General features: G+C 40.9%; 2 protein-coding genes across 10 annotated transcripts; both read right to left on the bottom strand.

Annotated features, from left to right (window-relative positions):
• Positions 1-57,429: 57,429 nt before the first annotated feature.
• On the bottom strand, positions 57,430-59,471 carry BBS10 (Bardet-Biedl syndrome 10). The gene is made up of 2 exons (XM_005519538.3): positions 59,287-59,471; positions 57,430-59,218 (listed from the first exon to the last, which is right to left on the bottom strand). The coding sequence occupies exons 1-2, from the start codon at positions 59,469-59,471 to the stop codon at positions 57,460-57,462; spliced, it is 1,944 nt and encodes a 647-aa protein (XP_005519595.3). The 3' UTR covers positions 57,430-57,459.
• A 134-nt stretch (positions 59,472-59,605) lies between these two features.
• OSBPL8 (oxysterol binding protein like 8) lies at positions 59,606-143,095 on the bottom strand. Of its 9 annotated transcripts, none has more exons than XM_005519377.3 (24): positions 142,957-143,095; positions 113,785-113,886; positions 108,482-108,518; positions 104,623-104,751; positions 88,091-88,161; positions 84,737-84,817; positions 83,826-83,927; positions 82,949-83,152; positions 79,141-79,225; positions 77,837-78,008; positions 74,494-74,728; positions 72,938-73,122; positions 72,169-72,250; positions 71,377-71,475; positions 70,834-70,930; positions 70,359-70,457; positions 69,496-69,593; positions 68,751-68,840; positions 68,051-68,187; positions 67,500-67,685; positions 65,116-65,203; positions 64,612-64,714; positions 63,941-64,046; positions 59,606-63,715 (listed from the first exon to the last, which is right to left on the bottom strand). In XM_005519377.3, the coding sequence occupies exons 2-24, from the start codon at positions 113,824-113,826 to the stop codon at positions 63,580-63,582; spliced, it is 2,664 nt and encodes an 887-aa protein (XP_005519434.2). In that variant the 5' UTR covers positions 113,827-113,886; positions 142,957-143,095; the 3' UTR covers positions 59,606-63,579. The 9 variants fall into 9 exon arrangements, with proteins under 9 accessions (XP_005519434.2, XP_087911164.1, XP_014104447.2 ...); XM_088055038.1 differs by having other exon boundaries at positions 104,623-104,748; XM_014248972.2 differs by lacking the exon at positions 142,957-143,095 and adding an exon at positions 138,910-138,962.
• Positions 143,096-144,179: the final 1,084 nt, after the last annotated feature.

Raw genomic sequence — 144,179 nt, 5'->3', positions numbered from 1 at the left:
AGGGCTGAGAGAAGTCAAAAGGAAAGGTAAGGATATTCCACCCAAGATCTTTGGGTCAATGGCTGCAGTATCTGACATACAGATTCTCAGGACAGTCTGTCGGGGGTTGACAGCAGTTCTGTCCCAGAGGGTGTCTGGAAGGGTTTGTACCAATTGGGTTCTCAGATGCTTAAATCCTCATTACTGCAATAGCCAAAGCACACTTTTGATTGGAAAATAGTGCTGGATATTGATATTGCTCAAGGCCCCCATTTAACCACCTGAACTGGTTTGTAGGGAGGTTTGCTGCCGGCTAGGGGCTTAATCTGGGATGGTGTACAGACACTAATGTGCCTTCCCTTGCCCTCAGAATGTTGACCCCAGCTGCACTTCCAGGTGGACACCAAAGCTGCTACCAGGGAAGACATGAAGTGTATGGAGTGTGTCTGCATGACTATGGGTGAGAGCAGAGGCCAAATGGGTTTGTTCTTGATCCTGCTGGTGAGGGGGAAAGGCTTGACATGGAGTGAATGAATCCTTTGGATCAACAAGTGGTTGTGCAGCTCGTGTCAATGACAGGGATTTTTTTTTTAATGAGTCTGGGTCCTCTGTGAGGATCATCATTGGGGAGAGATGGGATCCCCCCATAGTAGCCAGACCAAAACGATTTTTCCAACAGGCTGGCCAACATGGTAAAAACATTTTAAAAATAGGAAAGATGGGAGAGGGAAAGGACAACCATAATCAAGTGAGGAAGGGAGGGGCTTGGCTGGCAAGTAAAAGATGTAGGGTGAACGAGAGAGACCTTGAAACCAGCAGTGCAGGACCGAAGAGGACCTCGAGCATATACACCCAAATAAGAAAGTGCTAAGATAACAACATTATGAGGGAAGCTCTCACACCTTGTGTGGCAAAAGGCCTGCTCAGTGACCTACTTAGATGAATCCCATAGGACATAGGTCTGCAGAGAAGAGATTTCCAGGTGAGGTTACTAATTTTTCAATGACTCCCTTCTCAAAGCTTAAGAGCAGTCCACCCTGACTTGCAGAAAGACAAACAAAGGTGGCAGGAGATTTTTATGGACAATGAGCTCCTGAAAAAAACACTGTCATATAAAGGAAGCATCACATGAGGTGGGAGCAGGGATAGATTACCTGTGAGGAATATAGAGATGCTGTCTGAACATGCAAGACTAGCATTAGAAAAGCCTACCAGGACTTGAATCAATTAAGGGACATGAAAGGCCACCAGAAGGGCTTCTACAAGTGCCTCAGCAGGAAGGACCCTGCATTGAACAGGACAAACAAATGTCACAAAAATGGCCAAGATGCAAATGCCACCTTTGCCTCAATTTGCACAGATAAGATTTGCCTTCAGATCTTCCAGGTCCCTGAAGACAGGGTGAGAGTTTGGACCCAACATCCTCCTGGGTTTCATCAGGTCTAGAAGGGTGTTCCTTCCCCTCTGGCCTGCCCTGGTGAGATGTATCTGTAGTGCTGAGTCCCGCCCTGGGCTCTTCAGTAAGACATGCATCTACATACCAGCTCTGGAAAAGAGCTGTCCTGATTAGGAGACTGGGCCAGCTCTCCTCTGAGAAAAGGCTGAGAGATCTGAGACAGTTTAGTCTTGAGAAGGGAAGGCTAAGGGCAATTTTATCAATATTTATGAATAGTTGCCTGGGGGTAATAAAGAAGACAGAGCCAGATTCTTCTCAGCGGTGTGCAGTGAAAAGACAATGGGCAACAGACACAAATTGAAATATGGTAAATTTCATTTAAACATATGAGAAAATGTATTTACTCTGTACAGGACACCAGTTTGAATTCTTGGAGATACTCAAACCCCAGCTGAGTACAGCCCTCAGAAACCTGCTCTAGCTGTTCCTGCTTTGAGCAGCAGTTTAGACTAGATGACTATTCTGTGATTCTATGATATTTACATAAAAACCTTGTTGACATTTGACACGATGTTCAAGGATGTGAGATGGAAAAGCTGCAAAAATCCTCTCAGCTAGTTTTCATTATGAAAAATGCAATGTAATACCGTTAGTTTAAAACCACCAGAACAGTATCACAGCATGCCTAACATACACAGTGCTCACATGTCATCTGATTAATTCCAAAATGTCCATGAAGAAGGCAAATCAAAATTGTTCACTATGGCTTGCAGGACAGATTTGCATGGGGAAAGAGAGCATTTCATACTTGGGGAAGTGGAAGTTGGCTATATTGTCTGTTATTTATTGGGTTTCTTTCTAGAAAGCCACACTGAGTCCCAGTTATAAATAGCATTTTAGTGTTCTGCAGGAGAGCAGACTGCTTCTGCATCATTTGGCCTTATAATCTCTATGCATTTCCAAGCATAGCCTAATTTAGGCTGTTTTCTTATAAAATATATCAGTATTTAAAAGCTGATGGTACTTCTAAAACTGCTTTGACTTTTTTGCTTGTCATTCTGTTTGGTTGCTTTATTTTGATGCTTTTGCTTTTCATCTTTCTCTGTCTTCCACTGCAATAAGCAGACTTTGGGATCTTAAGAACTCTGTGGTACTGCTACATCAGCTGAAAAAGGATGCAGGGCAGAAACTAGGCAGAAAAATAAAGGGTAGTTGCAAAGTATGAGAGAAGAGCAAAGGAGGGGAAGTTTGGTGAGTGAAGTAACCGAAGGCTTTAAAAATAAGGTGGAATTAATTCCACCTGACTTCAGGTGTTCTCAGCTTCAATATCCCCACTTTCCTGTGTTACATTAATAATGGAGAAAGATAAGCTTTCATACAGTATAATTCCCCTGGGCTGCTTTAATTGTTGAAAGGTGGGAGGATTTATGCTTTAGAAATGCCTCTTTCTATCTGTTGACAAAACAGGGTCTAGAGGATGATCTCAAATATAAGTGTGTGCATTTAATGGATACACATAAATTCTCTAGCATTATTTTCAACACCTAAAGTGAGGAACAGAAAGCTGAACATTAGAAGTAGTCTGGGAAGCTTGTACTGCCAAAGCAGTACATATTCTAGTACTAGAATGTAGCAGTACATATACATAGTACTAGAATGCCTGGAGCACAAATTGCCCAGGATATTTATTTTACAAGATAAGTATTGTTTTTCCTTTCTGTTTTCCACAGTGGTGTCTGGGTCTGAAATGCAGAGAGCATACATACAGTCAGTAGGTTGTTTGGCTTGTGTTTGCATCTGTAAGCACAACATCTCTGCCCCGTTTCACCTGGCTCCCCGAGTCCCTTTTTCTCAGGTGCTCCAGAATTAGTCTACTTTATGAGGGTTGCAAAATTCCGGGTGTGGCCAGATGTGCAAACATTATTTGATGTGTTTCTCCTTTGCATTAGCACGGCTTTGTTGTTTTGTGGCAGATGTGGTGTTTGTCCTCAAGATACCTTTTCTAATTAATTTGCTGCTCCAGGAAGCAACATATCTTAGTATTATTGCTGATGCCAGAAGGACAAGAAAGATGGTCAAGATTCCTGAAAGGTCTAGATGATAGCCTAGAACTGCTATGTGTATGTGTCCCTTGGGTGAACAAATCTGCATTGAACTAGAAATACCTGGTTATGAAGCAGCATTTAAGCCTAGGGAATTCATCCAAACAAGATACCATACAGGTAAAGAGGCAATCTGATGTAACAGTGAAGCTACTCAGAGAGAAGAGACAGAAAGCAGACTTGTTAATCCAAAAGTGCATCTGTTACATAAACAACTTCTTTAAAAAACGTCACTGTGGAATAGTTGTTGGGTTTTTTTTCAGCTCAAAAGGAATAATAAATAGTAGATAAAATAACAAGGAACTCAAAAACGTGGTGAAAAGAGTCTTTCTGCAAAATCCTTTAAGGCATTCTGAAAAAAATGTTTCCCCACATGTCAAAGGCCAGATACAGTCATTAATTCACTGCTAATGCACAATGAAAAATAATATGATTCCAACCTAAATAATTTATAAGCATTAGCCATCACTGGATATAGACATAGTTAAAAAATATTCCCACTTTTTATTTAGAATGGAAAAGCATAATGACATTTGTTCTGTAAAAATCTGGCATCCTTTGTAAATTCAACAGTATACAATTAAATTTTATGACAAGTCTTCAGTAAATTCCAGAATTCAGAAATTTGTAAGGAAGATCTGTCTGTTCACAAAGTAAATTGTACCTTGGAGCACTTGTGATTTCTCTACCAAACCAGTTTTACATTTTGGGTAATATATTGGATTTAAATTATCCATAGCTACCCAAGTAGTGGCATTTCACATATCAATATATTATGTACCATAAAATACTAATATAAACATTTAGTACTATAAACTGCTACATTTTATTATGCTGTCTATCAGTAAAGCATTTTTTAAAAATATTGTTTCCTATTTGATATTCAGACATTAATATATTCATTAGAATGTCATGGTACTTAAAATACCTCACACGTTACATAGCATTTTATAACATTAAAGTGGAATTACTTGTATTAGAAGAATAGAAGTAGAATAATTAAATAATATGTAAATAGGATATAAATTCATAGGCAAGCAGTGCTCAAAATATTTATGAATGTCTAGCATGCTCAAAGCTCTAGGTTTTTTTAATGGTAAAATATGAGTTGATGAAACACTGCTCTGCAAATATATGCTCTTGACAGTCAATGAACTGGAGGAATCCTGCTTCATTAAATTGATTGCTTACTCCAAAAATATCTCCATCTACAGCTATTCCTCCCAAATCCCATGAGGCAGACGGCAGCAGCCAGCCACCTGAATGCTTTTCAGTCTCACAGGCTCTCGTTAGATGCTGAGTATTCCAGCCGTGCCTCTGTTCCTGCTGCCCTCCTTCCTGCAGCTAAACAATCAGTCTAATCACAGTCCTACTGGCTTCTTGTCCTGTGCCAAAATGGGCAGTATTGGGGTGCTGCCCTCTGAACTCAGCCTCTTAGTATTATTCCTCATTCTGGTGTGTGTGGCCTGCAGGAGGAACCACCTCCTGTGTGGTTCCCCTTGGGGCTGGACTGCAGCTCAGTGGAGTCTCCACTCCTGGCTCCAGTTTTAGCCTTTGGTTCCTGTAATCAATTACTGTGACTGATAATTGTTGACTAAGGTCTCACTAGCATTCCACCTACTTGCTTCTATACTCCTACCAAGAATTGAAAACATCTCCTAGGCAGTGGCTGGGAAAGCAGGTACAGCAAAGTGCAGCTGAATGGACCTGGGGGTTCTGCAAGGAAAGATGTACAAGTTTTTCAAACCATGAAAACCATAACTATCTTCTGTTTGAATTTTGGCACCTTAATAAAAGACACTTTCAACATAGCAAAAATGAAAGAACAGCTTCAAAGGAAATAAGAATGTGTGGCCTCCTGAATTTTAATTCATTTGCTTCAGCTAATTAACTACTTGCACTGACTATGTATATAAATATGCTCTCTACTCTCACTAGTTTACTTACCACTGTGAGTTTTGGGGTTTTTGTTTGTTGTTTTTGTTCTGGTTTTTATTGGGTTTTTTTGCTGTCAGAGTGTTGAATTGAAGCAGTAGCAGTGATAGGTGATTGCAGGCCTATCATGCATTACTCAGCAACAAAAATAATCAAGTTGATTTACAGTCTGTAAAATACTCACTTGTTGCTTTGGACTTGATGGATATTGTCAAGACTGGTTGAAGTGTTTGGATAAGATTCTGTACACTGTGAAATCTGTGGAAAAAAGCAGGAATTGAAAGTGGAGAAAAGCAGGTATTGAAAGTCCTGCACAGCCATTGGAAAAGGATTAAAAATCCCCCAGGATTAAGCAGCAGGCAGGGCATGCATCAGCAGGGGAGAGAGCTCCACATCTTTGCACTGGTCCTTGGAAGCACTCCTACATCGATCCCAACCTGAACAGCCCAGCATCTCTCATACATACATGCTCTCTCTAGCATTGCTCCTTGCTTTGAACTTTCATCCTGTTGGTGTGCAGCTTTTGTTTAATGGGATTATTGCACTGGAACAATATAATTGAAGTTCTTTTCTTCCTTAGTATGAGCATGTGTATTTCATCTGCCTCATCTGCATTTAGTCATGTTTGCTGGGAATACGCAGCCGTTAAGTGGATTGTTTGGAGCTGGATGGCATGGACCACACATGGACCTCCCCAGTTCCCTCCCACATGCTGCTTTGATGCATTTGCCCTCATGGGTAGGACAGAGCACTTTCCACTCTGTTCCAGTGTTCCTGAGAACAGAGAGACATTATCCCATACTACTTTTTTATCTTGACACATGAGTTTCTTCCTCCTGGAAACAGAAATTTCTGCTTGCAGCCCTGCAAACTTGATGCTCCTTCTCTTTCTGTTCCCTCCTCCTTTCCATAGGAGCCCAGTGCACTTCAGAAGTTCCTCCAGTAGGTAGGTGGCTACCAGTGGCCACTGTATAATTCTAGGGGAAAATCTCAGATTTTCAGGCTGTGTATCCCTTTCTTAGCTTCATGGTTGTGGTATACATTTAGAACACTTTTCAGGCCTCTAGACGTTCCATTTTATCTGCATTCAGAATAAGCCCTGTGAAGCCCAGGTGGCATTCTGCAGGTGCCATAAATGAAATGTAGAGTTGTGAAAAACAAAAAGAACCAACGCAAATTCTACTTTAAAGTATCTCTGATAAAGCCCCAAAGACATTTTATGTAGGAAGAATGTGATTTTGAAATTATTTTGCAAAGGGAAGAGATGAGGCAGCTGGGAAAATGAGGCTACTTACTTGTTCTTGCTTCTCCTTTGGCCTGTCATTCCTTATCCTGCACTTAACCAACAAGAGGTGACTCTGAGGGCAGGTTTTTCTGTTCCCTGCAGTCAATATGAGAGGCAGGAGCCCCCCTGTGCAGCACAGTCATTTCATTAAGACACCATCCAGCCCAGAGCCTTCAGCAGGGCAAAACCATTAAGAGCATCAGCCTGAGCATCTAGCAAGGATTTCCTGGATTACATCTCAAGCTGATTTTACATCAAAGATGGCAGATGAACACAGAGATTAAGATTTTCCTCTGTTTCTGGTGGAGCTTGAGATCAAGATCACAGTCAAGAGACCATGCAAGCACTGTAAAGGGTAGGATTGCTCATCCTGAAGGGGGAAGACAGAGATGTACAGGGAATGTGTAGTCATCCACCCCGCTTTGATGGGCTGCATATTTGACAGATAAAGTAATATATAGAGCAAAGATAATCTCAGGTCCCTAAATCAATGGACTACATGGAACTTCAAAGGAGAAGCACAGATTGCAGAAAAATGGGGAAATTCAGGCAGGATTTTAATCTACTTGCAGTCATAGTATCATCAAAGAGAATCCCATTTATAAAGGATGGTCAGGCCGTACAAATAGACAAACTCCATTTTCTGCTCAGCACATGGTGTAAAAGGATCAAAAAGAGGCAAAAATACTATGAGTCAGAAATGAGTAAGAAATTTCTGACTCTGCTGACTTCATCAATGCGCTCATTAGCGCCTTTTCCATTATTAATTGCTCTGGCTGCTGCTGTTATTACTGATCCATATTAATCCTCCAAGGAAGACAAGATGACAACACCGAGTCATGATGACCTTGTCTTTCCATATGCTACTGCTGGTCAGGAATTTTCCAGTGAAACAGCTGTACACTAGAAAGTATGAATTTCCAAAAAATATTTGTTTTCATTGGAAATGAACACATTTCATTGATTGGGAAAGTGGTTTTTGATCTGACATGGCCTTTCTACAGCTGAGATTTATGGAGAGGGTTTTTCCTGAGGACACGAGATGAATAGGCTCTCTTTCTTCCTGGCAATTCATAAAAAGCGAATGAGAGGAGACAGAGGAGCACCTAACACTGCATTCTAGGCAGACCCACCTCCATGACCAATTTTGCCTACACAGGCCTCACACAATGTAGCAAATAAAAAAAAATAATCCCAAACCTTAACAAAACAGTAGGGAAGTGACATCAACCTTTGTTATTTTTCTCATGAGTGTTTCAAACATTTTGTAAGAGTCACAGCTATATGAGAAAGGAACATCAGAGATTAACCTTCAGACACCATCAGTTCAAACAAATATTTAATTAAATCTATTGTATTCTGAAAGAAACAGATTCTTCTTTTTAATATACTGTAAAATTATTTAAATTATTTTTTAATATCTTTCAAAATATAGCTGTGTCATTTGGTTCAATATCTTCTTCCTGAAGTCCAACCAAGTTCCAGTAAACCTAGGAACAATACATAGTTCTGTGTCAATCGAAATGATTTATAGTATTTTAGTATAATTATAGGATTTTTGCCTTTCATTTTCTTTTTCCATACTCCTACATGGTTCAGTGCTCTTCCTGCATATTCATCTGGGTAGTGGTTCTGAGCAACAAAGAATTATAAGTATGTGATTAATGGTTATATTGAAATGAACACATTTAGCCATTTGGGAAAGCCTGCTGGAAGCCAACAGATCCAAGAAGATATTAACTCAGGCTTTGTTATCCTCAAAGTTTTCATTCATCTTTGCATGTGACATGAGCAGTGGTCTTTGGAAGGTTCTAGAGGAACCGAAGAGCTGCTTTTTTAGTGTGAGAAACAAAGATTAGGAGCAGCAAGCAAATGGTCAGTGTGCAAGTTACAAGGCCAGAGTAGAATGAGGCAAAACATTGCTAGAAAAGAGAATGAATGGAATTGTAGATTCATGAAAAAGGAGAAAAATAGAAGGAAAACCAGAATAGAAAATGAGTTAAGATAAAAAGAGAAGGCTGAAATCTTGTTTTATAGGCTGAAAGATGTAAGACATCCTGATTTTTATTAATGATTGTTACTTTTATTATTATTTCAATTACTATGATTGTTATTGTTTCCTTTTCTTTAGCAATAATAGTACTAACAGAAATGAGAGGAGTTGGGACAAAAATCCCATAAAAATTGCAAAAGACTCTTAAAGAGGGACAGAAGTCTGCATGTTAATCGGTTTGATTGTTGGGCAAAATTTCTCCCACTTTCTATTCAAAAACCAGTGGAAGGTCAATATTTGTGCAACACCTGAGGCAGGTGCTGTCTTGAATGAAATAGAACTAGGGTTGATCAAATGAATGTGAGAATTCTTCAAACAAGAGTTACCTGCTCAGAGAGGAAAGACAATCAAGGTGTTAATTTTTATGGATGCTGGAAATGTTTCATTTCCATTCCCAAATGAGTAGCAGACATGCTCAGGAGAGGATGCTCACATGCCAAAACTCTCTCTTTGCTCTCTAGAGTAGCATGGTTCTTAGGGAAAAGGTGTTCGTGGCCTGAAAAATCTCCCAACCAAAGCCACAGAGATGTTTGAAGGTTGGTCTGGAGTGGATTGCCTCCCAGGCACATCAAGAGACACTGAAAGGACTGAGCTCAAGGCAAAAACTTGCATTTTGTATTTTTTGATGGAAGAGGAGTTGCCCTCATTTTGAATTTAGACTATTTTTAGAATGCCATTTTAATTTAATTTTATTTAAGCAGCTCCTAAATCCCTTAAATAAATCAAATTTGAATTAAATAGACAAAATAGACAATGACAGGAGCAAGGGTGGTGGGAAGGAAACATGTTACCTACTTCTTTTCTGAGGAGCATCCTTTTTCATGGGAAGGAAAAAAGAGTCAGAATTCCTCTAAGAATACTATTGAGCTCATAGCAGCTTAGGATATATATATATATATATATGTGTGTGTGTGTATATATAATATGTATATATATGTATATATATGTGTATATATATGTATCTATGTATGTGTGTATATATATATTTGCAGTAGAAATGTATAAGAAAAAATATAGAGCAGCTGAAATGAAATGGGTCCTTAATCCTTAAAATCAGAATATCATCAGACTGAGCACGTCCTTCCTTTCAGCTCTCACAGGACACGGTTTTTGCTATGCACTCATATTTTTTAAATTCTCTTTTATTCCAAATCAATGCAATTTCTCAATCAATGCAATTTCCCAATCAATGCAATTGAATAAAGCTGCATTGCCTGATAGGCCACAACTATGTTTTCTGAACATTAAGTACAAGGAAATTCCCTGGGCTTCCAGGTTTTGTTTACATTCCTTTTTCTTCAACTTTTTATCCACATGGGTAAGTACTTCTAGTGCTGGAATTCACATTGCAAGTGGCCAGTACAAATGATCCTTCCTTATAAGAGAAAACTTAGCAAAGTGAGTCCATTCAGTAATATTTCTCTGGAGAAGCACCAAATAACCCTAAGCAATAAAGAATTTTGCCTTTAGCTCTTTTCACCCTCATGGTTTCTAATGGGAAGAAGGATGGAAGGAAGGTAGAGTGTGGTTTTCCCTTATTCATGTGAGTTTCAGTTCATGATAAATGGGCAGAGATGGTGTGCAGGTAGAGTGGATTTTTAGCAGTCAAGCAATTTGTCTGGGTAAGGTTTTTCCTCCTTAGTGCCATTTAGCAGCATTATTTTTGGATGAGACATGTTAAAGAGAGAAGAAAGGGGCTGTGCAAAAATATGCAATGCCATGCCTAGATGCAATTTCCATGTGAATTATTCACTTCCAAAATGTCAAACATTAGGGAATAAATGCAGACAATCTTAGTTTTTTCTCTGAAGGAGATTGCAAGTATGAGATCACGCTTTTTGGAAGGTCAGATAATGCATTAAAATCCCATAATTCCAACTTTGAGTAGGCAGTCCTTGCAGTAGCTCTAGAGATCATTCTGTGCTTATTCCCTTTTAGATTGTTGTTTCTATATCCACTCTTGGAAAGGAAAAAGATGTCTGCAATACCTTGATCTGTTTATTTATAAATTGCCAGAACTTTGGCTGGAAACATCCCAGCACAAGAAAAAAACAAAAAACACAACAAACTTAATATGGAATGCTATAGTTTAATTAAATGAGTTTATGTTATCCTAGAATTTTTTTGCTAGTTTATTTTCTTTTCTGATTAAAAAAAATATTCCACTAGTAGCAATGTACTTGTCTCTCATAGTTGAAATTAATCTTCAAAAGAATGGAAGTTCTTACTAAATATGATTTAATTTTATAATTTTGATAAAAAAACAACATCAGTTTTGCATTTATCTCTCATCCTCACTTGTCTCCATTTACATTTTCAGGAGAATCTGGAGCTCAGAAAAGGTGCCAGACTGATGGAGCTGGAAGCCAAGGCCTTTGCTGCTTTTCATGCTGCCACACTGGGGAGGGAACTGGGGGTGCCTGGGAGGTTGGGAGGAGACACAGCCAGGACAGGAGACCCCAACTGACCAAAGGGATGTTCCAGACCATCTGACATCACACTCGTTGTATAAAGTGGGGGGAAGAAGGAGGAAGGGGGTGATGTTTGGAGTGATGGTGTTTGTTATCCCAAGTCACTGTTATATATACCTGGTGGGGCTCTCCTGGAGATGGCTGAACACCTGCCTGCTTGTGGGAAGTGAGGAGTTCATTCCTTGTTGTGCTTTGCTTCTGTGTGTGGTTTTTGCTTTCTCTATTAAACTTTCTTCATCTCAACCCACCAGTTTTTACCCTTCTGATTCTCTCCCTAGTCCCATGGGAGTGAATGAGTGGCTGTGTGGGGCTTGGCTGCTGGCTGGGCTAAAACCACAACAGCTGACAACAACAGCAAGTTACTGGGCTTGAAACTATTCCTGCAGGTGCTGAGGAAGAGGATTATCTTCCATTGGGGAGTTGCTGTGTAATCTGACATTTCTGTAGTGCATTTCAAATTAAAAGTCCTCTTGCAAAATCTCTGCCTAGCAGCCCCAAAGGGGCATACTGGGGAGGAGGGAAAGAAACAAATAATCCATCCTGAAACTCCACCCTGAGACTGAATGAGGCTACCTGAGGTGTGACAAGGGGCTTCCAAAGTGAGGAGGCCATTTTTTCAGAAGCATTCATTTTTGCCATGTGTTGGCATTATGTCTAGAGGATGCTTCTCAGCAGGGCAAACGAACCTGTGCCGAGTTCCCTGTAGCAGTGGCAAAATTGCATCCTGTGCCCTTGGTCAGCAGGAGCTCACTGCATCCCTCTGCTCTTCCCTGGGGGCCTGCAGGACGGACACCTGATTAGCAGCTATGAAAATGGTGGAATTTTGATTTCTTCCCAGTGATTTAGTTTTCAGAAGGACAAAATTGTCAAAACCAATGGTGTTCTTATTCTGCATGTGTACAAAAATTGAGCCTGGGGCATTGGTGGGTGAGAATGAAAAAAATTAAATGCTCAATCTGCAGTTTGAGGAGAGGAACACGCGGAGGGGAACAGGGACATCAGCATGCGCATATCTCACTGGATTATTTGATTTCACTGTTTGTATTGGTTTCACATGGCAAGGTCTTGGTGTGAACTGACCAAAACCCCCATTCCCCATCTCCCTGCGCTGTTGGAGGGGAGAAGGAATCAGGAGCAAAGTTAAGCCTGGGAAGAAGTGGGAAAGGTGATTTATGATTTGGTTTTATTTCTCATTATCCTATTCTGATCTGATTGGCAATAAATTCAATCAATTTCCCCAAGTCAAGTCTGTTTTGCCTGTGACAGTAGTAGGTGAGTGGTCTTACCCTGTCCTTTCCTCCAGCCAGAAGTCTTTGATTGTATTCTGTCCAGCCGGGGAGAGGAGGGGTAGAGCAGCCTTGGAGGGCACATGGCATCTAGCCAAGGTCAATCTACCACACTGTTACAACATTTCTACAAAGAAAAAGGCACTTCATTTGTTAGAAATAGTCCACTTTTTATAGTTTCTTTTTAGGTAGCATACTATATATGAAATGAAAACTCTGTTTTCATTTGCTGTAATCCTTGCTGCATTAAAAGTTGTGTCTTGCTCAGTTGCACATGTGCAGTTTATGATGTGAAACACAATGACCCAGCTGACAGGATGTCACCAGTGTAACCTGCATAATCTGTCTCAGACACTTGTTCCAATGTCAAATTTCTGATATAAATCTATGGCAGTGAGTGCAAACCAATTCAAGACAGATGAGATGGCAAACACTGTGGTTCAGCAGCCCATCAAATTATTTTCAGGTATTCCATGAAGGCTTTTTTAGTGAAATTTTGTCCAATCTTCAAACCATTTCACAGAATAATTAGATTGCAGGGCTTGGGCAGGGTGTGTCTTTTTTTGTGGGATAGTTTTGCAGATGGCTAAAATGAGGTGACACAAATTACCTTCTTGCTTTTCTTACCTAGGTGTTTAATCCAACTTTTAAAAGCTGGGAACTCACAAGCTATCTGGTCAGGACACCAGAACATAAATTGTTTGGGGCAACCCTTCAGAAGATGATCTAAAAGATCACTACTGATGAGTTTCCATGAAAATGAAATGTAAACTGCATTTAAGTAATGGTCACAATACTGTCTTTAACTATGACTATCTCCTTTTAGTATCTTGGGGCTGTGCCCCAATGGATGCTACATACAAAAATACAATATAGAAAATGAAAATAAAAATAGGAATAGAAGATTTGGTGTTCCCTTTAGCTGAGTATTTAAATGTATGGTTTTCAGAAATTATTTCTATCTCATTGGAGAAAAAATGCACCTTGAAATTTCAGGAACAGGTGAGAATATTGCCATTTTGGGCAGCAGCATAGTGGGCCCAGAAAGCCTTAGAGGCAAGATCTTTTTAACAACTAACATAACCTGGCAAGCAAACAAATACAAAAGGCAAAGTATGATGCTATGGGCTAGTCAGAAATGAGTACAACTTGGGATCTAAAAGCCTTTTTATGTAATATATGGAACTAAAAACTGTGGAACTAGTTACCCATAGACCTGAATTCTGAAAATCTCCTTATCCCTGCTATTATCACTTTCTGGCAGGTGAGCTCTTACCTTTCTCACACTGCTGACTGTTCTCTTCATTACCACAGCCCTCAGCTTACACAGGGGAAGTTACTGAGCCCATGCACACCAGTGAATCTGCAGATAACTCCAGTGTTGCCAACAGAATTACCTTGTATTTCCCCCAGGGGAAAAAGAAAGAATAAGAAGATAATTTGTCCTGAATAAATAGGTGTTTTGTCTTTGACTCAGCCAGGTGTCACAGCACTCTCTCAGGTCCCGTGTCTTTTTTTTTTTTCCAAGAGCTGGACTTCACCTGCAAAACTGAGGCCTGAATCCATATGTCCTCACTTGTTTGTTACCCTCCAGACCACCAGCATCATGCAGCACTGTCTAGACCCCCGTTTTTCTGGGCTATTTTGAAGTACCCTGTTCTAATGCAGTGTCATCCTACAAGGCACCTGAAGTTTATTATTTAATTCTTTGTATCAAGATATTGTTAAGGTACAGACCTTCAATAGTAGCAAACAAAGTTTTTTTGTCCTTTCTTCACAGAATTTTCTTCCCTCTCTATTTCTGTATCTGGCAGAGTACAAAAAGATGAGACACACATTTGCCTGAATACATCTCAGAGGGCATTGCAGCAGCTCGGGTGGTAAACACAGCCTCTGTCTTCATATTGACAAAACAAAATAGGCCAACACTCTCTCAGAAGCCGCATAATCTGCAAAAGCTGCTGACTGTGGGTAGCAGATGCTTGTGATTATCCTGGATACAAAGGGAATAGGACCAAGGAGGTCAAGCCAGAAGTAAATAGGGGCCATAGGATCTAGGTATGCAAATGTAACATTAAAGATGAAAAAACTGTGCTAATGCAGATGCATGACTGACCAGTGGAAGGACCTGGTGAGGAAATTTGTAACACCAGCTTCAATTTTACCAACAGGAAAAAAATCTCAGAAAGCTACAGTAACAAGCACAGAGTGACCCAGTAAGGTATTGTATAGCACAGGAGAAAGCACTTGGTCTCTGTACTCCTTTCTTTTGCTCTCTCTCTTTTGTAGCACTCTATGGGTCAGAGCCACAGTGTCCTAGCAGGACAGGCTTCAGGACAAGGAGCTGTGCTTTTTCCAGGGTCCGTGAGCTCTGCTGAGAACAGGGCGAGAGATTCTCCTGCCTGTATATTATGCCTTGTTTTCACAAATGCATCCTGAAGAAAAAAGTGAGTGCTTTGACTGCTAAAGTGCTTTTCCTTTGAACCTGACCCAGATCTTTCTAAACCGTTTCAGCTACAGAGCTAAGTGGAATGTGGCAAAATCCCACTGCTTGCCCTGGCACACGGCGCACCTCCCGCTGCACGACCGACCGGAGTGAGAGCTGCGAGGAGCGGAGGTGGGCTCTGTGCTGCACACGGTCTGCACAAGCATTGGCAGCCAGGGTGGGCATCTGTCGTGTCCCACTGCTGGCAGTGTGCTCCTGTGTTTCAACAGTGGCAGACATCTTCAAAGAAATGCTGCATTCTTTAATATTTAAACTTGCATTACTCTGCGGTGGGATTGCACTGTGTGTGGTGTCCTCATGAAAATCCAGTCATGCACTTTGGCTCAAGGTTTCACTGCAGTCTGCTGGTTGAAAACCAAAGGTTATCTTTGTACTCCAGTGCATTGTCAGTGCAGGATTTCAGAAACACAAGAAACAATAAAATACGTGGGTTGGAAGCTGCCAGTGACCTTTTCCAAGGACTGACCTCCCCGGAAGTGTGTGGCAAGGATCCAGTACTGAAAGATGTTTTTCAAACAGACAGCCAGCTGAAATCCTAGCCAGGTATAAGTACATGGGAGTTCTGATCAGCAGATTTCCACCTGGTTTGTGTAATAGGAAGGCTGAGGTGGAGCTAACATTTCAGTTTCAAACATTGGGTTTCAAACATGGTAGCCAAACAGAGAGCAAAGTCTAATAATAAAAGCAGGACCTTGAGGATAGAAGAGTCAAGGTCTGTGTCTACTCTTACTCCAGGCTGGTCGGACAACCTTGGCAAAAACTTGGCATCAAGACATTCCAAGGCTGCACCAGAGAAAAGTAAATGGAAAGATGGAGTTTGCAGGAGACAGCTGCTCAAGGACAGAGACAGGGCCATGGCATTAGTGTGAGACCAGGCAACGGGTTGGGGAGAGAGGGCTTTTGGGGAAAGAGAATCAGGCACACTACTGTTCCAGGAGCTTAGCTAGAAAATCACAGGCACTGACAAGTGGGAGGAGGGGAGGCATATTTTTCTCCCCCAATATAGCAAAATCAGTGCTCATTAATGGCTGCAAAACACTGCTGAATATGCAGAGCCCCACCCAGGCTGCTAACAAAAATGTGAGAATATGGACAGGATTATCCTATTATTATTTTGCAACATTCCCAGGAGTAAGTTCAAATGAAGGATCCCTGCCCCACTATAGATAAAAGGTCATTTTACCTCTTAAATAAGGGCTTTTTTTTTTTTTTAAAGAATGGTTCAGTAGAAATAATTCTCATGTAAGTGACTAGAGGCTGGAAGTCCACAAGTGAAATCCTAAATTTTCAGAAAACCACAGCAAAATCATATTCTTCATCTGGTCACAAGAGGGTGAAATGAAAGGAATAGCACAGGTCTGTCCAGAGAATCAGGAGATGCTTGTTGAAAGAGCTTTTCCTAGTGGTTATTATGCTCTCAGAATGGGGCAGGGGGTGGAATGCCAAAGAAAAAATATTAAAAGAGGCTGAATAAAAATGTAGCTATTTCCATTTCCCTAACTGTTATGAATTTTGAAAAGATGTTTCATCTTTTGAGTGAGATTAAATTACAGACAGGATGACAGATGGGGTTTGGGCTGAGTACAAGGCTCTGCTGACATCAGACTGCAGAAATGCTACCAGTTTAGGGACTTAGAAACACAACCATTCAAAGACCATTTATTGATTAGTTTGCATAAAATCAGAGGTTGATAAGATGTTCTTTTCCCCTATACATGAACTATGTGTGATTTCTTGATCAATGCTGAGAAGTGTTCAGGCAAGTGAAATGAACCAAACCTTGCTACAGCGATGCAGCTGCTCTGCATCTCTTTCTGTGGCCACCCCAGAGGTGCTCACTGCCTAGCCCAATCTCCTGGCTCCCTGCAGTGCCAGTGTCTTTTCCACCAGGAAGATGTCACTGTGCTGGGCCATGCAGTGAGCACGTGGGCTTGTCTTCACACATCAGGCATAATGTGTAGCAGGTTGAGTTTGTGAGAGGCCACGGCACAGGGAAGAATCCCCGTTGCTGAGTGGCATTGAGGAGCCATCTGCAGCTGATCTCAGATCGCATGGGCTGGCAGATTGCACATGAGGCTGTGGGCTGGGAGGTGAAACTCAAGGACAGCACATATTTCTGCTTGCAAGGGACTGTGAGTCAACAAACAACCGTGGGTGACCAAGATTGGTGGGTCTTCCCCCTAATCCTGTTTTTGGAAAGGTGCGGTGCTAACAAGGTCATGGTGTCATGCTGTCCTATTGCTCCCAGCAGCAGCAGCAGCATGTTCCTGCCCCTTTTCCTGACAGCTTTTTCTTTCTCATAACAAGGCCTGGAAATTACCTTGTCTTGTGATTCATTCTAATGCTCCCACTGCTGTAATACCTGGTTTTCACAAAGACCTGTCAGGGTATTATTCCTGGGAGGTCACAAGCATCACATCACCAGTGGAGCAAGGCAGGAGAAGAGGCACGTCTGCCACATGGATCACAGTGTGGCCCAGCAAGTGCTGAGCTCCCATGGACCCTGTTCCAGAACTGGGACCTTCTCAGCTGTGCCTGGCACAGTGCTGAGCGGGCTGCAGGCAGCTGGCTGGCACAGCCACCTCCCTGGGAACATCCCAGGCACGAGACTGCATGTGGTGACAAGGTGCCACATCTGCGCCTTGCTCCACCGCTTGGACGGGCCCAGGAATGTCCCAAAGTACTATTTTTAGGATATCAATTCAGCACCATTTTCAGGCATAGATATTCCAAATGGAAAAGACCTGTTAGCTCTTTTGACCATCCTTCTTGCCTAGGAAGGATTATGAGAGCCACTGATACCTGAATTTGCATCAGCCTTTCCAAGTGTTCTCTTTGCAAGTATAAACCCATTGGCTGCAGATTGTTCCTAACTTGCAGCTTCTGAATCAGACACACCACTGCTAGTGCTTAAGGGAAAGCAGGGAGCATCTGGTGCAGCTTGCCAAAGGACAGGGCAAATCTGTGGGCAATAGTATTCATTATTCCTAGTCTGCCTCCTAATAGTCACAGAAGAGGATAAGAGAAAAGAATGGCCTAATGTGTAACAGCATCATGCTTCTTCTGCATGCACTCACCCCTCCTGGTGCCTGCAGGACAAGTCAGATTTCCCAGTGTTGGGACAGGATATGTTAGACTTAATTCCTGATTTTGTCAGTCAAGGCAAATATCTGGAAATATTAATTCCATCTCTGGAATGTGACGAGGAAGCAACTATCTTGCCTTTACATGCTTAAATATCATTGCCTCCTGGGGATTGGCAGAGCCTGTTTGATGATTCTTAAATTGGGTTCTTAATTGCTTTTAGGAAGTACACAGGTACTGCTCACATTGCCGAACCAAGCACTTGCTTTATTGTGCAAACACTCAGATCAGAGGAGAGAGAAACAAGAACTTACTTGCGAGCTCCTTTATACCCCTTTGCATCAGGAGTATCTCATGTGAGCCTGCAAGGGTTAACCTGGCACAGAGGAGCTGGAAGGAGAAGAGAAACAGGGCCCAGTAGCATACCACTTAGCTAGAAGCTAATTTCTCTTTTGCATTCTTCTGTTTCCCTAGTGCGGGAAGTTCCCTGCTCCTGACAGAAGTCGCAGGGAAACTCACTGAAAGTACAGCCTCCTGCCACCTCCACAAAGGAGCCAAAACTCACATAGTGCTGGTGGGCTGGGGAGGTTTATAAAACATCTTAATGTGATGCTGCTGTTTGTTAAACACTGAGGGCAGAATACAGAAACAAGGAAGCAGCGAGCCTGGCGCTCCTTGCTGGACCTAAAGGATGACGGATGGGTGTTTGTTCCCAGTGCACTCAGCAGTGCCCAGCTCCCCTGCTCATTCAGCATTTCTGCGGGGCTGCCTTGGCTGCTGGGAGCAGCTGCTGGTGAGCCCTGGCAGTGCCTGGCTCTGCGGGGTACGTGTGCCATTGCAGGGGACACCCCGGACAGAAACCTGGCACTACCACACCCATCCTGACAATTCATGTGCTCGGACAAAGCAGCAAAACCAGAGAAACTGACGCTGTTATCCTGCCCAGCAGCAGCTCTAAATGGACTAGGAAAGCACCAGAAACTGAACAAAACCTTGAATTTTTTTCAAAGAATAAAATCCGTTTTCTTTAATGCAATGTTCCTTTAAATTGGTTTTTGTTTTTTTCAGACAACTGAACAAACACAATAGCAGATGGAGTCCCTGTTTCTTTTCCTGGCATGTTCGCAGCTGGAGTGTGCAAAGCCTTAATCTCCATTGATAAGAATATTAGGAAATATATTTACATTCAGTGTTGCTATGGAGGCTGAACGGTAAATAATTATGATCTCAATATACTGAGATGGTTGGCAAGATATTAGCAATCGGTGCCGCAATACTTTTGTGTCATACTGCAACACCAAAAGATTTCTATAGGAAAATACCTATTTCAATGCATTAATACATACAACAAATACAGAATTTTACTGTTATTATCCTATGTAATACTGAGGTCATTTATATGGAATTTGTTTTTAAAAAGAACAATATACAAAATTATTCTTTGAGTATGACAAGGCATAATTTGCAGGGACTGTCTAAGGACTAGATTACTTTTAAGCTACAGTTTGGGAAAAAGAATCCAGCAGCTTCTTTAAAATGTGTTCTGGGGTCAGCCCTTCAGTTATCATCTCAGTATGTGAGGGTGCCAATTAAATTTGGTGTTGACAAAAACTTATGAGGTTTTGTTGGTCCAGGGGCAGATGGTGGGGTGGTAATCAGATATCCAGAGGGCTGAAGTGTCAGGAATCAAATTGTACCTAGCAAAGCAAGGTGGAGGAACAGGCACCAGGGGATTAATAAGATGGTAAACTCAGAGCGCATCGGCTGGAAACTGCCGGGGAGGAGAAACACTTGGGTACAGCAGCCAAACTCAGAGAGACTATGTGCTGGCAGTGTGATGCCTCAAATGGTCCTTGGGGACGTATTTCCAGAGGCAGGGAAATATGAGACAGTGGCTAACTTAAGGCATTATAACAGTTTGATACTATGAATTATTGATATCATAAAAGTTAAAGATTATCAATACATCGAGACCAAACATAAAACAGAGAAGCACAGCAAACCCTCCCCTGCTTTGGTGTGGAGTTTGTCCTGTTTCTGGTACAGCCACACGCCACTGCAGTGGATTGGATATGAAGAGCCACCTTGTTCCTGGCTGGAATCTGCTCCACCTGCCTTTTAGGACTACCCCTACATCATCCAGACTCCTTCTTCAGAGCCTGCCACCCAGGCTTGCGCCAAAGTTGAAAAGGAGCAGGTATTTTGGGAGCTGCAGTGTGTCTGATCTATTTTAGACAGCTACTCTGGGGTAAGGCATACCATGTCCTGGAAGTGCCTGTTTCACTCCATCGCTAGACATCTACATCTGCTCCCACCCTGCCTGCCATCAGCAGGCTCAGCCGAGTCCTAGCAGCCCAGCTGACTGTGGGAAAGTTTTTCTAAACAGACAGATTCCTCTCCGAATATTGCTGGTTTATTTACTTTTCGGGAGGGTGTTATTTACTTAGTTTTATTTTTGTTCAGAATCTCTAAATAGTTCGAGGGGTGAACTCTGTGTTTGAATTTTGAACTGCAAGTATCAATTTAAATACTTATTCTTGTTTAAGAATAAGTATTTTTGCTGGAAGCTTCTTTCAGAGAGTTTCTTGAAAAAAAAATAACAAGGATTTTAATTATTGTGGAGTTTGTGCACTTGCTTTTAGAAAACTGCTTTTCTTTTTCCAGAAAATATATGACAATTAGAGATTTCTAACCCTGATCTAATTTGAGTAAGCTGGCTCTGAGTGCTTGTGAGAATCCCAGCTGCAGATTTTAGACTTCATTTTGACTGACACATTCTTAATTTCCGTATGGCAACAACTGAGAAAAAGCAAGATTTTAACACCCGCTGTCGTGGTTTTACACCAGCAGTCGGAAATCCAGTTGCTGTTTCAGTCATGTCCCATAAGTGGTTGAAGGCCTGTTTTGCAAAGCAGGACGATGCCTGTGTACATTCCCAGGCTGATGCTACTTGTTTGTGCACAGAATCATAGAATCCTGGAATCATCAGGTGGTTTGGGTTGGAAAGAACATTAAAAACCATCTGGGCAGGGATAACTTTTACTAGACCAGGTTACTCAAAGCCCCATCCAACCTGACCTTGAACACTTTCAGAGATGGGAAATTCACTGTCCCACATTTCCCTGAACAAGTACATTTGGGAACATGGAGCTTGTATATTGAGGACCAGGGCCTGAAGATGTACCAGTGCTTCCAAGGCAAAGCCATAGGTGGTTTTTCTTGGAAAAGAGAAGAATGTATATTACAGGTTTCATATTTCTGACTGTGATTGTGCCCCTTCCTTCAACGTCTCTGAAGCACCAGCTCTGTCCCCTAGCAGACAGCCATTACTCATTACACCCAAGCCTTGCCATTATTTTGAGGTTTCAACATTAATTTTGTTGGATTCTGTTACATTGTTTGAGGTGTTTCGAGGTGGTTCAGGCATCCACAGTGATCTCCAGGCAGTGCAGACCTGTCCTGTATTCACGCAGGTGATTCCCACTCACTGAAGAAATCCTGCTCAAGCAAACGTCAGCAACAGCACAAGTACAGAACTGTATAACCAGACTGAACACCCTGGAAAATTTTGCCATCAAAAGAAAGACAGCTCTCTGGAGCTCTCCTTTTCATATTCATGAAAGATGGCAGAACTGCAGAGGAGTGAAAGTAAACACCATGCATAATTTAACAAGTATTGGCTGCGAAAATATTTTTAAGATTACCTGCAGAAGACCCAGAAAAATGTGACTAATTCATGTTGTGTGGTGAGGAAAACAAGAGAGCCCTCATGCAGTTTGCCATGCTGCCTGCCTGCTGGTACTGCTGAGTGATGGTACAGCTCATGGTACTGCTGTGGTGCAGCTGTCCCTGTCTCTGGTAGATATTCCCACAGAGTGGTGGTGTTGCTCTCAGCGCCATGCTCAGGCTCATGAGCACACCTGCAGCCCCATTTCCACTGACAGGCAATACATCTGCTTCCTGCCTGTCCTGAGAGCCCAGCCATGTGGTTAGGAGAGATGGATTTTGGCTGGGTTTCCCTGGCATCTGCCTCAGTGTTATTTCCATCTAGCTGTTCCTTGCCATGGCAGAGTAAATGTTGCTAAAGGCAACTTTTTGACAGTTTGGGATTTGGGCTGGAAAATGGATGGAAAAGAGTGGAAGTCCTGCTGGCATGCCATGTCTACCTACATACACCTGCTTTGAAATAAAAAGGAAATATACAGAAGACAGAGTAAAAATCACCAGTTTTTAGCAAGAAGCAGAAGAGTGGCAATACTGAGCTGGCACTCCCTCTATATCCTCCCTCTGTATCCTCTCTCTAAAAGCAGCCTAGAACAGCTGCCTCCAAGAAACCTGGACACTACTATTACTGGGTAATTTCCCCTGGGTAAAAAGTCTTTTGCACCTGTATTAAATGAAGGGGGTGTTATGGTCTGAGAAATGAGTATTTACATTTATGTCAAAAGTCAAGTCTTTTTATCCCTAGCAAATAATCATTTCCAACACCATGAGTAGAAATAGGAAGCCTTTCTTAAACAGAGGGAAGGATTCCTGCATTCTGGTCTGGGCATACGGTTTGATTTTCTTCCAGTTTCAAGTCAGTGAAAATAAAGACTCACAGTGAAATCAAGGCCAGAAAGAGCAAAGAAAACTAGGCCAAAACAAAGCCAAAAGTCTGTAGGAATTTAATTTCAGAAAGCAAAGACGGAGTGCAGGAGAGAGGGCATTGTCATTCCAAGCTGGGTTAATGCAAAGCCTCAGAGCCTGAGAAGCTGGTTTGTTTTCTTCCTTCTTTCTCTGCCACATAGATATGGCCTTTGGGTAACCTGGGCATACAGCAGAAGAAATGTCAAGAAATCAAACCGAGTTTATTTTTTGGGGAATACCCATCAAGCTGCAAGAAAGAAAAGGTCACTATCTATTTGACAGGGTTTAAAAACATTCCCTAGATTCTATGGCTGGTACAAAAGCCAAGATTGTGCAATTCTGGGGAAGCATCAGTGGTCCTAGTGGTGTTTCTTTCCCTCTTCTCTGGAGAGAGAAACCAATTAGAAAAATGAGCAATGCTTAAAATTCTTCTAACTGCATAAAGTGTAGGCTTTTCCATTTACTTTATTCTGTTGCAGGCACTTCAGTTGTTGGATGAATGATAATCACTGTGGGATTTGTGGAAAATTAACCTCACAAGACACCTCTTTCAGGACTGGTTGCAGGTAAGTTCTCCAGAGCATCATTTAATCAAATGGTTGTAGCCATAAATTATTTTTCACTAGAAACCAGATAAATTTAGAAGAGTGAGATGCTGAATCTTGAACACTTCAAAAACAGTGAACAAAACTCCCTAGCTTCTTGAAAATTGCCTTGAGTTACTCAGATGTAATTAAACTTTCATTTTAATTTAAAAAAAAAAAAAAGAGAAAGGAAATTGTTACACTTTTACAAAAAGCTATTTTTAAAATTTGAACAGCCTGTTTCTCCTTAGTGTTTTTATCTGTGTTGAATGAAGTGTTAGGGATCCAAGTCCAGCATCACCCCCCTCCCTGTTTCAGGGCTATGTGGGCACTGGGTGCAGAACATGATTCTGCATGGTCCTCCAGACAGGCACTTGGGAGCCCTTTGCAAATACCACTCAATATCTGGAGGTGAGATCATTAGGTATTAATGGTCATGTTGGTTTGTAGATGGCACAGAGAGCCTGAGGGATTAAAGATTTCATCTCATGCCTCCTCCTTGTGCACTGGAGGGATGCAGCACCCAAGAGATGCATCTCCATGAGTTTGCACAGCCATTAACTGCATCTGTTGTCCCCAGTTTCTCCTCCAGCCTGGGCCACGCTCTCTCCAAAGGGATGGTGGGCAGAGGCAAATGTCCGAGCAGTGGGAGCTGAGAATAGCTCCATGGGTGGGTGTGGGTGTGTGGGTGTGGGTGGGTGTGCATGGGGGAAGGTGGAGGCACTCCCAGCACCTTACTGGGATGAGTAAAGGCAGGGGCCAAAGCTGGCATGGGAGGAATTGTCCAACAGCTGAGTCCAAGCCCAGATGCAAAGAGACACTGCAGCTGTGTGATTCACACAGCTTTTGACCCTGTAAGAAACACAGCTGATCCAAAAAATATTCCACCCACATTTTAAAAAGGGTAAAAAGGCCTGTTTTTCATAACGTGTTTGGTTTCTGCAGGTTTTGTCAATAAGCCCAGCACAGATTCGTGCTTTAGGCTCCCAGACACCCACAGGTTTCCTCTGTGCCCTTGAGAGGGAGTCAGGGCCCTCCCTCCTGCTGCTCCCTCTCCATGCAATGAACATCACCAATTTCCTTATGTCACAGGTGTGTGGTCAGGCTAAGGGCACAGAAAGCCAGTTTGGAAATAAAAATGCAGGCAAGTATCCACTCTCAAATCCAAAGGGCAAAGATGAACTCTTTCTCCAGAAATCCTTTGGCTGCAAAGAAAACAGTCCTGCTGCAAGGCCCTGCATGGGAGGTGCAAGTGAGTTTCTGCATGCAAAGAGCAGAGTTCCCCCGGGAAAAGACTTTTACTGTAATTCCCACCTCATCCATGTTTTTCTTTCAGCCTCTGTTCACCATTAATTATTTTTTCAGACTCTACCAATTTATCCTGTCTTTTTCCCCCAGGCAATTGCTTCAAGGTACTTCAGCGTTAATGGACCATGTGTTTATTTTTAGCTCTGCATCTCTTTAGTGTAGGGGAACCTGGTGGATGGCAAAATAAGTACTTCTAGCCATCATGAACAAATTCTGCCTCCAGTGCCCTTCCAGATACTATTTTGTCATTTTTTCAATGAAGTGACAAAATGGTGACCTGCTGCACAAGATGCAACATGTGCATCTCTGCGAGAGGCACCTGCAGGCAGACAGCCTGGAAGGGCTGAAATGCTTCCAGCAAAACGTGGGACACCAGCTTCACCTCTCTGCAAGTGCACAGAAACAGCAGAGAATGGAAGAATACTCCAAAAGTACACCATTCCTCAGTACAAATTGCAGATCACCCCTTCCACCCCAGCTGGAAGGACTTCACAAAAGGTATGTCAGTGCTGAAGCACCCCAGAAAACATGAAACTGTACTGAAGGTCTAACTGGTGGTGAGGAGGGTTGGGACAAAATGCTCGCAGAGGCACAGGGACAGCCCAGAACAAGCCCTTGGGCTTCTGAGTAGTATTTGCCAAACAAGTTCCTGGCTCAGGCTTGTTTTGTCTGAGACAACTGAGTGCCAGCACTGCAGGTGGTGCAGAGCCCTCAGCACTATGGTGAGACCTAGAAACAGAGCTCAAACATGACAGCCCTAAATGATATGCACACACACTCTCCAAGCCATGAGAATTCCCAAAACAGGAAGGAACCAACCCAGAATCAAAAGGTATCTTCAATACAGAAAAATGAAGGACCTGTATGGCTTAATTAACTGGAACAGGGCTTATTCCTGCAGTGTTTTGGTTGATCTGTTCAATGTTGGGCATGACTTTTCACCAGTGGGACACTCTTCTTGGACTGGCATTTATTTTACATTGTGCATTATTTGTGTGGTGCTTTTAAAGCTCAAGGCTTTTCCTAACCATTTCCTAGACTAGTTTTTCATATTGACACCCGAAGTCTGCAAAGCAGAAGTGACACCACCACAGTGTTCCCTAAAGGACTTCCAAAACATTTCACTCAGCACATGTGGATGTGGATCTTACCCAGCAGTTGGGAGCATCACTGTGGCTTTGCTGGGCTGCAGTATAGCAGCCCAATGACATGAAATTCACAGCTCCCATGACTGACTTCCCAGCCGTGGCACCTTGCTGATTGCACAAATAAAACCTGTAGATGAAGGCTGTATGTCTCATGACCTCTTTGCACGATGCTGACACAGCAGTGTCCTGTGCAAGCAGCAGGAAAAGCAGGAGCCGGGACAGGTCACCCCAGGACTGGGCCATGTTTGCAAGGAGAAATGCCTCCTGACAAGCTCCTCTTTCCAGCAGGCAGGTCCAACATGCTTATCTCTGGGGCTGAAGGCTTTCTTCAAAGCAGGCATCAGGGAAAAACACCACCTGTACTTTGAATGCTCCTGGCCTCCTTCTGACCTTTCCTCAGCCCCCCTCTGGGAGTGAAATCTGGATGAAGGCGAGGATTACCTCTCTCCTTTCATATCAGTAATTAAGTGCAAAAGGATAAGGAGAAAAACTCTGGGATTTCATCCAAGAGAGGCCAGGACAGGGGGCTGGGAACTTTGTGTGGGTAAAAGTGTGGAGGTCAGGAGGTCACCCATCCTGGCATAGTGCTGGACAAGGATGGGTGAGCAAGCCCCATTCATCTTTGTTCCTCCAGTTGCAGGATTTTAATAATGCATGATGCAGGAAAGTGCTGCATAGAGCAGCTACTCAAAAAGTCCATCCAATTAATGTGTGAAAGAATTCCAAAATATTAAGTTTTCCCTTAGCCCTTAATAAAGAACAGGTTGAGCCCCATTTGGATCATTGATTTTAAGTGGGGGTTCAATATCAAAATGCTTTTGATGTATTTGCCACCTCTGTAGATTGTAGGAGTTATTTGCTGTTGCTGCATTTTTGATTTGTCCCGTGACTCTGGGAGCAGAGTTGGCAAGGGTGATCTCAGAGAGGGAGGCCCCTCTGGCTAGCTGATGGCTGGTGGCCATCCTCCAGGATGACAAGGTAATGAGATTTGCTTGCAGAAGGTGTCAGGAGCCCCTGTGCCACAACCAACCTCTCTGGGGAAAGCACAGGGACTGGGCAGGAGAGGGACACAGGGATTCATCCACTCCTGTCAGCTCCAGCCCATTTCACATTTCAGAGGTCAGCACACGTGCTAGGAGGACGTGTATGCAAGTTCATGAGCTTTTTTCAGTCCAGGGGGAAAATATCTCACTGAATTGGATGGCTTTTGACCCCATTTTGGGTCCATACCTTGCCAATAGTTTGTGGAACCTTATTAAGATGGAAGCTCTTCTCTGAGGGAAAGTAGTAAATTCTGTGAAAACTGTTTTGCAAAATTTTATAGTGCATTTTATGTCTTTTTTAATTTTTTAACAGGAGAGCTCCACACTGGATGTTCTTTCATCTTCTTGCTTTCCTTCCCTGTGGTTGACAGTGATTCAGATCCACTGAGGGCAGAAAAGTCACATGAATACTTAGAAGGTGAAACATAAAGCTTAATACTTAAATAAAAACTTGCACAAAGATTAGCAATTTCTTGTAATTAATACCAATCTATCAGTTTTATTGATGAACATTTCAGCCAATAAATACATTTTATAAGTCTATAAAGTATTATATAGAGTTATTTTCCCAAATTCCTTCATAGTCTTATAATTATCAAAGCTTGATGTGTTTTAATCTCCATAAAATAATTGACAGCTGGGATCAGGAAGAAATGTATCCGTATGTCATACAGATATGTTCTGCTTTCCCCAGTGCATTCCAGTGTGGATTTGTTTTCTTGGAGGAGGTTTTTTGCGTCTTCTGTAGCTTCATAAATAGGTCGCTGCTGGAGAAACAAGAAACGAGACCATTGGCAAATCCTGGTGTCACAGTTTATGCACTCCTGTGCAATATGGGGATGTGGGGGAATTCTCATTGCAGAGGGTTAAACTAGGCTTCCTTTAGAGGTCCCTTCCAACCCAAACTCTTCTATGATTCTGTCCAGGCCTTTGGGTCAGTGACATCTTGGTCTTTATTCCCAAATCTGGTCTGTTTTGCTGAGGATTAGGATAACATTAGGATTAGGAAGTTTTTGCAGGATGTATATGTGTGCCATGAAGTTGCTTCTTGGAGTCAAAAAGAGAGCCCGTGCTGGTGCAGAATATGATGGAGGATGCAGCAGAGGCTCTGCCAGTCACGTTGGATGTCCTTTGCATAGGGTCACCGTCCCAGGGCACAGGCATGGAGCTGCAAATCCAGGTGTTGAATGCTGGAGCAAAGCCTGGTTGCACCAGCTGATATGTAGTCCTGGCCATGTGGGCAGCAGGCTGTTCTGCAGGCACGTGGTACAGGCAGGGGTCAGTGGGGGATGCACTTCTGGGACATAGGTGAAATGATGCTCTGAGGAATACTTGCAGGGAAACATAAGGGCAAAGCATGAACAAGAGTCTTTCCTTGCCTAAGTGGGCACATGGTGTGCAGTGTTGCGCCCACCTAAAATTCTTTGTTGCCCTTCAGATGGAAATGAGCATTACTGAAATGCTTTGAAGATGCTGCATAAGAATTGCCCCAACCCAAAAAGACAGATGCTAAAGAGCACTTTATGATGAATAAATGATGTGACAAAAAGGAACAAGGATGAGTATGCAAGTGCTTCCCCCCCTCACATGCATGGTCTCAACTCTTCCCTGCTGCTTCCTCACAACCTCTTTACCCTTTCTATTTTGTACTTACAGTAATATGCATCCTGTACTCTAACATACCCTATAGCCTTGCTTTATAATCCTCTGTTATCATTTCATCTTTCAGCACTTGACCACAGCCTGACTGCACAGCCTGACCCACCTTTGAAATAACTTACTTGAGCTCTCTCTTTGAGGGTCTGGCTCGCAGCAGCCCACGGCTGCTCCGTGCACTGCAATGAAAGCAGGGCATGGCACACAGTGGGCTCCCTCCCACGGGTGGGCTCCTTTCCACAGCCCCCCAAATTCATGACTACTTCTTCTGCTTCTGTGTAAATGAAAACTGCAGGATCAGAGCCCTTAAGGGCTAGAAAATATTGTAGTGTTAACATTTAATCAGTCTCCTTGGGCAGCTCAGCTGGCAGGTCGTTAAGTAACAGCTGAGAAGGAGGCAGCAGGCAGCAGTGCTTGAGAAGAGAGAGTGAGAGGGAAGGAGGGGATGGATGGAGCTCACAGCAGGAGCTCCTAACTCTAAACCCTGAGCAGCTCAAGCAATATGTGCTGTATGTCAGAGGCAAGTAACAGGCAAGGAGACAGTAGTGGTGTTCATTTAATAGGGAAACATAATTTCTGTGAAATGCTGCCTGCAATATTTTACCTTTCGGCAGCACAAGTGGTATTTGTGGGAGAGATCAAGTGTTTGCAAGCCATTGAGCAGGAATAAAACATCTCTCACGTTTCTCCAAGGGCCTGACTGCCTGGGGGGCAGTCACTGGACTCATTAAGCTAAAACCAATGGGAATTTGACAGTGTGGATCTGCTTCCCCAGGGATACCAGCACCCATTCTTCAGGCAGTGCGCTCCATTCCTAGCAGCTGGGCATGAGGTGCACGGCACCCAGAGCAGTGTGGTGGCACAGGGCAGTGCCAGGACACACAGCTTGTTAGCCTTCACCCACAGCCAGGTTCCAGGGGCTCTGCTCACCCTGCCAACATCAGAGACAGGGCAAAGGCAGAGCAGGTAAAAGGAGATTTGGACATCTCCCAACTCCCCATCTGATTTTCCCACTTGGATTGCAAACTCTTTGGGTAGGCGTCATCACTAGAACACAACCCAGAAATGTTTGGGATTGGAGATAATCCAGTAATAACAGGAGGTACTAGTTCTTCAGAAGGTTTGTTGCTGGATGCTCATCTCCTTGGATGATTCATTATTGATGGTCTCCACATGACTTTTTTCAGCAGTCCCTTTTAAGTTCAGTTATATGCTTCATTTGGAGAGAAAGAGGAACTGAATGAACATGTCACCAGCTTGTCACTTTTTCATTCCTCTTTCTGCCATGGCCCTTCCTTTAATAGTCTGTACCAATTTTAGAAAAGTCTCTGATGTCATTGGTGATCCATGGCCTCTGAGAACTGGAGAGCCAGCTACCAGTCAACGTGGGCTTGCTGCCACTTCCGAGGAAAGAACAGTATTAACACAGACAGTGCTGGTGCAAAGCTGATGATGTGCTGTGCGATCTCCTGCAGCTGCTTCAAAAATTCCATTTTTAGTCCTTCTATTGATTAAGCTGACAGATCCTACCCCTGCTCAAGAGACATTTTAGGTTGAATGCAGCTATCAGATATAGAGGTACTAAATGTGCTACAAGAGAAAAACAATAAATCTTTAAAGCCCTGGTGCCCCGCAAAGACAACATGTGATCTACCTCAGTGCCCTTAACTCTTGCAGTCCAGGGCTGTGCTCAGCCCAAGCCCTCAGCCCAGGCCTTGGTGTACCTGATCCTCATTGCTAGGAGGAATAACTGAGGGCTGGACTCCCCCATAGCTGAGCAATATGTTCTTATTCTGGCTAAACATGTCATTGCATGAATAATGAGGCAAATCTAGTTCAGCTGTCTCAACCTCACTGTGGCATCAGTGCCATGAGCCCTGCAGACGGAGCCCGGGAGAGGCAGCTCCTGGCTGGGCAGCAGGAGCTCCAGATGGCAGCTCAGCTCTGTGCCTATTTTGACACAGTTGGAGCCAGAAGCAATGAAGAAAAGATTTTCTGATTTTCCATGAAGTCAATCCTAGACTTCCCTGGTTGGACAAGAGCGGTAGGAGTGGGGAAGAACAAAAAAACAAAAACCAAAAAAAAAAAACTTTCTCTCCTCTATCAGTGAGAGGGAGGAAAAAATATGAGGGTGGAATCACATGGGTGAAATTAGCACTCTGCCAAAAGCCAGTCAGGAGTCCGCCATGGATTTCAGAATATGACAAAAAGAGGAAAACCCAACGCATTAAATCTAGCCAAGCTTGAAAACTATAGCACAAAATCATTCCTACTCAGATGCCAAACCTAAACTGTGGTGAGAGAGAGACTTTGCTTGGCTGGAGGTTGGGCTAGCAACACACTTGGTACCAGCTGCTGTGCTGTGTTAATGACTTCTGTTCAAGACACATATTGAAAGATGTTGCTCAAGCCATATAACTGTAAATTCTTATTAATTCTGGCATAAAAATCACCTGACGAAGGTGTTCCAATAATAATGCTTATTGTATCAGTTAGGAATAGCCTGAAGTAAAATCCCATTTTACTACAAAGAGCCTGTTCACAGCCTGGCATGCAGGAAAGGCCATTGGAGAGGTTGTAGCTCACACACCCAGTGAACTCACCTGGTGGCTGCACATGTCCCTGGGAGAGCCTTCATCCTGCAGGATCCACAGAGGCCTGGTGTAAATGGCTCTGCACTGCCAACCCTGGAAGTGCTGGATGAGAAATAACAACAAAACTTTGACATATGGAGGCTCTGGGCCTCTGGGCCTTCTGCACGTAGGAGCAAGACAGGTAAAGCCATGCTGGCCACTCTCACTGGCTGTGGCTGATACAGCAGCTGAGTGTCTCAACACCACAGGGATGGCTCAGAGCAAATATCCCTGTCAGGCTGGTGCTTCAATGGCTGAGCAGCTCAGAGACATGAGGTCCTCAAACCCCTAATCTGAATGTTCTTGGATGATGGGGTAATTCAGCACACACACTGGCACCTTGTCAAAGCCAGGCCTTTGCAGGCTGTCCTGTGCCTGCAGTGAAGAGGATCCTTCATAGCAGAGGCAAATTTGACAAGGCAGTGGTTTATGTCACCAGGATCACTGACCAGGTAGATGTCGCACCATGCCTGGTGAGCAACAGGGGCCTAATCACACACTAGGCAAATTCTCCAGTAAGAGAGTCCTGTGGTTATGTTCTGTGGTTATGCTAAATGAAATCTTCCCACATCTAGCTGGGGCTTTTTGTTTAAAGTATCCGTATGCTTTGATTTGCAGGCAGCAGAAAGCTCTGCTTGAGACACATCCGTCATAAATTAGAGCTCTTTATTTTATGCTCGACTCTTCTGATTTTATGAGCAGGAATGGTAACTTGTGTCTGAAGAGATTTATTGCTTTGCTGTCATTCTCCTGTCACCGTGCTGCCCAGCACCCAGTGCTGGCACCCAGAGGTGTGCAACAGCACTGGGCAAAAACAGGCTGGGCTGGTTTTATTTCTGTACTCATTATCATTTCAGATTTATGGTGGCCTTTGTGTGCTGAAGTCAGAGCAGGGTTCAAGCAACATAAACTCAAATCCAATGCATGCCTAATGCTTCCCGTGTTCTCTGCAGAAAGTTACATAGACTCCCAAGCTGCAGAATGGAGACAAACCCTCCTAAAACTTTGCTGCCCCTAATGCATTGTCTGGACAATCTGCTTAGACTAGTTCCTTTGGACTCTTAGTTGCTTCTGCAGAGGCGTTTGTACATCTGGCCCTGAATGTGGCTGAAAACTTGCTCTCCGCATGTGACAAATCAATGAATTGCATTTACTCCTTCTGGCCTTCAGTAAGTGAGAGGCTCCAGAAAAAGCCTCTGCAGGGCTCAGGATGCAACAGCCCCTCTGCCCAACAGGACACAGCAGCCAGACACCAACTCAGTACAACAGACAAGCCAATGAGGGCTTTACCAATAAAACTATGCTTCGGTGTAGCTGGAGAGAAAATGGATTGATGCCGGGCCTAGACAGCTATGAGGTGACAAGAAGATCCTGTTGGGAATTTGCCATTCCTTAGATCCATGTTTCTGCTCTCATACATCCACAGTGCTGTTCAAAAACATTTCTGGGGGGGATCTGCAGCTTGTGTCCATCAACTGTCAGCAAATCATCAGCAGTGCCTGATGATGAGGAGATCAGGGTAGCTTGTGCCAGATAAAACTTTGTCCTCCTGGCAAAAGCCATGTCAGGCAGCCAGGACATCCTACCCCAAGAACAGAGGAAGTGGCAAGGCTGTGCTCTCATAACAGAGAGCAGATGACAGCTCAGGGATATTTTATTTGTTTTAATTTGTGGTATGCAAATTCAGATGCTGCAGCAGATGTTCTGTAGTCTTTAGTCAGAATATGTTCTCTGAATGTCACTTTACTGATCTTTCCTGCTTTTTTGTCAGGTTGGTGATCCTCTGCATTACATTTCCTTTTAGTGCTTCTTTGTTATTTAGTGGCAAAACACCCTGCAAAACAAGCATTTTTTCTTCTGGAGGTTAGTGTGATCTGAATATCATCTGGCCTATTTTATATATTTTGTGAAAATATCCACAACCTTCTGCAAAGCTGATGTGGAGAGAATTCTGACAGTCATCAAGCTACACAAAAAAAATCTTAAATTATTCCATTTGGGGAATTTCTACCGGAAAGATGACACAGAGTGATGCACTTCACTCAAGTGTCCTTGAAAATACTTTTTATCACATCGCTTTCATGTCAAGAAAGTGCTGAAAGCACTGATGGAAAAAAATTCAGTATTCAATGTGCTTTCTGAGAGCTTTCTAGCAAACATACAGGAGTGCAGCAAAAGCCTCCATTTTTATTTTAATATTTTCATATAACTCCTCATCAGAAAGCCAGGCATGCTGGAGCTAGCAAGCTCCAGAAGGGCTGTGGCCAGCTAGCAAAAGGGAAAACATTCCCCAGTGCAAAAAAAAAAAAAATTAATACAGTTTACAATCTTGCAAAAAACACAGTAGCCCCTTTGGCTGGGCAAAAAACTGGGAAAAGGGCTGGATGCTTTTCCCAGTCTTTCTCCTGGGAAATCCATGAATGAAGGGCTGGGGCATCATGCAACATCTCCATGAGCTGTAGTTTTGCAGTCATGTGGGGAAAATTTCCATCCAAAGATGAGTGGGATCTTCTTCTGTAGCTCTGTGGGGATGCTGCAAAGCTCCTGTGTGAATGCCAGTTTGAAGGTTTTGTTGCTTCAGCCTCTGCTCATCATCACCTCTCTCAGTGCTGCTTCCCCCAATGGGCTATTTTCCCTCCTTCTGTGCTTCAGGTTTCACTTCATGTCATTTCTGAGCCTCACCTGAGAAAGAAAAATGTAATAATCTTCTTTGTCTAGAAAATTATTTTAATTAGCAGTAATTTACTAAAGAGTTCTCATGTGAACAATGAGAAAGGTTAACATTACACATTGAAAATACATTCAAGTGACAGATGTGTTTCTTTTACAAGACAACATTTGACTCACTTAAATTTCAGTGGGTACTGGGAGATTAGTCTCTAGTAAATATGATCCAAAGCTATCTTGCTGAAGGGGGCAGATGTCTATTCATCCAAGTGAAATATCGATTCCTCTGACAAGTGCTAAGCTAACTCGAAATCTTAATCATCTGAACTGATTTCTACAGCAAAGTTAGGGTGACAAAGGTATTATGTATTCAGACCAAGGGTCTTTCCATACTAGATGTCTCTGAAGCCAAGCCACCACACACTGGCTCTGCATAAACTAGAATGTGGCCATTTTCATCCTATTTTCTGTGACAGTGATCAGGAAAACTTGGAGAAACTTCTGAGAATACTGCTTATAGTAGGGGAGCACAAGGTCAAAAACAGAGGTTGATGATTTTGACCAGCTATTTGCATGGGTTTTGTTTGCTGTAGATCAAAGCTGGTACTCATGTGGTGTGTACAACAATAGGGTTGGGCTTCAGGAGGGGCTGTTGGCAGCAGACAGCAGAGCAAACAGCAGTGTGTACATGATACAAAATGTATCACTGGGAGGAGCTGCTGACTCCCTGGAAGGCAGGAGGGCCCTGCACAGAGACCTTGGCATACCAGAGGGCTGGGCAATCACCAAACACGTGAAGTCCAGCACTGAAAAATGCTGGATTCTGCTCCTGGGACAGGACAGCCCTGGATGGACAGACAGACTGGGGAATGAGAGGCCAGAGAGCAGTGCCAGCGAAAAGGACCTGGGGGTCCTGGAACCTGAAAGTTGAGCCTGAGCCAGCAGTGCCCTGGCAGCCAGGAGGGCCAACCCTGTCCTGGGGGCATCAGGCACAGCATGACCAGCCAGGCAAGGGAGGGGATTGTCCTGCTCTGCTCTGAGCTGGGGCAGCCTCTCCTTGAATATTGTGTGAAGTTTTGGTCACCACAGTTCAAGGAAGATGTTAAATTTTTGAAGAGCGCCCAAAGGAGGACAACAAGGATGGTGAAGGGCTTTGAGGGGAAGCCCTGTGAGGAGCAGCTGAGGTCATCTGGGCTGTTCAGCCTGGAGGAGACTGAGGTGAGACCTCATGGCAGCTACAACATCTTCATGAGGGGAAGACGAGGAGCAGGCACTGATCTCCTCTCTGCAGTGCCCAGTGACAGGATCCAAGGGAATGGCCTGAAGTTGTTTCAGGGGAGTTTTAGGTTAGGAATTAGGAAAAGGTTCTTCACCCAGAATGTGGCTGGGCACTGGAACAGGCCCCCCAGCACAAGCACCAAGCCTGTCTGAGTTGAAGCAGTGTTTGGACAATGCTCTTGGGCCCATGGGGTGACTCTTAATGATAGTCCTGTCCAGGGCCAGGAATTGGACCCAGTGATCATTGTGGGACCCTTCCAATTCAGCTTGTTCTGTGATTCTGTGAATATCTGCCTGTCACTGATAGAAGTCAAGGAGAACAAAATGCCACAATCCTGAGTGAGGACATCCCAGTTGTTCAGGCTTAACACTGCTTAGTTCAGGGCAGGACAGGAATCATCATTATGGACAAAAATAAACCCCAGTTGTTGGAAGCTTTCAGAACAAAAGCAGGCTCGGAGCACAGCCAGTACCCTTCTTCTTGGCTGTTTCTCCCCCAAGAAACAGTTGGAAAGGCACAAAAAAGTGGGATTTTATTTTTTTCATTAGTCACAATGGTGTTTCCTTTCCATCTCACTTGTCCTCTCTGGACCACTTGTTGGTGCCCACAACTTTTTGTTCACTACTATATTTCTGTGAAGGACACAATGCCAAGAAGGCTGTTGCCACAGCAGTGGTCTAAGGTCAGAGGAGAAGCAAGATTTGCAAGGAGGAGTCTTTTACACCAAACAATACACTCAGAAAAAAATGGAGACACCCAAATGCCCCAAAACCTGCCTGCTCTTTTCTCCTGCCTGTGTCTGATGGTCTAGTAGAAGCTGTGGGCTCTCCTGACAGAGCCTGTCTCCTGATGCCAAGGGATGTTCTCTTTGCTCTAACACTTCTGGTGAGCACAGAGACTGCCAGGTGCTTTGTCCCTGCATTCAGGAGCATTCTCACAGTCCCGTGAGAACCTTCACACATCCTTTGGTGGGGGTAGACCAGGAGCTCCCAAGCAGGAGAGATTTCTCTGTTGTACAAAGCAGTCCTTTGCATAGTCAGACACACTGAGGGCACTGAGCCACCTGCTCAGCTAATCATCTCCAAACGCTTTCCAGCATGTATAGACAAACTCCAGAGCAAGGAAGCACTGTATGTGTTCAGTCATGTGCTGTGAGAAACACACAACCAGCCTGCAGCCTTTGTCCTCACCAGCCAGCCATGACAGCTAATATCTCTAAGCTGAGCCTGTTTCGCCCTTGATGGTATTTGATGAATGATCTCTCTCCTTGTCCTTATCTCAACTCATGAACCCTTCATTAAACTTTCTCTCCTCTGTCCAGCTGCAGAGGAGAGCACAACAGTCAAGTTCCAGGCATGAGAATTGTCCTGTTGGGCTGGAAGAGCCCTCAGTACACACAGGCTGGTTTAAGTGCAGAGGACAAGGTCTGCAGGGAGCCATGGTTTTTTCCATCCCAGGGCTATCTTGCTTTGGGCTCTTCAGGTCAAACTGGACCCTGGTGAGCACAGGCTGGGGTTTCCCTGGTCAGGTGCTCCTCACCCTGAGGCCCCTGGGAAGCAGATTGCTGCTTGCTGCCTTGGGGAGAGGGGCTGCCAGCAGGAGCAGCTGGATGCAGGGGACATGAGGGATGGGACAGTATCCTGCTTTGCACTTATGGGGTCCCTGGGAGCCTGGGTCCTGCAGCTGGGTTCTGAATACTGAGGAAAGAGTTATTTCTCCTCCTGCCCTAAAGAGAGGGCAGAATGGTTTCAGGTCCCTGCTGGCACTGCTGACACACCTTGGAGCAGCCACAGCTGAAAATGCTTGCTTCCTTGAGCAAGGATTAAATAGCTCACCAGAATAAGCTTGCTGTGGTCTCTGACTTCAGTTTTGCAAAAATATCAGAAGAGGGTAAAGCCAGGAAAAGAGTTCACTTGCTCTTATATTCGGATTGCTCTTTGGAGACAGTGGTTGCAATGACCACTCATCCCTGAGCTCCCTTCCCTCTCTCCGTGTCCTGGCTGAATGGGGGCAGCAAGGCAGCTCCTTCTGTGTGCTCAATTTTCACAGCCACACATAAGCAGTTTCCTTTCACCTGTGGCTACATGTAGCATCATTCAGTCTTAGGACTGAGTATTTTATCAAAATTTTGCAAATGGATGCCCCTCCTCCCCCAAGTAGTCTGAACTCTGGAAACTCATTTGATTACTTTTAATGCATGATGTCTGCTTCAGTTCTGAATCCAAATAAAGATAAGGAAACTGCAGAGGTCTGCTAGGCAGAAAGAGTTGAATTTATCTTTTTTCCAACCTGAAAGGGAAAGGCCAGTATAAGCAATCCTCGAGGAGATATGCTCCAAGGACAAGGACAAGAGCTGGCAGGGACAGTGGGTGGCTTGGCAAACCACCCTTCAGTGAAACCCAAATGGAACCGCAAGCTCTGCTTTCACCTCAAGACTGCTCACCCTTCAAGCTTGCCTAAAGGGGGAGCCCAGAAACACCCCACATGCCCCCACACTCCCCTCCTCATGGTTTGTGTTTTTTATTTCCATGTGCTAAAGCGAAACAGGCAGCCAGCAACTCCTGGGGCCTTTCCTCTAACAGCCAGGGGATATTTTTGGACGTGGATTAGGGGACTTGTTTGGTTGACTTTTGCTTGTCTCTCACTGGATCAGATACCAGCGGCTCATTTTCCCAGGACCAGAAGGTCTGGCAGGGAGTGTGCTGGTAGGCATGGCTTAGCCGGCTTTCCTGCCTTGGGCAAATTGCCTCTCTGCATAATGAAGGCCATATCCTCGGAGCTGGCATTTGCCAGGTAATCCATACTGCAGGATGACTCTGCTCCAGAGGTCCTGAGAGCAGCACTAAAACCATCAGCACTTGGGCAGTCAGTCAGGAGATGCGGCAGCCTCAGTAACCTCCAATCCCAGCCAGGAGATGTCCTGAAGGAGCCTGACCTCCAGATACCTTTAATTTTAGTCTGTACTGAGCTTCAGAAGGGTAAAATGAGAATCGGTGTGGGTGAGTCACCTCTCCAAAAGCGTGACAGACAGCACCTGTAGCACTGCCCTTTGCTGTGGATGGTGCTACAGGTGGACCTGCAGCCCCCTGGCCCTGGGCAAGCAGCTGTGAGCCACACCAGCCTCAACACCACGAGCCCCTGGAGGCGCCACTCCGGGTCAAGGGGCTGCATGCTGCAGGAGGTGATTGCTGTCCCTGATGGTGAGGACTCAGAGCAGCCAAGGGCACACAGACTGGGAGCAGCAGCAGAGCTGAGATTGGGGCAGACACCCCTGTAGGGTCTGATACTGCATCAACACCACCAGAGCGCATCACAGGCTGTGATGCCAAAGAATAAGCCAGCTGAAGAGGAAGATTCATATTCCTCCTGAAAGCCCAAAAGGCATAACAAGACCTGTGTGACATCACTGTTTTCAAGCTCTGGAGGACACACACATCCTGATAGTGGAGGCCTCATGTCACACAAGCAGCCTGGGCAGCTGCTTTTGGCTGACATGGTTGGGGCTGAAGGCAAACTGATGTCCTGCAGGCTCTTCTTTCCAGCAAGTAAGGAGGGTGTTCAAGATGATTTTAAGCATTTGGGCAACAGCAACAGCACAAGAGTAATTCTTTAGAGATAAGGGAGAGAAAAAAAGAAAGTAAAATTGGCAATGGCCAACACCGTTGGGAGGGCATCTTGTCAAAACAAAGCAAGAGTCAGCTGGGGCTCAGGACAGATGGGCTGCTTTTGCTCAGCTGTGATTTTGTTGTTTCTGCAGCCTCTGAAGCCAGCCTAGGTCACTGATCTCAGCTGTCAAGGACCACGCGCCCTTGCTCAGAGGAGTTCAGAGGAGACTGCTCTCAGGGCAGCATAGACACACTTCCACAACACAAGGCAGGCAGAGATTTAGTGTTAGGTGTTATTTTTTCTGGACCAGCCTCCCAAGCAAGGAATGAGCTAACAAGTACCCCCATTTAGACATTCCATCTGTATCCCTCAGGCAGTTTCTCAGGGACCAGGTTGATAGCTCTCTCAGTTAGAGTCAAAGCTGCTGTGGAATTCCCACTTACCGAGCTGGAGTCAGCAATGCTGAGGCTTTGCTGGAGCTTCACAACAGCCATGGTGCAGTGATATCACTTACTAACTTGATATCACTTACCAACTGGATATCACTTACTAACTAAACAGAAAATGAATTAAGGAGTCTGTGAGCCAAACCTCCTTTGGTCACCTCTATTTCCTCACCTACAGAAGATGCAAGTTGAAAACTTCCCACACAGCAGACCTGACCTCCTCCTCACTTTCCCACTGCCAGTTTCCAGTCTCCAACTGACCAGCAATGGGAAATGAGAGATTAACAGTATTCAAATGGCTGTGTAGCACTCCCCACAACACCATGGCACTCCTGCTGTTTGTTACAGCCCAGAACTAATCACTAGCCTAGCACAGGTCTCCAGACGCCTGCATGGCCCTTGGTGAACACTTTCCTGTGCTGTCCATCTTTGCATCCCTACCTCTGCCCACCAGGTACCAGTCTTCTCCCCAAACCTGACTCTGGGCACAGGGGAGCTGTTCATTGAGACTGAGGACATTGCCCTGCACAGCCAGTTTAGCTGCTGTTACACACAAGCTATGTACCTATACATACCAGTATCTGATCACGGGTACACGTACGTACGTGCAGGTGCACACACCTGTGAGCAGAGAACACCGGAGTGAGCAGAGAACCTTGTGCCCAGAGGCAGGAGGCTTTGTGCACACACGCTGCTTGCACGGGACCTGTCAGACCCTGATGGGTGCCGAGGCTTTCCTGTGCAGACGTGGTGCTCCAGAGGTGCAGAAACAGGGAGAGCTGCACCCCACAATGTGCCTCTCCATTGCCTTGGGTGAACACGTCTGAGTCTGGGTGCAGCAGCCCTGGGGATAGCAGGTGACGTGACTTTTGTGCCCCACGGCCAAAGCATACGAGTTCTCTGGCTAATTTAGCAGCTCCCACTCAAATCACGACTGCTCAGCCCCACGTGGGCTGCTGAGGTGTCCCAGGATGACCGTGCTGCCCATGAGTAAGCCCGAGCTGGCAGGGGCAGCGCTGGCTGCCTGCCGGAGCACAGCATGTCCTGCCCCTCTGCCAGGCCGCAGCTCCCTCTGGCAGCCAATTCTTCAGCAAAGCTGAGGTGACACAGCAGAAAAAGCAGTGTTCACTGGCAGAATCATAGCATGGTTCGAGCTGGAAGGGACCTTAAAGTCGTCTAACGCAATGCTGCTGCCATGAGCAGGAACACCTTCCACTAGAACAGGCTGCTCAAAAACCCCATCCTGCCTGGCCTTGAGCGCTTTCAGCTGCATCTCCTTCCCCTCTTCCCCTTCTGCAAAGCAGAAGGAAGGACGAAGCTGGATGTTCAGCTGTGTGACCAGACACCCCAGAGCCATGCATGGGCACCATGCACGCAGGACTGGCAGGCAGAGGTCTCCTAGAGCCTGCCTGAAACACTCCAGCCATCAGGTCAGTTCTAGGGGAGGTGACCCAACCAGGAGCTCATTGGGATCAGGCACACATGAGCTGTGCAGCAATTTCTGCCTGAGCATTAATGCTTGTGCCACCACTGTGGCCTGAATTAGCAGGGGAAAGGAACTCTGAATAGTACATTGAAGCAGCCCCACAAATTCACATTTCAGTGAATTCACATGTGTTCTTCAGAAACTGTCTCAGGGAACATATGCTTTTATAACGTGCAGATGGGTACAGGTGTTAAAACTGGCACAAGTACAAGGTAGGACAGGTCTATACCCATGCACAAAGAACAGGAAATTTTGCTGCAAAAGACTGCTGTGGGAGACTTCCCTTCCAGCTGTCCTTCCCAGGTGTGACAAGATTTCAAACCCAGCTGAAGTAGCCTTCCTGTGGAGACCTGGTGCAAGAGGTGGTCTCCCTCAACCCACCTGCACCTGCATCCCTCCCTTGAGACCAAAGCTGTTGCTTTGGGCTACGCAAAGTGTGGAAACACCTCAGGAGGAGACACCAGTGATCAGGCAGACTGCTCCAAGCACTGGGCAGCTGGCCCTGACCAGCCTGTGGTACTCTGGGCACAGCAGCCTTTTATAAATGTGGAGGCAAGCACTGTCTGGGTAATGTACAGTTGCCCTGGGTTTATTACAGCCAAAATGTGCCAGCAGGCAAGCTGTCACTGAAGGATTTACCCCATCTGAGGTAAAGGACTTACTCTCTCCTGAGACCACCATGTGCAAAGTCCATGCACTCCTCAGGGGTCAGTTCCCCAAAGCTTTATTCCAGATTCAGTTTCAGGTGAGGAAGAAATTGTTGCAACAGATGAGCTGTGCATAATATCTGCTTGTCATCTAAGGGATAGGTGAGGGAAGGAGAGAGGAAGTGTTGTAGGTGGACAAGGCAGAATAAAGGGAAGGAGAAAAAAAAACCAAGATGAAGCCAAGATGAAAACACAAAAAAAGCCAAAAATAGCCAACCAACACCCCCCAGAATTAAGCCAGTCAATCTGCCTCTCTTTCAAGCCAGTCAATTCCTCTCTTTCACAGCTGATTTCTCACTTGCTTGATGCCAATTGCTCAGGCAGGAATTACCTAATTATAGGTTGAGTTTTCCTGGAGTTTGCCTTACTACTCAACTGTGGATGATTCCCTGGCAGCATCTGTGCCAGCAGCTACTGTCCACAGTCTTTGTATCTGGTGAGTGTGCTGCCTCCCCACAGGAGAGGCATGAGAAGGTTGCTCCCACTTTTCAGGGAGATTTTTTTTGTTGCAGGCCACACATGGCTGATAGCTCATGATCCCTACCCTTGTCTTACAGTCACACACAAAGGGATAGTGAGACTGACTTCTTTCACTTTGTTTTCTTAATTATTTTCTTTTTCTTTAACATGGGCAACACTGTTCATCCTATAATATTTATTAAAGGCAAGGGAGAAAAAGCATGACAATGATTCATTCATGCAGAGCAAATTTTATGGGAAGGTTTTGTTTATTTGTTGAGAAAAGGATTAAATTAAAACCAGAAAGAAAAAAAAAAACAAAATTAAGAAAATACAGGGTTGGGCAGGGGTAGTCAGAAGACAGAGAACTGGGTGGGAAGGTGAGGCACAGCAAGACATCTGTTGTCAGCCACCAAAAATAAGTTGGAATCCACTTTCCATTGACTTCATCATTCACACATACCTGAGGAGGCTCCTGCTGTTTAATCCATTGCTTTACTAGAGGAAAGGTTGGAGATTTCAGCAGCAACCCTATCCTTGCAATTTTCTAATGCCAAGGGTTGCTGTGGCACAGCAACAAGCCAAACACCCTTCACACCAGCTGCTTCCTCACCAGCCCAGAGGGTGAATGAAGCACTGGGAAAAGCAGGGTCAGCGTTTAGCAGGAGCCAGCAGGGGCTCTAACTCCTCCTTCAGGTCCAGCTCCTGATGGCAGCTGAGCCCAGGTGAGGTTTTCATCCTGCACCACTTCACTCAGTGGATTTACAGACACAAGATTATTTTCAGGTTAGTGCTTTACAAGTATTGTAAAGATTTTTTTCTAACAAGTTAAAAAAAGAAATGTGAAAACATGGCTTTAGCTTTCCAAAGTTAAAGCTGCTGTCCTGGGTATACCTGGGTCAAAACCACACGTGGGAAAAGGTGCCCTTCTCATTCTTGTTAGCATCACAGGAGCTGGCAGATTGAAAAAATACAATAAACAAGCAAATATATTTTCATAGTTTTGTGGTTTGAATCTCTAACAGACATCATGAAAGTACCTGCTTTTGAAGTGGAGAAAAGGACAGAGAGAGAAATATTTACAGCAATAACTGGCTTTATATGCTTGGACTGGGTAAAGAAAGGCCTGGTTTGTACCCTGCTGTTCAGTAACAGCTCATTTCTAGGTCTCTGACTCACTTGGAGCACAGCAGCCATGTACATTGTTTACTGAACTGCAGCAAAACTGTGCACAGTGCTTACAGATAATGCCTGATGCTTTGTGGTGTAGCAGGCAGCAAATGCCTGCTGTGGGTGATTTGAATCTGAAGCAAAGCAGAGGTACACAATGAAACCCAAAGATGCAAGGACTTGGTCTACTTCTGTAAGTGGAGAGAAGGCAGCAAACATGCAAACTCCTCCTATCCACAGCCACTGGAGGTACAGCTGGACCAACTTCTTTTCCAGAAGCATGACTGGGCAGGCATAAATAGCAGGTTGTGCTCAAAGAAGTCAGCTGGAGAGAACAAACCAAAGTGGTATCAGGGAAAGGGCCAGTTGTATGCAATACAAAGGGCCAGTATATGCAATACTTTAAGATGGTGAGTAGGAGCACTTTGGTCGGGTAATTCACATTACCTCCATTGAGAAGGACAGCAATTCCTGCTCAAGCTACCACGTTGCTTTGTGACAATGCAGCAAAAACATGCCTGCAATATGAGTCTCAAAAACTGGAGATATGCCAATCATTTAAAGGTTATTTGACCCCACACCTTACCCAATAATTTCTGGACATTTGAAGCTTGCCTCTGCTGGCACTGCAGGGGGTGTACAGACAGCAAGATGTGAAGGCAGTTGCAGCACTTGAGTGCCACATACCACGGTGGCATTTGCCTGGTGTCCCTTCAGAGGGGTTTGGTGTGTGCTCTGCCATCCTTGCTCAGAGGCACTGCCACCACTCACCTCAGTGGCCTGGAGCCCCTGCAGCCCCTGGAGGACACAGCCAGCCTGCTGGGGAGCACTGCCCTGCTCTGCTGTCTGTGCCTGCCAGGGCGTCAAGCCTAAAGTGCTCCCTTTCCAAATGAGTGCTGAGGAACTGGGGTCCCTGCAGCCCAGTCCTGAGATCTGTCTTAAAAGGAAACCATGCAAAAATAATCAGCTGCAAAGAAACAACATAGTCTCGATGGGCTGCTCATAGGCACACCTCTCGGAATGGGCTGGCAGGGATTTAAAACACTGACAATTAAATGCAATCCATGGGTTTTGGTGGGACTTTTGAAAAGTATTTTTTGAGCAAAGCCTTGTGACAGAACACAGCTTCATTTTCAACAACTTTTAAGACTTTTTGGATTTAATTATAAATAAAAATTTTTAAGCCTTTTACAATTCAGGTTTCAGCTTATTTTTTAGCTATTATTCGATGTTTTCATAACTGCTAACTAAATCCAGGGAGCTTTTGTAGTTTTAGCCTGAATTAAGCCTTTATTCCTCATTTGTTTTAAATGCATGGAAGTCAACTGAGTTGTTTTGTTTGATATTCTCCATGCCACGGTGAATTCTGTGCTGGTAGGCCAGTAAATGGGCCATGTTGTTCATTAATTACTAATCCCTGTCACTCACATTTTCTGGGGAACACATGCTATATTTAGTCTTTATATTTGGAAAAATAAAGCTGGAGAACTCTCAGGCTTTTTTTCCTCATTAGGAGTCTTCAGAATATTCCCTAAAATTATAATTCAAGTTAGATAATTCAGTCACCAAGTATAAGTGTTCTCCATTAACCATGGTGGAAATTAGACCCTTGAATTGAGAGGCTAATTAAGATAATTACATCTAAAGCCTGAAAGGAAACTATACAGACATTTCTTAAAATCTCATTTGTCCTTATGTAAATCTGGACCAACTCCACTGTCATTTTCTGGATTTACACCCAAGTAATTGAAAGCACTATTGAGCTCTTCTAAGCCCTCAATATCAGCAAAAGGCATTGAAGTAAAACAATTAACAGTCAGGCTGTGTTTTTCTCTGTAACTTCTAGATGAACTTAATATCACAATGCTCTTCTTTCCAAAGGTATTTTGCCATTCTGATGGATTACTTATTTAAGAAAAAAACAAACCAAAACCCATGATGTATTTAGAGGGCTGTCACCAATGCTGCCAACTTTTACAACATTAGCAAATGAAGAGAGTTGAAAAGTTCCAGTGTCAACTACTGCCTCCTCCAGGGCTGATGTTATTTTTAATCTGTGTCTTTCCTGTGGAAGGAACTTTCTCCTCTGCTGTTTCTTGTGACTGCCAACTGCACTGAGACCACCATTTAGGAAAAAACACTGAGTTAATTCTGTACATGAACCAAGTTGAAAAGTGGATAAAGTGAGTAAAGAACACCATTAAATCATACACAGTTATGAGTTTTAGCAGTGTGCATTCCTGTGCAGTCACCTGCCATGCAGCTGTCAGGAAGGCGAGCCCCTCTTGGCTTATACTCACTAGGAGGGTTGGGCAGATTTCTGACCACATGATGAGTTCTTCTGCCCCCCAGCCCATCCCACCAGTGATATCAGCTGTAGACAGAGCTGTGCCAGTCTGTCTTACACAGAGCAAATGTGAACTGAAAGGCAGCCTGCCTAGACAGCTATGAAACACCAAGCCCTGCTGTCTGCTTATCTCTTATATCCAAAACCTGTCATGAGAAATGGGGAGAGCTCACAGCTCTCCCTGGCCCAGATCACCTAAGACAATTCCAGGAGGCACATACCCTCACATCAAAACTCTGAAGACAGGCAGGCAGGCATTAAAAAAGCTGAAGACCCAAACCCTGTCCATCACCAAAAATATCATGTTATTCCATATTTTGGAGCTGGTTTTCCTCTCAGCCTCAAAGAACTGAAGGAACTAAGAGAAAGAACCAGCCTGGAGGAGACCAGATGCTTCAGCTGCATACAGTTTACAAAAATACATTAACAGGAAAGAAAGAAGGGGATGGAAAGAAGGGCACTGTAAGATAACAGCAGGACCAACAGCTCAGCCCAAGGAGCTTTCCAGTCTCCTTCTGTTGGCTGATACCTACCAAGCAAATTCTTGCAAAGCTTCTTGGGGTTCCTGGTTCTTCCATGATCCTTTGGTGAGATTTCAAGACCAAAAACTGAGGGAGATTCAGAACCTTTACCTGTTTTCACAGGCAGTGTCTGTGACAGGAGGAAGGCCTCCAGGGAAAGAGAAAAGAGGCTTCCTTTCATCTGGGTCAAAAAAGAGATAGAGGGGAGACAGGTTCATTTAGTATAAAAATACTTAAATTGCTCCTACATATGCCTCTGAAGAGTATCCAGGATACCTGAAGCAGATGTGGCATCTGAGGCCAACATCTGTTCTCATTACTGATACAACGTGTTGTTTCTTTTTAAAAAGTTCTCTTCTTTGGAAGGTTTTTAGTGGCACTCACAGCAGTCAGAGAGAGACTGCCAGCCTCGGCATGGGAGGCTGCTGCATCACAGGGAATGTTAGCTCGCATCTGGAAGACAGCCAGTTCTGTCTCCTGCAGTTCTGGCATCTCAGCAGGAACTGAGAGTCATTGCCTTGCAGACAGCAGATATCCTCGGCTCAATAAACATGCAGGATGGTCTCAATGAAACCGGAGACAAATGCAAATGGACTCCCTCTGTCCAATCCCTGACTCCCATTCCCATTTCACAGCACTTGCAGTCTGAATTCAAATTTAAGGAGTCCATGCAAGCATTCCATCAGCTCTCTGGAGTTCAGCATCAGCCCTTCCCAAATGTCCCTTGCCTTATAAACCTAAAACCTTCAAGTTGCCATCATGTGAGAACCCAGGTTCTGTAGAGTATCTTGAATTTAGGAAACAAAAGAGGTCTCCATTTCACCAAATGCAAAGGGGACTTCAAGCTCCAAGACTGTACACTCTGTTTTTTTTCCCATTTGTACTCAGGAATTTGATGTTTATATATTAGGGCAAATCACTGCAAGTGACTTCTTTCAGCAGCAGTAAGGCAAGGCAGCTTCCCAGGCAGCTTTCCATGGCCCAGGACATTAAACCAGTCTGCCCCTCTGTAGCACAGCAAAGCCAAAAAAACCTTCCCCCCCTTTCCCAGTTCTATCAGTACTCTGACATTTAATGTCACCCATGCACTGGTGGGATTTGGCTTCTCCAGTCAATCTCCTTTGCAGCAGCAGTCAGATTCTAATCAAAATCTGTTGCTTGTTTTATGAGCAACAATAGGCATCAACCTTCTTTGTTTTTAACATAAAATTGGGGTTTCAGTTGCTAATGGCAAATTATTCAGTTCTCTCTGACTTTCCCATATAACACTGAGGATAATTAATCAGCTTTTTAACACATTCATGCCTCTCTGTCCTTGTCTTTGTTGCTAGGATGTTCTGTCAAGGTACCTGTGGAAGTTCAAGTTCAGGGCATCTGGCTACAGCTAACGTATGTAATTCTATGAATAAATATCTAATACTCCGCACATGTAAAGAATTGCTATAGAAATGGCATTCTGTGAATTAAGTATTATACAACAGACTCCCAAGCAAAGCAAATCAACTCTCACAACACCCAAAAAATGTTGCTTTTTTGTCCACTGGAACAAATCTGAGCAAAATTACTTCTTTCTCTTTTATAGACTAGGGCTGAAGGATTGAAATGTGGATTAAAATCCCAGGTAAGAACCTGATTTGTGCTGGAGCTGTTTTTCATGTAAAATTATAAATTATACCTTTCTATTTTTATTTTTTAAAATGTGATCTCTAGTATCTATGGAGAAAAAAGCAAAATTCCATAGGTAAATGATAAATATGTAGGCATTGGACTCACTGTTTTAATGGCAGTAGTAAGTCTTCCAAAAGTTTAGTAGTCAAAAGAAAATGGCAAGACATTTTTATTGTGCTGGTGATTAACAGAAGCAAATATTGGAATTATGTGAGGAGTATAACCCACTGAACAGTCTCCATCTCCACATGTTCCATCCTAATGCAATCACCCATCCCCAGTGTTACACAGCTAGTCTGCTGCACACTTAACCCAGGCTCCTAGCAAACCAAGTGATACACTCCACAACAAATGTGTTGTTCCTTAAAAAGTTACAGCTGGACTTGGATTAAGGAACAAATAAATGAAAGATTGGGCTGCAAGGGGAGAAGAGAGAGTTTCCCAGGCAGTGATTTTCCATACAGCTTTCCTCCACTGCTTTTAGGAGACAGAGCTGGTGCCAGGCAGTGTGGCAATACTCCTGGCTGGCTGACTATGGAGAAGGTCATATCATTGACCTGGGCATCATTATACCACACACAGGCCATGCCAGCTCCAGAAGGGAGGCAGCTTGCCCTTGAAGGCTGGTTCAGCCAGGGATACCAGGGCTTCCTCTGCACCTTTTGGAAGTCACTGCTACCGGTCCTGGCTGGGCTACACAGCACATATCCTGATTTTCACAGAATCACGTTTTCACTTGTTCCAAGCTGCTTGGAGTTCAAATCACAAGCAGCGGCTCAGAGAAATAAAAAAACCCAAAACAACAACAACAACAACAACAACAATAACACCACCACCACCACCACCAATAATAATAATAATAATAAAATTTATAAAGAAAGTGGAGAACTGGAAAGGGGGTTCATTAAAATCATTGCATTTTAAACATTTCTCTCTACTGCATGCAAAAATCCTTAGCATGTAAGGGAGCTGCATTTTTATTCGAAGGGAAAAGAATGTAGGAAATGGTGCCTGCTTCCTCATTAGCAACTCAGTTTTCCTACAGCAGCCATGGCTAAAGGAATACAATGTGTAATATCCCCAATCCTGGTAGAAGCAGTTTTTCTCACTCTATAAAAACATAATTGAGAGACTGAGAGGATATCAAATACATTACTTTTTTTGCTTTCTTTTTTTTTTCAAACAGACAATGATTGCACTTGCATCTATCCTTGGATTTCCAATGATTTTAAGCATGGTCTGAAACCTTTATGAATATGAAGCCCACTAATATCTCATGATGAAAAATTAATCACATGGGCATTAACTGACTTACTCCAGGCTATGCAGTAAAGCAGTGTCAGCAATGATAAAACCCTGGGGTCTTAAACTCTGCCTCCTCCTCTAGCTGATTACTGTCACTCCATGATATTTAATAGCTATTCCTGCAGAAGACCAACTGTTGGTTAGTTATTTTTACAATAAATGCCTGTTATTGTGAAAAGTTCGAAAAGTCCTCAACATTTGCTTTCTTTAAATTGAATATTCATATCTGCTGTTTGCTATTGAATCATTCAATGACTCTTAAACTTCATTTTTGAACAGGGTGATTAAAAAAATGTGAACAGAAAAATAGTAAGTCAAGAGAAATTCCAGCATCTCAGATTTTTAACAAAACATGACAACTCTCAGCCTTGAGGAAAGAATATAGATAAGGAATGGCCAGTGTCACATGGCACATCAAAACAGTGCCAGGGAGGAAAATTACGGAGGGAAAACACATGTCATATTATGGAAACTAAAGAAAGGTACATGTACACATTTCTTCCTACAGACGTGGGTGTTTTTATGAGTGGAGCAAATTTATTCCAAGTTCAAAACTGGAGCATTTGGAAAGCTCATGATGACAAGTGCAACACCATTAGGAGCTGTAGAGGCAGCATTTCAAGGCACTAGCATTTATTCTACCTTCTGACGTGAACACCCACTCATTCTGACAACAGGAATTCAGAGGGAATAATGATGAGAAATTTATTTCTCTGCATTTCAATGTAAATTCAGAGTTCATTATAAACCTGAGCAATGTTAAAATGTAAAGATACAATTGTTAAAAATCTGCAGTTTATGAGATCCTAAATGCTGTTTGCAGATGCTGCTGGTTCAGGATCCAATCCTAACCTCAGGCACAAATTGTTATAAAACTCCAGAAGAAAAAATCCACTAGTTTCCCTCAATGGTTAATGGAGTCAGATTTCCAAGATATTCAGAGATGTTTCCTACGTTTTTATTATAATCTGGTCTTTGCAGTTAAAATGCTACAGCCAAAGTCAGTCAGTTACTGAATCAATAAAAGGCTTTTGAAATCATATATTAATCATATTTACAAAGCCCTAGAGACACCACAGAATAAATGGTTAAAACTCAAATATTTTAAATACAATAGCAAGCAAATGATTGATGATCTTGTTCATGCATTTTAATTCAACCATGTATTTTTTTTTTCAGCAGGAAAAGCAGTGTGAACTATTATTTTAAAAAATCTGGTATCAATCATCTTCTGCTCTAAAGTTCTAGGCAATTAATTTTACTGCTCTGGTACTCTGTCAATTCAATATCTTCTGTTTATAATCACTTGAATACATTTGAATTAGAGGTTTGGGGTCTGAATATGCAGAGACTGAAACCTGCTGTTTTCAGTAAGGACTGACATTTTTAATAGGTGCTAGCTATTAAATAAACAAGATGCTACCAATACTGTATTGGTATTGGAAATGCTGGAAATCTATGATTTTTACAAGAGTTGTTTCTCTTAAAATGGCTCAGTCTTCTGAGAAATCAGAACTACACAAGAATTTTTGTTTTCCCTACAGTTCAATAAGGAGGGTAAAAGCACTGAACTCCTGCTATATTTCACTATGAAAAATAAGCTTGGAAGTCCTAGACTGGCTTTCTATGCTCTAACACAAGTAAATTTAGCTTCATTATCTAAGGCCTAGCAGATGGCAAATTTATCCGCTGATGATTTATGACTTAAGTAAGAGCTCATACAATTATTTTCAAAGCAGTAAACCCAGCAGCTTCCCACTACAGCCCTGTGTTATTCAGTGGGTGCCCTGAAACGTGAATCTGAGTTCCCCAGGCTCGAGCCCGAGCCCTGAGCCCCTGATCACTGAGGCTGGGGAGCCAAACCCTGTGTTGCTGATAATAGCCTGTACCTGCAAAAGACCAAAGGATCAAAGCACATTCCGGAGGTTCAGGACAATGAGGACAAGATGTGCTATCTAAATAAATGTAATCCACACCCAGTAATTTCTTACCCACTCCTAGACACTGAGCTTCAGGAACAGAAATGTGAATCTTTATCTCAGGCTGCTGCAAGTTTACAGCCCAGGACACCTTGAGATACGTAGACAGACTGTCTCCACAGCTCCTAAAGCTTTCCAAGATAGCTACTCCCCTACATCAGGACAGGAGAAAATCAGTTTTATGGATTTTATCTTTTACCATTTGGCAACTACAATCTACCAGTCTTCCAAGAGTAGAGGAGAACTTAATGTCTTTCCTTTGCTACTGCTTCTCCACAGAGAGAGGTGTGAAAGCTGGGGCTGCTTCTCCCCATTCATGTATCTGAGACTCTATATTCTTCCTTCTACACAACAGTCCTTTCCTATGTTCTATTCATGAATCAACCTTCATCTTTCCTCCCTCTTCCTTTTGAACTGGGTCCTCTTATCTCCTGTATTCTCTTATCTTGTCCCTCCTTCTCTCCACCCACACACCCATAAAGTTATTACCATATTTCACTGCCTCATGAGCTCTACAGTCAAGCAAAAAGAAAAAGCAGTGACACAGGAGGGGGAAAATTCCTGCTTTCTGCGTGATTACACATTGGCTCCTCCTGTAACTTCTGCAGCACTCAGGATTATAGCCCAGGTGGCAAACTTTTTAACAGAGGGGAGTCCTAGAACAAAATGATCCCGATACTACTTGCTAATTACTGCCAAGGCTTAAAATGTGTCTCACTAAAAAATTCTGCAAGGTGACAAAAATGTCTCAGATTACAGGGAATGTAATTTCTGATACTTGCTGCATTATAAGCACTGGTTGTTTGGAAATGCCAAAAAACCCCCTCCGCTTACCTATACCACAGCTTGCAAGGTCTACTGAGGTGCTGAAATTCAATCCTAAACACTCTGGTAAGGTGAACTGTACGCCATCTAATCTTGGCACCAGAGGACCCATCTTTGTGTGACTGCTGGAGTGCAAGGGCAGGGCCCAGTACCAACAGGAATGGCAGCAGCAGCCCTGCTGTGGGGCACTGCTACTCAGGAATATACTCCTAGCACAAGGACAGTAAAAAACACTCATGCTAACAGCATCTCCAGTACAGTCAACACTGATAACAGATTTAAATTGTTTCAGCACATTGTGAGTATTTTGTACTGTTTCAGGACTGTGTCAGTAATTAAAAGTCTCAGAGTATTTCTGATTTTAGGAAAAAGCTCCCAAGCAGTTTATTTGCTCTATGAATATAATCCAGTAGTTTCTACAATCATTTTCAATGCTCCAAAAGCAGCGGCATATAAATATAATCCTTATGCATGATACCAGACATGCATCAAATCTAAAGTTAATATCTCAGTGGATGTTACTCTAATCTGGAGCTCTGTTCCCCACGTACACAGAGAAAGCCCTGCTATGTATTTCCTCTCTGCATTCCCATTTTAAGGTAAAATTTAATCACATGCTTAGCCTGCAAAATGAAGACACCCACTGAAAGTAGGTCATGATTCTTATCAAAAGCAAGATCACCATGCTGGATTGTTTTACCAGAAATCTCAAAATAAGAACAGATTAGAAAATCTGTGCAGTAAAACAATACCTTTTTAAAAATACCTTTAATGGAAATTTTATCTTTTATAGTGATTTCTGCTGTTTGTGGCTTAGGACACAGCCATGCACGACAGAGCATTACTGATGTGCCCTTAATCCCACACTGGACCAAAGCCTCAGTGTAACAGTTCTTTTATCTGCTGGTGACTTTGTGAGAAGCAAGCTGTTTGCTGAACCAGCACAAATGGCGTCCCTATGGAAAACTGTTTTGTATTCTTTTTGCCAGGACTGTTTTTAAAAAGGGTACACTGCTTGATCTATTACAGGAATAAGCATTGCTTACAAAGTCTGGTCCTTTATTGAATCATATCATAAAGAAGGAACTACTATGTATTGCATATATTACATTTTTGTTATTGTTTTTAGTTTTGGAATGCAAAAAATAAAATTCTTTCTTTCTGGAAATAATTATTAGCTTAATATTCTATTAAGGGAGAAGTAATTTGCATAATCCTAGATCTAAACATCTATTTTTAGTCTCATTAACAGAATACAAATGACACCTTACACAAAATGATACTGCAAAACTATAATTGTGTTAATTACAGCCAGTGTGTTTCAGCCAATAATAATAAATAATAAATAATAAATAATAAATAATAAATAATAAATAATAAATAATTAATAATTAATAAATAACAAAAAAGAAAAAATAATAATTACAGCCAATGCAAAGTGACTAGTGATAAATTCAGACATTTACTCTCTTGTTTTGTTTAGTTTTAATAGCAATAATGGCATAAATACTATAGTAAATAGAGCAACTATTTAATATCTGGGTTTACTAGTGACAAAACCATAGTAGTTTCTTAGATTTCAAGATCAAAATTAAACTAAACAGAATTTTACAACTGAGCATTGAAAGCTTCTCTCTCTTAACATGAGATTTAAAAGAACCTGACTAAAAACAATATGCAAGAGGATAGATTAACCTAAACAAGCATAGAAATAAATTAGCAATGAAAACAGAAGTTTCTACCACTAAGAGCAGATCTGTCATGTAACAGAAAGGAAATTCAGAACAGATGAATGCAATTCTAGTGAAGTCCAGGAGATACATGCAAGTGAAGAATTTAATCTTCCTTAATCTTCTCACATGGTGTGATTAATCCCCTACCTTTGGGCTCTAGACGATGCCTTCTAGAGATAGCACCAGAAACAACGTAATTTTTCTGCATATAAAATATACAGAAAAATATAAAATATGCCATTATACAGTTATGTTCCTGAATAAAATGTTCTCCTATCCCTTCTTAAAAATGTGATTCAGCAGCGTGAGATTTGTGGCACAACAGAACAATACTCTTTGTTGTGCCTGGTTCCTATTTAATGATGCTCTCTGTATAGCTGCCAAAAACACTGAAGGTCAGCTAAGCATGGATGAAAATGTAAGGCCATGCTCAGGTTGCATAACTTCCACTAAAGAAGTTAAGCAATACCAAGTTGGTAACCAGGGATCTGGTGTCATGGAGAGCAGCGAGCAGGGCCAGGGAAGGTGCTGAGCAGCGAGGAGCTGGCAGGGTCAGCAATGGTGACAGTGGCTCCAGGAGAGCTGGGGAGCGGAGCCTGCCTCAGTGTGGTCCCAGCACCTGCAAAACTCTGCTCAGACTTGACCCCCACACAAATCAACAAAAAACACTGTGTTCCTGACATGTAAATAGATTATTCCCATTCTCAAGAACTGCATGCAGGAGGCAGTTTCAACCTAGTCTCACTGCACGTTACTAGGCACATGTACTAAAACTGGGGTTTTTAAAATGTAAGAAAAAAGAGAAACTACCTGCCTGTATATGTGAATCTGCTACCTGAGAAAAAGGATTACCTTGCTTAAAATATACCTACAAGTCCTTGTGGATGGGGTGAATGCCTTCAAAATATTCTGATGAATTTCATGTGGGGCAGAATCTAAGTTTGCTAAGGGCTGCAGAAAAGAGAATTAAATGTCAAGATTTTTTTAAAGCCATTTAATCTTAGGCTATTAGCATTAGCATCCCTGAACTTTACATTGTATTTCAAGACTGGATCTGAGCTGAAACACATCCATGTGTACCTGACTTCCACTTTGCATGGAGGCTTACCCATATTTAGGGTTAAAAGTAATAGAATAATGGTGCAAAATAGAAATAATCTCTGTGAAACAGTGCATGAAGAAAAAGCCATAGTGAATGTCTCAAACCACTGGTCCCTGTGGTTTTGAGTGAGTAAACATTCTGTCCCAAGCTGTCCCAGGTAACTTTGGTCCCTGTCACTGCGTCTAGAGACCACTTGTCCCCCTGTCAAAGGGCAAGCTACAGCTAGAGACAGCTTTAAAAATCGGGATAGCTGTGAGATGTCACGAACAATGGCATACCCGAGGCTTAGGTAACAAGGAACAGTAACAGCCCAAGCAGCCTCTGCAATGTGGGGCCGTTGCTGTAGCAGGTCAGAAACACCAGCAGAGCAGAAATGGCAGTGGCAGCACCTGTGCCTGAGCCCAGAAGACAGACTGAGCTGCTTCTTAGGGCTACAAGAAGACTTTCTCTTAGAGAGTAGATGGGATAGCAGTGAACCCAAAATATTTTCTAAGATAGATCATGTTTACACATCCTGGGTAATTACTGGAGAAGACTCCTAAGGATAAGAAGGACCTGAATCCAGCAGTAAATCTGTTCTTCTCACCAAAGACTAAGTTAATGCCTTTTTTTTTTTTTCTCTTGAGCTGGTGCACATCTTGTAATGAGCTTAGACTCCAGGACTGGGACCAAACAGCCAAATCCTGAACAAGAAGCATCCACTTCTGCAGACCAGGACAAAGAAAGAAGGGACATTCCTCTCCAAGGGAAAAAAACTTCCACTTTCCCAGTTCTGCAGACAGAACAGGGAAACTGTAGTTCAGAATGGAAAACTGTTCATAAAATATAAAAGGACAGAGAAGTCAAAGAAATATAGTTACTGCTTCAATGAATCTTCAGACTCGAGAGGTTTCACCAAAAACAGGTCAGAAAAAAGTTTTATATAACTGTCATTTTTAAATTCTCCTTTGTATCTCTGGCATGCAAAAGTAAGAGTTCTATATATGATAAAATTTCTGGACTTTCTTCTTCTTCTCAGTAAGAATGACACCATTTAAATCAAACGACCAGAAGGCTCTTCATGTAACAAAATATTTTTAATCTTTCAAAGAAACTGCAGCAAATCTGAAAGTAACCAGATGTGCAAATGGTATAAAGTAATGTGAAATGACACAGTACTCTCTTTATTTAGACAGCACCTTGATTCGGAATACAAAAGCTGCTTCTGCAGAGAACCCCTGCTGCCACCAGGCTTCACATGTTCTATGCTACAGTTGTTAGACTACCACAGAGTCTAACTGTGGTAAATCACTCATCCTTGGCCAGCAAGTCGGTCGTGGTTTGAAGAGAGCATTGCAGAAACTTATGCAAGAGCAAAACTGTCTCATCAGCTCATTACAACAGTAAAATGCAGACCCAAGTGCCTGTTGAAGTGCCAAGGCTGGTGGGAGCTCCGTCCAGGCAGAACAGGGCACACAGCTCCAAAACCTTCCACAATGGAGATTTCTCTTGGCTCCTACTGGACCCGTCGCACTAGGCAGCTTCCAAGAGCACATGGCAGCAACAAGAATGGGATTCTCCTGCCTCCTTGTTTCATTCTCTCCCATCCCTACACCTGCCAAAAGATTCTAACAAAAAGAATTACTGTCCTTAGTCCTTTATTAAATCACTCTAGTGAGCCCTGAGTTTCATTATTATTCATCTGCAGATGTCTGTAAGGGTGTATTAGTCAGGAAAAAAAAATATTACCGTGTTTTATATTACCAGGAGTCTATGTAAAATGTCAATAGAAAGCTGTAGTCAAACGAAGAATTGCTGACAAAACATCTGAAAGAAATTTGGCAGTTTGAATCTTCTGAAGAAACTGAAAAAGGAAATGCATAAATTAACAGAGGGGAAAAAAATCTCTTTTCTAGTTGTAATCATCTCAGGTATAGCAGGTAAATATGATTTATGCTTATGGTTTTAAAACAGCTCCACTAAATTTTATTTGATGGTAGATTAAAAAAAAAAAAAAACCAAAAAAAAACAACCAAAAAAAAAAGAAAAAAAAAGCCATTACTGGCAGTACTATGCAACACTGGGAAACACACAGAGAACCAATTTGATACCACTATCAGCTGGTCAAGTTACTCAAAAACCTCCTCCATCAAACCTGTAGTTTTTAGGACCCAGCAGAAAGCGTGCAGGTGCTACTGGGCTTAAAGCAAATATTCTTACAGTGAAAAATCTAGGGAAAAAAGAAAACCAGAACCAACCAAAAATCAAACCCAGAATAAAACCCCAAATGATCAAAGACTGAACTGTCCCAGCTTTTTCACACAGAACTGCATTACTGCCTGGGTAAATTTTTCCCATAAGTACATAGCCTTTCATACCAGAACCACAACTCAACCCATGGTAGTTAAAATTAATAGTTGTATTAAGCAATGTCATATAAACTAATTTTCCAGAGAAACTGCCATAAAGTCATGGTATGAAATTATTTTTAACTCTTCTAGTTCAACTGAAATGAATTCAATCTCCTATCAGAAAATTCTTCACTGGGATACACCACAGTGGTTTACTGCTGCCTGCCCCAGTGCTGAACAGGCTAACAACATTTATTTTTTTCACTTTATAGTCAAAGTCATGACATATATAAAATAATTTTATTAAAAAAACCCATTTAATCTGGCTGATTATGAAGGCTACAAAATCCACCCACCAGTGGATTAACTTGAAAGTTCAGTGGCTCATGTCACACTGGCAACTTTTAACAGGCCAAGAAAACAAGTCACATCTAGCTGTGAAAACACTCAATCCACTAAAAGAAGCAAAATTGACCCTTGGCTTGAATGTACCCACGATCCTCAGCATGTGGATGGACACTGCACTGCACATCTTCTGCAGTGGAAATCAGCTACACTCCTTCACACTCAAAATGTCAAACCCAGTTTTCCACAGTCTCAGCTGATCAGCCTTTTTCTTCTATGAGAAGAAGCATCTTTTAGTCTCTAGCACCAACTTTTGAGGGTGTCCATTTGACAAGAAGACACAAGGAAACAACAGATCATCTGTTAATAATTCTTTATTAACGATTTCAGGAGTCATCTTCTGAGTCACGATCCTCAATTTTTTGGAGTGGCCGCCTAATACCAATTACTAAGTCTATGGAGAGAAGCTCTGTAACACAATGAAGAACTGAAATGACTAACTGGTATTTGCAATACACTGACTCTAAGCCTTCATCGTTTACAGGCAGTGGCTGATTTTTTCGGAGTAAATTAACGGTTTCAAGATAGAATTTGGTAAAGCCATCTCGTTGTGCAGTCTGGTACAAGGCCTTGGGAATACTTAGCAAAGCATCAGCAACCGTGTTAGAGACAATGATTACCTCTGACTGCTGACACTGTTTTGCATAGTCCTGAATATAATAATGTAACAAGATTTCAAAGTAACCTCCTACTGGCAAAACTGATCCTGCTTTTATGAGGCAATTGGAGCAATCCTGTGCAATACCTGCACAACTCTCCTCCTGTTTAAATGGAACTACACGGCAACACGCCTTTTCTAGACCTTTGCCAACATCCAGGCCCTCACACGCAGTGACTGTATCAGTGTTATGTGCCACTGAAACAAGAGCACTGTGGTTCTTTCGATTGTGGACCAGCAGATCACTTCCTAAGATTTTTCTCTCTGTTTCACCACTAAGTGCTTTTAGCTGACATTCAGAAACCTGGTTACTATTACAAGTATTTTCTATCACCACTTGTTTCTGAGTAGCCGAAGAATGCCAAGTGCAAATATCCGAGGTTTCGCTCTGGCTTTCACCTTCTGCTTTCCATCCCTCCTCCCTCTGATCAACTGTTTTAAACAGCTGCTGCAGCATGGTGAACGCCTCCTGCAAAGCAGCAGCATGTTGTTCATTAACGCCATCGACCGGCCCACAGAGGATCAGGCAATGGGGCTGGAAGGCACACACACTCGTGAAGCCAATGTGCACGCATCTCTTGGAGGCGAGCAGCAAGGGCTGGCAAAACGTCACTACGGCAGTTTCGGTTATTTCTCTGTCCATGTTATCACTAAAAGGTGCAGAAGGGGACACACCGGTGATTTCACTGATAAGGGCCATTTCTTCCGACGACAAGCACTCTACCACAGACACACCATATAATTTGGCAGAGTAGATAACTACTTCTTCTTGCTTCACGCTCGACAATAACAGCTTAACGTTGTTACTCTGTAGGCGTTTCATTAAGGCTTCTGTCCTCTTAGCGATCCAGCGCAGGGAAGCCTGATACTGACCTTCGGAGTCTACAACAAACTCGACACCGGGGGCCGTCAGGGCGGGCCGCAGGGGCTCGGTGACGAGCAGGGCCCGCAGCTCCCCGTCCGTCGGGCAGTAGGCAGCGAAGTCCCTGCGGAGGACGACGCCGGGCAGGACCCTGGAGCTGGCCAGGGGCAGGCCGGGCACGGCGGCGTGCAGCTCCGCGAAGCGCCGGCCGAGAAGCCGCAGCACCTGCGGGCGGGCGGCGGCGGCCGGGCCGCAGCGGCGGCACATCTCGGCGCAGAGCCGGGCCAGGCGCCGCCGCTCGCCGGGGCCCAGCCGGCCTGCCAGGTACGGCTCCAGCAGCGGCTCCAGCAAGCCGGACGGCGCCGGCCGCAGGTGCCGCCGCAGCCCCCGCGCCGCCGCCCGCCCCCGCACGTGCCCCTCGAAGTCCCGCAGCGCCCGCCGCAGCCCGGGCCCGCCGCCCGCCGCCCGCAGCCCACCCAGCACGGCCGCCAGCAGCACCACGAAGCTCTTGGCGCCGTCCCCCGTCGCGGCGCGGTGGCTGCAGGCGCGGGCCGCCATCACCCTGCGGGGACACGGGCAGCGTTAGGGAGCCCCCCCCCCCCGCCCCCCCCGGCCCCCCCGCCGCGGTCCCTGGCCGCGGGCGGCTCCACGCTCAGCGCCTCCAGCAGCCGCCGCCCGTCCCGCGTGGGCATCGCCTCGCCCGTGGGCCGCAGCAGCAGCGCCCGCCCGCCCTGCGGCCCCAGCGCGCCGCGCACCGCGCCCGCCAGCGCCGCCGCCTCCTGCCACAAGCGCGGCCGCTCCGGGCCGGCCGCCGCCATTGCCGAGCCGCCCCTTCCGGGCGCCGCGCGTCACGGCCGCGCCCCGGCAGCGGCTGAGGGGCGGGACAGGGGCCCCGCGCTGAGGGGACCGAGGGGCGGGACAGGGAGCGGCGCACAGAGCCCAGAGACGCGGAGGTGCGACACATCTTTATTGGAGGCGGCCCGTAACAGTTCAGAGCCCTCAGACAAAGCGGGGATCCCGGGTGCCGGGAAGGGGGGGGGACACGCGGGACGGGGAAGCGGGTGCTGTGTCCTGAGGGCTGATTTTCCCGCTTGGCAGAGCCAAAGGTCAGGGCAGGACAGAAAGGAGAAAAAGCCTAAATAATCTCGCCTTGAAGTTACAGCGTTCGAACTCTTTCTGTCTTACCACAAAGTAGTGCAGCTTCACTATACCCATCCCAGATCCTCCATTCTACCCTTACCAGCCAGAAAGAAGGAATAGTGTAATGTTTCAAGAGCTGATTTTTTCCCCGCCCCCGGAGTCTGACTAAGCAGGAACATCAGTTCTCAAACACAACAGCCCTCACAAAAGGTCTGATATTATATATGGCACAAATCTGGCAAATCTTTACATGTCTCCAAACGGCATAGAAACCCATCAAGAAGGCACTGTTTACAATACTTGAATATCTGCTAAATTTTCTGTGATTTGCGGGTACTCTTGAAATAAAAATAATTAAAACTTAGAGATGTACAGAATTTTTGTTACACATTATTTACACAAAAATAGTAATAGCTAAAAATAACAACCTTCAAGAAACACTGATTACAATCTGTTTCATAAACACGAGTCTAGGAAGAAAGAAAATTGCCAAAGGCACAGAAGGGCGGCAAACAACAAACAAAAAAAAAAGTAACTGTAACCCTTACATTTTACAGGAAAACCTTGCCAATAAATTTGTGAGATTTCACAAGTGGGAGGAAGGACACGAAAACTGGGCTATACACCCTCATCAATTAATACCATCTATTTAAAAGGAATCAACACATGAAATTCAAGAAACATCATCTACTGAGAATGATACTTGTTGCATTTCACATGGCATATTTACTTGTTCTTAGCTTAGGTTATCTGTACCCAATTAGGCAACCGGTACCTAAATGGCAAATTAAAGGCATAGAGTGCATTTGAAAACAAACAAACCAACCCAACAAAACCATATGGCAGTAAATTCTGCAGATATTTCCTGTACAAGGAAAGAAACCCAAACAAAACAGGATTTGGAAATCAAATGTGAAGACAAGTGCTGTTATAAACTTTGAAAACTAGAAGGCCACAGCCCTCAAACATCTGCAAACTGTACAATCAATTTTTATACATGTGCAGAGCTCAGTCTTAAACAGGTAGTAGTCAAGGTCTGCTGTACATCATGGCTAAAGAGGACAATGGTGACACACTAAAGAAAAGGATCCATACCTGTCTGTGACCAACTGTACAGTAAAGATTAGGGAAGAAGTTTCTTTGTTCTATTCAAATGAGAGAACATACAAAACCCAGCAAAATAAGAATCACCAGGTATTCACTGTACTTTTCAGAATTAATCCAAAAATAAAGTCTCGCAGAAGTCTGCAATTTTACTTTTCAAGAAGTTTCATCACATATCCTTTACCTTTCCAGATCATCATTAAAACTACTTTTTCAACAGAATTCAACTCTAAAAAATAAGTTGAAAAGGAAAATAAGCATAAGGATTTTGTTTTGCTCTGTTCTGTTGAGTTGAGCATGAACTTCAGCTATGGAGTATCTTTTTAGTCTGTCATTGTCCAACACCAAACTGCCAGCCAGCCAGCTGGCTGGGTCAAATCCTCTCACTACCATGTGGTCCATGTAAAAATGCATGCAGACTGTGTTATTCACTGCTCTTGAATAGAAGTGATTGAAAAAATCAGCATGAAAAGGCAGAAGGATACTATTTACAAGGGAGATAAAAGCTTGTAACTATCAGTCAAGAGTTTCAGCACCACAAATTTAGCAGAGTACTATTTTAGGGGATTGAAGTTATTGCCCAAATCTCACTCATTGGATTATTCTCACATTCAGAGTATGTTTAAAGGCTTGCAATGGATCTCAAGACAGGTGAAGCTTTGAACTCTGAGTGCAATAATGAACAGCCAAATTCCAGGCTAAGAATGTTCAAGTGAATGCTGTAATACTCTGCTTTCCTAATTCCATTTCATACATGGGTAACAACTTCAGCTTCCATTTAGAGACTGAAGCATTCGTAATTACTTTGTTTGTTTATGAAGGGACTTACTGTGTTCACAAATTTTGCCCCATCAGCTGTAGATTTATTAGAAGTCCAACCAGGTTTGGTCTTGCCCATGGCTACAAGATCTGGTTAACGTAACACGTTCCAGAGAAATTATTCAAGACCAAACCATGCTGATGTGAGGCTGTACGAAATATGCTGAAGTTCACTGCTTACACAATAAACTTTTACACAGCTGAGGCCCAAGGAAGAGGAAAGGTAAAAGAGAAGGGGAGGTGTGTGAAAGTGTCAGCCACAGAAATATATAAGCTGGACAGATAAACGAGTAAACAGTATTTTCACTAAATACTAGTGAGGCTGATGCAGAACAGAAAGGCAGATCACCTGGAGAGTCAGGTAGGCTGCCCAAGGCAGAGGCATAACCTGACCATGGCAAAAAGCCAAACATGACTTTCAAACTGTTCCACTGCCCAGGATGGATTTGATTTCTGAGAGAATCCTCTGAAATCCAACTTGGCTGTCCATTGTGCCACTCATCCTCCTGTTGTCTCACCTGGGGTAGTGAAAATACCTTTTCATTTCTACAGCCCCTTTTTGCCTTGGTATGCTTGACTGGCACAGGGAACTCGCCAGATAAACACCAGCACTACATTTTTTGCTGGAATTTTACAAATTCTATACATGCATGTATTTCTTCAAATAAAAAATGTTAGAAACCCTGCTTTTGATTTTAAGCTTTGCATGAATTTGTATGGCTACAGCATACTAAGAAGGTGCATCCATGTATTCTGGTAGGTAGTAAATACTTGCAGTAAAGAGGGATTTCACAAACACTTGGATTTTCTTATTTGTTTTGAGATATGTGGTGTTAGCCATCACACAATTTCTGACCTTTCCCTGTGTAAACACACACATTTTCATTTGCAAGTCTACTCATGACAGTAGCTGAGTCCTATTCTACATTGCCTTTTGGAGATTGAGCTCAAGCTACAAACTAAGCACACCTCTCCACATTTTGTTTCAAAAATAACCATGAGTTGTGGCATCAGCAGTCTGTCTGCTTACCGTGACATGGCCATACACAAATGTAAATCCAAAGCTGTAGATTTTTCAAGACTTACAAACATACCAGAAATCCTTGACATTTGCAACTCATGAGAGAGTAGACCAGAACAGTACCTCCCTGGCTGTTTTACTGTTAAAAATGTGCTCTGTACAGTAGATGTGGGAATGTTTTTATGATAAATCTGAAGTTTTAAAACTATAAAACAGCTGGCTTACAAGCTTATAGTAACTCAGGATAAAAACCTTATACTTCCAAAACCAATCAAGGACATTATGTTGCAGATTTCCCAAAGACTTTAGCTTTTTACTTGCCATTTCCTAACACTCATAATTTTTCATATAATAATGTATTTGTTTGACCTTAAACAAAAGTTTACTTCCAAACACCCAAAGCCATATACAAAACCTGTTGGCTACTCCAAAAGTTTCTTTGTTACAAAAATGGTAAGTTTATATGTAATGAAGAATGCCTGTCTATCATTCTACCATAATAGGAATCACATCCTACCTATGGGGTCTGACCTCAGTGTTTAACTTGATCTATTCTGTGGTGCAGATTCATCGGTATGACGCAATATAAACACAAGGCTGATGTCGTATGACTGCGAGACAGAGGCACACACCAGGAGCAAGAGTGTACTGGCACTTACACAATTCTTACTGCAACTGGGTAGACACAAGTATGATTCTGAACCATGAACGCTGAGGCAAAGTTCTGTAAGTTGTTGCTACACGGTTCTTTTACATAATATTGCATCATTTAAAGTCCAGCTTAAAATGTGGTCCCCAGTAACAGTTTGATCATTCCAGTTCAAGAAGGCCCTTGTTCACACTTATTTGAACAAGAAATTAATGATAAGCTGCAGCAGAACCATGAGTACAATGAAGACATAGTGCTTAAACTGCAAGGAATGGTAGTCCCAGGGTGATGAATAAGAAGCGACTCTATTTCGTAGTGCCATGATCTCCCTGTAAGACAGAACACAATACCCTGTAAATTACCGACTAGACAATTTGACATTTTTTGCTATGTTAGGGCCCCCTACAGAAGGCAGCTTTAGGGGAAAACTAAGAAACATCAATGAGCAATGAATATTTGAGAAGAGTAAAGATACCTACCAGCCTCTACGGCAAAAAAAATCATATGAGATTACTATTCTGTAAACCATTTTAAAGCATTTTAATTAGTACTACCTCTTAATGTCTTCCTGTGTGTCCTTTATAGACTCAATGGCACCCTGCAGTTCACCAAGATCTGTCCCTTTTTTCCTTATTCTTGTATTATGCTTCAAAAGTTGTGCTAGAAGGATACAAAAGCCAGATGTAATTGACAAAAGTAACTGCTGCCATAAAAGGAACAAAGTACGAATGACAAACTAAAGCTGAAGTAAAAATGACGAGAAAATTTTCTAACTACCTTCTATTGAAAACTTTATTTCAGAGTCACCTACACCATGGGACAGCAATTTAAATGCTTGAAATATCTTTTGAACACTCATCATATTGTTTAGCTTCTGCAAACATTATCAACAACAAAAATCTACCCTCTAGCCACACAGTAATCGACAAATTAAATCAATTAACCATTTAAGAAAGAAAACAGTTTATAAACACCATTCTTTTTCCCTAGATATCAAGTATGTGCAGCACTTAAGTCTATCTACACTGCATTTAAAAAGACAAGAAAATCTGCAATTAAAAACATGAGCCATTCTGCTTCCTTTTGTTTTCCAGAATGTGCTTCACACATTGGATAGAACTAAAGCATAATAAAAGCATTGATATAAGAGGAGTATGTGTGACACTGAACTCTTCAGTTGTCAAATAAATTTATTATTTCTATATGTAAATGTATCTTTTCGTACCTTCACTCCCAGAGGAATCCTGGTTATCAGGCTCTGGGGATGAGAAACCACACTCTCCTTTCTTCTGACTGGCTGGCTTTCGTTTGATTTTTGGAACAGTAACCTAAAATTGATGAATTTATGGGTTATTTTCAGAGAACCAGACCTGTAGCAAAGCAGCACATTCCAACAATGACAGTTAATGACAATATCTAATAGGAGTACAAGTTAAAATTTTTGATGTATTAGCAGTTGAATTTTGTGCACCTTCCCATCTAAGGGAAAGTACACATTAAACTGCTGAGCTCAAGTTTGCGTATTTCATATTCCTATCCAACCAAGTAAATTTCTACTGCTTAGGATGCAACACAGAAGTGAAAGATGTTGTATGGAGTGTGTGAACAACATTTTTGAAGGATACTAGCATTTCCCATCAACCTCATTGCTCTGATGATCTATATACACATAATGAATAACATATACAAGCTCCTGGATTTTGCATGTGCTGTCAGAACTGGAACATACCATTGGTGTCCGATGTCGAACTTTTGTCTGGATTGTGCCATCTTTTTCAAACTGGATCATATCATTCAAAGGGTCCCATGGTCTGGTACTAGACAAAGTAAATAATATTAACATTACAACAATTTAAATAAGAAATATTTCCTTGCTCAGAAACTACTCCATATGAAGAGGCTAAAACTCACCCTGTATAGAAATCAGATATGGCATCATGATCTTATCTTCTACCTATGGTCCAGTCTTAACCTGAAGGGCCAATAGAGCTAAAAAATGAGCTTCATGTCCAGATGAAACCCCCAGCCAGCTGATAGGGGTACAAACTATTAGATTAACCAACAATATTATGAATTCTTTTTGCCAATCATATGTATTTGCAAACATGGAAAGATTTCCTGCTTCAGATACAGTTATTATTTTACAACCAGAGTGAAATTAGGGGAATTCAAAAATCTTTAGACAGCTTTTTGTTTTCTTTTTGTCCTTTTAAAAGATGCGTATGAAGCAGAGTTTAAGAATCAATTACCTGAAACCTGCTTTCACCCCCAAGTGGCTTATGGTAATCAAGACTGGTTTCATGAGACACTATGCAGTTTTCTTGTACTGATTTTTTAAGAGTGCTTTACCAATTACAGTCTGCTAGAGAATTTTAAAAATAACACAACAGCATAGCTCACTGGAGAACAACAAGCAGCCAAGGGAAAATACCAACGTCACCATTGATGACAGACTTTTCAGGACAGAAACTGCAAGTGAGCTGCAGGAAGGATGTTCTGATGCACAGCTTTAGTGAGAGTAGATTCAACACGGATTTTCTTTCGTGTCCTCCTGTATGCCTTTTAAAGAGCTGTAGCTGTTTCAGATGTTGTGAACACAGACCTGCACTTACATCTTAGCTTAACCTGACTTGAATTAAATGTCATCTGAGGTAACTGGGTTAAGAACTAGGCATTGCTCTCTTCTCTACTTGTAATCCAGATGCTAAATCCATAATCCAGATACCTTAACAAATGCTCCAGCTCACTGAACGTCTTTCACAGTAAGTGTAGAAGACTGCTCTCTACATGGACCAGGTGGTGAGCCAGCATTATAAGCTTGAAAGGAGAGAGAGGCTTCTTCCAGGGAATGCTGTCAGTGCAGACTGCTTTCTGGCACACAGCAAAATTTCTGTGGCACATCCTTGAACCACAAGGCCTCAAGGACATCAGAAATAATGCATATTAACAAGATAGATCTTAAAGCTGCAGGGTTGAGTCTAAGAGATTTCAGGTATGGTTCTCTTCCTAATGGTTTTGGAAAGGGTTAAAGAGTACGGGCTGTCAATTCAGATAGACTGTTCACAACTCTGCCAACAGGAAGAGCCATCAACAGCACTAGAGGATTCAAACCAAGAGAGAGTGCTTCACTGAGCATTTAGTCTAGTTGGGGAATTTAACTGCTACATGATGTTTTCAGTGATGAAAGTCTGCACAAATTTAATAAGAAACCAATGAAATTCATGGAAAATAAATATATTGAGAGTTGTTGAGCACACAGATTCCTTGTTTGGTTCCAGAAAACCTCCAAGTTGCAAATTTGCTGGAGACATGTAGAATGCTCAGGATTTTGGTACTCTTTCCTGTACGTACACTTAGGCCATTACCTCAGTATCTCCATTCTTGAACAGAAAGGTAAAGGCCTCCCAGGTTTAGCCATGGAAACATGCTTCCAGCATCCATGGGTTCAAAGTTACTTAACTTTGTGTGTATCATCTTTGGCTATTTTACTTTTGCAAACCCTACAATACAGAAGCAAGCTGCGTACTGAAAAAAAACCTTAGCAGAACATGGGTGCTCTGTGAAAATCATTACTAGTGAAGGGCTCAGCTTCAAGTTGACTTTTGAAACATTGGTGAGGACACAGAATGCATCCTTCCAGGAGTCAGGGACACAGCTACATCTTCAGCTTCTGACTCACAGCATTACACAAAGAGATTCACAGACACTCTTGTCCAGGACATATTTGACAGTCAGGCAGAGCTACCTGATCCCAGCATTAATTATTGCTGTCAACCTGCTATTCTCAGAATTATTCTAATATATAGCAAGTTAAATGGCTCAATCCAGCTAAGCACAGGCATCTCTGATTTTCAGACACTAGATTTTCTGCTTTCCAGCTGGTATGCCCATATGTATCATATTTTCCAGTTTGGGAAAATCTATGTAGATGTTGTGGTCAGTCTAGTGGGAAAAAAGGGAGGACAAGGCACCCGAAATTCCCATGCCCCCAAAAAAATCTGTAACACAGCAAGGCTATATCGCTATATGTAAATAAGCTATATGTATTAGTTCTTTTGTTGCTGAAACCACAGGAAGAGGCTCAGCAACATTACCAAGCACTCCAGGACTCACTCAGCATATTTGTAGTGCCATTCTCCTGTGACTGAATCCTGATCAAACAGCTTGCATGTCCACTCTTCACCCTTAAGTTTCCTCTCTTTGGCACTCTTTCTCTGAGCTTCTTCCAGAATATACTTCTCCTGAGTAGCTTCTGTTTGGTCTTTATTATTTATTGCTTTTGTCACTTGTTGCCAAAGCCTGACAAATGAAAAAAACACAGAGTCACCAGAGTCACAATTTGGCTCACGGAAAGAATTGCAAACAATTTCCTCAATTATAGGCTAAGTAAATGGACCACCCTCCAAATTACCCATATTACCATTTTAATAGATATTTTATATACATTTATATCAAGATTTCCTGATTATAAGGTATAATAATAAATATATATAACTATATAAATAATAATAATAAATAATGATCTCATATTTAACAATGTTACTTTTATCATCAAAAGCTGGTATCTTCAAACATGGGAAAGTAATGATAATTTGCTTCTAATTTGGAGAAGATTATGAGTTTTATTTTGGTAAAATAAATACATGGTTCTAAAGTGAACTTACTTCTCTGACTCAAAGTCATCTTGCTCTTCAAACTTCACAGTGTATCTATGTAATCTACGCTGTTTCATATCAGATGTTGGGTTCCAGAATGTCTCTGAAACACCTGTCTTCTTGTCACTAATAATAACTTCACTGTCCTGTAACAGATATGATTGGTATCTTCATTGTAATTATCTCAGAGTGCCAAAATAACAAAAAAGCAAGGAATAAGCCTTTTTTTTGGTAATAAGAACTTATTTTCTTTAGACTGCATGCAGTTGAGAATAATTAGATACGCTAACTTTAAAATTCAATTTCCGCCCTCTTTGCTAGGTTCTAGCTTGGAACAAAGGTGCAATGGAATCATTACCACATCCAAAAACGAGTGATGCCATGTCACCTCACCAGAACTGAAATAACCTTAAATATTTCATGCTGGTGCCATAAAAATTCTTAATAGTCCTCATGCATATACCAAAATATTTCACAAGCTTCATTTTGAAGCAACATTTCATTTTCTTCATAAACTACTTAAATGTGCACTTTTCCACCTTTTAAGAGCTGTAAATAGAACAATGTTGATTCTATACTTGCTTGAATACTTTCTGCAAAAGCAGAACTTAACTTTTTTTAAATGTGAGTCTTTTTTGTATTTAAGAGCTAGTTTCACCTGTCTCAACCATCAGCCAGAATTTATAAAAAAGCATCACTCACTACTTACCCAGTGACCCTCTAAAAAAGCCAGAACTTCTTTACCAAGTTTAATTCTCCCTGATATTTGGTTAACACTGTCATTGTTACCCAAAAAAGGCTGCAAAACAAAAGGAAATGGTTTCATGTTTATCTTAATAACATTTTATTTTTGCTTATATTTTGCTTAAGGAAAAATGTGAATTTATGAAATGTACTGTAAACAGCCCTGATATCTTTCATATTTTATCTTCTACCTATTAAAGGAGTGTAAAACCAGAGTAAGTAGTTTCTTATTTCCTCCTTCTGAAAAGATTTTCTGAGTAAAAGTATTGTGTAACATATGTGGAAAGAAAACAGAAAATCATGCAGAAAACAGTGACAACATCCTGACGGACACAGTCATTTGCTACACTAATTTCACAGCTTTGCCAAGGACCATTTGTTACTAGAGATTTTATTTTGTAGAAACAACAACAATTGCCAGGGATTTTCTTTGGCCTTTTGACAGGCTGCCCATGTATCCTGTGGACTGACAAGGCAAACACAGCCTCCCAACTTTAATGTTTGCCCTATAATTTCAATTGAATACAGTTTCCTTCTCCATGTGCGGACTTCTTGAAAACTGTTTTTTCAGCTTTAAATCAGTTTCCACCTCAAGGATGGCAAATGCATTTTTCAGAAGCCATCTAGAAGTAGTTGACAAACCTCTGTTTAGCTCATGTGAGTGGACATTATGTTCATTCTCTGTGTGCCCACTCACAGCATTGACTAACCTTGAGTTTGAATTCAATTGTTGCACTGTAGCCAGTTTTCTCACAGGTGATGTTGACTATTCCTCCAAGCTCTAAGGTCATTGTTCCATAAAGAATTCCTGCAAGAGAAAAAAAACAACCAAAAAAAAAAAAAAAAAAAACCTCCAGCTAAAACAAATGTTTTTAACTGAACAAAACAAAACCCCTAAGTTACTTGGGTACAACTGCTAGAGTAAACATGCTTCTGCCAGAAGAAAAACTATATTTTCAGATGACCTTTCCTGTGTGATTCTGTGTATTCTAAAAGGGAATTCTGGAGTATATGGGTAGAAAATACTAAGTTACAGCTTAAAAACGAGCAATTCTGCAACCTATTTTGTGCTATTACCTTCCAGAAACTTTCAAAGCACAGACTTGTTTCCCATAGTGAAACTAAGGGCAAATGTTCATGATTTATAATCATGTGATTTCTAATCAAATCACACTGTGGTGTAGATACTACGTTGCCTTTCATGTTTACTAGAGGAAAATAGTGGAAAAGCTCAAAGCTGCTCTAAAAAAAGGCAACTCAAACAGTAAATTAATGTCACGTAGTGACAGATAATTATATATGTATATATGCTTTTACTATTTCTTACCAGTTAGGAAAAAAAAATCTTTTCCTGTGTCAAAAATTAAATCATGGCTTAAACAACAGGTGTATTTTTCTCCTGAAAAAATATGTGGAAGCCTAGAGCCACCAATGTAGCCAATGTTCAGAACACTCTCCTCCAGAGGACAGGCTTGAATCCAACACAACATATTATTTAGAAAAATGAACTATTCAGAATAACAAACTTCTTTTCTCATAACTTTGCCATCTAGAGAATGAAAAAAACCACTACCTTTACAATGAGCATATGGCATTGTCATTACATAATCTTCTCCCCTGTTTAGAAACGTTAGCCGTCCTTCTCCATCTAGTATGGCAGATAATGAATTCCCTGAAATTCAAAGACAGACTGTCATATTTCTCACCCTGCAAGACATCAGTAATCATTCCCTAATAATAACTAAGCAATAAAATTAAGAACATCAGTGTATTTAACACTGCAACCTACCCTGTCTAGTGAAGCCACTTTAATACATAGTGTTCTCCAATTAAAAACTAAAACATAAAAATAATATTCAAACACAGAAAACATTCAAAAATAGAAATTAAAATTCTGAAGACCAGTTGCAAAAACTTTGTAAGGAAAGGACAATACAACAACCAAAACACTGACCCTTCTAAATGCCTTTCATCCACAAAACATAGCTCACGTGCACCAATTTTGCATGCCTCAATACACATACAAGCAAAAAAACCCCATTATTTACCATAGAATTTTGATTTGGCCAGAATGCTACCGCTAAGGCAAAAACCATCTTTACGGTTGCTAACATAGAAGGCAGATACTGGAGGATGATGTGACACCTGTTGGAAAAACAACCCACATATTTGAGAAAAACAAAAACAAGCAATATAGTAAATATAGTATAAATGTTGAGCTAATAATGACAATGCAAAATTCAGGCTGCACATATTAGAATGCAGTTATTACATGAAAAGTTTGACTAAAATCTTTAGAGATAAAGATCAAGCAATCACCTACTGAATTCCAAGAATTAAGAAAATCAGCACATGACTTGTTCCAGGGCAAGAGGAACAGAAGTATTGGAAACACTTTCTTCCCTCCCTCTCTTTAGGAAGACACACTTAAAAGAGACATCTGTAAGAAAACTATGCTCACCAGGAGAGGTTTTAGGATGCTATTTGAACACTTCAATATGTTTTCTGAAACTACCATAGCATTTAACTAGCACAAATATACAATCCATTTATTTTTCTTTAAAATATTTTTTTCCAGTTATTGCATCTACCTGTTCTGCAATATAAAAAGTCTTGCTGTTTGTCCTTGGATGAATCCACATGCAGCGGAAAAACTCTCCAAGTATCGGATTGTACGGCTTTTTTAGTCCCTAAACAGAAATTGAATAGAGAGTAACCATACTGTGCACTTACACAAGTCACAAAATACTTTATCAGTCTATCACTGAAGATAAGACACACAGGAAAAAAAATTATTATCATATATATGCTAAAGTACACGGTACTTGATTTCATCATTTGAATATTATGCTCAATTAGTCTGCTCTTCATTCTAAGGAAATCATACATTCAGTATATCCACTAAACTATTCTACATGTAAGGACGCACAGATTGTAAGGGTTTTTTTTGTTTTTGCAGAATTATTACAGAGCTTTTATCCTAAGTTAGGTAGTAAGTACTTTCTGTCAATACTATTTCCCAGCAATATGACTATGAAGAATATTTAGTGCAAAGCTAAATGATGTGGTGGAAACATTAGTCCTCCAATTTCAGACTGTTATATCACTGAAGAATGATAAATATAGAGCTGTCTCAACTTCATAAAAAAACATTTAATTCAACTTCTACTCCAAGGGACAAATGCAATTGAATATAGCTTGAATTGAATGGCTAGGGACCAAAAATTTCCATTATGTGTTTCTGTAAACAATGCAAACTTAACTTTGATTTTTTAAAAAGTGCATTAAAGTATAAATTTAAGAAGAAAAACTTACTCCAGCATATTCCTGAGTCCTCAAACTAGACACAATGACTAAAGACAAAATAATATGTGAAAGTATACCTTTGGCTTTTTGTAGAATCCTGATAAATACCATTTCACTACTTTCTTCATGCGATTGTAAGCATTCTCTTCAAGAGCAGCTCTGTGAAACACAACACACAGATCAAGTATCAGTATTGCATCACTTATGCTATCAATTGTTGTGACATATCTTGAATGTATGAGCTGACTAAAAGAAGGTCTGTGATTTGTACTACTGTAAAACTTTCAGCCCAATCTCACCAAATTTAAAGTTTTCAAATAATTGTCGGAAGATCGAAGCCAAACAGAAATACTAGAAATGGTATTTCCATATTTGAGTCTGTTCTTTGCAACATTAACCTCTGTCCCACCCCCATTCAAGTTCTTCCATTTAGTTTACTACTTTGGTATCTTTTTACTACCAGCCTGCTTACATACAGAGCTCTGAGCTGAATAATATTTCAATTTACAGTCTTCAATTTATTAGCTACATTTGAGCAGGCAACTACAAATATGGACAGAAAACAACACTGTATTAAAAAAAAATTAACTAGTATTGGTTTCTAATTTAAAATATGCTTCTTGGAGAAAAAAAATTAAACTAATTTTCTGAAGTCTTTCAACCAGTCTTCAGAAGCTAAACCAGAAACGCCCGCAACACGACTACTATTAAATTGTAAGAAGGGCCAGACTTCAAGATGTATGGTATGACCTCTCAAGGCAGTTAGCTTTCAGAAAATGACAATATCTGACACTGTTTTAATTTTAAAAATGGTAAGGATGAAAACCAGAGACTGGATTGACTTACTCAGACAGAAAGTCTGCATGGTAGTAGTAATCAGACAGCTTATCCAGGAAAGAGCGAGGTTCCAAAATAAATGTAGGCAGTACAACCTTGGACAAGTCCATTCCTGGCCTGACTTGCTTCAACAGTGTCCAAATCAAACTTTTGTTTTCTTCTGACACTTCTTCTGTCTGAGCAGCCTCACCTGCCTAGGATGAACCAAAAAACTGCTTACAGAAAGGACAAAGCAAACAATCCTCCAAAAGACAGGTCAACACATTCTAAGGTTGCAGTGAGAATGGGAAATGGATACTTAAACCACTCTGAGATGCTGAAGCAACTATGGAAATTAGATCAAGTTTCTATAAATGCACTTATGATACATCTTTAATGAAGTATGACAGATCTAGTATTCAGCATTAAAAACTGCATTTATTTACATTATCTCTAGGCTGGAAAAATTTGAGATAGAATGTGGTTCAGAAATCCTTCCTTAGTCCTTCCCTAGGCATCACCTGCATTACTGTCTTCTCAAATGCAGGACTTAGACACCAAAGGGCTGGTCATTCTTCCAGCTCTTCCCAACCATAAAAGATGGCATATCTACGCTTTTCACTGCCTGGGATCAGTCAGCACCATCAGCGGTTTTCCTCAAAAAAAAAAAGTACACAACTTAGGGGTAACTGAGCAAAACCAGCAGCCACACTCCATGCTCCTTTCTGTCCAAGAAGAGGGAAGATATTATCCCATATAGTTGCTGAAATCAAGAGCAATGGTTGTAGGGAAAGCAAGGAAAGGCATCCCTTTTTCCAGAACAGTTCTAAAATGCATACTCAAAACCTTGTCACTTAAAACTCCTCAGCTTTTTCTCAAATATTGCTGTCTAGACATGGTACTAGAAAGCACTAAAGTGTAAGATATTCAAGTTCCATGAGTAGGAAAAAAAAAATCTCATAGTCATTTCTCTTAAGGAGAAAGAAGAAATTTCTGAAAATACTTATTTTGATTTCTGTTACCAAGATTTTTGGTTTACAAATCCCTGTCATATTTCCATGTACAGGCAAATACATAAAACAACCTGCAGAAGTGGAATAGCAGCTCTGGGGAATCATTAGAATGCAAGGTGATATCAGAAGCACAGCAAGCCTTCCACTAAATTCTGCAGACTACAACTGCTTAACTTCTCTCTTGCAGGAGGAAAAAAGAAGTGTCAGGTTGCATTCAAACCTTGATTTCAAAGATTTTTACTTAAAGAAAAGAACAGGTCTAAGTTAATAAAACCCAAACAGAAGTTTAACAACAAAAGAACAAGTAGTCATGATGAACTTCTGCTGCAGGTGGCCCTTTCTGTACCTTCTGTCTGAGCAATACACCAGGTAATTTCATTATTGCTGTTAAAATCTCAGCACAAGAGTGGTGAAGCAGAGCAGAATATGGGTGAACAGAACCTTTCCTATACGTTATTGCTGAAAATATGAAAGCAAATCCTGCAAGTCAGCTTTCAAGTAGAGCCTGACCCTTAAAACATCAGCTTGCTATTTGGAGAAACTGCTTGCTCAGTACATCAACAGCACTTTTACCTCCCCAAGTTCTTCATGATTCTGTTCTAAGTAAATGGTTTCCTTGATATCAATTGGTTCTGGATCAACATAAGAATCATCCTGTCGCTCCGATGTGTCACTATCGCTTTCTTCACTTTTCCCCAAACCATCGTTGTCAGATTCCTCGTGGTCGTGGTCATTTTCCTTATCAGACTTGTCAGAGTACGTATCTTGATCTTTGAAGTGATGCCTTTCCATTTCACTGTCATTTAACCTATTAAAAAATAAAGGCTAAATGAATCTTGAACTTTACAAAATCCTTTCATTGTTTCCAAACCAGGATCTTAATAAAATACACACCAAAATTACCAGTATCAAGCCTGAGGTGGCAGCAGTCTCAAACTAGTCTTCCTGGAAACATACTGGATGTATACCCTTCTCACTGAACTGTCAGATGACACTGATGAGCCTGGGAGATCAAGCACCTCTCTAGGAAGCCTGTTCTAGTGTCTGACCATATGCTTGGTAAAACACTGCTCCTTAATGTCCAGTCTGAACTCTTCTGATTATACTTTAAACCATTCCTATGCTTCCAAACCAGAGAGAAGAGTTCAGCACCTCTCCTTCTAGTTCCCCTCCTCAAAAAGCTGTAAGAGAGCTCAGTTTGCATCTCAGCCTCCTTTTCTCAGAAGGAGACAAAGTTCTCAGTCCCTCCTCACAGGCCATGCCTTCCAGCTCTTTAACAAGATTTGTTGGTCCTCATCAGAACATAGTCAAAAACCTTCATAACCTTTCTAAATTTTGAGGCCCAGAACAGCACACATCCCTCAAGGTGAGGCCACGCAAATGTTGAATATAGCAGCATAATCACCTCTCTTGACCAGCTGGGTAATGTTTGTTTGATGCACCCCAGGATGGGGGTTTGCCCTCTTTGCTGCCTGGGCTCACTGCTGATCCATGTTGATCCCACTTGTCAGACAGACCCCCTGGCCCCTTCCCACTGCCCCTCATCTGGCCCTGCGCTGCCTCACAGCCTTGGGCCACCGTGAGGGCAGGGCTGCTCCCCAGCCACTCCTCTGCCAATTTATTCTTGTGCCTGGCATTATCCTTCTCTCGGTGCAGAATCAGGCACTGGGACTTCTTTAATTCCATGCCATTGATGATTGCCCAGCTCTCCAATCCACGCAGATCCCTCTGTGAGGCCTCTCATCCTTTGAGAGAGTCAGCAGCACCTCCCTGCTTGGTATTGTCAGCAAAATTCCTGAGAGTGTATTCAGCTCCTACATCCAGATCACTGATAAAAACACTGAGCAGAACAGGCCCATGACTGAGCCCTGAGGGACACAGCTGGTGTCACCAGCCAGATGTAGATCCATTCACTACACCCCCTTGAGTCCTGCCATTCACCCAGTTCTCCAACCAGGAAGAACTGACCCTGCTCAACCAGGACACATATGAACAGCTCATCCTTAAAATAATACCCCAGAAGCTGACATGGCCCATTAACTCAGCTATGGGGAGGCTGTGAAAACGTGAGGAACTTCACAATTGCAGACTTTCCGGGTGGCTGTTATTTGTAGAAATTGACAAGTTACAAGCGAATTTTTGGAGACCTCCATGGCCTGGTGAGAGAAACTCCTCTCCCTACAAGAACTGATGAAAGACTATTGTAGAGGTGGTAACTGATTGAAAATCCCAGGTTTTGTCTCTGTGTTGTCAGTTGGGAAAAAAAGAAGTCAGGCAGGGGGAGGAGAAGTGTTCTAAAGGTTTTATTCTGAATCTTATTATTCTTTTAGTTCTATTAATAAAGTTTTCTTTACACCTTTTAAGTTCTGGGCTTGCTTTGGCCTCCTCCTAATTCATATCTCACAGCAGGAAAGGAGTAAATAATTCTAGTAGGTGCATTGACAATTTTAGTCAGTGCTAAACCCACTACATTATTTGGTGCATTGGCCAGGAAACTCAGATTGGCAAACTTCAACCACTACAGGTCTTTAATTGTTGCAGGGGCAAGCATTTGCCTTTTTTGTGCTTTTCTCAGACTATCTATGCATTACACAAAAAAAAAAAAATTGCATTTCTCCCAGTCCCTCTCTGGGAGAGGATACTTGTACCAGCAGTACAAAATTCCTGCCCACCCAGAAAAGACAAGTGGACAATTAAATCTTCACAAAGTATGTCAAATTGGTGTAAAGTTACTGAGATGGATGTCTGAGAGGAGGCTGTGAACACGTGGGAGGCCTGTTCTGAAGCAGGCTCCTGGCAGGGACCTGCAGACATGTTGGGAGAGGCCAGGACTGGAGCAGTGTCCTGGTAGGACCTGTGACCCTGTGGGAGACCTATGCTGCAGCAGTCTGTGCCTGAAAAACTGCCCCTGTGGAAGAGGGACCCACATGGCAGCAGTTTGTGGAGAACTGCCTCCCATATGATGGACTTATGCTGGAGAAGTTCAGAGAATTATCATTATCCTTGTGAGAGGGACCCCATGATGGACTCCTCTCCCTGAGCAGCAGCTGGAAACCTATTCCCTGTCTCTGTGCCTCTGGGGAAGGAGGAAGGGGTAGGAAGGAGGATTTTTTTTAAGGTCTTATTTTACTTCTCATTATTCAACTCTGATTTTGTTAGTAATAAATTCAATTAATATCACTAACCTAAGCCTGTTTAGCCTATGATAGCATTTAATGAGTGGCCTCTTCTGGTCCTTATCTCGATTCATGAATCCTTTGTTAAATTTTCTCTCCCTATCCAGCTGCACGGGGCAATGAGGCTTTGGTGGGTGCCTGACATCCAGCCACAGTCAACCCACTACAGCCATTTATTTCCACAAAAGCATATGCTCACAAAAATTGGGCTGAAAGTTTTTATTGAAATAACTCAAGGGCTCTCAGACATTAGATATCAGGTGATATAAGACAATTTTAACTTTTATTCATTTAATCATAAGGTGACTGAATTATTATTCATCCATCTGATGATTAAAGCTGAAACCGTTTAAATAAAGCATAATTTATTTCTTTAACTAAAAAACCAGCAACTTCAATTCTCATCTACCACCTTTTGTCATGTGTACTAAGCTTCTGACATTCTGCTGAAGCTAACGAGAGACACCACCTTTAAATTTTAATTTTTTCTATTTTGAACAGTTTAATTGAGTACTTAAACTTACTGATGCAAGTTCCTTGGACCAAACTTTCCCCTGGATCTGCTTTGCTTGAAAAAAAGATTTTTTCATTTTACGTGCAGGGCATAAAACACACTACAAATAAGGCATATAAAGAGAACTCAGGAGCAACACAAAGTGCAGCCTTAGCCTCCCCGTGGTGAAATTATCGCTACAAGGTTCTGCCAGAAAGCAATCAGGCTTAGTAATTAATTCACTTACGGTAAGTTTTCTCCACTGTGTAAGTTGTTAGCACGAATCAGACCATAGAAAGAGACATGAGTACTGTCGGCTGAGGAGTTCAAGTCGTGATCTTTACCTTCCCTAATCATTGTACGTTTAAGCAGACCTGAACACTTCAGTGCTAGCTCCAAAGCATCCATCCAACACCTGCCTAAAGACAAATTTAGTATTAGACTAAAAATTAAAGATTTAACAGAATTATACCACTTCTGTTTCCTAAATGAGAAAGTTAGTCCTTTGGGCCTGCTTACATTGCCTTTGAAGATACACTTCAGAGTTGTTCCATGTTACATGCATTGGATTTTATGGTCTGGTGGGGACATAAAAATATCTCACAACCACCCAGCTTTGGTACAAGGGATGCTTCAGGGCAGGACAAGCAAGGTAAATCATGATTTTGTTAGAGCATATTCCAGCATTTCTTCCTTAATGAAAGCCTGGTTCTACCCAGGCCATGACTGTGGAATACCCCCAAAGATGCCTGCAGCCCTGCTCTAGCTCTGAAGACTAAGTAACTGTATCATTTGGCAAAATTTACCCAAGTAATATGATAATAGCATGGAAAAAGAGCTATAATGATAGTGTATAAATAACATTTCAAGAGATAAAAATCAGATATTCTAATTTTCTTTGGCAAAAAGTAACTGAACAAATTTGGGTATTCTTTCTCCTTCTTACTACTTATTTTCCATGTATCTAATCCATTTCTCAATACAGAAGAGAGAGTCCTGTTTTTAAAGTCTGCAGGGGTATGCTTAATTAACTAGTAGATGAAAGGCACATGCTAGAAAGAGCTACAGAACAGTCTTTTTTTTTTCCACATTATAACTTTACAGGGTGGTTGCACTGATCACCATCTTCCCAGTAAAGGGTGTTTACAAAATGACATTTTGAAGGAATTCTTACTACTAGAACTCTGTGCAACTGCTGCACTTAACACATAAATGCTTTAATAAGAATACATCCATATTAGCACATTACATAGGCAGTTGATATTTAGACAAGCATTAATATAGCTAAATCACAGATAACCCTTTCCCCTTTCTCTACCCAGTCAACAAAAGGCAACTGCAAGGAGTTAAATAGCTTATCCTTCAGGTCAATATTCTCCTTTAAGAACCATGAAAATGTAGTAGTACCACCATAACTGAATGCTCTAAATTAAAGGAAAACCTTCACAACAAACTACAATCAAAGTGCTGTAGCAGACATAAGACAATTAAAACCATCTTTCTCATAACTAACTGTAGTCACTGCTGAAAACCAGTGAAGCATCTATTTACCATCTGATTCTGAAGCGGCTCGGACGATCAAGTAACTGGTGGGCAATGGCAGAGTTATAGCACCAACTGCTTCACCTTTAGGGCCCTTGAAATACACAGAACAAGAAAAAGCATCCGATATTTTAATTCAGTTTTACAGTTTATCATTCAATGTAGTAAGAAGCTGACACACTGCAGGGCTATTTACTGTTACTCAGCAACATCTAATGAAGACATGAATGGAAAGACAGACAGCCCTCTTTCACTGGGTTTCTTCAAGGACTTCATTCTAAGTATAGGACCCAATTCAAGCCCACTTCTCAAAAGAATGGTCTTTGGGATTAAAAAAAAAATAGTTTGGTTGGGGTTTTTTGCTTTTGATTTGGGTGTGTTTTTTTTGGGGGGGTGGGTTTGTTTTTTTGTGAATAAATCAGACTTGGCCAAAGTTTTATTTTCAACTGTGAAGTTCTTCAGAGTTCACATAAAAAAAAGAAAAAAAAAAAAAAAGAAAAAGAAAAATTCAAAATACTTTCCATTTCTGTCAACCTTCATTTTGGAATAAAATGTTAAATAACCATTTTAAAGTCCCTTCCAAAAGAAAAGTTTATCTACGGTAACTTTAAGACAATTGATAGGCAAAGAGGGCTGTTTTAAACATACTTGAAACTATTGCTGAAAGCTGGGTTAAGCCTGCCTAACTGATGAGTTAACAAACTTTGATCTTTACTGATTTCCCCCAGAGAAGCCTAATGGAAAGCCAATATAAGGCTTAGAAGAGGGAATTGGAAAGCCAGCAGAAGTCTTGAGCAAAAGCAGATAAAGGCAGGTAATTTTAGAAGCAAGCAAATGAAACAGCCAGAACACTTCTGAGGGCGAGAAGCAGGTAAAGGAGTAGTCTTGGTGGGACTTAAATACCAATACAGGCAAACTAGTGCTGGTGTAAATGACGTTCAGAACGCCTGAGGAGTCAGTATAGAGTAACAGCAATTGGGTGCTAGAAACAAGATTCCAAACCTCAGTCTTCCTCTGACAGAGTGGGAAGGTGTGCCTACAAAAGATTTTGGTGAAGCAGCAACACTGGGGTTAGGAGTTAGTGGGTACCAAGAACCAAGAGGGACAACCCCAATGCACAACCACTCCTCACCCCAAGGGTGGGAAGGCAGGGAAGAAGCCCAGTGTCATCTGAGGAGGGGAGAGCACCATGGCACCACACCAGGCAGGGCTGGGAGACGTGCTGGGGTGCTGCCAGCACTGTGCAAAGTCCTCAGCCACCAGAAGGCCTTGAAACTCTTGGGTCACAGAACACTGGGGCAGACTTCTGCTCATGAGATCTGCCCTTTGGGCTTATACTGTGGCACTTTAGGGTAGGCTACTTTGTACCAAACAACTACAGTTTATAGATGAAGTGTGGTTTTGGTGTCCGGTTTTGCTTTTTTTTTTTAATTCAAGAAAGTTACACTCCCTAAGTGTTCTAACAATATATTGATTAAAACCGAATAATTTTTAGAAAAGATTTAAGTAAGTTGACTCATTTTATATAACTGTTCATGATCTTGATTTCCTCTAATTGGTTACTGTTCCAATAGCACTGAATACTCTTCTTTGGTATCGCCCATTATGGTTTCAAAACCAATTTCCAGTAATTAGTGAACTGTACAAGAGGCACATTAATTTCTGTTTGCTGGGTGACTTTATTTGGATTGTCTCTGTTTCTGATGGAATGCTGCTACTACTCCAAGCCAATGGTCAAGTTAAAAATTCTGTTATGTTAAAAAATGTTGAAGTTTACTTCTTACAGGATATTCATGCCAATAAAACTCAAATGCCATGACCATTGTTTCAAAGACAACAGTGGAAACTGATATGCAGTCACCCCTGACTAAATTTACTCAGAAAAAAATATTTGCATTAACTTGTCTAATTATTAATTTCAGAAAACTGAAATGGCATCAGGACCAGGCACACAAGGAAGATGAACAGGTACAGTGCATCAGCTACCTCAGAGTGCAGGAGGAACATCAAAGACCACAGCAACAGGCTTAAGGGAGCATGTGAAGTGACTGACCACAAACTACTGCAGAAGAGAATTTGCAGTCTGCCAGAACTACACCATGGGTAATGTGTTCAAGTCAGAAAATCTCCTGCAGTACTTATACCTCTATACATGTTTTTTGCAATGCTGTCTTTCTGCACTAACTGCAAACAAGGCTCGATTTGCCTTGGACTTGAGGCTCTTTCTGGTAAATCTACTCTAGATCAGTCAATTACTCTTATGCAAGTTTGCCTTGTAACAATAAATCTGTAACTAGGACATTATGGTTGACTAGGTAAACAAGGCAGAAAAGGGTTTCAACTTAAAGGCCTTTTAACTAATGGAATCCAGTAATTCTCAACTGCAAATAGCCATACCAAAATGAACAAACGCCACTCCAGCTCTCAGCACATTTAGAATGGACAGTATCAATCTGTTCAGGTTCAAAATTTGACCTACCTTAAAAAAGTAAAAATCTGGTAGGGCATGTCCTCTAAATTCTAAATATCTATTTAAAAAAACAAACAAATCCATTTCTCACCGCCAAGCAATAAAGAAATATAAGACTGATTTGTGATCCTCTGCAGACAGGCCACCACTTTGCAATGCATGTATATATACCATAATAAAACACATTAACACCAAATGCTATAGCTTTGGAAAAGGATATGGACTTTGTGTTCTGCAAATGTGAGATCACCACTAATTACTGAAAAGTTTGCCTAAGCAACAATAAAATAAAATTATTCAAAAGAAACTACAAGTGATTTGATCTAAGTTTGGAAAATCAGGTAACACTAATAAATGATCACAATCCAAAATGACCACAAGCATCAGGAATTATACTGACTGACTTGCCTAAGAAAAGGATGGCAAATTTAACACAGCATATTCTACAGATGTGACAGTACACGTGTATCAATTTAAGATTTAGAAGAGCTAGTAATTGTGAGATTGCAAAATGTATATTTTAGACAGTATAATTAATCATAACAAGGCTCCTAATATTGTACAGTAATTTCATCTAAAGCAAGGGGTTATTTCAGAAGGAAAATATGTTCACTTGTGCTGTGCTTCCACATCCCTTCTCCACACATAAACAAAGAACAAGGACTACAATAGTTTATCAGATTATAAACAGTGAGTAAGAGCAAGCATTAAAGATCTTTACAAGATATTGAAATAAACCTCAGCAGAACACTCCTGTGCTTTTCAACACACTAAGAGCTGCTCACAGTATTATGCCGTGTATGACAAGGCAAACAGACATCAGAATTGAATGAAAACATGTATCTTCCTAACATCAGAAGAAAAACAAACAGCCTTGGCTAACAAGTTTCAATACGAGCTATGATTGCACAAGCAAGTAATCTGTTTTTTGACTCTTACAAGCAAATTGAACTAAGGTGATATTTTGTTATATGAATATATATTGTTGGACACCAATAAATGTTTATAACTCTTATTTTGGCAAATCTCACCTTAATTTCTCAATTTTGACTGGTGTAAAATACAATGTTAAACACTCATTCCTTTAATTCATGTGACTGCCAGTGACTGCATTAACCTTTTTAATGGCAACCCTTTGCACACCACACTTCTGAAGCTCTTTTAGCACAGACAGCAGCATAAATCAAATACTTTTTCTGAATGGGTCTAGATGTGCAGGGCTTACATTCAGAATCAACACCACTGAATTTGAAACAGAAAACACAGTTCAGCTTTTCATTAAGGTTGTCTTTACTCATAGCTGATTAATGCTAGTCATCCCTTAAGAAAGGAAATGCTACCACTAACCTTAGTAGCCCATATGGTCTGCTCCAAAGGATGAAAAAGTTTGAAACAAAAGCCATCTTTTTTAGAAGGCCTCTCGATGAGTTCACAAACGTTCAGCAGCACTGTTCCTACCCACTGGTCGTTTTTGGGAGTTTTGTAAAGAAGCAACACTCCTGGTTTCAGTACACACCACAATTTGGTCCAGCTTTTCAAGGTACCACGAATCTGTAAGATAAATAGTTACAGTTGTATCTCAGTGAAGTCAATACCGAAACCATCCCCCTCAACAAAATTAAAACTGATTAGCTTTTATTTCAAAGCAAAGTTTATCAGGTCTTTCAAGAGTTTACCCAGGTTTATTAAAGAATATAAAGGTATACTTGTTCTTCTGTCTTGATGAATACTCACTTCTACAAATGGGTAGGCACGCATCCAGATATGGGAAGTATGACAATTCAACTGCACTACTGTTGATGATATGAACTGCTATTTTTAAGATAGCAGTACCAGCTAGCTCTTAAGAGAGGAAAGGAAAACTATCAGAAATACACAAAGAAACCTGCATTCAAATATCTGACTGAATCATTTTTGCAATTGTTACGTATGTAACACAGCCACTTCAAAGCGTAAGAGAAGGACAAAATGAGAACAGCATAGCCAACTCATCCCAAGTTGATGGCTGTGCACACAGGAATAATGTGACTAGGGTGACTGCAGTAAGGGGGAGCTAAGTTCTTCTATTGGTCCACTAGGATTTGAGCACAAGGACCTTGGGATGCAATTAGTGGCTGCTGTGCCTGTAGAAAAACATTAACAGCAAGTAAAAGATTGAGCTTTTTCTATTCTGGCCAGAAAGCAGCAAGCAATGAACTGCTCCATCTTCAACTCAGATTCTGACCTTCAACCAGTCAGCCATAACAATAACTGAGGGGTCCGTGATTGTGCTAAGTAATTCTTTCGTGGCTCTCTTCTTTTCTTCTCTGTAGTTTTTCTTTTGAACCTGCAAATAATAATAAAAATGTTCACAATGTCACAGCCCTGAGGCAGTTATCAGCACAAAAAAGTATTGACCAATACAAGCTGAGGAAAAACTTGCTAAATTCAATTTGCAGTACAGATATATAGAAAAACAGCTTTAAAATAGAGTATTTGACTTCAAAGTGCAAACACTTACTTCAAGAGCAGCTAGGACATAGACAATTTTGGACTCTTCTGGAATTTTATTTTTAAACTGAGGACTTTGAAACTCCTGTTAGAATCAAAGGGGAGGAAAAACCAACCAAACCAAATTCCAGCATACAGGTACATTATCTGACCCATGGTCTTTACCCACCAGTTATGTTCCTCCCCACCAGGAGAAATTTGGAGCAATGTATCTCCCTCATTTAAAGTCAAATAATTTTACATTTCTCCTGAAATGGTATCTACCAAACAGTGGAATTTGGTCTTGATACAGTACAGAGGGAAGAAGGTAATAGAAATGCATTCAAATTACAATTTTTGTAATACCATTTGTCATTTCATTGCATGTAGATGTCCTGAGGTGTCTGCCAATCTGAAATAATCTACAATCTTCTGAGTTACTCCACAATTTTGTGCCATGTTAAAGAGTGCATTATAGAAGCCATTATTCAAGTAAAAATACAGTAAAATTTGAAGAAAATCAACAGCACAACTTCTCACAATACTTAAATATTCCCTAAGTCTCATCATTATTTGGCATTTTTGTCTTCTCATCAGAGAATACGGTAAAACTACCTGAATGCATTTACAGACAGCCCCTGAGGAGTTACTAGGAAATTAATTCACCTTAAGAGATTCTTTTTTTGTAAGTTTGCTTGAAGATTGAGAGATGTCCTTCTCAGAGCCATTGAAAAGCTTGGATTCAGACTGAAATTCACAATACACATAATAAATAAGTGACAATGACAGATACAAGAATATATTACTGATGCTGACACTTTAGCAAGTGTTTGAAGTGCAATTATGTTTGTAAGGTTCCCATTCCCTCTCACTTCTCTACTGCTTCCCCCATTAAAAACCCCAAATAAACCAATAAACCACAACTTGTAACATGAGCTCTTCACCACTCATTCATGGAGTCTCTTTTTGCAAGGGTTTTATGGGAAAGAAGTCTGAGGTTCTTTCCTTTGGAAGTATACTGACCTATACACAAGTAAGTATTTAGCTCATGTAGACTGTTACTAGACAGAGCGTGCTTGAGTAGTTAGACATTATTTTAGCAGAGAGAGAATGTTTCTGGAGAACCCAGGTGTTTTAACAGGATATATGAATCAGAATATAGAATCAGCTGTCTTCATCAACAGCTTGACAGCTTCTCCAAATGGACTGCTATAGAGGCACTTACCCTGTGACTCATGAAGGAAAATACAGCCTCTTCAGTCTAGGATTCAGTGCTCTAGAAATCATCAGAGCACAGCTGCCCACTAACGGCACTTGTTCTGCTCCTTGCACCCTAATTCCATGCTCTGATTACTCTGCAAGTCACCTTCAAGAAGCTCACGGTGGCATCAGGCAGGAACAAGCCCCAGGTTTGTTCGTGACACCCAAGTCCTGCTCCTGCAGGACAATAGCTGCCTCAGCACCACATGATCTCTCCCCCCACCTCTCCCCCGTGTCTCCTAAGGTTCAAAGATTACTCCTAGGGGTTTGTTGCCTACTAGTTGAAAGGGAACCCAAGCCACCAAATATTTGGGAACAACACTCTTCAGGAAAAATAAAAATGGAAAAAGAGGAATCTAAGAGGAGTCTATCATAGAGTTTTCACATCATTCCTACTGGAGGTCAGAGAACATTGAGTAGGTATTGACTATATACAAACTTCAAATAAATTAGAGTTGTATTTCTTTGTGCACTGAAACATAAGCCTGGTGGACCCAAAATTTCTGCGTTGTCATAAATAGAAAACCAAAACAATGTACCATTCTAAACTGTATTCAATTCAAATTCAAGGACATTTTATCAAAACTGACCCTCAGGATGCTCCATATTTCAAATCTCCAACTACAGTGCAAAGTCTATTCACTGAATTTGTATTTTGGAATACTATAAAATGACAGTCAAAAAATACGTAAGCTTTGAGTAAAACTTACAGCAATAATAATAACAGTGCACTTGAGCATTCTTTTAACTCACAGGCTGCTCAAACAAAAGAAACAAAGCCTAAAGAGTCACAAGCTGTACAGAACAATTTAACCTGGATTCTACTTTACATCTTTAATTCAGAACTAAGACTTTACAGGAGTCTACTTTGCTACTGTAAAAAAGATATGTGCAATAATCGGCAAAAAGTAATTTTAGCTCAAAATTATTTTAATGATAAGTAAATGTTCTTTAACTTCTGTATCTGCCTTGGAAAAATGAAGAAAACATCTTGTAATAAAGGTATATTCTTGACACTCAAAATTTAGCTTAAGTGTACAACTTGAAATTAAATTCCTCTCTCTAGAATTTAAAAGAAACACAGTACTTTAAATGTAGTAACAGAAGAGGGGATAAATGATTATCACTGTCACATAAGAAGAGGTAATGAACTCATTATGCAAGCTATAATGGAACTTCAGGAAAACATTCATAAATATTCTAGTTGCTCACTAACAGAAAGCTAAGGCAATCTAAAGGTCATGCATAGAAAAGCCCCAAACCAGAAAGTTTCCCAGGCTAAAAAAACTCATTTTCTCATGGTTTCAGTTTTAAAGCTCATTAATATGACACTGAGTAAAGGTCTACATTTAGCTGCTCAATGTTATGAGACAGGTCAGCAGTCTGTATATTTTTAAGCCAGTAACCTTCTCACCGTTACAGCTACACAAAGCAGATAGGATAAAAAATTTAGAAGAAAACACCTTAAGAGAACCTGCTGTAACTCCCAGCTAGGTACATTCAGTACCAGATTCCAGGCAAGTCCCATCATTGCTTTTCCATTCTCCCTTAGGAAGAAGGGCTGCTATTTTACTCCCACTAGTAAAATCAAGCCCCAGATGCAGCATTTAAAAAAAAAAAAGTGAAGAAAAACATGTATTAGCAGAAGTAGGAATATTGGTCTCATCTTTGACATAAAGGCACAAAAAATGTAATAGCAAAGAACCCAAAGACTTAAGATCCTGTTAACACAAAAACTAAGAAAAATAAATATAAGGGAGAGGAAAATGGAATTAGATAGTCAAAGATAAATGATTCTTTGGAGTCTAGAATAAATCCATGTCAAAAAAGATCATATTAACTTGATTTCCAAGTCAAACTGATTTTGAAGTTTCTGGACCAATATAAATATTTTGATCACAAGATAGTAAAGTATACTTCCTTATATCCCTGACAAGTGAGGCTCTAGTATGCAGTAAAGCAAAAAGATACAAAATTTTGTGATTCCAAGTCACATTTAAGACACCAACAGTTTGAAATGCTTAGCTACACACAACAAAGCTGCATCAGCTGCAGAAATGGAACTGCTTATCCCACTGCAATTTCAACAACACCATTTAAGCCAGGAAATCTTTTAAGTCTCTGTTTTCCTTCAGTATCTTTGTAATGTTTCTCTTTATAGCTCTGATATATCAAATACCACAGGAGAATTTGTGTCAGGACCTCAAGTGCAAATCCTATCTCCAAGGGGTCCTGCCCAAGCCCAGTACAGAGTGCTGTGGGAACAGCTGTGTGCAAAAGCAGCAAAAAGCAGGAATTTCCCCCTTTCCCCTGGGAGCTAGCTGTGCTCGAAATCAGGTCGTCACCTTCCGGAGCAACCCACACCTGATGCACCCCAACAGCCTGTTTAAGAGTCTGTTATCACATTTGCCTCTTGAAAAAGACATCCCAGCAGAAAATAGAAAACCACACAGCTGGATAAGTTAGAGCCTTTAAACTCTATAGCAAGGCAATTTCAAATCTATGACAAGGCAACTACCCACTCCAAGATGACAGCAAGAATATTTAATTTTCATTTCTTTGAACCACAGATTTGGATATGATGTCATCCTGGGAACTTTATTAAGAGATTCCCTTTAATCTTTATCTATTGCTGAATCTGACGAGTAATCTTCAGGATTATCTACAACAAAAGTTAAATACATTTGCCTTTAATTTAAAATATGTAACTCCTTCACACACCAACATTTTTAAGACAGGTTAGGAGATTGTTTTCCTTACCTTGCTTTTTGACATAGAATACGCCGAATCATCTTTACTTTGTGACGCATCATCCTTCCCTTTGTCAAAACCTTAAAGAAAAAACAGCATTGTTGCAAATTATTTAAATTCATTAGCAAAATTTATACAAACTAGCTTTTGAAATAAATTTGCCAATACATCTAGTATAAAATAGTACAAGTAAATCAGATTTTCAAATAACACATACATACCAATCCGTCTTATCAGTTGAAAACATAGCAGCTACTATAATACACACTAATTTAATACTTGCCACTAAGAGGCAAGAACAGTCCACTGTATTGGGATAATGCTGCATCTGATCCAATAACCCAATGAATTGTAAATATAAGGTGCCAACTTTTGTCCTTTCATTTTCTCTTTCTCCCCTACCTGCATACATGCAGGCACAGAGAAAAGTTCTAAATCAAGCCCTTTTTTGTTTGTTCATTTCTGTAGCTACATAATTGTTAAATACCACCTACATGAAAGCAAATCCGATTAAAAACACCAGTCAGGATTTTTTTGCAAGAAAATGGAAAAAGTTCCTTACATTAGCCCTGAATTTATACTTTCCATTTGACCCTGAGGAAGCATAGATACATGGTTTTATAATGAAACAGTTGTCAAAATCCCGTATTTCTCTTCTCTGACAAACCCCACACTTCCTCAGTATCCAAAAAGCAAAGTAAGTTGGTGTCCATGTGACAATGGAAAATAGGGACACTGGTATGAGTACTGCCACACAGCTGCTATGTGCCAGAGAGCATATACTGAGAGCCTGGCACCCTCTCGCAGGAAAATTGCCTACTGTGCTTACAGGACACAGATCTCACTCGCTTATCTATTTTATTTGAAGAGGGTGGTGGCAGCATAAAGCTTTTATAAGCAGGAATAAAACAGATTCCACAATGCATTTATCCAAGTCCACATGCCATTATTTACCCTCTGGAGAGGAGATAGATGAGACCATGAAGTCGTGCATGGATTTCAGACCAGCCCAGGCAGCTGGGAAGCCTGGCACAGGGGTGTCCAAGAGCTGTACCCATGAGAGGGCACTGCAGCAGCAGGGACACCCTGCACCAGCAGGACAGTGCACCCTCGGACAGCGCACCAGACATGGCACCAGCAGGCACGCTGCACCCACGGACACCACCAGTGCTTTGAAGCATCCCTCTGGGCATGGTCCTGACTTTGAAACAGGAATCGCTATTCTGATCCTTGAAATGAGAAGACTTACCAGAGAAACTCCTTAATTTCACATTCTTCAGGGGAACGTGTGTATGTGAGGGGAAACTATGAATTTTGAAAGAATTTTTAACTTTCTGTAGCAGTGTTGGGTAGTTAGCCCATAGTAGGAATTATTTTTATTATTAATATCTTCAGCCTTCCACAGCTTATAATAACCAGAAACTCTTAAGACAGAACTGTCACAATTACACATCCTGAGAAGATTCAGAGTTAACGGAGCATTAGGTTGATCTCCAGGTTACATGAGAAACCTTAAAATTCCTCTTGATTTTCTTTTGGTAATCAGTCTTTTGGGGATTTTTCTCCCTTGATATTTATTACCTTGTGTAGATACTCCTTTTAAAGATCAGATTTCTAAAAATTATGTACTGCAGTACAGTATCTCATTTTACGTTCACAGAAAGGAAGCCCTACATGTCTTTATAAAGAACTTTTACACATCTTCATAGAAGCCCCATCTGGGCATAGTTCATCAAATCCTTCATTTTTAAATTCTTCCAACACATCTGCAATAGATATGTTCAGCTAATGAAAACCTATAACACAGAAGACCATTTGACAACAGGGAAGAAGTACCTTGACAGACGGAAGATTTGTAGTACAAGGGAATCCACAAAAACTCCAGACACCAGAAACCACATTTCCTATATAATACCAAATGCAAAAGCACATTTTCTACAACACTAGTTATCAGGCATGAAACAAAACAAAGGTTGTTTCAAGCCTCAGAGGCTACACTTGCCTTACTTCACTGAGAAGTTACTGGATTCAATGCCAGACTTAGGCAGTCAAACACACACCAGAACCAGAGCAGAGGATTTCTCCTCATCCAGTGCCAAAAGAAATTCCTCAAAAATCCCACTGAAAATGCAATGCAGGCATTTTCTAATGACTTTCCCATTTTTGTTTATTTAATGGCACATACAAAAGCCTTAGTGAGGGGGAATCAGCAAGGAAATGCTAAGTCAGGATCGTTCTTACATAAGAGAAGCTATAACTCCAAGCTTGCTCTCTAAAGCACAACAATTTTAAGGACTTCACACATCCTTATCCAACAGACATACAATTTATATTTTCACAAACAAGCTTTGCATCAGTATCACCAAGAAGAAATGAAACCAAAAAGAACTATTCTGTCCCAGAGAACTGGATACAAAGACCAAAGTTCAATTGCATTTCCATGAATTTCACCTCCTCACTTTCAGCATCTCGAGCTGGAGAGGTGTGTATGACAGCTGATTCATGAACTTACCCACCGCATGGACTGTTCTCCTCCTCACCCACAGCGCAGAAAAGGACTCTCTCAGGGGTTCATTAGCAAAGCCAAGTCAGGGTTCTGCACCTCCTGGAACACCCTGCACTGCCCCATCTCGGTCTGTGAGGAAACCCAGTCATCCAGCTTTGCATCCCCCACCATCCTCCTGGTAACCTCCCTCGGTGTAAAGAAATAACCTCACAACACAGACAGCTGTGTGGAGCAGAGACTGCCAGAGCACAAGAGGCTAGAAGCAGGGTGTAAGAAAAAGAAAGTGCTTCAAGTTTCTCAATATTTATCAGCAGTGGTTTTGGGCTTAATATTTTAGCTTACTTGTTCTTTCCCACCTTGTAACTCAACCAGCAGCTCTAATGAAATAACCTGAGCCTACCTTTCACAACGTAGAAATTCAGGTGTTGAAGACAGTCCCTTTCTGTAATTTCCTCTCTACTGAATCATTTGAATTTTTGTATAATTTTCTATCTACAATCCTGAAAGCAGTATTTAGAGTTAGGACTACTGTACTATCTAAAGCAGTTCCGAGTATCAGCTATTGCATATGAAGCAACACCACATCTAAACATCAGACTTTATCCCAGTGTGATCTTCCTTATCTTAACAGCACAGGTGCCATGGGCTCTGAAAGATGATCCCAACGCCAGTGCAGTCAGCCACAGTTCATGGTATGACCTCAGAAGCCAAGGGAAACTGTCCATTAGAGCATTCCTACTGTGAGCACTCAGCATGTTCTTCCAAAACTTGCACATGAAAATCTACATTAAAACTCATCAGGAGCTGACAGAGGAACCAGAACCCTTGCATACAAGAGGTCAATCAAATAGTGCTGCTTTAGAGATTGAGATAGATTGTGTAGTCAATAACAAAATAAATAAATAAATAAATAAATAAATAAGCCCCAAACCAAAAACTTCAAAACACTGTTGCTGGCAAAAAACAAGGCTATATACACTGCAAAAATAAAGACTATTAGAATAAAGACTGTGGCAGGGTACAGTTTCAAAATAAACTGTCTAGATAATAGATTACAATTTTCAGGCATAACACACTTTTTAAAGTTGCACCCACAATCTGTCCCTTCAGTCAGTTTTGAAGGAATGGAAAAACCAAAACCAATCACAACTCTTACATCTCAAAAACTGGTTTTGTGCCTCTCAATAAATGCCATCTGCAATTATGATAGATGAGAAAAATACATCAGAAAATTAGCAAGTTACTTTTTAATGTCAGATCTATTTTATCCATAAGAGAAATAATTACTATCCACTGGAGGCTCTTTTTCAAACACAGAAAAAACACTAAGAAAGCAATGCAATGCATGAAAAGATCAAAACAGCAATCCAAGCAACAATATTACTGACTTCCAAATGAAAAGAAAGGAACAGCCTGATTTGATTACTGCTGTGCATGTGCAGTTTTGAGGAACAAGTAATTGAGCTGGAAAATGCTTCTGGAAGAAATATGAGCTGTACTTGGTGGGCATTATCAATACTGGTGCTATATAATAAACACATCAGAAAAAAAAGGAAAAATCTTTTTAAAGAATTGAACACAGGGAACCATAAACTTTTTAACTGACTGACTTTCAAAAGCTTGTTCACAACCAGATTTAAGAGCACAAACCCATATTAACTAATTCAGAGTCCTCCATGGACTTTGAGAGCAAAGCTATCAGAAAAGTACGCAAAGTCCTTTTATGTATTTTCTAACAGCAGTGTTTTCTTTTGTAAGCACCATATAAAATAAATAACCAGAGACTGTCATCACTGTAACTACACATGAGTATATTTAAAACAGACAATTACTCTTTGCTTAAACCAGTCTGAAAGGGTATATAAAAAATGTCCATTAAGCATGTTAGGAATGTTGAAATTCTTCAGAGATATATGAAAGATTCCAAAATAGAAAGCATTTTTTAATTCTATGTACACACTTGAATTTTTTCATTAAAAACACTTTCTATTTGTTCTGCATTTTAAGTAGTCATTCATTGTCTGCTTGTGAACAGTGATCAGCTTTAATTGCAGAATTCTATACAGAAAGGAAGCGAATACACAATGAGACCCTTTTTTCTTTTTCCACTAATTACCAGACTACACATTTATTTTAAAGGTAGGAAGCACCTCTCTAGTTGCCAACCCCATGCTTTCAAGTTTTGAGATCTTTTATTTCGTAAGCAGCTTGAATAAAAGTCAGTGTTAGATTCTTGATAGAAGGCTAATGATTTCCTAAAACAGAGTGAAAGAAAACATTCCAGGATAAAATAAGTTTAATAAAACATGGTGTCTGCAACCTCCCCCATGCTCTGCACCCAACTCTGCTCCAGGGCTTCAGAACCAGGGCTTAAAAATTCAGTGAGCCATGCTGCAGGAGGCACGTAATAGAAAGTGAAAACTATTTTATTCCCCCTTTCCTTCCCCCCAACATCCTGGCCCTGTGGGACTACACAATAAAGTGCATCTCTGCGCATGCACAAGACAAATCACACAACCAGAGCACTTCTGGAAAGAATGCACAGTTTGTACTATGATCCTTCAGGAGTGGGTGACCTTGTAACACATTTTCAAGCACTGAGGCTTTCTGAAATAAACTGCTGAAATTCAGGTACCTATGTCAGAAGCACATTATGAACAGTGATGTGCAATGATCTACAAATTAATTTCAATATTCCAGTACTGATTTTCAGGAAACAACAAATCTGAGCAAAAGGAGATTAAAGCCCTTTCAGGGGTTGTAAGTCTTCAACTACACTTGCACTTCAGAGTTTAGCAAGGCTAGAGTTTTAGCCCTCATTCTCTATCTTGTAATTTTATGTCAAATTGTTGATGACCAGCCTGCAGAGCTCCCAGTAGTTACAGCTAAATGAAAACCTTCTGCTGTACCTTACAATTTTAAAGCAGATCCATTATGTGGATGGGGGGGAAGGGGGGATGCAGATCCATTATGTGGATGGTGGAAAGTACAAGTGAGGAAAGCATTTATAAACCACATCACAGAACCTCAGTCCTAAAAGCCCAAACAACCAAAACAAACATTCCACTCAGTCTCAAATACACCAATGCATTTTGAAGTGAGATTTGTGGCAGTGTAAAATCTAACTTACTCATTTCCCTGTCTGCAAATCTCGCCACTACAAAGAGCTGTTATCTAAATACATACAAGGAATATTCTTTCTGATTTCTACCGACATATCAGTACATTACTGCCATTCAAGCGTGAAAATTTGAGGTGGAAATTATATTCGCTTCCGTCCATTTTAAGAAAAGCAAGACCGAAACAAACCTGGTAAAGCAGGAGAGAGCTCGTTATATCCGCCAAATGAAGCATTCCGGACGAGCTTTCGGCCATCAGCTCTTGGAGAAAACACAGATGAAATCCCAGCACATGAAGAAAACCTACGTCGCACTGGACCTTCTTCCTTCATGAGTTAAGGTGTTTGTGCAAGGATTATGTTCTCTGTGAAAGCTGGTTAGCATAAGCTGCTTGGAGCAAGAGTGTTGCAGTAGCAGCCTTTTACCTCACATTCTGATGAGTAGGATACAAAAGAGGAAAAAAAAGGAAACAAACGAAGGGCGCGCATGAAAAATGCAGTGAAGAGACAGAGGCTGCCAAATCAGCAGCAAGCCAAGCAACACTATACTCCTCTCATCAAAGCCCTTAGGATGCTTAAAGTGGAATGGCTTTGCTTCAGCTCTTTTTTCCTGGGAAACACACTTCATATCATTTTTTAATGGTATATATGTTTTAAGGATTCCTTAAATCAAGTTCCTGTTAGTCTTTCAAGTCCCAAATTTATATTGCACAATGGACAGCTCAAGAGCTTTGTGGCTTCCCTGTTTGATACTGTGGTATGCTAAGGGAATCTCAAAAAAGGGAGTCAACTGCTTGCATTACACAGCTAAGTTGAACTTTCCTGTTCAGTCACTCACCTGACTAGTTTTTGTCAACAGACATAGCCTCTACATTTTTATTTCTTATTTTTCTTTAAAAGGTGAGGCAATTGCTTTTTCTTCTTAAAACTCTCCCATATTTTTATATACAAACCAGCCTGACTCACAGAAGAGCTGCCCTAAATGATCTCCAGAAAAAAGGCTTTTTATTATTAATTCCCCAAATATTTTATTCAATGAATAAAACACTTAAATGGGCCACCTTAAATTTTAAACATAAAAAAGATTCCAGTAAACTGTGCTTCAAGACTAGAAATCTGCTGATCCAAACTCCTCCAGCTGGCAGCTACCAGAATAAAGTCAAATAATCTTTCCCTAACCACCTTCATCCACTGCTCGTTACATCAGCAGCCTCTTTGCCGCAGTGGTTAGTGTGCACATCCACCCTCTTGCAAATGTGGAACTTCCTTCACTTTGGTGTTTCTCTGCTGGTCCTATTTTCCCCATCAAACCTTATTTCTGACCAGCTTTTGAAACCTTCTCTACTAAAAAACAGGACAAAAGGACACCAAGACTTGCCTTGAAAATAAGAACTTGAGTTCTTACCTTACTCCATACTAGATGTCTTCTTTTCTTACAAAGTGAATCACATGCCCTAAATTAAATCAATAGTAGCGTGAACATGATTAATCTTCAAATAATACTATTTACTCCATCTCCTTATACAAGGAAGTTTAGTTAACTTCCCAGCATATGACAAGGTAAAAAAATGTACCAGAAAAAAGCAAAGATGAGGCATGGATAGCCACCAATAGAAACCATTATATTCTATATGAAAAACATGATTCACTTAAGCACAGGGAGTAGGAAAAACTGGATAAGCATCATGTATTCAGGCCTGTCTCCATTTATCCAAGCCTGTGTCTCATACTTACTTCAGCTGAAACAGTCCTTGTCCAGATGTCCCAGAAGGAACAGAAAAAGCAGCTAAAAAACTAAAGGAGTAGTGTGGCTGGGCAATGAGGAAGAAACACAAGGAGGGAGAATACAACCATTTTTTCTGTTTGGCTTTGTTTGTTTTTTTATTTGTTTGTTTGCTTTGTTTTAATAAACACAGCTCCATATCACCTCTCCAAATCTGTCTTAACTACAAAACAGAGCAAATATCTTGGTCCAAATCTATTCAGAATATGCATTTTCTTTTCTTTCTAATTAAAATCAAGAGAAAGCTGCAGTAGGACTCCCCTTACAGACAGAAGGAACTGTATCCTCTCATTACAGACCTACCTTGCCCAGTTAATGGGGCTGCTCTCCTCTTTCAGAGTCAGGGCCATGACCCTGCCCAGAACACTCTGCTGACCCTGGTTTCCATGTCTCTCTCCTACCCGAGTGGCTGGGTCACACACACTAAAGGTTCCTCCAGACACCCACACACCACTTGGTCTGCTGGGCCCTACCTGCCAGCCCACCAGCTTGTTTCACAGCTGGGTCTTCTCTGCCATCTTATGTTCACTAAGAAGTGGCTGTACTTCCAGGGGTTTCAGGAAACAACATAATCCTGAAGGCCTTTCCTTTACTTCTCTCCATGCCCTCTCGGGTCCCTTGACACTGCTTATGTAGCCAAACTGTAAACAGGAACAGATTAAAATACATTTTTCTCCTTCCTATGCCCTTTTCTCCATTTAGAACTGAAACTGAACTCTTTGGGTGGATAAAATTAAGAATTTCAATATGGATAAGGTTACATTTCCCCTCTCTGTGGCTCTCTCCACTCAAGGAAGCTGTTAGCTGTTATTCTAAGCACCTTCTGCTTTAACTCAACAGCAACACAGGAGAGGAAGGCTCTGAGCCCTTTACCAAAATATTACTCTGTCTCACCACTAAAAAAGAGGAGGAAAAGAAAAATATCTAATTTAAGCTTCGTCCTCCATCTCCTCACCCCTTCCCCTACGAAGACCAAAAAACTGCATAAATCTTTTCTCTTCTTCTCTCCTTCCTTAAAATAAATTCAGACAGAATAGGTCCATCTTCTGATGAAATCAAACTTTGTGATCTTAGACTAATGTCTCAGGCAGCCTTCTATCCTTTTGATATTAGTTTTGAGTGCCTTAAGAATTGATATATTTAGAAAATACACTTATACACAGCTTATAAGTTTACACAGTTTCAGATACAAATAGAACTACAGCCAAGTCCAACTGCCTAAGTCAGACATAGCAGAAAAGCTTGCATAAACAGGGAAGTATCTGCACTTTAGCTTAAAGGCATCAGGTGCGTGACACAGTGTATCTGCACATGAATATATGAGCTTTTTCCTTAACAAAAGTTTAAGTCATGATAGGAGGCACTAGATTAAGTATGCCACTGAAACTGAAAAGGAAAAGTTTCCCGTTTTTTCTGATTTATAAAACACCTGTATCAGTAGGAAGACAAAAATCCCTACATTACTAAAATATTTAGTTCATGTGTCTCGGGGCAGGAGGGTGTGGAGGAAGCACAAGGGGAAGAATCCACTCCCAGTCAATCTCTTTAGAGGAGGAAAACTTATTTAATGTATATATTTTTCTAAAGGACAAAACACGTTTCTCACAGCAGGTATTGAATTAGGGCTTCTTCAATAGCGAATAGTAAATGCTGGCTGAAAAACCAATCCTAATCCCGTGCTTAAGATATTCTTCCAGGAGCAAATGTTGCCTGGAGCAAAATGTGAAATCTCAGCGTACAAAACAAAGTCAAGTAGAAGATATGTGGAGTTCCAACAACTTCTGAACACTTTGGACATAAATTGTAAAGACATTAATTCAATGAAATTGAACTCAAATCTATCTGGACTACTCAAATGAGGAATTTTCAGTATAATAATTCTTTTTATAGAGATTTTAGAAGTTCAGAATAACTAACACATTCTACAAATTGATGCCGATACAGTAATACAACTATATCTAGTGATGCAAAGTAAAAAAAATAACCCTTTTCCCTTTACAGGTACCCAAGGAAAAGCCAAAATCTTATTAAAACCAAACTCTGTGAAAGCTAGAGAAAAAAGAAAGAGGAAGGAAAGCTTGGTGTAGTAGAGGAAGGCAGAAGCCTTTTAGACTTGCCCTGCAATTTTGACAGTCATTTGCCCTGACATTTCAACATTACTACCTTTTCCAGTAGAATTCTCCCCCCAGTCCATGGAAAGGTCATAAATAATTCTCCACATGCAGTATAAACACACTCTTTGCAGCATGCAGAAGACAGAAAAAGAAAACAGGTAGACTATCATACCTATGAAGGTTTTATCCAACACCTGCTTTTCACATGTGGATCTCAAGTAAAAGTGTTTTTTTCCTATTTAATAAAAAGGGTATTAAAGATATACTTGCCTTCAGCACTGATATTTGATTCAGGAAAAAAAAAATTATACCTAAACAATGAGACTACAAGTTGGAAAGTAGTTGAGAGAGGTAAATTTCTTTCACCAAATATTATTCTGTTCTCTGGTGTTCCCAGGTCCAGTACAAGTTTAGCTGAGGAGTAATTCCAGAGGCAAGCCTGAGAGTGGTGACCAATGACCACCAAGTCTGCCCATGCGCTGCTGGCAACTGTACTTGGCTGCACCTCCTCACTTGCTAACAGCCTGCTCAGCTCCTCCCACACAGAGTAAATAGCTTTGCTCACTGTTCAGGTTTCAACATTGCCATCTCAACCCTGAGGAAATTCTCAAAGTCACAGCTCAGGTTCAAATAGGCTGGTGCTGCACAGACTGTCATGAAGAAAGAGAACTTGCTTGAGATGTTTCACAGCAATCAGCCTTGCTGCGCCTTTTAAACCCAGTACCACACTTTCATAAAGTTATAACCCACACAGAAAGCAGTATACGCAATTTACCCAAGCCATAAACACTGGGTGGAGTAGCATTTCAGAAATGGCAAGTTCTAATAAACACAATGACTTGCAGAGAGGAATGTGCCAGAGTATGCATGACAGTAAGAAAGCAGAAGGTTAGGATAATGTTTTCAGGAGACTAACCACACACAGCAGAACTTAAAACCTTTTACAAGAATTCAGTTCTATAACACAGACTAAGATCGGTTTATTCAGGAGGGCTCAAGCTCCTTCCTCCTACTGTGACCAGAGCCTCGCTCACATCCCATTTAAGACAAGCATCATTAAAGCTACTCCTAATAAGTTAAACAGCTTGTGGAACTGGGGCTTCACTTCCAAACTCTGTCAAAAAACTGAAAAGTGACTGCCCATGTCCCTAGACTCAGAACCTATGACAGGCATGATGACAGGCATTAATCCAATACAACCTAAAGAACAACCAGTGCCCATGGCTCCCACACACTGTTGATTACAAAAAACTTCCTCATCATGGAAAGCAAGGCAAGACTCTAAGGTGTTAGAAAGAATTCTTATGTGGCAGGAGAAAGCAAAAGTGTTACCATTTCTCTAAGATATTAAATGCATTTATTCTGCGGAGAAGGTGCCTTACTTCAGAAGCAACGCTTGCTGTCCATACTGAAGTATTAAGAAAAAAGCTTTTTGAAGACCCTCAAGTAGACCTTTAACAGTTTCTTCTTTAGCAGTGAGACGATGAGACAGACTTATGGGAAGATGAAGTGAAGTAACGAAGCATAAAATGCTTAGTAATAAGCTCTTCTTGCTGTGTCAATACAGTAAGTTATTCAGCCATTCTTCAGCTTCTCTGTTCAAAGAAGAGATATAGTGAAGGGAAACAGGAGACTGCATGAAGTTACTTCCATGACTAAGTCTGCCTACAGGTAGAGAGTAAACTCATAGGAAAGGTGAAAAGAAAAACAGAAATCACTATTAAAGATGTAACCCAACTATCCAGAAAACAGCTTGGTTTGGAACCAGACAGATTGGCAAGCTTTTGCCATCTGCAAGCCAAATACTATCATCCAAAGGAATTACTAACACACTGAAAGTAATAGTTGGAAAAAAAAAAAACCCAAAAACAACAGCACAAACTGGCATTTAAGCAGTGATCAACTCCCAGTGGACTTACAACCTCGCCTGTGCTCAGTGCATCCATCTGCTGGAATTATGGGCAGTGGGATTTCTCTCCCCAGCTCCAAGACAGTTCCCCTCTGCTGTGGCTTCAGTCCCATGCATCCATATGAAAGAACAGGATCTTGTGACCTCTAGGCAGAAATGTGCCCAGAGCACCACAGCCAAGTGCCTGTCTCAGGTAGAGTTGCCAATGCTTTGAAAAGGCTCTGAGTTCACTGTCACAGGGCTGCATCTTCCCTTCCATCAGTCCACTGGCAGCTGGTTAAGAGCAGCTGCATTGCTGTAGCTCCGAGTCTCCTTGCACACTGACCACTGGGAACCCAGAGCAGGGATGATGAGTCAGGAACTCCGAGACCTTCGTGACTGCCCAGTGAAACAAACTGTGCTCCTGCTGTCAGCTGAGCCAAAATACTGAAACAAATGGGGTTTTTTAAAGCTGCAAGTTGCACAGGTCAACAACAAATCAGCTTTAACTTGTTAGTTGCCTTGGGTACACAGTCAGTAACACCCGAATTTGGTATTTTCTCGGTCATTAAGGCTCCAAAGGCATCTCATCCCTTCAACAGCTAATAACTGTTCTTTAGGACCTACTGCTTAAAAATGCCTATTCTTTGCTCTCCACCTTCTCTCACATACAAAAATAGTTAAATTCCTATTTTCTCCAAAGATGCAGCATCCTGTGGATTAAAATCCTAGCACTAGCATATCCTTTAAATGTTTCCTCTGGAGCTGTTTAAAGTACAAGCTCAGCACAGCCAAAAATGCCCTCACTCTTCCCCAAAAATCACCTTCACTTCCTTCCCATTCATGGTGATCATCATAATCATCATCACTGGCAGACATGTAATTTTGTTTCCACTGTCAACCCTCCTCCCTGCACCTAAGCCACTTCTGTTTCTCAGTCTTGAAACACAATATATTTTTAATCGCATTGCAAATTGAATTAACAACTACTACTGCTCTGCTGGAAAAGAAAGACAGATCCTGTTTCTTATCTCCTGTCAGACTCCGTATGGGCACACACATCCCACAAGGACACACTCATATTTTCACCTCACCTGCATCTCACTGATGTTTTGAATATAGACAGGAAAAATACAGAAAAGTCTGACATTCTCAAGCATTCTATTACAGAGTTTTTAATAATACTATCTTAACTAGATTCCTCTATTTACCACAAATATTGCTATTTAAGCATCTATGCTGTCTTCATAAAAAGTTTGAAATATGTTTTAAGAAAATATTGGTAAGTTAAAAACATTGTTAATAATCATTTATAAGGAGACTGCTGACTTTTTTCATAAATTTCATGTAATAACTGATAAAATTAATTAATGCAGAAATAAAGAAATAGATCAGTATGCCTCAGTTAATAAGGTCTACAAGAATTCAATTTACCAAGGATAATCTGACATAAATGACACCAGCAAGCAAAAGTCAGCTCGATGGAAGTTCAGTTGTTTGCTCATTAATAGTTAATAACATCTTTAACCACTGAATGCAAACACAGAAAACAAGCTAATTTAGCATCATACAATCTGTGTGTCAGCTGCTAGAACTGAAAGATGATTTATCAGTGCTAACATGTATGCACTACACTTAAAAAAATATGGTCTTGGTCAGTTGGCAAGGCCATGCTGCCCACTAGAGCCTAAAGACACACCATCCCACAAACATAAGCAAAGCTCCACAGATAAAACTGCCTCCCAAGCTCATTAAAGTTTCTATCAATAGGCTACTGAATTATTTAGGTCCTATTCCAAGTCTGACAAGTCTAAATAAAATACTGAACAAAAAACCACAGTATAATCATTTAGTATGTTCAAGACACATTAGTTGTAGCACTATGATCAGGACTAGGCTATTCTGACACCCTAGTTAACTACTTAATGGGCAACGTAGGAATAAATTAAATCCACATAAATTAAAATTCAAGTTAAAATCATACAGGAAAAATCTCCACTATCCCTTTTTTTTTAAAGTACACTTCCATCACACAACCTTGCTAAAGCTTTCTATGGAAGCGAATGTGACCTCCACACCTACACATGCCAGTCTGCATCCTCACAGGCAAGCTACTTCAGCCTCAGAAGAAAGGACAGCGTAACTTAAAGAACCTTAAAAATATTTTGAAAAACAGTGCAAAGATCATATAGAACAGTGACATTTTAAATAGACCTAACAATCACTAAATAAATTTAAACTTAAATATAAATATACATTTAAAAATAAATTTAAATAGGCTGAACAATCACTAGACAACGCTGCCAGATCAAAAGGTACTCTACATTTATAAAATAAACTGAACTGGACTCCAAGAAGACGATCTCTATGTCTTAGACAATATACTAAGCTCCATCTCACAAGAGTAACAGGAATGAGGAAGAAGGAAGACATATCCTGAAAGAAAATAGAAGCTTTCTGAAATCCAGAGCTATGGTCAGAAATTACCAGAAATTAAAACTCAGTATTTATACACAGCAGCACCTAAAATGATAAAATACATACAACTTCACATTGACGTACATGGTTCTCTTTGTTCCAAATAAAACTCAAATTGATGTTAATCTCCTCTCCCTCACATTAAGACTCATATAATTTTAACCATATCTGTAATACTTGTCATTAGGATCTTACTTAAAACACAAGCAGATGACACAAGTTAAGTTTGTTCCAGATTTTCCAAAAAATGGTCACTGAGCATGGCTGTCCCTAGACAGCTGCTGGACAGCCACTGTGGCGGTTTCCACATTAACACCAAAGTTAGTGCTGGTTGTTCCAGAGACCACCCCATCATAGGCTCTGTTTCATTCCAACTCACCTGCTTTTGAGCTACAAGTTGTATGCCAAAGTGGCCTTGCAACACAGGTGCTTTTAATTCAGGCAGCAAGAAACAACCTAAGTAAAAGTGGCCCAATAGCGTTGCACAACATCCAACTGCCCAGCAGCAAAGGCTAAGTATCTGTGCCACAGCTCTCCCTTATATTTATTTAATCTGTTCTTTGTAGATGTTTTTCTGTTTTGATTCTCTGTTATTCTGTGCCTAGCATGATATTGAATTATTTACATAACTCATATCCTAAGGATGACTTCGGTGTCAGTGACTAAAAGTATTTCCATTTAGTTCCTGGCAAATGCCTTCAAATTCTGTAGCTAAACATTTCCCATCTCATTGTAGAGTACTGCAGGCACATCGCAAAGGCCTTGGTTAAAAGGATTTCTATTACAAGTCAGCCTCGAGTACTCCATCACATTAAGCTCTGTTTTACTTCATATTTGTCAGGCTTCCATGACATCTCTTTTCTCCAATATAATAAGCTCACATTCATTGCCAGTACCATAATTTTGCCTGTAATTAGGAATACCTTGCATTGTAATTAGGAATAAGTACCACTGAATATTCACGCAATTTTTAAATGTTGGTCAACCTACTCCATAAAAATCACCTCCCAAGCCGCAGATAGACTGCAAGACAACTGTGCGTTGCTGAAACCTAGCCCACATTGTACCATTTCTCGATTAAAATTGAATGCAAGCCAAATTTCTTGTTTTATCAAAGTGTAGCCTTATATCTAGTAGTGCTTCTGGAAAACTAAGTCAGTGATGATTGATGCTAGAAAAGGTACATGTAACTGCCTTAAATTCACTTATATAAGTCCTGAAATATTCAGAAGGAAAAGAAAACAACAAATGGAGAGAAAACTTAATATTTGCAAGGAGCTTGATGTAGGACAATCAAGTCTTAGTGCCTTTCAAGCCCATTTTAATGATTTTCCTATGAGTAAGAGCCCTGAAAAAAGGCAACAGTTTGACTTTATAACTTAGTGGGAACATCAATATTAAAAGGAAGAATTTATTAGAATATTCAAATACACTTACATAACTCCAGCATTTGTCTAGCACAGGATACAACACAGTACAGAGAGAAAATAACCAAAAGTTCTTTCAACATAATATAAATTACAAACAAGTTATATTTCTATTATACAGAAAATATTTCTGGACTTGACACAAGCCAGAGGACATCAAGTGCTGTTTCCCTGAGATAACACCAGTAATTAGAAAATATATCTGAGTTAGCTGTGTGTAGTACCAAAAATACTACCATAGTAACTTAAGAATATACTCAATACTACCAGATTCAGCACAGTAACAACTGTCTTTGTTTTTTTCTTGTCTAATAGAACTGAACAGGAAAACATGAATATGATTCAAAGTTACCCAAGACACTGCCTTTATTACTCTGAAACACTAGTACTATTACTTTGACAAAGCAAGCTATGACACTTAGGGAGACTAATACCAACAGTTAAAAATACAAAACCATTTCAGGAACACTGCTCATGAAGAAAACTAAAGGAAGTATGGATGACTAGCATAGCTGCCAATAGTAAAATGGAAGAGAATTTTAAAGCCTGAAATTTTCACTAAGAACTTCACACACCCCAAGAAACACGTCCAATGATTTCCTAAGCAATAAATGCAAGTAGTTTCAAATGCAAGTAAGTGCAAGGAGAGACACTATTCCTTGTTTTTTTGTTTCTTGAATAGTTTATCTTTCACTTTCCATCCCGTCACTTCTCATGGATCTAGAGCTTGTTTTCAACAGGTTTAGCAAGGCAGAGGGACCTTGCTTGAGAAACCTGGCAAAAAAATAGCATTGAGACTTTTTTTTTCTTTTCCTTTCCTACAGAAAAGGGTCTTTCAGTAGAAGTAATTGCTGAAGTATCTTTCTACAAAAGTCCCACTTATAGTCATCATAACATGGCTGCATAAAGACATAACTTGAATACTGAGAAAAGAGTTACCATGGGTTTTACAGGACTACACACAAATAATCATTTACCATCATGTGGACTGTTCTCCCATCAAACAAATCATAGCATGCCTTAATATACTAGTCCATCACATAGGGCATTTTTTTCCTGTTTCAGATTAACACAAAGATACAAATAATTACATACAAAGTTTCAATACGCTTTTTTCCTTATCTCTTTATTGTAAAAGGCAATGATTTTGAACTAGCATTTAGGACAGATAATTAATGTCAGAATTTAAGTTCTTTAAAACCTCTGTAAAAAATAACTTAGTCTTACCTTGACTATGGGTAGTTCCTGGACTGAGACATGGCTGGAGTAACTCTTTGGTTGGAGTAAAGTAGGCTTCTCTTCCCTGGTTCATTCTTCCTGGAGTTACAGGCAGTTCATCACTGTTTGTTACCACTGCTGAAATGCAAAATGAATGCCCATTCAACGATGTTATGTGCTTGTGTACAGATATCTATTAAGAACTTCATTGTCATTTATGAAATTGGTATTCAACTGCTCTGTTGTGAAACATTTCATTCTAAGAACTGAGGTTTTCAAACCAGATATTTGCTTTGGAGAGGATGGCAGAAAGAAGCCAGTGAGACTGGTCTAAGACTTGAGGCAAAAGATGGAAACAAAAATTAGCATGAGGTTGGAAAGGCTGATAGTCAATACAGATACAGCATTGAGCTGCTGCTTATTTTCTGAAATACTTCTTTTCTTTGCCACTTCTGTGACAGCTTTTGGTTTAACTAGCCACAACTCAGCCAACCCATGAAACAGCTTGCCAGATCAAGCTGTACCAACATCCCAGAAAGCCAAGATGAATGTCTGTATATATACATCACAAAAAACAAGTCTTAGCAATACAAATCATGTACAAATTCTGTCAAGGCAAAGATTTAAAGCAGAAGAGCTACTCTCCTCATCAGTCTGAAAGACTTGTCTGGTATCTTCTTACCTATTTCTAGGATCACCTGGCCAGCCATCCTGTTTTATAGGTTCTGTACATTTCGTTAAGCTGCACACAACAAAACTGTACCTTTTTCACAGTCAAAGAATGACTGTCCCTGTAACACCTGTCGTGTGAAAGCAGATATACTGACAACGTGCTCAAAGAGGGAAACAAGCAACATTTACTAAAGAAAAGACTGGAACTTACAACACTGATGATTTTAAGAGTTCCCAAGCTTTCCTTAAAAGTTCAGCAGAAGATTTGAGTCAAACCAAACAAGTTCTATTCTCTGGATGGACTCTGCAAAGTACAAAGGCCTTCTTAGCTTTATCACTACTCTTATTACAGTAGTGCAAACATTTTGCAGCAAAACCTGGAATGAACACAAAGCAGTATGAAAAAATAAAAAGGTGCTTGAGTGTCCAGAAAAGGGCAAGGAAGATAGTGAAGGGTCTGGAGCACAAGTCAGATGAGGATGGCTGAGGGAGCTGGAGTTGTTTTAGCCTGAAGAAAAGGGGATTCAGGGTAGACTTTACTGCTCTCTACAACTTCCTGAAAAGCAGCTTCTCCCATGTAACAAGTGACAGGACAAGAGGAAACAGCCTCAGGTTGTGGCATGGGAGATTTAGATTGGATATTAGAAAATTTTCTTCACCACAAGGCTTCTCAAGCATGGAAGAGGCTGTCCAGGGAAGTGTCACCAATCTTGGAGGTATTTAAAAGATGTATAGATGTTGCACTTGGGGACATGGTTTAGTGGCAGACTCCTGCAGTGTCATTGTGGCAATGTTGGGTTAACAGTTGGACTTGATGTTTCTTAAATGTGTTTTCCATCCCGAATGATTCTGCAAGGATTGCAGTATACTCACCTGTATTATTTTTCTACAAGAGATAAGCCATCTAAAGCTCTGCTCCAGACAAACTATACTCTATGTGAACTGCTGCTGAGGAAAAATGTGGGGAAATGGACAAGGGAGGCAACAAGCTCATTTTACCAGCTCAGAATTCAAGTCTATCAGTGCCAGAAGGCTGGTATTTCAAAGCAGTGTCTGATTTTGCTCTTCTTGTTGAACCAAACTAGCTGTTTATTGTTCTGCAACTACAAGTAAGGGAAAGGGGGAGCAGGGCAGCTGCTGAAGTCTTGCGAAGGGACTGTACCACAGAAGGACTTGTATGTGAAAATAAAAAGGGGGGTAAGAAAACAGCTGCTTCACAGGTTTGCACAAAATACATCACTGCAGAGAGAGTGAGCTATACTTGTTTTAAAGATTTAAGGTGTATAGTGCAATGAAGGAGGGCAAACTTTCTGCCTACTAGCTGAAAACTCCTTTTGATGAGCCACTGGCCACTTAGCTTCTGCAGGGATGGGATTTCTCAGCCTACTGTGCTCTGCAGGTGCCCCCACCAGCCTCTGCAACAGGTGACACCGTGGGCTCCACAGTAGGAACTGCACTAGCAATCCTCTCCTGAGTAAACTGTGCAGAAGGCTTGTTTGTGAATGGGCAGCATGCAGCACTGCTAACTCTTTTTTAAGCTTTGGGAATTCCAAAGGTTTCTTCAAGCTGTCACAATGCAATAATTTCTCAGGTAACATTTACTGCCAGTAACCTGGAGTGTAAGCAAGCTCTGCACACGAGTGTTACTAAAGCATGAGCTACATTCAGCAGTGGTGACTCAGTCACACTAGCGGGACTACAAGCTACAAGCTCTCTGTAAAATTCATATTCCTTTATTAGTTGTCAATTAGGCCCTGCAACAACTCCTAGAACTGTCAAAAAGGCTCTTTTCCTACCAAACAGAGTTTATGTACCACCTAATATATAATACCATGTGACAAGCACTTCATATGCCTGGGGATTAAAGGTTAACTTCTTAAACCAAGTGAGATTTTGAGAAATTCCATCTATAAAGCTGAATAATGATTGGCAGGAGAGTTTTTAAATCTCCTTTTTACACAAAGCATCATAAATGTACTAAACAAATGGAAATAAATCAATTAAGAACATAACTATTTATCCACACCATAGCAACCACCAGGAGGAAGTTGTCCCCCCTCCTGCAAAATGCCTCAACCTAATGCTCAGACAATTTGCTCTGAGGTGAGGGAGATGACAAGGCATTATTTTAAAGAAACAATAAATAGTAAATATCAAAGCCTCCCTGTGACTCTTTAGAGGTCACATTTTAATACCAACAGTACTGTTTAGAGTTGACAATACATACTTTGTTCATGTTCAGCATACTGGTCATCAAATTATTAATATAAAAATTTGTCAGTACAATTTATACCTTAGAAGAAACATAAATTGGGGTCTTTATAGCAAATTTATTTCAGGTAAAGTTATGAAAAAAAAAATCTGAAGTGTCAGATTGCCACTTCTGTTTCTATAATGAGCCTATGAAAGTGCCTACACCACTGAAAATAGCACAAGGACATCATACACAGGAAGAGGCTTATTAGAATTCAATTCAACATTGTTTTTTAATGTCTATAATATGCCATACCAGCTAAGACCACAGCTTCTGCACAGATTTCTCATAGAAAAAAGAAACAATTTATGCCTGTACCTTTTTTTTTACCCCACATACGCAAACTCTTAATTCCAGGCAAAATTACTCTGCCAGTGGCACCAGTAAGTCTTTGGCTGCATGTATGCACATAGATACATCTGAAGTTTTCCTTAGCACCTCACCAGGTCCAATCCTGAAGAATTACAGAATATATACACCTGTTCGATTCTGAATATGTAATACTATTGAAATTAAGGGAACCACACATAGCACTAGAAACTGACATGCTCAAAAATAAAAAACTGCTTCTGAACCATTATTTACATATCTTTACTATCTATACTACAATAGCATTTGAACACTTAATTTCAAACTGATAAAAATAGCTTTTTCTCTTCCAGATAAATAATATAAAAGATTTTTTTTTCCTTGCCATGACTGGGAGATGTGAAGAATAACCCTTTCCCACTAAAAAAATAAAGGCTATGGTAGGGAAGCATTTGGATGAGTGGTATGCCAGGCAAAACACCTTTCCAACAGCAAATTTTCATCACAGTTCAACTGTATCAGTTATGATACAGAAGAAAACCTAGTATTTATCCCAGCAACTACATGCAAAGATATTTGCTAACTACTATGAATATATGTGCAAACATAATGTAGGAGAGAGGATTCACTTACTTGATAGTCCAGGAGAGTCTCTGTTCTCACCATGATGCTGTGTACACATACAATTGAGGAATGAAGAACAGCAAACATAAAAATCCAGGCCAGGAAGAAGCAAGTGCACAAAAAGCAGCAGCAGGAAAGAAGGACAATGAAAACAATGTTAGTTCATAACTAAAATACAACATGCACCTCAATGCCAAAGGCAAGACCTCAAGAGACTCCGCAGTTCAGAAAAGTTGAAGCAACAAATCTGATAAATGTGCTTATCGAAAAAGCCATTATTAGAAGCCATCATTAGTAAATAGCGACTGCCTCAACCACTTCTTCTGAGCGGAACCTCCAGCAGCAATTTAGGGCTTGCATGACTTGATACACAGCATTTTTAAAGAGATTTTAAGCTGGACTGATTTCAAAAGACTGAAGCTCTGAAGAAAGCTAAAATAACACAAAATGTTTCCAAAACCACTTCACTTTCAGAAAAGCATTTTGGAAGGAAAAAAAACTTTAAAGCCATAAGTAATGTGCAAGCTACTAATGCTAGATCCAAGCCTAAATGCTTTTGCGTACAAACACAAACTTAGAAGCCACAGATCCAGTTCATCTACAAACACAGGTAACATTTGAAATTGCTTAGGATGCAAGACAAACAGCGCAGTTTTAAAATTAAGAGGGTATTTTATATCTAAGTATTTCCATAAAATCAAGTTGCATAAAATTTGTCTCCCACTGAACACATCATACAAAGGCACTAAAAGAGGGTAACTACACAGTAAATAGCCTGTGCGCCTTTCTGATATTTGATCTGGAGTATTTTTTAAATCTTTGCTAACCAAGACCACAATCAAGGCTAAGATCCCACTGTGCTCAGCTATGTACAGATAAAAGGCAAATTCCACTCACATCTCTAAGGATTTACTACATTTGAAATCAGTGAATAATAGAAAAGGAGAAAACAAGAATACTGATCAGCATGAACATTTCCTCCTTAAAAATAAAATAAATCCAAACATGACATATCTTCTATATCCCAAATACATAAAGTAGCAAAATCTGTGCTCTGCTTTAAAGAGGATCCAATCTTGCCTCTCTTATGAGGACTTAACAGCAGGATATGTAAAAAAAAAAAAAAATCAAAATACTTGCAAGCAGGAATCTTGTCTTGCACTCTTGACCTCAAAACACTGATTTTTTTTTTATTTTTTTTTTAAATCCCTCACATCTGCCTAAGGGTGTTAAGTTGTAAATTGGCAGTGCAATGTGCAGATGTGAAACACTGCAATGATATACAACAATTGCAGTACACATCTTTGGAAAGGTGAGGGAACCCTTCTTTCATAATCCTGCACTTTCTGGAACAGGACTCGACTGAACAGGAAAAACTGTAAATATAAATAAAATATAAGTACACTTGGTAAACAACCTTCTATTCCCACCAGAGATTAAGTTCAGGTCAAAGAGTGAAACCCACTGGGGAGTAGTTCATGAAATGTATTCTAGAATTTAAGGGCTTTCAAGGCAAAGTGTTTATTCCTAATGTACGGATAACATACTGCAGACTAGGAAACAGTTTATGTTCAGACTGGAACTGTCCTACTCTATGCTGATTTTAGATTCAAGAGACTAGTGGCTGATAAGAGAACAAAAAGCCTGCAAAAACTGTACAGAGATCTAGCAACTGACTGAAGGAGAGGGAGCACCGCTATTCAGCACTGGGCTGTTTTATTTGTCACTGGGAGCTGGAAAGCAAGAGAATGGAACTGGAAAAATACACTGTAAACAGACACACAGGATCAGAAGTACCTGAGACTCAGCCAGATGCTCACTCACAATGCACTACTTACGTGTGGAAGAAACAAGAGTGAAAAGGCACCGCAGCAGGTCCTGTCTCACTGCCTGCCCTGCAAGCACCCTGGCCAAGATACAACGTGACACCAGAGAGCAGGGCAACCCGTCACACGAGATGACGATGCAGGGGCTTTTCATGTAAATATTTTAGCATTGCATGGTTAATCCTATGAACTGGTACAAACAGCTCCTATGCCAGAGGCTGAAACACAAGCCTGTCTAACTCTGTCCTTCATCTTCTCCAACTGACATTCTGTTTACAGACCAAACTCCCACTGTTGCTGATCAACACCCTCTCTTCATCAGAGGTATTTGAGTCTGTGTGTTTACCTAAAACCTGCAGAATACATATTTCTAAACACTGGAGCAAGATGAAATGAGACTATTTTGGTCAAAAAGACCTTTTCATTTTCAAATGGCCTACTGCACCTCTATCATCTGCAATTCATATCACTGCAGGCTAAGGTTCCAAACAACTAAGGGAACAAAACATGATGGTTTTACTACTTCAGTGTTTTTTCTGAAAAGAATCCTCTCAGGATATTCCTGTCCATCACCACCCACAACTCTTATTCTAAATATACAAAATTAAGAGAAACATATACATTTTCACAGAGGCAAAGCCTAACCATATTTTCACATTATATAATTGATGACTTTGATTATAGATTACAGAACAAATCCTCTGACAGGTTCTCAACACTACATGATCAATTTCAGTTCTACAGAGGCACAATTACTTTAAAATGTTGCTGCCAAAATATATGAAGCCTAGACCACCTCCCAGTAAAGTTTTTGACTAAGACTTAAAAGTAAAACCAGCAATATAAATCCAGCCATATAAAGTGTCACATGAGACAGCAGCTGTAATTGCTTTTATACAAAGACAGCTCACGTGCTTTAAAAAAAGCACTATTTTTAGATGTTTATTTCTCAGAAACAGAGCTTATAACAACTCCTACAAAACTTTAAGTTATATCTGCCAAGTTCTTCTAAAAAACAAAATCCTTTTCCTGTTGAATATTAGGGTAAAAGCAAAAGCATATGTCACACTAGCATTTCTGAATCTCATATTACACAAGCTTTTTTAAAACGCTATTTTTACAATCAAAACATACAGCTAAATTATTAATAGTTTGAACATTCTAAAGCCAAGTTTGAGTTTTCCCCTTGCTGAAGACAGACTTCCCCTGAAGGCAGTCTCTGATATGTGTCAGTCATTAAAATTAATCCAGTTAGATTTAAATTCAGGACCCCTGATCCAATCTGATCAATAAAAAAGACCTCTATTCAATGCTTCAAGGAAAAAAAAGACTTTTATGTCTGTTGATTAAGTATTATTGCTATTAAGTAGCAAGGACTGACACTGACTGTATATCACAGGGAAATTATTTATTAAATATATGCCTTAGCAAAAACTAGAAGTGACTAAAAATTACTAAAAAAGGTATTTCAAAAAAAGAATGGTTTACACCATACATTTCCATGTAATGTTCTAAGTTCTGGGGCAATGAGACTTGATTAAATTATTATTTTTTAGAAAAGTAGACAAAAACTATTCCCAAACTAGAACTCAGAGCATCTATTAGTTTGCACTCTTTTAATGGTGTCAGACTACAAAAATAGTTTGCTGAGCTGTCACAGCCTTTGTCTTCAAATTCTATTCAGGACATATCAACCTAATTGTTAGGAATTGCATTTAATATAAGACTTTTCTCTGTATGCTGATTCTGGAAAGGAAATAGCACAGCATTAAGGTCTGATCTCCTCATCTTTTGTTCTTTTATAAGCAAGCCAAAAAAGCAAATTAGAAAGATGACACCTCTGAAAAAGGTTTTTTTAAATACCTCCAAGAAACATCTCAATGGACTTAAAAGTGGAGAAAAAAGTTGATCAGTATTCCTCATGCACATTGCAATACATGTATTTAATGAATTTCATCATGACAATGAAACTTTAAAAAAAAAAAAAAAACCAAACCGATTGCACCTAAAAGTCGGGAATAGTGAAAAATTTGAAACATGATTTTAAAAAAAAAATTAATTTCTGGGAAGTGTCAGGATTTGCATTGACTAAAAGTCTTCAAAACTACTGGGTCAATCTCTCTTGAAATACATATAATATTTTTAATTTACACTTCTTTTACTATGATATACAATAGGCTGTATATTAGATTACCAAATAAGCTTTAAAAAACGTTTTTACCACCTGTAGTGCAACACAAAACTGGCTGATATTTTGATAAGAAATGCTTAGAGTAGCCTATTAAAATATACTATCAGTTAAAAAAGTATTCTGAGATGACACTTCAGAAGCACATTGAATAAAAGGCAATCTGTCCTCACACTTAGCATTCTTCTAAAGGAGTCTTAGTAAAACAGAGACTCATTTTGAGGTACCTTCTTATGATCATGCTCTTCTGAAGGCATGCCACAAAAGGAGAAGTAGCACATTTTATGTTACTTTGAAGTGTTTTGTAAACTGGTACTTTTTAGCACATTTTGAGGAAACAAGGAGCCCAGCTACTGAACTGGCAGCATTTTTTTTAGAAATGAAAATACCCTACTGCACAGTTGACAGTTGATACTCATAGTATGCTGCATCTGGGATATAAATGCATGGGCCACACAGCAAATCAATAAATTTGTTCATTACAGAAAAAAGCCAAGAATTTTCTTAAAATACTGCAAAAGAGTTTGTCTCCAAACTCACCACTTAAGATAAAAACAGTAATAAAACACTTGATCCAATTAATAGCTCCATGTAGTAGTTGACTATCACAAATGAAGTTTGTCAGTAATGAGGTGTTAAGTTTGACCCTGACCTCAGTTAAAGAAAAACATATCCTATTTTGCCTTTGGGAGGCAGTGCTTTGGAAACTATAAAACATTTCCTGCTTCAGCTATTAAAGTGCTTCTACATGACACAGCTCGTGGAAAAACTAAACTCTTAAATAATGTCAACATTTTTGATGATTGATGATGAAGCACAATAGTACTCACTAGCCTTTCCTGTTTTTAAACTGTGCTTAGAAAGAGTTTCACTGCCTCAGAAATTTTATAATCAGTACAGATTATCAACTCTTACACCTCAGTTTACTCTGATAACATATAATTATCTCTCCTTCTGTCTTTTCTACTCCTCATTCCACCAAGAACTACATAATTTTTTCTATTGTCCATAGTCACTACCTAGCAAAGTATCAGTTACACTGAGAGGAATACTTTTTTTCTTTGGGACTCTGAGACAAATTCCAAAAATCAAATCCAAAATCTAAGTTTTTTGACATTCAGCCCTCCTGCCATGAGAATCTAGTAAATGATACATGATACTAGATGATACTCCAAATGCATTCACCAGAAAAGCATAAGTTCAAATCAAAAGTGAATAGATTCAAGTAATTTAGCCCTCCCCCACAAAAGCATCTTCACGTTCAGCTCATTACACAAAGGCACACTTGAGTTACTCACTGAATTTCTATCCAGTTCCCCATCAACTGGAACGCTCTCCATGTTGAAAGGGCCTGTTCTGTCTCTATCAGTTAGAGTTCTTCCATCCTGCTACCTGAGATCCTAGAAAGGAAATAAAAAATGCAATAATTTAATTCCAAGCACTGAAATCCAGTAGAGAGCTACACTTTCTCTTCCATCCATTTTAAGAAGCTAAATAGTCTCGTATGGTAACCTCTGCGTTTTACAGTACCTTGCAAAAAATGAACTTGGGAGAAACTCAACTTAGGAATAAAATACCCAAAACAAAAACTACTCACAGAGGCAAGCACTCACTTCTACAAATAAGGAAGAGTTATGAAAAAAAAAAACCACAGGTTTTGCACTGTACTTCCCGTTGTTCCAGAGTTCCCAGCAGCACATCTCTCCCACCCCACAGGCATGTGCACACCAACTGTTTGGGTACAAAACAAAGCTGTCCTGGAGAAGCCAGAGCTGAGGGCTTCCCAGCATAACTCCAGAAACAGCCATGTATTGCTTTGTGGAACCAATACACAGAAATTAAATAATATGTGCAAGCCAGCACCTTCTGTGGCACAGCGGGCACTCATCTGGTGATGAAAAGCAATGACTCATTCCCATGGCATTTCCTATTTATTTATTTATTTTTTGCAAGAGAAACCTACAATGAATCTTAGTATTCATAGCATATTTAAAGTCATTAGTGAGACAAGCACACACCCTGGAATCAAGCAAAACTTCATGGGAAAAAAGTGCTTTAACCGTTGATTTATTAAGCAAAATAAAGGAGAGGTGCAGACCAAACTGGGATGCCTGAGATGTCCAGCTACAGCCCATCACTCTGTCTCTCTCTCCAAGACCTCCATCAAACAAGAGAGCAGTGGAAAAGAGGATGAGCACTTGCCTGTTCAAACCAGTACAGTCAGTATCGCGCAGGGAGAAATCCCTGTGGTCCCACCTCCACAAAGCCACGCTCACTCTGCCCTTCCCGCCCGCCACAGCAAGTGTTGGATCTGAGAGTTAGCCCAAGGATAATTTTCTCCTTTCCTTTGGTCTTGGGTGGGGTGAGGGGCAGGAAGCAGCTGAATTACAAACTCAATTGCTAAACCAACACTTGTGCAAGAGCGGGGGTAGCATGGAGGTGATTTATTCTTTTATGTTAAAATGTTAGCATATTGCTCTTAATCTGTGCATCAAGCTAATGGCAATGTTTAGTAAAAACAGATCAAGTGAAGACAGAAGGGTTAAGTGGGAAGACACATCACAGTCCCTCCAGGGAACCTGAGGAACATCCTGAATGTAAGAGGATGGGAAAAGGGCAAACAGGTAACCAGAATACACAGGATCTTCTGGTTCAAGGTCTGTATCAGGAAACAGACGCTCATAAAAACAAATCTCACTAAAAAGAATAACCTTTTATTCAACTGCTTTCCATGTTTTATTATAATTGTTTTTTGGTTTTGTATTATGCAAAGCAAGTTAGAATTTTCCCTCAGGAAAAAACATACAGTATTAATACACTCTAGCTAATCACCATAACATATGCCAGTAAACCACAAAAAAGAACCATTAAAAAAATAGTTTAACAAAATGACTGTGTACTAACAAAATTGTGAAGTTTTCTATGACTTAGTCCAATGAGGAGGACCTTGCTCAAGCACCTGAGTGATTAATTGAGGTGGCACATAGCTAGGAAGCATGGCTAGATGTTCTCATGTAAATCAGAAACAGCAGACATCTGAAAGGAGATGACTACAAGTTATTAATTTGCATTAATAAAAGGAAATATGCCATTACCACAGAAAGAGGAATTCACCCTAAAACTCTGTTTCCCAGAGCAGCAGGCACTGAGACCCTTACCTTCCACACCCAGACATGAGATGCAGAACTGGGTGATGATTTTCCATGTCTGTTCCTTGTCATCGTTCCCCCACACACCCATTTTAGGTTCTCTTATTAGCAGGAACACCAGACTGCATGCATATTCACTTTGCAGAAACACCAAACTCTTTTAAATAGGATGAAAAATGAGTGGCATTACAAACAGATGCAAGCACTGCTATTTAAAGCAGTTTCTCAGCTATTTTTTAGTTACACAAACTTGTAACCATACTCCAGTTATCTGAAGGAACAGATATTTGTTGACAGGAACATTCAGCCTAAAACACTTTTAACTTGCTTTTATATTTAACATTTTTTAACTCTTAATTTTTTATTGCCAGTGCTCCTGGTGTATTCTGCTTCTCCATCTGTTCATGTGACCACAGCCTTCCCTATCTCAAGAGCGGTACCAACAGACAGGTACCCTAAGGTCTCATTCTTAGCATTCATGATCGCTTGCAGTCCCAAAGACTCATTCAGCACGCTCCCAAAGGCTGCAAGGAAGTTTTCTGGGAAAAGGAAGGAAAAATTTCTACCTGCTCATGTTTAAACACTACAGCAGGTGCAGAAATGGTTAAGGACTACCTTGCCCAAGCTGTTTAGCTTATGAGTAGACAGCCAGCTTGCCTTATTTTTCTTGGCAAAATGAAGGCTTAAAGTGAACAATATTGCTTCTGTTGTATGCCAAAATAAATACAAAGGAAGGAAAAGGGCTCTCTCAGCAAAAGGATATTGCCAAAGAGTCAAATAAGTATGAAATTGGAGAACAGATTTATTTTGAAAATTACAGAATGCTTCTAACCATCTGAGCCCCAAGGCTTTGAAACAATTTTCCAGCCAATGTAGGGAAGGGGAATTTTCTTATTTGTAAATGCAGCCAGGTTATTATGAAGTGTGCTTCCACAAGAAAGCTCTTTTCTACTTTAACTAATCCAATCATTAGATTTGAAGATGCAACCCCAAATGTACCATTTTATTGATTTGGGGCTTTTTTTTCACTTTTACTGCTTTCTATTACATTCACAAGTGTTTGCAGTTTGGTCAGCTTGAGGTTTTAATTAACAAATGCTCCTTCACAATCATAATTCTTAAAAGCTGAAGTGTTCAGGAGGACAAACACAACATGAAATTGTTTGAAAATAACTCTGTAATGGCATCCAGCTAGTCAGCTATTTTTCCTTTACAGACAATGGATATAATCAGGCACTCATAAAGGTATTACTTACTTTAAAGAACTGTAACAATTGGACAAATCCTGCCACAAAATAAGCTGCTCTTTCTCTCCAACTGTGAAGATGGCTGAACAAGTCAAAAACACATATTTAAAGCAAAAGGGAAATGTTTTCCTCTTATCACACAATCTATAACCTGTCCTGTTAACACTTGTATTCCATCTTATTTTTGCTGCTGACACCAAACTGTGTGGTGCAGCTGGCAAGCTGGAGGCAAGGGGTGCCATCCAGAGGGACCTTGCCACACTTCAGAGTTGGGTCTGTGTGAACCTCAAGACATCAGTTCAACAAGGCCAGGTGCAAGGTCCTGCACCTGGGCTGGGGCTATCCCAGGACAAATACCTGCAAGCACAAATACCCAAGGCTGGGCAGAGAATGGGTTGAGAATAGTCCTGAGGAAAATGAATCAGGGATACTGGTGGATGAAAACTAGACATGACCTGGCAACATGAGCTTGCAGCCCAGAAAGCCAACTGTATCCTGGGCTGCATCAAAAGAAGAGTGGGCAGCAGGTCAGTCCACCAGGTCATTCACAGATCTACTCTGATTTCACAATGTTTATATTTGATATTAGAAAGAAATTCTTTACTGTGAGGGTGGTGAGGCACTGGAACAGGCTGTCCAGAGCAGCTGTGGATACCCCATCCCTGGAAGTGTTGAAGGCCAGGTTGGATGGGGCTTTGAGCAACCTGGACTAGTGGAAGTATCCCTGCCCATGGCAGGGAGATTGAAGCTAGATAGTTTTTAAGCCACTTTCCAACCCAAACCATTCAGTGGTTCCATGGTTTAAACAGATTGCTTCAGCCATTGGTAGTTTTTGTAATTTGGTTTTCAGTTCATTGCACCTTGAGAATAGGAAAATCCTCTGTAGGACTCCCACAGAAGGAAAAAAAATATGCATCAATGAAAGCTGCTACTGCACATGGACACATGCCACATTTCACATGCCACAAAGTGGATGTCTCAGTACTATACTGTTACCCAATATTCTCTTGGATATAGTTACACAGACCACAGATCAAAAGCAGCACAACTTAGGTGCCTCAGCCATGAGAGAAACTGTGGCAGCAAGCTTTTGTTCAGTTCTATAGAGATCAGTGAAGTGGATATGGCAGTGTTCTGCATTGACTTACATATTCTCTATGTTAACCAGATCATAAGCTTTTATTGCAGGTTATGTTTAACTAAATAAAGGAGTTAGTAGGCAATGCAAGGCCCTTTTTCTGACAGCATATCAAGAGCTCATCACCAAACATGATATTTGCTCCAGGCACAAGAGAGCTTAGCCCTGACACCATGGCAGTAATACCCTATTGTTGGTATATTTATAACATTAAATCATAATTCAGTTCACAAAAAGACTCTTCCTCCCCATCTCCTACACAAGATTAGCTTCAGTTCAAACACTTCACTAAATTTGGAGAGTTTCATTAAGAGTCCCCACCGTCCCCACACAAATTCCTGAATTTAATAGAGTCTCTTTTTAGACAATGGACCAAGTTACTTGAACACCTGCATACTGTATTATATATAGGCAGGTTTTAGCTTTCTTCCTAAGGACTATGACCCACAGTCATTCGACAGGGCACTTGCACTGCGACACTGTTTTGTGATCTGTTAGAGTACCACAGCACCCTCCTGCACTCCAGCACCTAACCTCACAGGCGAGCCCAGCCTCACTGTGACCTGCGTGGCGAAACAGCTGTTGCCTTCTGAGCCAGCCTTTCCAGAGGGGAACTGCTCTCCCAGGCTCTGATCTCCAAACTGACCTAAGCTCTGCTGGATGCCTGCCTTCTTTCCCTACAGCCTAAAAGAAGCATTTAAATTGCCTGAGATAAGTATCAAATAAGAATATACCGTAATTTTTTTTAAGATGACACAAGCATAATAATACATTGACTTTAAAGATCAATGTGGCAGCAAGCAAAGGCAAGGCACACTAGGAGAAAAGCAAACTAGTTGTTTACATTGATGTCAAGAAGGATAAAAATCACCTAGGTCCTTGCTGGAAAGCAGAGTCACAACAGTACCAAAGAAATGCTATTTCACAGGGAATCAGAGAATGATTAAAGTAGGAAAAGACCTTTGAAGGTCATCTTGCCCAAGCCCCCTTTTGCAGAAGGATGTTTAGACAGGTTTTGAATATCTCCAAGGATTAAGACTACACAAACCCCCTGGCCAACCTGTGCCAGTGCTTGGTCACCACGCAAGTCAAAAAATGTTGCTGATGCTGGGCAGGAACCTCCTGTGGTTCTATTCATGCCCATTGCCTCTTTTATCATTGCTGAGCATCACTGCAAAGAGCCTGTGTCTGTCACCTTTATACCTTCCCTTCAGGTATTTATACACACTGATGAGTTCCCCCCGAGCCTTCGCTTCTCCAGGCTGAACAGACCCAGCTCTTTCAGCCTTTGATCATCCTCACAGCCCTCCACTGCACCCACATACCTCTTGTACTCAGAAGCCCTGAACTGTACCCAGCACCCCAGACGCGAGCTCAGCAGTGCTAAGTAGAAAGGAAGGATCGCTACTCTCAACCTGCTGGCAATTCTTTGTCTAAAGCATTCAGGAACACCATGTGTCCTCTATATGGCAAGGGCATGTTACTGACTCATGTTCAACTATCTGTCAGGATAACCAGGTGAACTCCAGGTAAGCAGCTCTATAAGGTCCACGAGGAAGTTTAAGGTAATACTCTTGACAAAGGTATCTAAGTGCTAAAACAACTAGATATTAAGAGATAACTATAATGGTTATAGCTACCTATAACTCCTAAGAGGTACAGGATCAGTTTTAAGAGATTAAAGGAAATCTATATCCTAAATCTAACTAGGGTGATCAAACCAAGGCTCTCAAAAAATCTAAGTGTCTTTCAGGCTGTTGTTTGACTGCCAAAGGCACTTTCACTTTGCTCCATGCAGGGGGGAGCAGCAATAGCACAGAAGGTAATAGAGGTAACATGTCTTACTCTCAAAGCTCTTTGAATACAGTGCACCAGAGGAAAAGCAGCCTCTTGGTTTAGCACAAGGCCACAGATCATCTTTCTCAGCTAACAAGTCTGCACACTAAGTACACTTCATTATCAAGCTACAGATCAGGCCAGCTTCTTGCACATGACACAGTGCCACTGCACGCCAAGTACCCTGTGTTTGTTGAGATCAGTTCCAAGAAAGCAGGAACTGAAGCAGAGTTACTGGTAAAAACAGAGAAGGGCCAACAGGCTCAGAAAAAATCAGCAAAAGATCTGGTAAACAAAGAAATCACAACTTTTTCTCACCTCTCAAACCAAGCATCTTACACTAACAAGGACCCAGAAGAACTAGAAACTGGTTGTATTTTGCAATTCTAGAAGAGAAATCTGAGAGTTGAGTAAATCTCTAGGTTAGATTCCTTCTACTGTGAAGTCAGTCCAAACAGGAGAGCTTGACAGAACCAGTAATTATATGGAAGTCATAGATGACAAACTGCATAATTACATTAACTCTGATTTGCAAGGTTTGAATGCTTAAAAGTCCGCTACAAATATAAACACACCAGAATCAACAACTGCCTCAAGTTCCCCAATTACACTGTGATCACTTAATGCTATCAGCCACCAAATCTACCCTTATGAAACACTTCCTTCCACCCTGATTTTCATCACCTGCCTTCTCATTTCCTGAATAAACAGTCCATATGCAGAGCAAGCTGTTTCCTCTGTTTCTGTACTGCTGTTTTCAGAAAGGAAAAAAACAATCAAATACCAAGCCACCAAAAAAAACCCAGGAAAGCTGAAATGTTTAAGACCAGGACTTGAAAACATCTCTCATCTGGAAAAAAACCTGGCACAGTCCAGACACCTCAGCTATCTTTTGAGAGAATTAGATGTACATGAAGGCCAAGAAAAGCATAACAAACTTCTGAATACCCAATACAACTTCAATAATTACTACCTTAAACTGGGTTCCACAAACAAACTTGTCTTGGAAAGAAATGGAAGAGTACAGAAAATATGGTAAGAGTCACCTACAGGTACTAAATCCCAACATTCTCTCTAAAAGCTTGAGTTCCCAGGGCTCTGGAGCCCTTTGGCCATTGAAATACACTTCAAAGCTCTCAAACTTATCCCAGCCTTCATGGTAAGTATTGTGTAATACTGTTCCCATGACTCAAACAAGTTGTTGGTCTTAATGGTAAAAATGTCTATTTCTTCACTTAAAGGTGTCTAGTTGCCTGCAGCCTGTTACACTTCGCCTCCACGAGCCATTTTTACCTAGGGCTCAGTCTAACTTTGGAGCATCAAAATAAGAGAGGCAATAAACCATTGATTTTGTTCATTTAAGAGAGAACCTATGAAGTTCCATAAAATATTCAGATACTTTTTTGTATGTTTCATTGTGAAGTAGGAAAAGATTTATTCAAACCTTACAACACCAAATCTAGCATTTTATTTTTAGATACATTTATTTTTTTACTTTGCTGCAATACTAACCAGCAAAATAAGCAAGTGGGTGTCATACACAACCTTAATGCAAGGTTCAATTGGCCAATGACAGTCTTGATTATGAAGGAAAAAAAATGGACTAAAACTAAGTGGTTAGAGACATTGCAAACCATATTCCTTTCAGAACTCCACCCTGTGATTTTCTTCTGCATCTGCACAGTTACTAATAATAGTCTCATATAATACTCTATGTCTTTCTCATCTCCATTTTGGCAGCTGTATGAAGAGGCAATGTGACACACTCTGCTAGAGACAGCTGGGAGGGATTAGGAGATTACCAGTCCTCCACTCCTGGTCCTTACCACCTCTTTCCCCACTGTGGCTCAGGTTTTCCTGAACTGCCAGCAGACCTGTCTGTGCAGGTGCTCCCTAACCCTCTTCTGTCAAGAGGAACCCCCACTACTGCAAATTATTTTAAACAGACACTCACAGAATGTGTACCATTTATGATTAAGCTTATTATACCATTTAGCTGATCATGGGACTTCTGCTGGCCTGGCACCGCAGGGATAACAAACAGCTGAGGGACACCACTCACCCTCAATCCAACCGTAACAGCCTGGCTGCAGCTGCAGACTCCCCCAACACCAACTGGAAACTATTTCAGGAAATGAAGGGAATCAAAAGGAAAAGTAATGTTGTTGTTAGAGGTTTTTCTGAAATGAAAAAGTGCGGTAAGTCAGCAGAGATGTTTCCACCAACAAAATGGACAGGTGGCAGAACAAATCCTTCTGATACTGATGCCAAAAAGGAATCAGCTGCCCTCCTGAGAGAGCAAATAGATCTGGATTTCTTCTGCATGGACCTTTCCAAAACAAAAGACTATGAAAAATGTTTAGAATATAAGAATTAATTTATTGTGCCGAAAAAGCCTTAATAAGAGGATCTTAAAAGTCTATTTTAATACTAATAATGATATATAATGATATAATAATATAATGTATGATGTATAATGATCTAAACATTTTAGTTATAATGAGATCATGTGTAAAGAAATATTTTAAGTCTCATCTGCAGGTCAAGAATACAATCTACTTCATAAGGAATAAAGTTTCAGAAAGCTATTCTGAGAGTATTTATAAACAATTGCAAGTAATCCTATGTCCTGGGGTGACTTTATGATACTGGTATCCCCAGTCGTCTGGTTTATGTTATATATTAAGTTCTGCACCTTTAAGACTGGCTTTGAGAGCAAGAGAGGGGGAAGAAGAAGCGCGCAGTTTGTGTTAAGGAAAAACATCACTCCCACACATCCCGCTCCTGGACTGCGGTGTCTGCAGCACGGACAGACAGCGGGACAGAGCTTCTCTGACTTTTAGTTAGTTTTGGCTAGCTGAGGCAGAGGAGTTCCCTGGACCTCTTTTTTTCTTTTTATTTCCTAGATCTGTGCAAACTTGCTCTGGACTGAACACCCAGCCAAACCCCGGGAGCTCACGCCTGTGGCCCACCGGGGCCTGGGCCTCGGCACTTTCCAGCGCCGGAGGGACTGAGAAGAACCTGAGTGAGCCGAGCTACACCACATCAAAAGGACTTTTCTTCCTAGACTTGCCATCCCATTGAACAGCGAGAGGTTTTATTATTTAATATTATTCAATTTCTGTTAAACAAACAGTTTTTTCCACTTCTCTCAAAGGAAATTTTTTTCCTTTCCAGGACCAGTTGGGGGGGAGGGGTCATTTGAATTTTTTTTCCCTGGGGAAACCCCCATTTGGAGTTTTTCTCCCAATTTTGCTCTAAACTAGGACATCATACCATTACAGATCAATGAATTATTAACTGCTAGATAAACCATATGTGACTAGGTGAGTGCTTTTTACCTACTGCAAATAAAGTAAACAAGTTAGCTTAAACTACCATGAAGTTTCTGTATCTCAGAAGCTGCAGTGATTTTGGTTGGACAAATAGGCACCAACATGCCAACAGTCACTGCCACATCAGATGTTCTTGCAGTCAACTTCCTAAATGAATCCTTAGGATTTTCCATTAAATGAATACTATACCTCCAAAATTGAGCCAGTGCAAAGACCAATTTTCTAACAGCAATTCTGCTAGGTTTTTAGTCCTTCCTTCGCACTATATATTTTGCCACCTCTGAGAACTGAAAAGAATGCCCAACGTATTTTCAAGGGTGAAAGAGACCTTAGGGCCCCTTTTAAATTTTCATAGTTATTGAAAGGACACCCTAAGTGTCAGATCTCCCAAATACCTACCAGTACAGAAGCACTTTTCTATACCCCAATGGCTGTTTCAGCCAAGTAATAACTGAGATTACCTTTATAATGAGCATCATGAATACACTTCACAGGAATTCAGTTAAGAGAGTAACTACAATCCTAATTTCTGCTCTAAACTGAAATAAATAAAATAGAAAAATCTATTCAAGTTCCAAGATTAAAAATATGAAAGAAGTCTTAACACAGACAAACAAGTTTCAGTTGAAGTTATGTTGTGTGAGAAGTTTCTAGGAAATGGGCTTTCTGCAGGCTTAAATGTGGATATTTCAAACAGGAACCTTATGTTTATGCTCATGTACAATTTAATTTTCTTATTTTAGCAGCAATCTCTCTTCTTGATATTAAAACAGAGTTGATGACATCATAAACGGTCTTCATTTCAATTTCTTTCAGCAAGTGCTAGAAGGTAGTTTATACAAGTTTAAGACAGGATATCTGTACAAGAATTTAAGAACAAAAGGTCAGAGTAGCCTACTGCAACAGAAAAAACCCTAGAAATCCTAACTTAAAGCAGCAGCAGGTTCAAACAGGCAGCAGTAGTATCTGGTTTACACATCATGGTTTATTAAAAAGCTTTAGAAAGTCTAATTTGGATTTCCATTGGTTATGCCAAGTTTGTTTTTTTCACTCTAACACTAAAGTAAAACGAGATGATGAACCCAACTCTGCTTTTTAGATGTCAGTGCTGTTCTACATGATCACAACTCAGGATCTTTTGTAGGTTTTATGGCAGGGCTGGTTTTTTATTTGTTTATGGTTTGTGAGGTTTCTGGGGATCCTAGGGAGGAAAGTTGGGGGTTTTTGGGAGGTTTTTCATTGTTGTCCTGTGGAGTTTTTTTAAATACGGGAGAAAAATCTTAAAAATAGACTTCATACAGGCTTAACAAGTACTAGTGCTTTTAGCACCAAAGATCCAAGCTTGTCTTCTGAAGCTACTGAGTAACTGCTGATCAACTTTGATTTGGAACTGCTACAACAATCTTACATAGCTTTTCGTTTAATAGGATGAACCAGTAATACTTAATATTGCCTGATCCACAGGAACTGTACAGTGTTATTGCATTGCAGACTTGGCAAGTGACCTAACACTAAACTTCTTGTTTACCTACCCATTTCTATTTAAAAAATTTTAAAAATTGCTCCTCTATGGCATTTCTTTGGGCAATGAGAAGCACCTGGCCCACCACAACGAACAGCTACAGACAAATTACAAGCAACATCAAGTGACAACTTACCTGCAATTCACAGCCCTCAGAAATCAGTATCACTGCCTAATTCAAGTCAGACCAGTGCTCACACTATTTGGAACAAACAAGCAGCTTAGATAATTTTTTTTTTTTTTACAGAGTTGGGAAGTCAAGCCTTTCACAGATCAAAGCCAGCCCTCAAGAACAGAAATTAAATATAGTTGTTCCCAAAGCTATCACATTTCTGAAGAACAGAATGCTTTTTTGCTCCCAGTACTGCAAAGAGACACCAAGACTTCTCATAGCAAGAACCAGATATTATGACGGTACTTCTAATGTTCTGCTGCAGGGACCAATGCAGAAGTTACTATTTTTTCTGCTTCAATCAACAGAGAATGTGATCCTATGGTTGGGATAAAGGGTTTCTGTTCCCTGACAACCAGGACTCCCTGGTGGTAAGTGTGGACAGGAAAATAAAGTCTTGACACCTCCTTGCAAGTTATTTGAAATACTTCAGAGAAGAAAAAGAGAAAAAAATCGCATCCTACAAAAAGCATTATTCTGTTTGAGGTTAAACAAATATTTAATGGACAAGGAACTTCCTCCTGCTCTTCTACACAGTACACTCAAGTACTGGGAATTCTCTTTACCATAAAATGGTTTAATGGGGCCATCAGATAGTTTGAGCACTCGATTTAAAGTGAATACAATCCTCTCAGCTGTACAATCCCACAGGACTGTGTGATAGGAATCTTTGAATCCTGCCTCCCCACCATCCTCCATCTAGCCCCTCAATAATCAGTTAGTTAAAGGAGGCAAGAGACATCACATAGCTCAGGAATGCAGAAGAGAGACACAAATCCTGGGAAGGAAGGAAGCAATACTTGTAGGTTCAAACAAATTCAGTTACCATTTTGACAATAAATAAGGGAAAGAATAATTCCAAGATGGAATGTATTTCTTTTTTAAAAGAAAAAAAAAAAGAACCTATGTCCTTCCCTTTCACAGCATTACAATATTCCAATATTGTCCTCTGAACTGACAAGAATTATCAGTTAACAGCATTTTGTAATTTACTTTCATATTTAAAATGACACACAATACCAAGATAACACAAGCTTAACTACCGAGATAATATTAGCATAAAGCAATTCAATACCCTGTATCTCTGCCAAAGCAGTTAACTACACCTCTATGTATAATGTTACACATTTTATTCCCTTGAAGGCAGCTGACACATGTATTTCCAAGTCTAATGCTAATTTCCATGCTTCACAAAGTAAATGGGGCCGGGCAGCAATAGCTCAGAAGCTGTAACTGAACAAAAATGTATGTCCCCAACCTACCCATAGAGTGAGTGTGTGCTCCTGGGGCATGTTCCATCCCTGACGCTCACTTTCACACACTGCACTGAGATGTCACAAGGAAGAAAACTGCAGGTACCCATTCAGACTGCCCGCAGGAGCAGCTCTAAGAGTAACTGCCAGCACATGCTTCCAACCATGTGCAATGCTAATAGGGCCACTGGAACCACCTTGCATCCTGCACCTCCAATTCATTACTGAGTACTCAAAAACAGCTGTCACAGACACAAACTAGTCAACTGCAGCAGGTACACTGTAGTGACAACTAGAGTATTTAATTTTTAAAAGCTATGATTTGATCAAGAAATCTTATAATGAACATGTAGGAGAGTAAAAATTTATTGGCTTGGGTTTTTTTTTTCAAATTTGTAAAGCAAAAGCCCATATAACACTGATTTTAATGAAAGCAACAAGAATGCAGAGCCTCTAATTTCAAAACCAGTTTGGCATACATATCTTTCCCATGAGAAAAGATTTCGTTCCTTTATTTTGTAGCCCTCAACAGAATTCAGAGAAGGATGAGCTGTCTTTCTGATGAGCACAACCTGAGAAAAAATACCATATGCCAGTAGTTCATAATACAGTGGCACGTTTTACACTCCCATGACGGCTTCTAGAACAACTTCAGCTTTTTCATATCCAAATTGTCTGCAATAGATATGGAATACGAAAATAGGGCTTGTAACTCCAGGAGTGCTATTAACTTCATAAAATCCAGATTAAAAGTGAGTAATAGCCAGACAGACATTTCAAAGCCATTTATTAGCACCAAACTGTAAAGTAACTGAGACACCCATCAAAGCCACCTAACCAAGATAAGCACACAAACTTTCCAGTTACAGCATGAAATAATAAGCAGCTTTCCCCCAAGAGAAAAGCACTATGCCAACACTTCACATACAATGAGAATTGACTGTTCCCAAACATTGATAAGTATAATTAACCTTCTAACTCTGTCTTTGGCCTTGCACATTAAACCTGAATTCATCTTGAAAACCAATTAAAATGCTAAGCAGTCTGTCTTCTTTGGAACTGGAGAATAGCATTCAATAAAAAAAAACAGCATAGCACAATTGTCTCCTTAGACACCTTCAAGGATCTGTTAGCACTTTTAATAAAAACTGTAATTCATAAATAAATCACATTTTAACAAGAACTGAAAAATTCTTCAATTCTACATGAAGATCCTGAAACATTTAATGTTTATGAAGGCAAAAGTAAAGGTTTAACAGAAAAAAATAGCCACAGAGAAGAAAGATAAAGATGACCTAGGTGGGCTACGAAGTTTGATTTTGCCTTTTCATGCTATATTTAACAACAGATATTAATTGTACAGTACAGTTCCCAGTCAAAGAACTTAACTTCTCTTGCTCTCTCATTCGTTCTCCTTTTTGATTGACTACTGATGAGGAAATTACTTATAATTTATGTCACCCAACCTGCTTTTTTTGGCTGCCATTTTGAAATTAGCAGAACAACTAGATGGGCAGAAGGAGACAGAATTCTCATTTTGCTTTCTAACTTCTTCTTTCCTATATAATAGATATTTCCTCTTACAAAGAAAAAAAAAAATCATGCCTACTTGCTATGAAATTTAGATGCATGTGACAGATGATCACATTTCTTCTCATAACTTTACTTGTTCAACAGAAGGAAAAGGAGGTAAAGTGATTTCTGATTCTCTAGCCAATCTGAGTACCATTTTAGAGTTACTACTCAGTTTTAACATCAAAATTTTGTTTCCAGTGTTGTATTTTAGTATAACTTCATTCACTATTGGAGTTCAGAGTGGCATTAATTACTTTTTCTTCCCCATTTTCAGAATTTATTTTTAAATCTACACAATACATCTGCTTAACAGTATTATACTGTTCCAGTATTTCAACAAGCTTAAATTAGCTCTTCATCTTGAAAACAGGTTCTTTATGAAGTGGCTCAAAGTCAGGATCATCTTCGTGTCACATTTCATGCCTTGTAAGTTCCAGGGAGCTCTCTCGGTGCTGTTCAGCTACCCCTGACAGTGCTGTAGATGGCAGTGTTTCACAGAGCTCACCTCCCTGCCCTAACCTGGGGCTAAGCACTGCAATACAGGGAATAGACCATAAGGCTGCTTCAAGAATCTTCAGTTCAGGCAATTCTGTAACATATCATACAGGGTAAGCATGTATACGAAATGCCTTAATTTGAAAAGCGACCTTCTCAGATGACTAAAATGTATCATAACACCAAACAAAAATGTTAAGTTACTGCAGGTGAGATCATCCTTGTAACAGAGATCCACAATAAACTGTTCCTAGATAAGGCATTTGAGCACACTCAGACATCTAGTTTCAGATTACCAAAAGAAAAATCAAGTTTTCCACAATAACCTCCTATTTCTGACTAGAAAGTGCTGTTCTAGTGTAGGTATACATCTGGATCGCTTGGGCTTTCATGTTACTTGAAATTGAGGCACTTCCAGAAAATAATTTCCTGCACAGAAAACATCTCAGTTTCATGCTAAAATACAGTTCTAGTCTGTCAGCAACACAATTTCCATGCAGAACCCCCCAAAAGTAGTCACTTTTGCCTGGAAGCTGACTGTTCACATCATGGCATGCACGCACAAGTTTTCACAGGAATGAACTACCACTCACTCCTGGAAAACTTAAGTAACATGAATCCAAGTGTATATATTGCTTTGACTTCCACTTCCCTCTCTTCCTAAAATTTTAGCAGGAGCTGACAAAAGCAAAGTATGCTATATCTCATTGCTACAACTCTTACATGTTCTGCTGCACATGCCAGAGGACTAAGGAGCAAACTGTGCAAATCCCATGCCACCATCATGGTGGGTTTACTTTATTTCATATTGGGCAGAAAAATTACTCCGTCACTAGCAAGTCAGTAGCTTTAGGAACCACCTCAACAGCAATTTCAGTGCTCCCTCAGATAAAATCCATCTCCAAGCTGTCAGCCTCATTATGTATCTCAAGCTAAGCACCTAACACTAGCCTGCCAGGACACTGAGCATGCAAGCTTGTCCTGGTAATGCCCACAAATCAGAATTCATAGGAGTTTAGCACTTCTATTCCTTATGAGGAAGGAGAGCATGCTGAAGATGAAAATTATTGTCTTTGCTACTCAGCAAAACATTTGCAGGGAACTAGAAGATGCATGGGACACCAGAAACAGTGATGCAGGAAGAGCAGAAGCCAAGACAATAATATGCCATCCTCATTAACTCAGAAAACAAAGTCCAAGGCTGTGATGGAGAGCAGATTGATACCACTGCATTCCACCAGAGTATCAGCAGTAGGGCTCCAACAAGTGCTGGTCAGAGCAAATAAATTTGTGCAGATAACCTCCCTGGACTCAGTGCTGGGAGGAGTGGAGTGTTACTAATTTTGCTTTATAGCTTATGCTTGCAGTAATTTGTTTGAGGAGGGAGGAGATGTTGACATAAGCACCTGAACTGCAGCTTCCCCCACAGTTACAATAGCATGATCTCTGCAAGGTAAGCATCAAAATCAGCCATGCATGGGATTCAAGTAGAGACATTTAAAATTTCACAACTGCAAAATATTCATGCATCATGCAAGCTTCCATCAGTGAACACGCGTATTTTTCTCCAGAGAAAGTGAAGCAAAGCACAAGAACACAGAATGCCGCTCAGTTTCTGAACTGTTAAGACAGGCAGGACAGCAGCAAAGAAGAAAAAACAAATATGCTAATATATGCTTAAATGAAAGGAGAAAGGTGCGTGAGGCTAAAGATAAAACTTCCATGGACATAGAATAAAGCTGGATTGGAGAAAATATGTTTAGAAGTGTCAGACAATTATAACCACAACAGTTAATTACACAGGGCCATCATCTAAAAGAGGACTACAGCAAGACAAATAAGGAGATAAATGTATTTTTCTTAAAACACAGAACAAATTTCAAGCAAACATGACCCTGCAACAGGATAGCAACTAAGGCTGCCAGAGCTCAAGTGGGCTTTTGTTCAAAACTGATGGCAACAGCAGCATTGTGTCACAAGAAGAGGACAGATGCTAAGCAGAGTTGGAAAATTGTACCTATTATACCTGTGAATAGTAATAAAAAAAGTTTCATTTCAACTCTTGGGACCCCTGACACTGGAGAAGGGAGTGAGGATGCAGTGAGAGCTTTCAGACTGAAAGGACTGACAACATACGCACACCTTCCTTCACTCAGGTCCTTTCCTAATACTTCATATGAAACTTGTTTAGCAACTATTTTTCACTCCTCCACAATTTTCCCTGCTGCGGAACACACTGTGCAGATTGCAGGTGGTCAGCTATAGCAAGTTACAAGTCATTAAAACACCATCTGCTCCCTGACAAAAACAACAGCAAATAAAAAACCACCAAAAAAAACCCCACATCCCTTCCTTTCCTCCATCCAAAAGTTTAGAGGTGCAAAATCAAACATCATCTCTATGAAGACACTAAACTACATTCAGAAAAATATTCTGAGCCAGGAGCTTGCTTTCACAACATTTCCCTCAAGACCTTAAAGCCAAATGAATCACAACAGATGCTACTCATTTGGCAAGAAAGACAACCCAAGCTTCTTAAAATCTGCATTTGTAAGACAGAAGTATCTGCTAAGCAAGCAGTTTATGTTTTAATCACTTAAAAGAAACTAACAGTCAAAAAACCCGAACCAAACCACACCACAAAAAAAGAAAAAAAATCACCAAACTGTTTAAATGAAATTGTTAGATAACACTGGAAATTCATGCTTTTTTTTTTTTTTTTAAGCCCACAGAAATGTCTACAAAATGCCAAACTGAATCACAAATTTACATGTGATACTGCAGATATGTTTCAGCCATCACTTTTGAACACCATACAGTGAAATTGACATCAGGTCTCTCTCACTCTAATTTCCCTTTCCTGGGCTGCCAGCACAAATGCTTTTTTACACAGCAAATTCACAAAAGGTCAACTGCCAGACAATATTTCACATATGAAGTCAAAAGGAAAAACAAATTAAAACTCATTATTTCTTAAGAACAATACACAATGAAGTTACCCTTAATACTGTTTTCTTAAAATGCAACAAACCTTAACTACCTGAAGTTTAAAATTAAACCCAAAACCCAGAAGAGCCAGCAGTTTGAGAAGCTTGAGCCTCCTGTTGCTACACGGCAATAGCAAGTATCTACATTGTTACAGAAAAATTACTGGTTTGTTCTTCCAAAAGCAGACTACGCCATCTAATTTTTCTGCTGGATCTTCATCAGCCTGATGCATAACATACTGTTGCATAATGAAGACAGGAAGATAGGGTTTTTAACCATGTTCTCAGCATGAGAAATGTCATGCTGGTAAGTATTTCAGATACATAATGAATTCTTGTACCTGTAATAAGAGGAAGAAGGAGTCCACAAATTATTATCCAGAATAATTAAGGAACAGAGTTCAGAAATAAATCCATGTAAGGGAACAAAGAAGGAAAATGCAGGAAGACAGGCAAAGCTACAGCTGCAATATATTTGTATGAGCATCCTACTGGTAAATATTTAACCTATATAGGATGTCAAGATAAATAATCTCTTTTTTGAATGAAAGACTACAGGTGACACTTTGAAGCACTCACAGAATATAGCAACTGAAACAGTACAGCTCAATGTTGACTTTTGCCTTATCATGTTCATGCCTCAGTTCCATCTATACTGCTAATATGGCCACTAATAAGATGGAGATTATTTCAGTATATTTACATTAAGAGATAACACAAGTAGGTTATATTTACAAAAACATCTCAGAGGAAAGTGACTTAAGCAAAAAAAAGTTTTCTTCATTTCATAAAGAAGGATGAAATACAATTTGATAATTGATAAAACAAATAGTAAAAACATGTGTATTGAAGTCCTTTTCTGGTCAATTAGTAGCAAAAAATAAATATTTATACTCAATAAATGGTACAACATGCAGCCATCAATTTGTTATGCTTGAAAAATAACCACCACCTACCAGATATTTAATCTTCTTTTTGACATAAATCCAGCTCTGTTTAGGAAGAAGGTAAAAATCAACAGTAAGATATACACGGAAACCTTTTAAGTCTACTTAAGACAGATACTGTTTATAAGCCAAAAACAAGGGGAAAAGTCCAAAAGCTTGTTTTAATTCATCAAGGATGTGTCTCTGAACACCAAAATAGCACAACTTGTAACACGTGATCTGACAGTGACCAGAGCAGAGGTCTTCCAGAAATTCAAAAATAAAGCAAAGCAAAACCACCAAAAACCAAGCTCTCTCAGACCACAGGCCTCGTTTCCTTCCACCAGTTCTTGGCTTACTTAAGAAGAAAGTATGTTTCCCTGCTCCAAGCTGACAGCCAAACAGAGCTGATGACATTGAAAAAAACCTGATTATTAAACTTCAAAGAAAAATATTCTTGTTAGTGCATGGAGTGGAATATTGAGTGGTGTTCTTTGAAGCACTGACAGTAAGTGGGTATAGTTAATATTTAATTAAAGTAGCTGACATGGTACAGATCCATCTGTACACTGTCAGGTTTATTTTTTGCCACTTTCTCCTTCACTTTATAGGGCAGCTCATTGCTCTCTGCTCTGCTTTCTACCTTGATTAGAATGTATAAGCTTTCTGCTCAGTGCTCCTTTGCCTCAGCAGACTTTTTTTTTAGTCAAAGCAGAACTTCTCTCATGAAGGAAGAACATTTACTCTTGCTGATGATTTCAGAATTGTGCCTTAAAAATTCTGCTTACGCCCAGTAATTTTGTGTGTTATTTAAATAGATGGAATTGTCATTTCTGTAGAGGAAATTCTTTCTGCTTGCCAATATCAGAGACCTCAAGTCTTTGCTTTCCTCTGATGACTTTCTAGCCCAGGTATTTTAATGTAGCTGTTTGCATTAAGGTTCAACCTGACCATTTTCAAGGCAGCACAGGTTTGTAGCAGTTAACTACAGCCCTGCTTGCAAGCTAGAATGAAGACACTGTTTTTAAAAACAGCAAGCAGTAGATCTTCATAGGTAGCTTAGTGTGGGGGCCTCAATTTGGTGTACAAAACAAGATCTGAATGTTAGCTTGTTGGCTTCTCTGCGCAATCAAAGAGTACTTTTTAATTACTGATGAGAAATCACAGAATTGTGATTTCAGCAGAGGAAATATGTACTGTAACATTCCAGCCTCCAAGAGATCATAACAGACAGCTCAGCAAGACCCTTAGTGTAAGAATTGTAACTTGTCACGTATTGCGCAAATCCATTTTTTTTTGTAAACACACTAATTGAAGCAGAGATACCTTCAAAGTCTGCAGTTTACATCACACAGATAAGCAAAGTTGCCTTACTTACCCATACTAACAACAACTTTTTTTTCTACAGGGGTCTGCAAGTAAAATATAAGACTGCAAGTCACAGCTACCCCAATTGCTGTGCTAGGCTGAAGACATAGCTGGGGGCCCTGCATTGAGAATTGCCAGCTCACAGGTTACAGGAGGTTATCTCCTTCTAATGTATTGCTAGAAAACTCTTTCCTATGCAAATATATACATGCACACATGCAAATTACATTCTACAGGTTCAGCAAGTCCTTGCAGCAAAGCAGATGCTACACTGGCCCCGTATCCAGACAGCACACACCACTAAGTAACACTGGCAAAAATATCACTTCAGGAAAAGACAAAAATAAACCCTCCTCCAGCTAGTAGTCCTCCACAGTGTCTGATCTTTCTGGAGAGAATATAAGGGTGTCATCTTGCCCTCTTCTAAAACTATGATCTCCTGAAAAACAGCTAAAGCCACAGTTAGTCAGATGGCACCTACAGCTACAAGAAATCAGACAGAAAATTCCCTTCAGCAATGGTGATTTTTGTAGGAGACCTAGGCAGAAGACAGATGGTAAGTATCCAGTGAAATTGGAACAGGTAATGTGGCTGGAACTGCAGATGAAGTGGACACAGTCCATATCTCATAAGAAAAAGCAGCAATCCCAGATGTCCTTTCCTTAAAAGCTAACAGAAGGAGGCCCTCACCATCCTACTTATACAGAAAAAAATGGACAGGAGAGAAGTAGAAAGGCCACCTCAACAGTGGCAGAGCAGATGCTATTCCGTTAGCAAAGCGATGCAAGTGGCTTCATTCACAGAAGATACTCCTCCATTAGTAATGTGCACATAACATCCACTTCAAGCATGCTAGACATCAGCTACTAAAGCATGGCCAGATGTTCAATCACACTAAATTAAACCTATCTGCTACTTCAGGTAAGAACTGAACAGTATTCCTCAATCCTCCTCCTTTCCCTCTCCAGAATATTACCACACCTTTCATAACATTGCCTGAATTGGAAAAGTTATTATCAGGGACAAAAATCAGAAGCCAATAAATCATTGTAAGGTTCCCACATAAGAAATGGAAAGAGGAGAGCAGCAGATTTCTTATTCAGAGAATCACTCATGATCAGCTGTCTAGAGAGCTGGAAAATATGCAAGTCTAAAACCCATACTGATATGGAAATTTCTCCTTGTATACCTTGTCCTTTGGCTCCCCAACAGAAAACCTAAATGACTTCTGCTGCAGAGACCTCCCTTTTTGCCTCCCAAAGTGGAAAGAGGGCATTGAGAATAATGAGCATTAAGAGAAGAGAGCATGTCCGCAATATCTTCTGCTGCAGCATAATCACTCAACTGTTACAGTCATACTAGCAATATTTAACATGTTTTCCAAAATTATATTGTCTGGCATACTATACCCAGAATAAATGTGTGGTGGTTGTGTAGTACATGTAATAAATCCACTGAGATGAGTCAAAGCCAAATTTTCCCTCCATTTGACCCAGGTTTACAGTGCAAACTATTAACCAAGTTTAGGTGGTGTACGATATCTCCATGTGGCAATATTGTCCAGAAGGAGAACAAGCTATTAGAAACAGTGAACTGACACTAAGCTGATGCCAATTTGTAGCTCAAGTCTACAGAACTTGTCCTTTGCAGTTTTCCGTCCCAATCACAGTAGCTGTTACTTGACATCTTCAAGTAATTTTTAAGATTTTTTTTTTAACTCTGTATCTAGACAAACTGTTTCCTCTAGGCTTGGATTAAACACATTCATAACTACTCAGACACTCCTTGCTAAAAAAAGCAATAGCTCCTTAGAATGCTGCTTAGTAGCAATAGAAGTGTCCCTTCCAAGCCTTGTCATTTTCATCTTGTTAATGTTTCAACTCAGAACCACTCCTCTATTTCTAGAACTGGTATACTAGAACATAGTTAACACTTCCCTTATGTACCAGCCTGATCTCTCTGGCTCCATTATTCCATATCTATGCATGGACTATGTATTAATAGAATCATCATGTTTCAAGTACTTAAAATATATATCCTTTTTTTTTAAAGTTATTCAGTCTTTATTAAAAAAATCCAGTCATCCTGAGTGTCCAATAGTCCCTCAAAAAGTACAGTACAGCAGCTTCCAAGATGTGGAAAAATGACAACACTAGCATTAGTCACATTAGAGTATTCAACTTCTACCAAAAAATTACATTATTAAATTAAATTACATCCACCGACTTGGGGAAAAAGAGCACTTGGTTGACTTCACAGGTACTCTTCACCTGGAAATGACCAAGGCCTGAGACAAAGCAGTTCCAGGGCTTCACACCATCTCCACCCAGCACCACTCCTACAGTTTACATCTAATTTATCTCCCAGTTGTAACTCTATGGAGCCAGTGCTCAGTACAGCACACAAACACAATCTCATGTCCAGCAGCCATGGTGTAGGTGGCAAGGAGTTGGCACAACTGACATGTTCCTACACAGGAAACACGAAGATTATCTGTGCCAGTCTACAAAGCAGGAGATGCACCAATGGTAAACTGCCTAAGAACAAATAAATGCCTCCATCAAGAAGATGAGCTGCACCTGTGAGGTGGGGATGAGGGAGAAGAAAATGCTAAGTGGTTGGTTCACTCTTAAAAGTCAGGTCCAAGTAAGACAGACTGCATTATATGCATAATACATCTGTTTAGGCCAAAACATTTTCCTTGCATTATGTAATCAATTGCAGTACTCCAAATGGAGATCTAAACTGGCTCAGTTCCGTTCAGAGACACAAATTTGTTCTTATGATTGCTTTCCACTGGAAAAAGTACTGAAAGAAATATCACAAGAGCTCTGATTACATCAAAAGCCTTATAACAGAACTCTTATTGGACAAAGGTAAAGGCATGCAAGGAAAGAGACTGGTAACCTACAGCCGTGTTAAATATTTGTTTTTGTATTTGTTATCTATTTACAATTTCAGACAAACTCTAGTATGTTGCAGTCCCTCTCAGACTTGTTCTCCAGTGAGGAACAATAAGAAACACACTCTCCTGGTACAGTATGGTGCTGCTGCGAGTCCCACAGTTGACAAATAATGAACTGCAGTTTATACTGCTTTAGTGCCTAAACAATATCCAAGCTATCCCTTCTGTGCTAAAGAACAATCTTTGACTAACGCAGCATAAAGGTTCACAAGTTGCACTAAAACCTCCACTGCAAATAACCTGGCTGCTCTTGTCCTGGCAACAGCAGCACCCCACCACACAAAGAACAAACCTCCTGTGCTCCTCCTCTCCACCTCCCATCCCCACACACATCTCAGGTCTCTCAGGCAGCCACCTCCGAGATGAGACTGGAAGGAACAGCTTGCACTGGCAAACCTGGGATTTATTCTGAAAGCTTCATATCACTGTGAACAGTATTTTTCCCTGACTCTAGCCATACACTCTGCAGTATTTTCCTGCCCTGCAGAAACAAACCACAATATGGCCTGCTTAAAAAAAAAAAAAAAGTGACCCATAAGCAGCTATTTACACTGGCATTAAATATGCAAGAATAAAGAAAAAATATGTCAATTAGTACTGAAAAGAGCTTATATCCGTCACCATGTATCCTCATACCAAGTGAGCTTTTCTACTACACTGCAATCAGACCAGGGAAAACTAATGTTTCAGGTTTCTCAACTCAGTGCCACTTAAGGAGTATCTATTCACAGATTTACAGCATTAATACACTAATTTTTAAAACCTGCAAAGATTGCAGGATCATAAAATATATTAATTAAAAAAATAGGTCAATGCAATATTGAAGCAAATGTTGCTCATATTTTACCTAAAGAAAGTATTGACTCTGCCCATAAAGGACACTTTTTACTACGGATCTTAGCAGTAATTAGAAAAAAAGAGAGTCATATTGTTGATAAAAGATTTGTGAAAGTAAATTATAGATTTAATTGGTGTCAAGTTCATGAATTATAAGATTCCTGGCTTTATTCTAAAGGTGAAATGTGACATATTAAGATTCATTAAACACTTGGCCAAGTACATAGCAAGTTCATTTGCTTGAAATTTCATGGGGTTTTTTTTAAGTATCACTGGATTGTTTTAAGTGATAAATTGCTTTCCTTAACTCTCCAAATCATCTGTAAGAAATACAACATATAAAGAACATTTTGGGGGGAAAAACATGCCAATCACTGGGACGTGGCCTTCTTAGGTAGTTAGAAAAAGACTTACTGTACATGAGACGAAGCCAGGTTTGGAATGATGCTTCTGCTACTTGAAGAGTCACATAAACCATTTGTGGGTGTTATTCGTTACTTGTGAATGAAGTAGAATGAGAGGTGAAAAGTATTCTTTAATTTATTAAGCTTTGGGAATGCTTAGGACTAGCTAAATAATACCCAAACCACAGTCAAGTACTCAACTCAGTTTACTAGAACACCTGCTCACTATCAGCTTTAAACGTGTGAATTCTAAAAAACCCACCTATTTTCTCAGGTGTAATTCCTTAAATAGCTGAAACTGTCAACCAAAAAAAGTCTCCCTACAGCACACATGCTTCCCTAAGCTGAGCAAGAGCACTCCACTAAAAAAATTTTTTTCACATCCTTAAATGACCAGTATTATACCTGCACTTCCAAGTCCAAGCCTATTCAAAAGAAACTCACCAGTCTTTTGAAATAACCTTCAAAATACCACGGCTTCCATTTCCAGGCAAGAAAAAAAGAACTCTGGAAGGAAACATGCTGCTTTTCCCTTATCTCAACTGAATAGTCATATGAACAGCTTCTGCAGGACACAAACACTGGGTGACAGGATTAATGCACTGGAAAACAGCTGAACATACAGACAGCATATGAACTAGCTCAAGCTTAGATGCAATGAGGACACTTTCAAATGGATGAATGAATGGTTACATGAAAAAATAAAAAAAAAAAAGGAAGATCAGATACACATTCCCATACTGTGTCAGTCACCATAACCTTAAGAACTTCTAGAGACAGATGTAGCACTTTTAGTGTATGAATGACAAGTGCTGTACCCTGTGCTGAGGGAACAAGCTGAGAAAAAACCTCACATCCACAATTAAGAGTGTGAAGAAAATGAGGTTTATTTATTCCTCTCCTAGCACCAGAAGTCCAAGCTATTTCCTCAAAGTGAAAATCTGACTTCCCAAATGCCTCCTACCATCTGTCAAGCAGTTTTAGCTGTTCTCAGGAAGCTTCTTATGCTACTATACACATTACATCTGCAACAGATTTCCTTCTTGTAGAGTACAGATGGGATTAAACACTGTTTTATAACAAATATAGCAAAATACTGCTCCAGATTTCCACTGTGTACAATCTAGAACCAGTTACTCTGAATAAAACACTTTTAACATATCTGCTACTAATCAGTGGCCTATTATGAGCACTGTTTCCCAAACTTCACTTACTGAATTTATAGAATTCAACACTCCATATAGGGCTTCCTTTTAAAATCCAATGTCAGTCCTCACAACGTCAAGCTCCACCATGGTCTGAAATTACCAAAATGAGACAAATTACCAGAAGAAGCATGCAATTTGCTGTTCCCACAAGCTGGACAAGCATATGTTAAAGAAAAAGCTATGCAGAGCTGCTTCTACTGTATCTAAAATGATGGTGTTTCTTAGGCAGAGAAGCTACCTCCCTGATCAGAAGCTAATTTATAAAAATATCCCCAAACCAATGCAGATTCTTTAAGTCCAGGGTCCTAATCAGTCCACAAGGCAGCAATAATATGTCTCCTTCTACTAGTCATCAATACCATGAAGTATTTTTCAAAGTCAATAACTCATTTTTTCTAATTTCTGGTTACTAGATCTTCTAACACCTAGAAAACTTGTGCAAGTCACACTTATCTCAGTATTTGTTCACACATTCTCAAGAGAAGCAAGAGCCTTACAAAGCCCTTCACAGTGCTCTGTCTTTAAACTCAGAGCATGACTCTCCACTTTGTATTCGTGGGAGAGGTGTAGGCAGCAGAGGGAAGGAAGGCAACTATTTACCAGCTGAAGCTAAACACAGACGTTATCAACTTTACCCAAAAGACAACAGAACACCAAAAGAAATCACTCCAGCAAAATTCGGAGACAGTCCTCTAAAATGAATCAAAGGCTTTGGGAAAAACATTTTTTTTTGTTGCTGTTGGGTTTTTTGTTGGGCTGAGGTTTTTGAAACAAAAACAAATGACCAAGACTGTGGCCATCATTTCTTCTGTCAAAAAAAAATTATTTCTGAACTATATTACTATATAGAACTATATTACCATATTAGAACCACCTGTTCTAATAGAAGATAATTGTAACTGCTGTCTAACAAAACAGAAAAGATTAACTAATTCAACATCATTATCACATCAGAATACTGAGAGGGGGAAAAAAAAAAGAATACAGTAAGGGCAGCTCACTCAGGAAATCATCTATAGAATCATTTCACACTTAGAAGTAGTATTTTTAACTTCCTCATCAATTCACCAAATTAGCCTAGGCAACAAACCATGCTGCTTCACTCTTCCTGTGAAAACTGACTATACAAACACCTCCCTCAAAAAGCTTTCTGCTACTGCTCCTCTGCTTCCCAACTGTACATCTGCCATAGAAGCAAGATCTTCATTAACAGCACAATTTGTTACAAAACACAGTTTACCTGACCAAGATGTTCACATTACAGACTGGAGAATAGGATCATCAACTTTTGTGTAGTACTTCAATTACACTACACAGACTGGAGAAAAACCCACACTGGTAGGGAGTAAGACTATGCTGTTTTCTACAGCTATCACTATTTCTTCACTGAAGGTCTTTTTCTGTTTTCCTTTACAATTCTCCATTTTGTTGAATAATAAAAGATATTCTTCTGTGTTTAATCATAAATTTTAGTCATGTAGCGCTTGATGCATGCTCATTAAAAAGAAACTAACAGAACTAAAACAAACAACATTGCTTAGCCCATTGGGAAGTTTTAAGTATACAATACAACATTATGTAAATTCTCAACAAATTTATTTTCTGTTCTGAAACGGAAGACCAGGAAACTAAGAGATAAGTTATCTGACAGACAGCCTAAAGCAAGAGGAATTTCACAGCATAGGAAAGGAGAAAAGGCCCTTAGAAAACTCTCCTGCATGCTTCAGGAAACAGAATTTGTGGGAAATGCAGTGGGGAAGCAGGTTGTAAAACAGTAATCAGTGAAGAAGATGAAAGCCTAATAACTGACTCGACACAGTTCATTAAAACTTGGCTGAGTGTTCTATGCAAAGATTTACTGGACAGAGAGGAGGCTGGAACACTTCTTCACAGAATACAAAGTTTGCATAGTTTCTTTACTAGGTAGTTGCACAACCATTTATTTGAAAGTGTAACAGCAGACCAGACAAAAGAAAATGGGTAAGTGCTCCATTGCCTAAGACCCTTCTCAATCCCACTTCAACAGAATTTAAGATGAGGCAATCTAAAAATGAACCATCTTCAATAAACTTCCCTTCCACCAAAACTATTTTCCTTTCATTTCTGCATTTTACTTCTCTTTGGGGCAAAACGTGAGATAATATAGCATGCACTATAAAAAGAACAGGAGCACAGAAGTCTGACTTTCTGTCCCAGTTCAGTCCCTCATAAAAAGTGTACAAATCCAACCTTGTTTCCTGCAACATCAGAAAATCCCTCATGTTGTAAAAGTTGACAAACATCCACAACCATTTATAGAACAGATTTTGAGGCACTCTGGGGGTTTACATGTGCAGCAGAGATACAAGCTGGATAGCCCTTTACTAAAAAAGTCTAAAAACTACTAAAATTTTCTTAACTAATTTGAAAAAGCAGCATGTTTAAAAGAAGCTCTTTCCCTGACCCATGATTAAAGCAGAAAAAGGATTATTTATTGCTAGGTCTAACCTACATCAGCCTCGAAAAATTTGGTTTACTTACAACATGATTTATAGGGTCTTTTCCAAGCTAAACGATTCTATGATTTTTCACAGCTCTACAATAAAATAAAAGAAAAATAAAGAGGAGCCAAAGGGTCCACAGCTGACCGCAATCACACATCTGCTTTTTTCCCCAACTAGTTTCAATTCTATTCAATTCAATTCAATGACACATCAAATCAGCATCTGGAAAGGAGGGCTCTACGGCCAGGTTTTGGGAAGTTGTATAACCACAAAACAAATTACTTCAAAGCTCAGGAGTTTTGACTAAAAACTAATTTGGCTAAAACCACAAATTACCTCCGAAGTTTGCAGGGAATTCTAAAACAAAATAGCACAGAAAATTTCACCAGTCCCTTCTACAGTTACTTGATAGCAAACAACGCAATCATGTTCTTCTCTTATTTCCTGTATCATTTCAAACCAGAACTGTAACAACTCTAAACTCTCGCTTGGCAAACAATAGACCTGACAAAGACGACAGGGAAGCACCGCTCTCTACACAGTTCTGTTGCTGCCCATCATGTTCACTGTGGACTAACAACTCACTGCTTCAAAACGGAGTTGATAATTAACAGGCATTAGCAAGGTCCCGACTGCATTAACACTTAACAGATCAAGCAGATTTATATCTCCTACGATTAAGTGAAATTATTGTAGCTATGAAAGTTGCCAGATGACTGTTTTTAAAAGGTGTCCTGATCTCAGCCCCAAGAACTCTGTTTTGTTTGGACAGTGGCAGCACGAAACACGTTAGAAACATCTTCAGTGACACTCCGAATTGACGGCTTTCCTCCTTTCAGGAGAAGAATTCCACAGCGCACTGCTCTAACACACAATTTGCGAAGACTGTTATTTCAAGAAACCGTGTGAGCCTCATCTGAACGATCATCGAGCTCGTTGAGCAAAACCCCCTCGGAGCCCAGGCTCTTTGGGACGCGTGCCATTTGCAAGGCCTGCTAACAGAGGTGCAGGAGCGCGGCAGGCAGCGCCACGAGACTGGGGGCAGTAACTGGGTTTCGCTGCCCAGGGCAGGGCTGCAGCGCAAGATCATTTCCGAGTGCGAGGGCAAGGAGGTTACGGGCACTCACGGGCGCTACATTTTAACTGCATTGAACGCGACCGCTTCCAACGGCGCCGTGCGGGCCCGAGCAGGGCGCCCGGCACCGGCCACAGCCGGCCCGCGCCTGCGGAGCCCCGGCCGCGGTGCCCGGCTCCGTGGGGCCGTGCTGACGGCCCGACACCGCACCGAGCCGCCGCAGCTCGCCCGGCACAGCCCAGCCCAGCCCGCGGCACCCGGCCCGGCCGGCTCCGAGCCCTCCCGGCGCGCAGCAACACCCACCGGGCCCGGCGCTACCGGAGGGCCGGGGGGGGATCGCAGCAACCCCTCCCGCCCCGCCGCCCGGGGGGGGCGGCACGCAGGGACCGGCGAGGGGACGGCGGGGGCCCGGCCGGCACCGTGGGACACGCCCCGCGCCTCCCGTCCGCAGCCGCGGTCGCGGCGGCGCCGCCCCGGAGCCGCCGCTGCCCTCACCTCTGCCCGCAGCGGGTCCGGCGGGGGGCGGCCGGGGCCCCTCCCCTGCCGGCGCGGGCTGCGCTGGTCAGCTGCGCTGGCCAGCTCCCGCCGCTCCGCTCCCGCTGCTGCCGCCGCGGCCCCGCCCGGTCGCCGCCTGATCCGCTCAGCCGCCGCGGCGGGAGGCGCGCGCGCAGGCGCGGGCGGGGGCGGGGCCCGGGAGCCGCCGGGGGAAATCCCCGCAGTTCAGCGCCGCTGTTCGTCCCCGCTGTCCCCGGCGGCACCGGGCACGGCCCTGTCCTGCCGAGTGCCGGTAAAAGTGCGGGCAGAGGGGGCGCGGCGCCGCGGGTACGCCACCCGGCGTGCGGCTACGGGGGAGCTTAGGTAGCGCCAAAGTAGTAACGGCGCAAATAAAATGCGGTCTGAAGCATGCCCGAAAAACTGCAAGACGTGGTCTCCGATGAACATCACAACGGGAACCCAGCACTGCTTTTTTTTCCCTTTTTTTTTTATCGCCTCAAAATGTGACTTCTCAGAATCACAGAATCAATTATGTGGGGGAAGACCTCTGGGATCATCGAATCCAACCTGTGACTCGACATCAAGATGTCAATTAGACCATGGCGCTAAGTGCCGCGTCCAGTCTTAACACCTCCGGGAACGGACGGTGGCTCCACCACCTCCCTGGCCAGCCCACTCCCATGTCTCATCACCCTTTCCACGAAAAAATCTTTCCTAATGTCCAACTTAAACCTTTCCTGCTGCAGCTTGAGGCTGTGTCCTTTTGCTTTGTTGCTGGCTACCTGGGAGCAGAGACTGACCCTCACCTGGCTACACGCTCCTTTCGGGGAGCTGGAGAAAGCAACGTTACCCCTGAGCCCCCTCCTAGCACTTTTAAACACATCCTCGGTAATAAGAACCACCGCGAGCAACTTACGTATATTACTGCATTTCAAGTAACATCAGCATGTCCCTCACCTCGTTATCACCTGCCAGCTGACAGCGCTGAAAACATTGCAAAATGCAGAGCATCTTCACTTATTTCAAGGGAAAGTACTGTCTGTACATTCAGAAGATATCTGGCACCTTCAGCACTGACCCCCAACGCAGAAAAGTTGACGCGGGATTAATGTTTCCAGCTCCAAAAATAAGTCTTTTTGCTCCATTCAATTTTCATAAAATCATCTGCTATATCTCAATTATGTAGCAGTGTGACTAGGAGTCCATTATCTTGGGCTAATGTT

The sequence above is a fragment of the Pseudopodoces humilis genome, chromosome 5 (assembly GCF_049639895.1).
Source record: "Pseudopodoces humilis isolate 2021_Gansu_Grassland_sample_001 chromosome 5, ASM4963989v1, whole genome shotgun sequence".
Classification (NCBI taxonomy): domain Eukaryota; kingdom Metazoa; phylum Chordata; class Aves; order Passeriformes; family Paridae; genus Pseudopodoces; species Pseudopodoces humilis.
The sequence above is the reverse complement of the archived record's forward strand: the minus strand, read 5'-3'. Positions and strand labels throughout refer to the sequence as shown.

Coding starts and splice junctions, on each gene's coding strand:
- BBS10 (XM_005519538.3), bottom strand. CDS start 59,471: ATGGCGGCGGCCGGCCCGGAGCGGCCGCGCTTGTGGCAGGAGGCGGCG. Junction 59,219..59,286: donor AGCGTGGAGCCGCCCGCGGC/CAGGGACCGCGG, acceptor CCCGTGTCCCCG/CAGGGTGATGGCGGCCCGCG.
- OSBPL8 (XM_005519377.3), bottom strand. CDS start 113,826: ATGGAGAGCGTTCCAGTTGATGGGGAACTGGATAGAAATTCA. Junction 79,226..82,948: donor AGACCATATGGGCTACTAAG/GTTAGTGGTAGC, acceptor GTGTATTTCAAG/GGCCCTAAAGGTGAAGCAGT. Junction 70,458..70,833: donor GGCCAAATCAAAATTCTATG/GTAAATAATGGG, acceptor TTTGAATTTCAG/GGAATTCATTATCTGCCATA.